The sequence below is a fragment of the Monodon monoceros genome, unplaced genomic scaffold, assembly GCF_005190385.1.
Source record: "Monodon monoceros isolate NGI ecotype Baffin Bay Population unplaced genomic scaffold, NGI_Narwhal_1 Super_Scaffold_1, whole genome shotgun sequence".
Lineage (NCBI taxonomy): Eukaryota > Metazoa > Chordata > Mammalia > Artiodactyla > Monodontidae > Monodon > Monodon monoceros.
The window spans coordinates 37,355,567-37,477,462 of NW_021703765.1; the positions used below are offsets into that span (position 1 = coordinate 37,355,567).

The 121,896-nt window shown below is 41.5% G+C and overlaps 3 protein-coding genes and 1 non-coding gene across 8 annotated transcripts in view; 1 reads left to right on the plus strand and 3 right to left on the minus strand.

The window, feature by feature from the left end:
- Window positions 1-38,626, minus strand: part of MOCOS (molybdenum cofactor sulfurase) — a 57,676-nt gene extending 19,050 nt beyond the window's left edge. The window contains exons 1-10 of one of the 4 annotated variants that reach the window (XM_029231298.1): window positions 38,467-38,626; window positions 32,118-32,207; window positions 30,654-30,720; window positions 29,130-29,774; window positions 26,062-26,138; window positions 22,978-23,177; window positions 16,998-17,114; window positions 14,583-15,044; window positions 10,007-10,169; window positions 752-830 (exon numbers count right to left, since the gene is read on the minus strand). In XM_029231298.1, the coding sequence (XP_029087131.1) occupies window positions 752-830; window positions 10,007-10,169; window positions 14,583-15,044; window positions 16,998-17,114; window positions 22,978-23,177; window positions 26,062-26,138; window positions 29,130-29,774; window positions 30,654-30,720; window positions 32,118-32,207; window positions 38,467-38,608 (2,042 nt within the window). In that variant the 5' untranslated portion in view covers window positions 38,609-38,626. Of the gene's footprint in view, window positions 1-751; window positions 831-10,006; window positions 10,170-14,582; window positions 15,045-16,997; window positions 17,115-22,977; window positions 23,178-26,061; window positions 26,139-29,129; window positions 29,775-30,448; window positions 33,203-38,466 lie in introns of those variants that run through there. The other 3 variants (XM_029231308.1, XM_029231291.1, XM_029231281.1) reach the window with 3 other exon arrangements.
- On the minus strand, window positions 24,178-24,307 carry LOC114902500. The gene has a single exon (XR_003795518.1). It is a non-coding gene; the product is annotated as a small nucleolar RNA SNORA20 (small nucleolar RNA).
- Window positions 38,627-53,222: 14,596 nt separating the features above from the next.
- Window positions 53,223-97,333, minus strand: ELP2 (elongator acetyltransferase complex subunit 2). Of its 2 annotated transcripts, XM_029227080.1 has the most exons (23): window positions 96,741-97,333; window positions 93,640-93,718; window positions 90,950-91,020; window positions 87,094-87,250; window positions 86,627-86,704; window positions 85,814-86,011; window positions 85,144-85,208; window positions 84,336-84,402; window positions 83,533-83,673; window positions 81,950-82,045; window positions 80,781-80,881; window positions 80,462-80,593; window positions 76,901-77,050; window positions 73,930-74,118; window positions 71,538-71,607; window positions 70,914-71,009; window positions 70,701-70,758; window positions 70,013-70,085; window positions 60,715-60,907; window positions 59,208-59,329; window positions 57,547-57,680; window positions 56,679-56,792; window positions 53,543-53,783 (listed from the first exon to the last, which is right to left on the minus strand). In XM_029227080.1, the coding sequence occupies exons 1-23, from the start codon at window positions 96,876-96,878 to the stop codon at window positions 53,627-53,629; spliced, it is 2,679 nt and encodes an 892-aa protein (XP_029082913.1). In that variant the 5' UTR covers window positions 96,879-97,333; the 3' UTR covers window positions 53,543-53,626. The 2 variants fall into 2 exon arrangements, with proteins under 2 accessions (XP_029082904.1, XP_029082913.1); XM_029227071.1 differs by lacking the exon at window positions 85,814-86,011 and having other exon boundaries at window positions 53,223-53,783.
- Window positions 97,334-97,452: 119 nt separating this feature from the next.
- SLC39A6 (solute carrier family 39 member 6) lies at window positions 97,453-121,463 on the plus strand. Its single transcript, XM_029227091.1, has 10 exons — window positions 97,453-97,730; window positions 99,366-100,097; window positions 101,580-101,763; window positions 102,608-102,777; window positions 103,509-103,727; window positions 114,103-114,208; window positions 116,601-116,978; window positions 118,073-118,153; window positions 119,762-119,952; window positions 120,726-121,463. The coding sequence occupies exons 2-10, from the start codon at window positions 99,375-99,377 to the stop codon at window positions 120,876-120,878; spliced, it is 2,205 nt and encodes a 734-aa protein (XP_029082924.1). The 5' UTR covers window positions 97,453-97,730; window positions 99,366-99,374; the 3' UTR covers window positions 120,879-121,463.
- The last annotated feature ends 433 nt before the right edge of the window (window positions 121,464-121,896 follow it).

Here is a 121,896-nt window from a genome sequence, read left to right on the forward strand (position 1 = left end):
ACCTCCAGAATATATTATATGCCCACCTGATTTTCCCTCTGACCCTGATCCAAGCCTCCATCTCATCTCACCTGTGTTACTAACACAGACGCTCAGCTGGCCTTCCCACTTGCACCTTTACCGCCTTCCAACTTTTCTACACCCACCAGCCAATTTTTTCAAGCTGTGAATCGGGTCCCTTGACTCACCACTCCCCTGCGGCCACCCCTCTGAGCTCCACCATGCCTCCTCCAAACTGTCCCCTGCCTCACCTCACCTCCCTCCACACCACACTGTTCCAGGGTCTACAGGAAGCAACACAGACAGTCCTGCTCTCTCGGGGTCGGCATTCTAGCAGGAGGGACTGAAGGTATATGTTGGGGAAAAGATTAATGAGAAGGAGAAGAATTCAGCAGAGCAAGTGGAGAGGGAGGGGCTGGCTCCTAGGGGAGGTCAGGTGGGCCCTCTGAGAAGGAGGCTTTTCAGCAGAGACCCGATGAGGTGAGGAAGTGAACCCTGCGGGGGTATAAACAGGGAAAGAGCATTCCAGGCAGAGGGAGCAGCAAGTGCAAAGTCCTAAGGAGGAAGCATGCTTAGTAGGTGTGAAGAAGAGCTAGGACCCAGTGTGGTTGGAGTGGAGTGTGCAAGGGGGAAGCGGCAGCAGACTGGTCAGAGGATGCAGCTGAGGACCGATGGCACAGGGCATTGCTCTCTTCCGCCCTCTGAGCCGTCCTGCAGCTAGACCTGCGACTGTCACCTGCTGCAGCCTCACCTGTCTGCACAGACCTTGCTTTGGCAAATCTGAGCCGGTTTGCTGTTCTCCTCAAGTGGCACCGCTATAGGCTCCATCCCTATTGAATAAAGGTTAGAGACAAATTTATCATCATGGAAAAAAAAACAAGTATGTCCAAAAAAAAGTCCATTATCCTGAAATATACAAGAATTTTAATGACCCTGGAAATTGGTTGAATCAAGTAAGTGGCTGAGTCTTGGAAATCGCTTTATAACACAGAGATTCTCTTCATCATTATCGGTACCACCAACAGCGTGTGCATTGAGCAGCTTTGTCATGGAAGACTCTGCACTGGGGCAGTCACATCCACAGCCCCTGGAACACTACAAATTCCTCTGAATGCTTTCTCTACCTCCGCATGACTCCACATCCTGACATCATTGCTCACTAGGCTACCTTAGATTCTTCAGAAATAGGCAGGCAGACATGAAGGCTCACTCTGTAAGGATGTCAACATAGTGTCAATTCTCAGTAGCCCCTAGGAATCACCATCAAATTGGATTTCTGCATCAATCATCATTAACACCAAAAAAAAAAAAACCCAAAAAACTGTTATTATGTCAGTGGGGTTGGGAAGCCATTCTTTTCTAAAAAATTGTTACATATACCGTACATACAAAGGAGTGTTTAACATATATACATAGTGGTCTGAAGAGTAATAGACACTCATATACCCAGTACTCAGCTAAAGTGGTATTCATTCTTTCAATAGATTTAGAATAAAATATGTGGAAGAAACTAGAGGAAACTGATCTATGGCCACTGATGAGTGAAAGATCTTTGCTAAAGGCTGGAACGGCTGAGGGCCTCTGCCACTCTGCACTCCTTCTCATCCTTCGTGAGTCATTAAAAATATAGGGAACTGCATGAAGCCAAGACACCTGAGCGGAATTTGTGGCGGCTCCTACTCTGTGGACTCCTCCTGTGTGGCCCACCCGTGCCCTGCACCCTCTCAGCATTGCCGCCAGTCACACTGTTCACCGGCGTGACCCAACCTGCCCCCAGCAAGCACACCTGTATCCCTGCTTATGCTGGTCCTGCTTCACCACACACAGCACAGCAACGGGTACATCCATTCCTACTCACGAGCGTCAGATCATGACTGCTACCCAGACCCGTGCCAATCACGACAAGCCTTTCACCACAACAAAGACAGAGAAGTAACAATATGCATAAGAGTTATTTCATCAGCTCTGTCCCCTGCTTGTCCATGTCTTACACAAGCACGACCAGTTCCACACTCCTGTCCCTGTGTGGGGAAGGCCAGAAGAGGCCTCATCCAGAAAGCTCCAGAAGTTTGGAGAGTGCTGTGCTGAGTGATTAGAGATGCTGCTGTGTCAAAAGGCTGTTCATGGGGCTTCCCTGGTGGCGCAGTGATTGAGAGTCCGCCTGCCGATGCAGGGGACGCGGGTTCGTGCCCTGGTCTGGGAAGATCCCACATGCCGCAGAGCGGCTGGGCCCGTGAGCCGTGGCCTCTGGGTCTGTGCGTCTGGAGCCTGTGCTCCGCGGCGGGAGAGGCCACAGCAGTGAGAGGCCCACGTACCGCAAAAAAAAGGCTGTTCATGAAAAGATGGAATTGCACCAGGTGTGCACCCACAGGGGAGAACAGTAAAGTGAGTCCTGGAACATTGGTTATGAGGAAGTAACCACAGCAGGGGGACAGCACGTGTACAAATGCACAGCGGAAATGCACCCCTGGGCTGCCATCAGGAGGCCTGTGCTCAGCCTCTTTCTACCCTTACCCAAGACTCTGCACAAAACATATATAATCATAAATATGGCCCTCAGCTGGCTTATAAAGGTCATCGCAATCGCTTCTCGGCCTTTTGGCTAAGATCAAGTGTAAAGGTCATCGCAGGCCTCTTGTTAAACAGGCAACCTAACCTGGGATCCCCATATGGATTGAGCTCAAGGGCCGCCCCCAACAAAGTTCATGGGGATTGAGTTCATTCCGGATATACTAAGCCCTGTGCTTGTACAGCTCAGAGATACAGAGAAATAAAAGATTCCAACCTCTGGACTCAAGATACCTGAAATCTTTTGGAATGACAAGTCATTTACATAAAACAATTATAATGACTTGTTTTAATGTTTATTATTTAGGGCCAAAAGTTTGTCCTACCATACGTGTCCTGCAAAGGATGCCCTTCCTCCACCCACAGTGCTGGAAGTCCCTACGAGTGAGCAGAACATCTGATATACCACACCACCTCACAAAGTGCCGCTGATATGGAGTGGAAGATATTTGGGTATTTGTTTTCTCTCTCTCTTATTCCTTATATTCTGGGATAAATCCTATTTAGTCATGACATACATTTTTATGCTTCAGAGAATAGAAAGAAGAGTAACCCATTCAACTCTTTTTGTATGTTAATATCCTGGGTATCCAAACTTAAACAAGAAAAGTATAATAAAAGAGGGTAACACCTCAATTCAAAGAAATGGAAAGATATCCCATGCTCTTGAATTGGAAGAATTAATATTGTTAAAATGGCCATACTACCCAAAGTAATCTAAATATGTAATACGATCCCTATAAAATTACCCATGACATTTTTCACAAAACTAGAACAAATAATCCTAAAATTTATATGGAACCGCAAAAGACCCAGAATTGCCAAAGAAATCCTGAGGAAAAAGAACAAAGCTGGAGGGACTTCCCTTGTGATGCAGTGGTTAGGAATCCCGTTGCCAATGCAGGAGACATGGGTTTGATCCTTGGTCCAGGAAGATGCCACATGCCACAGAGCAACTGAGCCCATGTGCCACAGCTGCTGAGCCTGCACTCTGGAGCCTGTGAGCCACAATTACTGAGCCCACGTGCCACAACTACTGAAGCCTGCACACCTAGAGCCTGTGCTCCACAACAAGAGAAGCCACTGCAATGAGAGGCCCACACACTGCAACAAAGAGTAGCCCCTGCTCGCTACAACTAGAGAAAAGCCCGCGCACAGCAACAAAAACCCAACACAGCCAAAAATTAATTAATTAATTAATTAATTTTTAAATAAAAGAACAAAGCTGGAGACATAACCCTCCCAGACCTCAGACAATACTACAAATCTACAGTAATCAAAACAGCATGGCATTGACACAAAAACAGACATATGGATCAATGGAACAGAATAAAGAGCCCAGAAATAAACCCACCCACCTACGGTCAATTAAACTTCAACAAAGGAGGCAAGAATATACAGTGGAGAACAACAGTCTCTTCAGCAAGTGGTGTTGGGAAAGCTGGACAGCCACATGTAAATCAATGATGTTAGAACACACCCTCACACCATACACAAAAATAAACTCAAAATGGCTTAAAGACTTAAGCATAAGACATGACACCATAAAACTCCTAGAAGAGAACATAGGCAAAACATTCTCTGACATAAATCATACCAATGTTTTCATAAGTCAGTCTCCCAAGGCAATAGAAATAAAAGCAAAAATAAACAAATGGGACCTAATCAAACTTACAAGCTTTTGCACAGCAAAGGAAACCATAAACAAAATGAAACAACTACCTACAGATTGGAAGAAAATATTTGCAAATGATGTGACCAACAGGGCTTAATTTCCAAAATATACAAACAGCTCATATAGCTCAACAACAAAAAAGCAAACAACTCAGTCAAAAAATGGGCAGAAGACCTAAATAGACATTTCTCTAGAGAAGACACACAGATCAGCAATAGGTGCATGAAAAGATGCTCAACAGCAATTAATTATTAGAGAATTGCAAATCAAAACTACAAAGAGGTACCACCGCACACCAGTCAGAATGGCCACCACTAAAAAATCTATAAATAACAAATGCTGGAGACGGTGTGGAGGAAAGGGAAACCTCCTCCACTGTTGATCGGATTGTAAACTGGTGCAGCCACTATGGAGGTTCCTTAAAAAACTAAAAATAGAATTACCATATGATCCAGCAATCTCACTCCTGGGAATATACCCAGAAAAAACAATAATTCAAAAAGATACATGCACCCCAACGTTCACTGCAGCACTATTTACAATAGCCAAGACATGGAAACAACCTAAATGTTCATCAACAGATGAGTGGATAAAGAAGATGTGGTATATATATTCAATGGAATATTACTCAGTCCTAAAAAAGAATGATATAATGCTATTTGCAGCAACATGGATGGACCTAGAGATTATCATACTAAGTGAAGTAAGTCAGACAGAGAAAGGCAAATATCATACAATATCACTTATGTGTAGAATCTAAATAATGATACAAATGAACTTATTTACAAAACAGAAACAGACTCACAGACATAGAAAACAAACTTATGGTTAAAGGGGGGGATAAATTAGGAGTTTGAGATTAGCAGATACAAACAATTATATATAAAATACATAAACAACAAGGTCCTACTGCATAGCATAGGGAACTATATTCAGTATCTTGTAATAAACAATAACGGAAAAGAATCTGAAAAAGTGTATATATATATATATATATATATATATATATATATATATATATACTATACATATATACTATATATATATATATATATTTATAACTGAATCATTTTGCTTATACCAGAAACTAACAACATTGTAAATCAACTATACTTCAATACAAAAAAAATTTTTTAAAGAAGATAACTTCTCAATCTCACTAATAAGAATAGGTACAAAAATACCAATAAAATATTAGCAAACTAAATCCATCAGTGTATCAAAAAATCATTGCCAAATAGTGTTTTTCTTTTCTCCAAGAATGCAAGGATAGTTCAGTACTAGACAATCTACTAATGTTAAGACATCACACTAATAGACTATAGGGAAAAAATATAACCAACAGATGCAGAAAGAGCATTTAGTAAGAACTATTAGTCATGATAAAACTTTTTCCTAAATTTTAAAAAACTACTTTAGCCTGGTAAAACAAACCTATTAAAAATGTACAGTAAATACAACTCTTATTTTTGAAACTTTAGAAGTATTTTATTCAAGTCAGTAATAAAAAAAGGATATTTTCCATCACTGCTCCATGCAATGAGAAAAGAAGAAAAAAGAGGGAGTGAATAAAAGTTGAAAAGGAAGTTATGAAACTGTCATTATTAGAAGATGATATGCCTAATTTATATAGAACATGTGAGAAAATCTTCAGACCAACTAATAAAACTAACAGGAATTCAGAAAAAGTACTGGGTAAAATACTGATATACGAAAGTCAACAGTGTTTCTATACTACAACAGTGTTTCTATACTACAAAAATAACCAATTAAAACATTTAATAGAAAAAAAAGATAGTGCTCAAAATACTCAAATAAACAATTATATAACAAAAAATGTGCAAAAAATTTCTGGAAAATATTATTAAAATTATTTTAATAAATTATTATTAAAATTTTGGAGTAAAGAAATCTTCATGGAGAGAGATACTATTTATATATAGAGGACTCAATATTATATAATATAAATTCTCCTGAAATTAATTTATGATATTACAATCAAAATATGATTACAAAATATGTAGTTTTGCAATCAAAATCCCAATGAAAATAATAGAGAGTGTCAGAATGGATAAAAAGCATGAGCCAACTGTATGCTGGATACAAGAAACTCACTTCAAATATGATATAGGCAGATTAAATGTAAAATGGAGCCATAAAGAAAATGAAAAGGAAGTCTACACAATGGGAGAAAATATTTGCAAATCTGATCTAAAAAGTGACTTATATTCAAATATATAAAGAATTCTTACAACTCAATAATTAACAAATAAGTAAGCAAAGAATTTAAATAGATATTTTTCTGAAGAAGATATACACATGGACAATAAACACATAAAAAGATGGTCAATATCATTAGTCATTAGGGAAATGCAAATCAAAACCATGTGAGGTACTGCTACACACCCATTAGGATGACTATTAAAAAAAACAACAACAACAGAAAATAACAAGTGTTGGGGAAGATGTGGAGAAATTGGAAGCTTCATATGTTGCTGGTGGGAATGTAAAATGGTGATGGAGTCACTTTGGAAATGCTAAACACAGAGTTACCAAATGACCCAGCAATTCCATTCCTAGGTATATATCCAACAGAATTGAAAACATGTCCACACAAAAATTTATACATAAATGTTCACAGCAGCATTATTCATAATAACCACAAATGGAAACAATCCAAATATCTATCAACTGATGAATGGATAAAAAAATATGGTATATCTATACAATGGAATATTATTCAACAATGTGGATGACCCTTAAAAACATTATACTAAGTGAAAGAAGCCAGTCATATATTGTTTCCATTTATATGAAACATCCAGAATAGGCAACACCATAGAAACAGATAGTAGATTAGTGGTTGCCAGAAGCCGGGGATAAGGTTGGGAATGGGGAGTGACTGCTAGTGTGTATGGGGTTTCTCTTTGAGGGTGATGCAAATGTTCTAAAATTGATTGTGGTGATGGTTGTACAACCTTGTGAATATACCAAACATATCATTGAATGGTACACTTTAAATGAATACATTTTATGGGATGTTACATAAATATCGATAAAGCTAGAAGAAATAAATATAAAGGTGGAAAATGATACACCATACAAACACTAACCACAAGAGAGCTGAATGGCTATATTCATATCAGACAAAGAATTTCACACTTCACATTTTGAAACAAAGAAAATGACCATGCATAAAGAGGAGCATTACTTAGGGAACAATTCACCAAGGAGACATAATAATACTAAGTGAAGCAAAAACTAAGAGAACTAAGGGAAAAATAGACAAACCCACAATTACAGTTGGGGACTTCGACACTCTTCTTTCAGTAATCAACAGAACTGGTAGCGAGTACATAAAAATTCAGCAAGTACAGAGAAAAACAGCAATACCATCAACCAACTGGTATAGAACTGACATCTATAGAACACTCCGCCCAACAACAGGATACACATTCTTTTCAAGTGTATATGGAACACTCACGGCAATAAATCATATCCTTGGTCATAAACCAAACCTTAACAAATTTTAATTTAAAATCTATAAAGTATGTTCTCTCTTTTGGAGAGTCTAATGGAATTAAACTGAAAATCAATAGCAGAATGAAAACAGAAACATCTCCAAATATATAGAAATTAACACACTTCTGTAATCCATGGGTCAAAATGAATATAAAGAGAACAAGTAAGGACATAAAAAGATGCTTAACATCATTAGCCAGTAGGGAAATGAAAATTAAAATCGTGACGAGATAGGAGTTCCCTGGTGGTCTAGTAGTTAGGATTCCAGGCTTTGACTGTTGTGGCCTGGGTTCAATCCCTGGTCAAGGAACTGAGATCCCGCAAGACACATGGTATGGCCAAAAAAAAAAAAAAAAAATCATGATGACATGCCATTACACAGCTATTGAAATAAATAAAACAAAACAATACCGACAATACCAAAAGCTGACAGAATGTGGAAGAACTGGAAGTCTCATACATTGCTGGTGGGAATGAAAAACGATTCGGTCATTCTAGAAAATGGTTTGGCAGTTGCTTTCAAAGGTAAACATACCCTTACCATATGACTCAGCAATCAACGCCTAGTATTTATTCTAGAGAAATGAAAACTTGTGATCAACCAAAAACCTGCACATGAATGTTTAGAGCAGCTCTATTCATAACTGCTCAAAACTGGAAACAATCCAAATGTCCTTTAACAGAATGGATGAACACACCCTAGTATATCCATACAATGGAATACTACGCAACAATAAAAAAAAGAATAAACTACCGATTCATGCAGTAACTTAGATGGGACTTAAAGGCATCATGCCGAGTGAAAGAAGCCAATGTCAGAAGGTCACGTATTGTATATTCTATTTATATAACATTCTCAAAAAAATAAAACTATAGTGATAGAGAACAGATCTCTGATTGCCAGGTGTTAAGAGTGGGGAGAAGAGAGACTATAATGGGATAGCGTGAGGGAGTTTTCCAGGGTGATGGAACTGTTTTGTACCTTGATGATGGGAGTGACTACACAAATCCGTGCATGTGTTAAAATTCATAGAGGGAACAAAAGGCCAAGAATAGCCAAGACAATCTGGAAGCATGAGGTAGAAGGACATGCCCTACCAGATATCAAAATTCATTCTATAGTTATCAACATTGGCTCATTGGTTCAAGAAAAAATAAACCACTGGAACAGGATAGAACACCTACAGCCAAGAAACATAATCATTGAATATATGGAAATGGGATATATCACAAAAGTACAGCTATAAGTTAGGAGGGAAATTGGAATATTCTATAAATGGTAGGTGGGGTGTGGAAGGAGAAGGAATGAGACCGAGGAGAAGTGCATAGGGAATTTCAGCTATATCTGTAATGTTTTTAAGTATTAAAAGAAGGAGGAGGAGGAAGAGGTAGCAGAGAAGGGAGGAAGGAGGAGGGTAGTAGGAGGTAAGAGAAGTGGGAAGGAGTAGGGAGAGGAGGAGGAGAAATTGAAGCAAATGTGGCCAAATGTGAAGGTTTGTTAAAACTGGATGCTGTAAGTACGTATTATAGTATTCTCTATACTTGTGCTGTCCAACACTGTAGCCACTAGCCACATTTGGTAATTTAAATGAATTAGAATCACATAAAATTAAAATGTAGTTCCAGTGTCCTGCTAGTCACATTTCATGCACTCAGTAGCCACATCTGACTGGTGGCTACCAAACTGGACAATGTAGATGTTGAACATTTCCATCATCATATAAGGGTCCACTGGACAGAGGTGGCCTATGAATTTATATGTGTTAGTTCATAATAAAAATCCACAAGGGGGAATTCCTTGGCAGTCCAGTGGTTAGGACTCCACGCTTTCACCGCTGAGGACCCAGGTTCGATCCTGGTCTGGGAACTAAGACCCCGCAAGCCGTGCCGCCAAAAAAAAAAAAAAAAAATCCACAAGGAAGAATCAAAGCTTGCAGAACATATGATGAGTGAAGGAATTAAAAGGAATGTAAGTAAAAGGACAACATATAATTTCAATATCTATATCTCTTTACTTTCTGATTGGACCGTCAGATCTTCACCTCTTCCCAAAAACCTGCCCCCAAAGAAATTCCAAAAATGCAAAAGGAACAAACTTTCCGTTGTCTCTTCTAGACATCATTTCACTTCCTTTTGGATTATTTTAATATTTGGTGAAGGAAAAGCCATGACTTTACTTTCCTATGAGAAAAAAAGCTACTCTTGACAGCTGCTTTGTAAAACTGAACCCAGTTTTCAGACCTTGGGCTTTGATGACCATGATCCTTCGCTGCAGGTCAATGAAGGGCTGGATCAGGCAGAGCCGGGGTTCCTGCTTCTGACTCAGGCAAACACCATTGTGATTCACAACCATCCAGCTCCGGTCGTACAGCAGCCCTTGATTTCCTAGAGGCCACCCGGTCACCTAAACAAAAAGGTCAATGTATTTTAAGCCAGGGCTCCTCAAAAATCATCTTCGCATTTATTGCACAGCGGCTGTACTAAAGCAGAGGACTTCAGAAATTCAGCACAGACTCCTGAAGGAAAAAAGGGATGAAGAGAAGGAAGTAAAACAAAGAAGACAATGCAAAGGAGACTTTGGGATTGAGATACCTTCCATTCACCCTCCAGATCCAGTTTGCACCCTTCTCCACTTCAACCTGCTTTTTAAGTAGGTAATGCGTGTGCACAGTACAACATTCTGGGAGCACGAGAGTGTACCTGAAAAGTAGGTCTCCGCCCCAGCCTGTGTCCCACTCCCCTCCCCACAGGCCTCCACTGCACCTGCTTTCTGTGTGTCCTTCCACAGTGGTGGATGCCTGAACAGGCATATATCCTGGTACTACAGACTTATTGCACAAATTGTGGCTACACTGGAATGGTCCCTGAGTTGATCCACTTTAAGTGTGTAAGTTTTCCTCAATTCTTCATATTTCTACAAAATTAAAATACAAATTATGCCCAGTGCCCAGATCTTGCATTTAATACCATTCTCCAATAAAAAGAACCAGGACTCTTTGGAGAAATGGTTTATTCTAGGGCTGGGTCAGGGAATATACAAGATGAGCCAGGAGCACCCTGCAGTGCTAGAAAAGTAAGGAAGTGCTCAAAAAACAAACTGATGGAGGTATGTCAAAGGGACGCAGGAGTCAACTGAAAGCATGGCCAAAACTGGAAAATACTGAAAAGTAATAATAATAATAATAATGTAGTACTGAATTATAATCCAAAGTATAAAATAAATACCCATGAGTCCAAATAAATAAATAGAAAAAGTCAAATCCCTCATACAGAAGAATCCCAAATAATTGATGTAGGTGTTCCCTCCTCAAGAAGGTGGAGCGTAACTCCCTATAACTCCCTACCCCTTAAGTGTGGGCTACACTTAGTGACTTGCTTCCAAAGAGAACAGTATAGGAACAGAGTGGAGGGGAAATTTTACAGTGAAGAAACCTGGCAAATACCGGGTGCGCCAGGTTCATGTCAATAGTGGTAAGTCATGCTGACAGTACCCTAATATGATGATGAGAATAGCCCTTTACTTCTGTGGTCCTACTTCCAAAACAAACCATAACCCCAGTCTAATCCTCAGAAAGACATCAGACAAGCCGAAACTGATGGATATTCTTTTTTTTTTTTTTTTTATTCGCTACGCGGGCCTCTCACTGCTGTGGCCTCTCCTGTTGTGGAGCACAGGCTCCGGATGCGCAGGCCCAGCAGCCACGGCTCATGGGCCCAGCCGCTCCGCGGCATGTGGGATCTCCCCGGACCGGGGCATGAACCCGCATCCCCCGCATCAGCAGGCGGACTGTCAACCACTGCGCCACCAGGGAAGCCCTACTGATGGGTATTCTAAAATATACCTGACGGATACTCCTCAAAACTATCAAGGTTATAAAAACAAGGAAAGTCTGAGAGACTGGTACAGCCCAGAGGAGCCTAGGGAGACACAAGGACTAAATGTCATATGGTGTCCTGGATGGGATCTGGAACAGAAAAAGAACATTAGGGGAAACCTAATGAAATTTCAATAACATGGGACCAGGTCTTTGCAGGAGTTTTGTCCACAAGTTACACAAGTCGCTTACAGCGCGGCAGGTGCAGTAGTTCCACCCGTGAGGGCTCTTCTGGAGCCAGCTGTCTGTTAAAGAAGGGTGTAGGTGAAGCAATGCTTTTGAAATAGTATTACGATTAAGAGGCCAACATTCGCACACTAATTGTGGATCAATTTCATCCTGTCATTTTCCTCTGAGCACTCAAATCAACTTCTCAAAGGAATCTGAAAACTTCAATTGGGGGTAATGAAGAAAGGAAAGCAATTTTTAATCTAGGGGCACTTTGGGGAGGGTTCTGCTGGGAGGGACCTGAGGGAAGACTGAGGCATCAGGGGAAGTGAAGGAGAGGAGCTGCGGGCCCCAGGGGGAGGGCGCAGAGCTCAAGAAGAAACAGTGTCAAGGCAAACTGAAATCAAGCGAGGTAAGCCCTGTATCCAAGATGCAGAAACGTGGTGCAGTGGGGTGGGAGTGGGGAGGGTACTTTGAGGACTGAGAAACCTGGGCTTAAATCTCACGTCAGCTAGTTATTAGCTTTGGACAACTAACCTTCCTGAGCCTTGGCTTTGTCATGTGTAAAATGGACGTTATTATCATTTCTCATAGGACTGAGTGAAAACTAAAACAAAATATAAAATGTAAAGCAACTGAAATATATCAGATGATCCACAGATGTTAATCCCTTTACCTCTGCCCTTCACTTGTCTTGTGCATCAGACCTCTCCCCCTAGACTATGGCTGCTTCTGCTAGTACAGCACTCAAGTTCAGCAATACTATAGTCTATATAATTGTAGCTAGGCCCAGAAACCACCATTAAATCGTTATTTCTATAGGAGAACATGTTTTGAATTACAAATAACTTTTTAGAAGACAGTCTATTATTGGGAGGCATTTCTCCATGGATTTCTCATTTCTGCATGCCTGTTTCAACAAGCAGAAGTACTAACTGTCCTTTTGATCCAGACTACCTTTTCAAGGATGTTTGTATAGTGAACAGCTCTACAACCCTCTGGAGCAGAGGGCAGGTTTGCCCACAGTCCGATATTATAAAGGTAATGGCTTCTCCCTGATCGAAGACTACACAGGTTGGCTGGCATCCTATTATGAAAGAGTCAGGTTTCCTGAGTTAGAGGTTTCTGAACATGAGCACGGCATCCACCGGGGCCCCTCTGGACCCTGTCTTGGGACCTGGGGGACAAAGAGAAGCAACACACCATGAAGCTCATGCTGCATGCTGGGTTGTGAGTAAGTCCTTTATCTCTGACCCAGGAATCTCGTGTCTTCTGTCAGCATCCATGAAACTGTGGCAGGCTGTTTCTCAGACCCTTCACGGTTCTTCACACCCATCTGTTGGAACATGTCTGTCATTTACTGGCTTCCTCCCTCCTTCTTCTTCTTTGTCTGGGCCAAGTTTTCAGCCAGTGTGTCTGTGTTGGCATGTGAGGGGTGAGCTTTCAGCTGGTGCAGCTGGGCTTTGGGTTACGGAAGGAGTTGGGCAAATAAGTATTCATTGAGGACAGTGGGAGCCAGGGTTCTCACAGGATTTACAAGTGCAGAAAGGGGGACGGCTAAATAAACGTTGTGGTGTTGGGTTGGAATTGGAGGTATTAGTACGAAATCATAGCCTATGGATAGATGATGGAGATGGATGGATAGATGATAGATACATAGATACATAGATATGTGTGTGTGTGTCATAAAGTGTCTGTTTCCCTTCTGAGATACTGCACACCCTGAGAGAAGGAACCATTTCCATTTTGCTCATCATAGCACAGCAAGTGCAGGCCCAGGGCCCAGCAGGTATCAGGTGTTCAGTGTATAGTTTCTGAAAGAGCAGATGGATAGAAGACCTTTAGCAAAAAAGGAAATCTACTGAGTTTCAGTGTCCTTGTCTGTAAAATGGAACACTAATTCCTGCTACGCTATCTGTGCAATGCGGCTCTTCTATGGGACATGACTCATCTGTGAAAATAGAGTCCTGTTACTCCTCACCTGCCTCCATTCAGGAGTGGAGGTGAACTCGCTTATTTATGGTCTCAGATTGGAGGACAGGCTCCTGTGTGACCAGCCCGAAATGCAGGCGACAAACAGCCTTGACCACGGTATGTCCGACCAGGAGCCAGGGAGCCTGTCATCCCAGAGGCTCAGGAGACTGGGAATTTTCTACGAGGCTGTCTTTCTATGAGCTATGTGTGTCCCTTGGACTTGGTCTCTAGCTCCCAGCTCCGGTGACTACCAGGCCAGCATGTTTACTGACATTATGTACTTCACCTCCACGGGGAGAGCTGAGTGGAACAGACGCATGAGAGCAAGGACCCAGGGAGTCAGCAGACCTGGATTCAAATCCTTGCTCTATCATTTATTAGGGGGTCATGACCTGGGCAAAGTGCTTAACCTCAGTAGCCCCCAGGCTCCATATCTATAAAATGGGGATGATATTACCCAGCACCTCATATTATTGTTTTGAGGATCAAATGAAACAAAGCACGTACGATGCTTCAGCAGGGAGCCAGCACACACACATTCAGTGAAAGTTACATCCTTAACTATCAACAGTAACTAGGTGGTCACACCCAGAAACAGGATCCTCTCAGGGGTCCCCATAAGCAGAGCCACGGTCATAAGTCAGCCCAAACCAAGAAAGGCAGAATGAGAGTGGCTACTATGATTTTGATTTTCTGCATGCTTTCCTTCACTTCCTGGACTTTTTTCTTTGCTTTATCAAACAACATTATAAAGTAAACAAAAAAGAAGCAATCTCTTTAGCTGCCACCAAAACCCTTACCTCAAAAGCGGCACAGGATTTGATTGGGTAGAGGAAAAGGTTGGTGACGATGTGTGACCCAAGGCCCCCATCCGGGATGCCTGCAGCTTTCTCTGAAGGGGTCTGCTGGGTTCTGGTGGTCTCCAGCAGAGGTGGGCGCAAACTCACAGCATCCACAGTGGTGGGTGAGTTGTCCCAAACCCTGGAGTCTGGGGAAGCATCTTCCTGAAGTGAGGGACTACGTCTGGCCCTGGTGGCAGGCACGGCTTTCTGAGCTTCGCTCTCTGCTGGCAGGGCTCCAGCCTCCCCAGGCGTGACCAGAGGGAGAGGCTGGCCATGAGACGGGCGCAGTCGGGTTGCTATGATGAACCTGAGAAAGGCCTGGGCATCCTCAAGCGTAGACATGTATCCAAACGAAATCCTCACAGATCCCGTCGGCTGCCCATCTATGAGATCCACATCGTCACCGCAGACATGACCAGCCTAGAATAAAGAAATAAGTCAGCCAGAGTGACTCATGCCTCATGGATAAAGTGGAAACCATTTTGTAAAACAAGTTTTGTTAATTTTATAATATAAACTTAACCCAGGAAAAAAGAACTGCAACACTAATAGGAGCTGTGTGCCAGAGGCATAGTTCCAGAAGCACAGAGACTGACTCTCTGGACGTCACTCTTTGCTCAACTGTGAATTGGGATCTATACCAATCTCAGGGGGCCACTAAAAAGTCTAAAAGATACAACATTGTAAATCAACTATATTTCAATAAAAATAAATAAATAAATGTTTTTTTAAGTTTAAAAGAAATCATTCATGGAAAGCATTTACCAGAAACACGCACACAGTGCTCACCCACAGAGGTATCAAAAGACAGACCAAAGTTTCAGAAGCACAGATGGGTCAGCTCCTTGGTCTACCTAGGGCTTAAGTGAGAGGAGCACCTGCTGGCCATGCCTTTTAGCCTCTCTCAGAACCACAGGGAGGTCTGCATCCCTGACAGCTGCCCTTTGACAAGAGGGCAAGACAGAGGTGCTGCCCCTATGAATAATCGGCCCAAGACCAGGATGAAAGCCAAAGGCAGCATGAGTGCCTGGTCGGGAGGTGGTGAAAGAAAGGTAAGACGTCCCCAAGCCTCTCCAATCCTGGCAGCCTGGTGTTGGTCACTGCTCCAGCTGCCTACCTCCCCCAGAGCTGAACCCCAGTCAGTCACCCAAGGAGATGAGGCCACGGCATTCCACAGGATCAGTATTACATCTGGAACTGCATTCGTTTGTGTTCTAAGACTCCTTCTCTCTCTATTTATTTTATTATTATTATTTTTTAACCACACCATGTGGTGTGAGGGATCTTAGTTCCCCGACCAGGCATCAAACCCACGCCCCGTGCAGTGGAAGTACCGAGTCTTAACCACTGGACCACCAGGGAATTCCCCCTTCTCTCTCTCTTTTTTTTTTTAAGATTTATCTTTTTTTTTTTTTGGCTGCATCAGGTCTTAGCTGTGGCACGCAGGATCTTCATTGAGGCATGCGGGATCTTTCATTGTGGCGCATGGGCTTCTCTCTAGTTGTGGCGTGCGGGTTTTCTCTCTCTAGTTGTTGTGCGTGGGCTCCAGAGCGCGTGGGCTCTGTAGTTTGCAGCACGTGGGCTCTAGATGAGGCGCACGAGCTCAGTAGTTGTGGTGTGCGGGCTTAGTTGCCCCGCAGCGTGTGGGATCTTAGTTTCCTGACCAGGGATCAAACCTGTGTCCCCTGCATTGTAAGGTGGATTCTTTACCACTGGACCACCAGGGAAGTCACCCGCTCCTTTTTAAATAAAACACTGTTCACAGTTGGTTGGGATTTAATATATTCAATATTTAGTGGCAACCGAAAGAAACAAGTTAGAAACTATTCTGATATAAATAAGGGCTCTTTGCCACTCAAACCATTCTTATGAAGTGGTTCAAAACAGGCTGTACCTTGAAGTGACAAACCTCAGCCCAGAAGAACAGCAGGAAGAGAGGGGACCTGAGAAATGCAGAATGCCCCGTAGAAGAGTTCCTCTCCTCACCCAACCCAGACATGAGCTACCTCCTGCTTGGAGATTTCACTCTGGCAGGACTGAACTAGCTAAGGGCCCTCTGCATGTACGAGCACATTTTCACATTTGCTTGACCCCTGTTAAAAGCCCTCTCCTGGAAAAAAAAAAACAACAAACACTCTTCTGCCTCTAAATGTTTGCCCTCAAACTAAAAAATGACTGCCGGAGACATAGTATCTTGAAGTGTTTTCTATTTTTGTTGATCCTTTTTCTTTACACATTCACAGGGTGGGCTCAGAGAAATGAGCTCGCAGATCCAGCCCCGACCCCAGACACACGACCAGCCTCTAATGAAGTTAGAGGCACCGCCATTGGGGTTTGCTGGCCAGCGTTTGGACCACACGATCCAGTACCAACCTGAAGATGCTTCTTGACCATCTCATCGCTTATCCCCAGGTGCCTCTGGCAGGCCCCAGTGTTACAGAAGCAGCCGGTTCGCACGTGGATGTTGTGAAGACTGGCCATTTTATCCACCTGCGGGTTTAATATATGACATGGAACCAGTGTTAGGAGTGTCCAGTTTTACTCTGATTGCCTGGGAAGTGGTTTCAGATCCACACTTGGACCTCTCTTTCTTAACAGTAAAATGAAAATATGAGCTTGGAATTTTGCTCTAAGCGGCCATGATCTATCGTGGGTTTACTAAATACATTTTATAAAATGTTACTGATAATTAAATCTTATCCAGTTGGGTTATAAACATAGGCCTGAGAAAAGTGAAAGATATCAAATTCACACCAAACTCCAAGTTAAGAGCTCACATGTAAAACAATCTGATTTCTTAAATGAGCAGACATTTTTCCAAAGAAGACACACAAATGCCCAACAGATACGTGAAAAGGTACTCAACATCACTAATTGCTAGGAAAATGTAAATCAAAACCGCAATGACATCAGCTCTCAAATATCTAATAGCGAGCATCTAATATCACACCTGTTAGAACAGCTATTATCAGAAAGACAACACATAACAGGAGGTGGAGAGAATGTGGAGAAAAGGGAATCCTCGTGCACTGCTGGTGGGAATGTAAACTGGTGAGGAACTATAGAAAACAGTATGGAGGTTCCTTAAAAAATGTAAAATAGAACGAATTGCTGGAACTTTGATCCAGCAATTCTACCTCTGGGTATTTATCTGAAGGAAATGAAATCACTGTCTTGAAAAGATATCTGCACCCCCATGTTCATTACAGTATTTGCACTAGCCAAGAAATGGAAACAACTTAAGTATCCATCAAAGGATGAATGGATAAAAAATATGTGATTTATAAATATTATTATTCAGCTATAAAAAAGGAAATCCTGCCATCTGTGACAACGTGGATGGACCTTGAGGGCATTATGCTAAGTCATAATGAAAACTGCTAAGAAATGAGTCAGACAAAGACAAATACTGTATGATCTCACCTACATGTGGAATCAAATCAAAATTCATAGATACTGAGAGCAGATTGGTGACTGCCAGAGGCAAGGGATGGGGGTCGTGAAGGTGGTCAAAAGATACAAACTTCTAGTTCTAAGAAAAATAAGTCCTGGGGATGTACTGTACCGCATGGTGACTATAGTTAACAACACCGCATGGCGCGTGTAAAAGTTGCTGAGAGAGTAAGTCCTGAAAGCTGTCATCACAAGAAAAAAAAATTGTAACTATGTGGTGACGGGTGTTAACTAAGCCTGCAGTAAATCATTTCCCAATATACATATCTATCGAATCACTGTGCAGTACACCCAAAACTAATACAATGTTATCCATCAGTTACATCGCAATTGTTGAACAATTTCTTTAGTAAATTAATCTTTGAAAAAAGAGCCCACATGTCTCAAGGGAGATTCACAAAAATAAAATCTGAGGGCGGCTGGGACGTGGGGCAGCTCCTTGGCATCCTCTGCTTCCGGGTAGATTCCCAGAGCAGGAATTAGCAGAGCTACCAGTCAGAGCAGCTCTGCCTCAGCTCCCAGCCCAGGCTGCAAACATTACTGTGTTGACACTGTGTGTTATCGATTTGCTTTCATAATGTCTCAGACTTTGGGTTGAATCACAGAACTAACTGCTACTCAATCCAGAAGTTCCAAGGCTCTTTCCCGTCCCCTGGAAGCTAGACAGGTGATTCGTAGTCACAAGGCTCAAAGGTGAGCTGGCACGAGGGATGTTTATCCCAGCTCTTCTGTTTCTGGGTCCAGGGCTCCATTCTCCCAAGGGCCTGGGGGCCCAGTGAGGGTCCTCAGCCCTGGTGACTCAGGTTAAACTTGGGGGAGTGCCCTAAATGCATTCAAGGAAACAAACACATCTTGCCCAGTCAGAGAAGCCTTTGAAACTTTTCTCCCTGGGAAGTACAGGTGGGGGACACAGACACAGGTCACCAGGTGGTCAGCCTGGCCTCCCCGCTAGGCAAGCGCAGCGGTGTTACCTCCCACACACCGTTATGGGGACTACACTGTCTTCCCTTTAGCCGTCTCCCCTGGATGGTCAGAGTGAAAAGAAGCCACCTCTGCTGGTGAAATCCAGGAGTTCCCTGCTCTCTGAGGTGAGACCTGGCGGCACCACTGGGTCTGGCCTACTCCACCTCCAGGATCAGGTGGTCTCCATTCAAGGGGCAGCCCCTAGGAAAGCCCCTCACTCCCCGACCCCAACTCCAGCCAAGCTGAATGAGAAGTCTCCCCCACCCACCCCGTATCCACTATTCCAGCTACCACAGCCACAAAACAAGCCACCCAAACCTGGCGGCCTAAAACAATAACCATTTTATTGTGCTCACGGCTACAGGGGGGTCAGGAATTCAGAAAGACCCCAGAGGAGATGGCTTGTCTGAGCTGGGAAGACTAGAAGGCTGGGAGCGACATGACGTCTGGGGCTGGAATCACCTGGAGACTCAGCTTCTCATGTATGCGTCTGGCCTCCAAGCCAGAAGGGGTCAAAGCAGACAGTCACCATCATGCCTGCTTTTGGCTTCCTCACAGCATGGCCGCTCAGTGTAAAACTCCTAACACAGTAACTCGAGGCTCCAAAAGTGAACGCCCCGGGGAGCAATGCTGATGCTGCGGGGCCTTTTCTGACCCAGCCTCCAAATCCAAGCAGTGTCAACTTCTGTAGCATTCTGTTGGTTATGAGTGAGTCATAGACCTGCCAAGATTCTAAGGGGAAGAGACAGGGACCCCACCTAGAAGAGCATGTGGGTGGAAGAGGCTGTTTCGGCCACGCGTACCCTTCATACTAATTTCTCATCACAACTTCATCTCCTCTCACCCTGAGACCTTTGGAATCCCACACAGGCTCAGCCAGTGCCCAGCCAGGTGAAGGAGTTGGCTGCTGGGGCAGGATGAGGGCTGCATCCAGGGAGGGTGAGAAACCGGCCTGACCACAGTGCAATAGAGCATTTGCTTCATACCAGCTCAGTGCTAAGGGGTTGTGTATTGTAACTCATTTAATCCTCGTGACAACCTATCAGCAGGGAAGATTGTTACCCCCATTTCATGGAGACTTGGGGAGCTTACATGAACTCACCCAAGCTCCCAGAGCCAGCAAGAGGCCGTCCAAATCTGAACCCACCCTCTTATCCACTGGGTAGACTGACTTCCAACAGAGGGGAGAATGAAATTCGGAGACCTGGATGTCAAAAACAAGAACCCAAAATCTTCTCACAGAAGGCTCAATTCTTTCACGCATCCCTTGAAAAAGAGACAGCCAGACCCAGCCATGACGCCACCTGATCTTTCCGAAGGCCCCCCAAATCCCTGTGGAATTCCCACATGTGAAGGAGCCCAGGAAAACCCAAGATTCTCCCGGGCCGGCACAGCTGGCCATGCCTCAGCCTCGGCCTCCACTCATAGGATGAGCTTCCTCTACAAAGGCACAGAGGGAGAAACCCATCCTGTGCGATGCCTTGGAGAATGAAGGTCCTGGTGAAGTCAGCCCGGCACCCAGATAGGCTCCCTGAGGGGGAGGGGGAGTCTTCCTCTTGAGGCTTCTCTGGGCAAATGGGGGGCGGGGTTCTTTCACCGCTGCTTGGTTCAAGCAGAACCCTGTGGGCCCACCACCCCCCGCCAAGTACAAAGGCTGCCTCTTATTTGTAGAAAAGCTGAAGTCTCCCAGGCCTCCCAGAGTCACAAAAGAAAAGGCTTGAGCAGTTAATGATTAGGGCAAGAGAGTCACAGACTCTGTGTCTGATGAAAGAATGGGATTAATGCTATTGCTTGTAATAATCTATATCTTTGTGGGCATAGGAATAACTGTAGCTTGCTCTGCCCATATATGTGAGCGGGCAACTAAAACTGTCAACAAAGAGATGCTACAGACCCATGTCGAAGTCTTTCATTCTAAGATCTCGACACCTTCTCTCAGCATGAAGCAGTTACAGAAGATGGACCTTCACTCCTATTCCCATAGAAATGTAATGATGTCTGAGAGTGGGGATTTGTAAGCAGCTCTTTTGCCCCTTTTCTGTTTGTTCATTTCTGTTTTCCTCAGACAGACCTTAATTGTAAAAATGAGATCACTAGGTAACATTTAACCTAACTCCGGACTTCTGCTCTACTGAATGTACACAGTGCCTTGCTTAACCGGTTGATTCCTTTCCTGGATTAAAAGGTGTAAGAATGAAGAATTAAGTAGTTAAAGAATGACTGACTCTCTAATTAAGTAGTTAAAGAGTAACAGCTTCCCTGTTAGCAAATTTGCAGGCGGATAACAGGGGCAAGAGAACATCCAATTGCAGGTGGACCATGAGGACAAGACAGTACCAAACGAAGGTCAGAAGTCAGTGGGTCTGCACGCAATGGAAAGATGATGAAGAATCCGATCTCCTACCTTAATGGTTAACTGAGACTCTTTCCCTTTTTTCCCTTTAAAAATTGTCATGGCTGAGCAGAATCTTCGGAGTTGGTCTCCGGACATGAGTCCACTTTCTCCCCAGATTGCCAGTTTTTCTGAATAAAGCACCTTTCCTTTCTACTGACACTTGCCCCTCGATTATTGGCTTTTGAGTGGTGAGCAACCCAACCTGAGTTTGGTAACATGCCTGCCACAGCACACTTCATGGTCGCTTGTCTGCCCTCCTCCACACCCCTGAAAACATACACTTATTTTAGGTTTGAGAACGAAACTTATTGTACCAATAACCTAGAATAACATATTTGAGAAGGCAAACCTTTGGCCCCGATGCATTTTCCACCATCCCTCAGAAGCATTTACAATCCCCTGCTTCTGAGTGGTGCTGGGCTGTGTAAGTGAGGGGCAGTGTGGGCTGGGGTCTTCACAGTCAACTCACCCAAGAGACAGCTTATGGTTGTAGAGTGTTGGCCCCTGGACACCAGTGAGAACCAACATTTCCCCCAGAGAATATTTCTCAAGTTGGTTCCTCAGAGAGTTTATGGCTATTCAGAAGTGGGGACAGGATTCCTTGAGAAATGGATTTTGTTTGAGAAATTCTGGGTTTGACAAAGGTGTATGGAGATAGTGGCTTTCAAGGGAAGACGAGCACTATCTTCCAAACTTATGTGATGATCAAATCTGCTCCTCACGGCAGTTCTAGAAACTCGGGCTCTGAGAAGGGCCTTGAGCTCCCCATGCCCCGTGTGTGACAGCCCATCTGCTGACCACCTAGGGCCATGTCTGAGTGCTCAGTGTGACTCCAGATTTCTTAATGTACTGGGCAGTGACCAGCTTACTCAGCTGTGGTAAGGATCCAAGCTGTTCCCAAACCTGAATTGTTTTCATGGGAAAATACATACAAAGGGTATATCTACAGAAACTACTTTATAACCAATCTACCAAATCCTTTGAACTCATAATATGAATGAACTATGGCAGACATAAGGGCTTTTGTGCTACGAAGGACATCATTCCTACTTCATTAAAAAAAAAAAAGAGTTATGAGTTCCAAGCAACATGCAAACAAATGGTGGTAAGAGGCCCAGAATTTTGTGTAACACTATGATATGGTCTGACGTATCAGTGGGGCTACCAAGCTGTTTGTACGTGAAACGGCATCAGACAGGCTGTTCTGTCTACACTATTTTAGGGTGTCTTCCCTTGCTGGCAAGCTTCAGCTGTCCCCTCCCACTGCCATCAGAGACTCGACCTCTCTCTTCCCATTTGAAATTGATCACCTGTGGCTAAATAAGGAGGGCTGAAGAACTAAATAGCCGTGCTTGTTAGAACAAGAGTAAGGAGCCTCTAAGGAAGGACCAGTGGCCTCTCCAACAGTGCACAGCATTCATCATGGCTATTGCAAAGGCCCAGAGGCCTTGACTGCAAATTTCAGGGCTCAGAAAGGCTTCAGAATTCCAGACAAGAGTGATTCTGCTGTGAACAGGTCAGCAAGATGAAAAGAAAACCCACCTGGGAATAACCAATGATGTTCCCATTGTCATCGAGCACGTTGAAGCTGATGACTGGACCCTGAACCTCTGGGCTGCTGAACTCAGAGTCGCTGTAAATCTGCACGACAGGGGCTCCGTTGGGGTACCGGAGGGTGGACAGGGCGGTGTAGGTGTACTGAGCCAGGGTAAAGGTGTGCTGTCTGATGTTCTCCATTCCACCTCAAAACAGTTATGAAAACAAAAGGGGATCATGAACTCTATGTAAAATTCACTATCTCATTTTTAAGAAAATGAGATCATTATAACTGGCAAACTTGGACCTCATATTAGTGATTTTAAATACTTGTAAATAGTTCATGGTACTGCCCACATGATAAATGATTAGGTCATTGGTACCGAACGACAGTTTACCACTGCTGCTTCTGTGGAATTTTTCCATAGGAATTGTTGTAGTCATCTTCCTTTTTTTTTTTCCCAGCTTTTTGCACTTTAATGTGTAATACTCGAGGTACAAGAAAACTGCATCTAACATTGTCCTAAATCAAAGAAATCAGATCAGTCATCAAGGGCTCCAGAGTGAACAGCATCTTCATAACCTCCATGCTTATTGTCTTTGCTTTCTGGGTATAATTTAATAAGATCATCAATTTGAAGGATGGTGATTGCAGCTTCAGTTGCAACTTTCAAACTCTTAACTTTACCTATGGTTGGTTCAAACACCCCTGCTTGTTTTTTGTCTCAGGGTTTACCATTGACCAAGTCAAGGCCAATCCATTTTAGATTTTTGCGTTCTGGGTTAACTTGAGCCTCATTATGAAAAGCTCTTAATTTTGCAACCAGATCTGTGGAGTCTTGGGCAGCATTAACTGCAAGAGTATTAGGAATAACAAGAAGAGATCTTGCAAACTCGGCAATAGCAAGCTGTTCCCAGGAGCCCGTGCTGGTACGTAGTTTTTGAGGTGTATGGAAAGGGCTGCTTCTACTGCACCCTCAGCCGGAGCCACAGATTTCGACTCCAAAACTCTTCACTACACAAAGAGCTCCACCCCGTCACACATGAAATCATTTGCCCCACGTACGATGACTGATGCAGAGGTGTGAGCCTCAGTGCTATTTTAAAAGTGAAATTCTTAAATCAGTGCTTTAATAAGTCCATGCAGAAATTCACTCTAAGTGCCTTGATGAAATCCTGCTTACACAGGACATTTAGACATGGAAGCAATGTCTAGACCATGGAGAAGAGATGAAATGGTTACTTCACCTCAATTTACAATGGCCCAACATTATTTTACCCCATGCGTATAACTGCTTACATCATTGAAAGACTATAGCAGCCAATAAATGGGAAGTCATCTTCCTTTAAAAAAAAAAATGTTACTTAAGCATTCAGATAATTTAGACCCTTTGGTAACAGATTGCAAAAATGTACAATTTTGTCTTTAAATGTATCTCATTTTTGCTGTTACTGTTTGTTTACGTTAATGTTTAAATCTTTTTTTTTTTTTTTTAGTTTCTTGGCCACACCACACAGCATGCGGGATCCTAGTTCCCCCATCAGGGATCGAACCTGCGTCCCCTGCAGTGGCAGCTCGGTGTCCCAACCACTGGAGTGCCAGGGAAGTTCCCTAAATCATTTTCGTATTATACAAAGTAGTTAAGGATACTTGCTATAACATGGATGAACCCTGAAAACATTATGCAAAGTGAAATAAGCCAGACACAAAAGGACAAATATTGTATTATTCCTCTTACATAAGGTGCCTAGAATAGGCAAATTCATAGAAACAGAAAGGAGAATAGAGGTTACTAGGGGCTGGGGGAGGGGAAATGGGGAGTTACTGTTTTTTCAGTTTGGGATGATGAAAGTCCTGGAGAAGGATAGTGGCGATGCTTGCTCAACGATGTGAATATACTTAATGCCACTGAATTGAATATTTTAAAAGGGCTAAACTGGTACATTTTATGTTATATAGATTTCACCATAATTTTTTCTAAAAAAGAGCCTAATTAAGTAGGAAAAATCAGGGTTTGCCTTACTGTGGGGCTGATATTGTCAATCTGCCTTCAGAGGTGCCCCTGGCTGTGTCAGACCCTCTCACTTGTGGTTTGAATACCTTGCTAGTATCTGTCCTTGAGAAAGTGCTCGTTTCTCAATGTCTATCTTGATTATCTCCTCTTTGTCTGGATGATGCCCACTCACCTCCCTGCATTACTGTCACGACAGCCCTCCTATGAATTCTGTATGCCCGCAGTTTTAGGCTTAGGCTGAGGACCTAAGGGTCCCCTTATGACGAAACACAGAGAGAGAGAGAGAGAGAGAGAGAGAGAGACGGTACAAGCAGTGTCACCCCGTTCTAGAAGCTTAGCCTCTGACAGGAGCGTCCAGAGGGCAGCAGGAGTGAGGAGTCATGGCTCACCAGACAGAGGTTCTTCCAGCCTTGTGCCTTGTGCCAAGCCCCATAAGATGGGAAGTGGCATCCATCTGTGTGTTAGCCTGTGGGGAATGTCCCCCACCTGCTCACACACCCCAAGCACTTGTCAGGAAAGAAAACACGTATCATTGCAAAGGCCAGCAGAAGAGACAGTGTTTGGGGGCTCAGGGTTAGACCTTAGCATTGCCTGGGTTTAAACCCTAGCCCTCCCAGGTTCCAGCTCCCTGGTCCTAGGGAAGGCATTCAACCTCTCTGAGCATAAGCTCCTTCGCGGTCAAAGTGGGCTCATCATAAAGGTCCCCTGTGGGAAGACCCAGCGAGGTAAGAGCTAAATAAGGCCTCAGGATCTGTAAGCATTCCCAGTGCAGGGACCAAGGAGGGCTCCTCTGCGTCTGTGAGGTTATTAATCTCTGGATTTGGAATGTCTATCACTTGTTAAAATGTTCTTTTAACCGACCAAAAAAAAAAAAAAGGTCCAGTTTCTTGCTCTTGCCTCAGAAGTCATTTCTGGAAGTTCTTTAGAATCAGCTTCATCGGCATCAGTGCCGAGCTGCCATGTGCCGCTCACCTGCACAGACTCTCTCCTTATCTGAATCCCACCCAGGCCAGGGCTCCCTCGAGGACACGGGCAACAGGAAGCAAATTCCACACAGATAAAGAGGTCCACTGACCTGTGAGGCGCTCTAAGACATCGAATCCATGTTTTAGTGCTATCACGTCAAGGAAGGAGATGGTGCCATCTTCAAATCTGTAATGGTGGTGAGGGCGATGAGGTCAAGCTGCGGCTAACTCCTCCGCGTGCATTTTGTATACGTGACAACGGGGCTTTGACTCTAGCCTTAGCTGTAATCTATGGAGCCCTTGCCTCTGCTGCCTTATACAACGCTGCTCTCCCCTCTCCTTCTCAAGACAGAGGGCCATGCACACCAAGACATGCCGGCTGCCTCTGGGCCTGACCTGGTCTGCAGCTTACTTGGGATGGGCTGGCAGCGGTGATAAAGGGCCCTGAAAGACAGTCACCACCTTGGAAGACTTCAGACTTGACAAAACCTCAAGTGCTGTGGGCTCTGGAAATGCTGCCCTTGACCCCAAGAAAACACCACTGACAGGGCATCAATCCAGTCAGATCAATTGTGCAGCCATGAGGTTCTTGACAAGAGTCTATGATTCCGAAGTCTATAGGACCACAGCTATTATAAGGCTCTCAATAAACTTCCTGATTATCGTTATAATTATATTTGCATTTTATAATTATTCATTTAGACAAAATCCTCATCAAGTCTTTACTGTCCGTGTACTGCATGCCGGGCACTGTTCTAGGTGCTAAGGATACAGCAGTTAACGTGACAGGTAGGATCCCTGCCTTCACAGGGCACAGAAACAAGGAGTAACAAACAGCAAACATGCAGGGAAGCCAAATAAGCATCAAGCCGGGGGGTGACAAGTGCAATGAAGTTGCCTAAGCAGGAGGGCTGGCGGCTGCTTTAGATGAGATGGTCAGGGGAAGTCCTCTCCGAGGGAGATCATTCAAGCAGAGACCGAGTGGAATTAAGGGAGCGAGGGAAACTGCCCATTTTTGAAAACAATTTTGTAGGGAAAGAGAGTTCCAGGGAGAGGGGTGCAGCAAAGGCCCTGAGCAGGTAGAGCCAGAACAGCAAGGAGGTCAGTGAGGCCAGGAGCAAGACAGCAAGGCGGAGGGCTTCACCCTGGATGAGACGAGTGGCCGGAGGGCTCTGAGCAGAGAGGAGTGGCGATGGGGCCTAGATTTTGATAAAATGCCTCTGGCTGCTTCATTAGTGAGGGGGAAGCCTGGGGCACAGCGAGGAGTTTCCAGCAAGCATCCCACAAAGGGTGGTGACAAACAGCAGTCTTTATGCAAGTTGAAGTTTTCAATGGAAATACCGTGCTTTGTATTTTAACACTCTAGGGATAAGAGCTGCTCAAAATATCATTACCGGAATGTTAATATCCTTATAAAACGAATGGTAATTAATAGATATACAGAAGTAATAATGAATCAGTTGATAGTTAATTGACCATTAATAAGTTAGTAACTAATGACTCCTTAATAAATTAAACATGATTAGGCAATAACGGCTTCTGTCATTAATTGATCAATAATAAATAATTATTGATTGATCAATAATTAACAGACTTTTAGGAGAAAAGGGAGGTTTTTTTGTTTCCATCAGGGGTTGTTTCTCACTGGGTTATAGAACAGAAAAGGTTAAGAACAGGGTTCAGATGCATGTTCAAGAAACATTTGAGTTCGGTATTAAACCTCAAGCTCTAGTGCTAGGTTCACACGAAAAATATGAGGCTTCTAATGGTAAATAAATACATTCAGCTTTCTGGGAATCTTGGTGCAGCACCTGCTATAAGGCGATTCACCCAAATTGAAGGCAAGAGGTGGTACCAGCCCAGCCCACTCATGCCATGCCTGTAATGAGCTGCCCCACTCCCCTAGGTCTTCAGGTGCCCCTACTGACTAAATAAAGTTTGGGTTGTCATTTTGTTCTGCCTTTAATTTACATGATGTTGTGCCTGTCATTCTTTTCTCACTTGCTTATATTATATGCTACGTTATCACACTTGGATTCAAAAGGTTTTACATTAGCTTTCCTGTTTTAGAATCGCGCAACTATGGAGAAGTCCTAAATGAAAGAGACATCAGATAGCCTCATAGCCTATTGATGCCAACTCAACCTTGGTGCTTCACCTATATTAGTTCTAAAGAACTGTATCCTTTTAGAGATGCACTTTATAGGAAAAACATGAGGTGCAGAGATCAAGTCACAGGCTCCTATTCCCACAGTGTGCAGTGGAGCCAGGATTCACTCCCCAACGATCCAGCTCCAGAACCTACACTCTAGACTATGACTCTACTGCCGAGACCATGCGCCTACCTGCAGGACCCTTGAGTCTGCACCTGGGTCTGCGGGGGATCTGAGCCACCTTCCCATACAGGCCCCGGGGCCTTCTCAGGCACCAGCAGAGTGACCAGCTCCTGGCCCCCACCTCATGGTATCTCCCACTGTTGGACCCAGTATAGATACTAAAACTGTTGGACCCAGCAGAACCCTGGGTCAGCTGCCATTTTCACCCTCTCATACCTTCAACCTTACGGTCCCCAGCCACTGGCATCTGGGGGATTCCTGGGCACGAGCCACACCGCCTGCCCCTGCACGCTGAGAATGACACATAGACCAAAAAACCCAGGCAAGGAGCTGCCAGCCCTCAAACTTCCTTGGTAACCCCTGGGAGGCTCACAGAGGCTGCTGTTAGCTGTGCCCCCGAGTCTGGTGGCCTCTGATTTAACTGGTTCCTCTTGCTGACCAGAAACCAAGCTGAGCTGATACTAGCTGCTGAAATACAGCTATGCTGTCAACATGTATGCACACCTGTTCCAAATGGCACCATCCTTTTAAATCACTGCTTCAGTTGCTGCCCCCTCATGTCAGTGCTGTGGCAAAAGGCCTAGGGCCCATCCTCCTTACTCCCTGGAAGGCCTTCATCTCTTCTGCTCGCAGCCCTTCCCTGCAGGCCCTCATCCTCCCACAGCTGTGGAGAAGCCCACACACACGGCAGAGTTCACAGCCCGCTGTGGCAGCTCCAGTTGACCTCTGACTCCCGGATCCGGGCCCTGCCACCCAGCACCTCCCTTGCAGCATCCTACGGGTGGCATAGGCCAGACCCAAGCCTTGCTGAGCTCCAGCGGCCACTCCCATCGCCGGGTTACCTTTCAGCCACCGACTCTCTGGGGATATAGAAGTCTTCTTCTGCAAGGTATGCAGCGGCCGTGCCTCCTCCAAAGTAGGTTTTCCTCAGCAGAGGAGCTGAGCGGCTATTCACCAGCAGGGCGCCCAGGCCAGTGGGGAAGCCAAAGATCTTATAGAAGGAGAGGGGGACAAAGTCTGCCCGGTGAACCGACAGGTCCAGAGGCGAGGTGCCCACGTAGGCAGCCGCATCCAGCAGCACGAACCACTTCCCAGGCCCGCCCATGGGGCACATCCGCCCAGACTTGACCTCTTCTATCCAGGACAGGGGGTACCTGGTCCCGGAAAAGTTACTCTGAGCTGGGTAGCAGAAGAGATGCAGAGGCTGGCCGTCAGGGTCGCTGGCAGCGGTAGCATCCTGTTCTTCCGCCAGCCACATGTCCTCTGGCCTGACTGGGATGGAAGTGATGTTCATGGCCGCGACGACCTCCCTCATGCCCACCACAGACGTGTGGCTGTCAGTGAGGTAACAGAAGTGACTCCCGCTGCTTTCTGGGCCTGGGGGCACCCACGGGAAAGCCTCTGCCACCAGTTTAAGAGCAGCTGTGCTCCCGGCCGTGAAAATCACAGTGTAGTCCTCTGGGGAGGTGTGGAAGTGTGCCAGGATCCTGGAAGAGGCACAGCATCAGGGAACTCCTTGGTTTCCCTCCAGTGTTAAATGTTTGGAGCTAGTTGTATTTCAACTAAATACGACATCTGTCTACCTTAAGAGCTAGGAAAAAGCCAGATAGGGTTTGCCACATTGTGAAGTTAGGGCAGGGGCAGAGGAAGTTGTGGTAAGGGATGGCAAATGGGTGCAAACCAGCAAAATCACCCAGCCTCCCAAATCCCCACCCCCAAATGGAGAAGACAAAAATCCACAACTACCTTAAACTCAGTTGAAAACACCCCTTCTCGGTCTACTGTCTGGCTCTATCATAACAAGTTTTCAATCATCAACTTGTTTAACACTGCTTTTAATACGGGCAACCCTATAGCAAAAGAGTATCATTTTCAAACTGGAAATAATTTGAAATTGTATAGATTCAAATATCTTTAGGTACCACCTAAATTATTTGCCAAAAACTAATTAATTTGTTATGTGCAAATATTAGTAAAGGGGGGAAAACTGAAAAAACAAGATGTCTAAATCTGAAATACGAAAAGAAAAAAAAAACAGAGAAAGCGTTTTTTTTTTCTCCCTGAAAAGAAGACTTAGGAACCTGGGTCACTCTGGCCCCCAGGAACTCTGGCACCAGCCCAGAGCCACACACAACAGCTTGGGCACCTCAGAGGTGCCTACCTGTGCTTCTGGTCGGCCCCGCTCTGCACCTGCTCAGCCTCACCTTCCTGTCCTCTGACCCTGATGGTTATCAGCGTGCACGTGTGGCCATTTAGCTGAACGTGATCTTCCTGAAACCAGCTCAGAAGATTTGTGGGATGTGGGCAGGTGGTAGGAAGTCCATCCACCCACAGGTGCCACACAAGTTGGCGCCTCTGCTGCTCACCTGTAGCGCACCTGCTCCACCGTGTCATGGGTGAGCTTGCTGCTGCTGTTCTGGCTGTGAGGATTACCTGCCAGGTTACAAAGACAAAGCCATTGGGTCACTACTTATAGTCTCTCCTTTTTTTTTTTTTTTTTTTTTTGCGGTGCGCAGGCCTCTCACTGTTGTGGCCCCTCCCTTTGCGGAGCACAGGCTCTGGACGCGCAGGCTCAGCGGCCATGGCTCACGGGCGCAGCCGCTCCGCGGCATGTGGGATCCTCCCAGACCGGGGCACGAACCCGTGTCCCCTGCATCTGCAGGCGGACTCTCAACCACTGCGCCACCAGGGAAGCCCTATAGTCTCTCCTTTTGTGTTCCTTCAAAATCGTCTCCCTCAGTTTCTCAAAATTTAAGCAAAAAAAATATCATAGGACCCAGCCTTCCCCAGGTTCCAAACAGTAAATTTAATCAGGGAAGTGAGAAAATGCAGTAAGAAAGGAAAAGTCAAGCAAGACAAAATAATAATGGTTTAGCCATTAAACAAAGTCAAGGACCTTTAGTTCCTCCTCAAGGGCTATAGATAAGATTCCGGACCCTATCCTCTGAGTTATTTTATAGATACTAAAACCCACACCAGGTGGAAGAAGTTAACTGTGTGCTGTCCCTCCGCAGTTCTCCATTCACATCTGCACCGCTCTCCTCCCCTCCCTGGTTCTGGGCTGCTTCCTGAAGCCACCACAGGGTCTTGGCTCACGCTGTTCCTTCTGCCTAATCTGCCCTCTCCTCTTTTCCGAGTGAATTCCTGCTCTTCCTCTAGCATCCACCCCACTCCTGTAGAAGCTTTCTGTGACACTCACGCTGCCAACTCACCGTCACTCTGCAGATACAGACCCCCATAGTGCCGTGGCCTTTTGGTCACAGCCCTTTGCTCAATTGATAATTTACTTTATTTACATTTTACACTACTTTACTTTTCTTTTTTTTTTTTTTTAACATTTATTTGGCGATCACTTGATTGAGGTCTTATCTTTACTAGACCATAGTCCATGAAGGCAGGGACTGTATTACTTTGTTCCCATTACAGCACCATGCCCCCAACACCAGAGTGGCTTAATAAACATTTACAGGGTGAATGAATGAATGAATGAATGTTCCTCCTGCTGTCCCACCCTCTGCACTGTGCTGGTCCCACAGGGTCATCCCACCACCAAACACAGCACCCCGTGCCCTTCCTGCCACTGACCCCTTCTTCTGGAAGTAACCTGCGTGTCCCTGAGGCAGTCCCTCCCACCCAGCAGCACATGTGCTACAGGGACTGACCCTGGGTGCTTGCTTGCCTGACCCCCTCTCTCACGGGGCTTACTCAGCTTTGTGTGTTCAGCATTGTCCCCGCCTGTTAATGTGACATTTTATTAAGCATAGATATATTAGCTAAATGTAGTTGGCTAATGTTCAGTGCAAAATCAGTTATGCTGTGTTTTTCTTCACCATAAACATTTTCCATGAGATCTTTAGTGAAGCTTGTAAGCTGGCTCTGGGGGAACAGCGTGGCTCCTGCATGGTCAAGATAGACAGTTCCTGAAAGAAAACACAAAATAAAGCTGGGATTATTCTTCAGAGGTATTCCACTCATCTCACCTAGATCTAGTTTGTGTGAACCTGACCAGCGCCCATATGATGTGTTTAGACGTAGCACCAAGCCACTGATTTCTCCCAGCCTTTTGACATGCATCATCTTTTTTAATATTCTTTCTCTTATTCTTTTCCATTAAGGTTTATCACAATATACTGAATACAGTTCCCTGAGCTATGCAGTAGGATCTTGTTGTTTGCCCATCCTGTATATACTAGTTTGCATCTGCTAACCCCGAACTCCCAGTCCTTCCCTCCCCCATCCCTCTCCCCCTTGATGTGCACTTCTGAATTCAAGTGGAGGCATGAGCAATGGAAGAACTGCACTTTCAACATCTAATGACCCTTAGAGCCCTGAAAGCCTTCCTGATGAACCAGCTCTCTTCTGAACCTGGGAGAGCAGCCCACACAGCGGAGAAGCCCAGCGGACGTTCATGCTTCAGGATGGCAAAGCTATTTCATGTTATGACACACACCCTCTTCTGGAATTTCTGCGCAGCTTCCCAGGCTGTCAAGCCCTGATTCTACATTTCCATAGTGAGTTCCAAAGTCCTCAACCATACAACAGCTGTGACAGCTTCGGAGATGACTGGGAATGGCTGTGGTCTTTCCAGTCTCTCTCACAAACAGAGAAAGTTAAATTTAGATGACAGTGAGATACCAAGCGTTACCACTCAGACTGCCCCAGATCAAAAGGATAACTCACTGTATGGGTGAGGGTGTGGGGAAACAGGTCCGCTGTTACACGGCTGGTAGGAGGGTAAATGGGTGCAACTTCTTTATGGACAGAAATTTAGCAATATCGCTCATGCTTTAAAAATGCAAACTCCCTTGACCTAGCAATTTGTCTTCCAGCAATCTGTCTTATAAATTGTGAAATGGTCTGTCAGTGAGGACATTCAGTGCAGCACTGTCTGTAAGAGCAAAGGGTTGGAAATGACTTAAATATCTATCAAAATGTATTAAAATAAAGAATTTGAATACACCCATCTAGTACTGACATGGAACAAACTCCAAGATATGTTTTCAAGAACATACAATATGAATATATTCATTCATTCTTTCATGCATTTAACAAATATCTTTTGTTTTGTGCAGGATGGATTTTTCACTTATTTTATAACAGCTTTATTGAGATTAATTCACGTACTGTAAAATTTGCCCTTTTAAAGTTTATGATTTAGTGGTTTTAGTATATTCGTAAAGTTGTGCAACCATGGCCACTATCTAATTTTAGAACACTTCATTCATCCCCCAAAGAGACCCCATACCCATTACCACTCACTCCCCAGATCCACCCAGCCCTAGCCCCTGGCAATCACCAATCTATTTTCTGCCTCTATAGATCTGTCTACACTGGACATTGCATATAAATGAATCATACAACATGTGGTCTTTTGTGTCTAGCTTCTTTCACTTAGTATAATAATTTCAAGTGCATCCATATTGTAGCATGTATCAGAACTTCATTCCTTTCTTGTGACTGAATAGTATTCCATTGTATGGATATGCCACATATTTTGTTTATCTATTCATCTGTTGATGAATATTTGGGTTGTTTCCAATTTTGCCTATTATAAATAATGCTGTTATGAATATTTGTATACAAGTTTTTGTGTGGACATATGTTTTCTCCCATTTGGTTGGTTGTTCTTTCACTTTCTTTATGATAGCCATTGAAAAAAATTTTTTTTAAATTTTGATGAAGTCCAATTTGTCTATTTTTGTTGCTTGTAATTTTGGTGTCATAAGAAACCATTGCCTAATCCAAGGTCCTGATGATTTACACTTATGCTTTCTTCTAAGAGTTTTATTCTTTTAGCTCTTATATTTAGGCTTTGGCCCTTTTGAGTTAATTTTTTAATACAGTGTTGAAGAGGGGTCCAACTTCAGTCTTTGGTGTGTGGATACACCATTTAAGAGACTATTCTTTCTCCTGTTTAATAGTCTTGGCATCCTGTTGAAAATAAATTGACCATAGATGTATGGGTTTATTTCTGGTCTTACAACTCTAGTCCACTGGTCTATGTATCTATCCTTATGCCAATGCCACATTGTTCATTGTTTTGATTACTATAACTTTATGTAAATCTTACTTACCTTTACTTTTATGGCAGTGTAAGTCCTTCCACTTTGTTCTCTTTTTTTCAGTAATTTTTATTTTATTTTATATTTTGGCTGCATTGGGTCTTCGTTGCTGCACACAGGCTTTCTCTAGTTAACGGCGAGCAGGGGCTACACTTCGTTGCAGAGCACGGGCTCTAGGTGCACAGGCTTCAGTAGTTGCAGCATGCGGGCTCAGTAGTTGTGGCTCGCGGGCTCTAGAGCACAGGCTCAGTAGTTGTGGCACACGGGCTTAGTTGCTCCGTGGCATGTGGGATCTTCCTGGACCAGAGCTCGAACCCACGTCCCCTGCATTGACAGGCAGATTCCCAACCACTGCGCCACCAGGGAAGTCCCTCAACTTTGTCCTTTTTCAAGATTGCTTTGGGTATTCTGGATCCTTTGCATTTCTATGTGAATTTTAGGATCAACTTGTCAAAAAACTGTCTGGGATTTTGGTAGGAATTGCATTGAATCTGTAGGTAATTTGGGGAGTATTGCCATCTTAACAATATTAAGTCTTCCAATCCATGAATACAGGATGTCTTACCATTTATTTAGGTCTTTTTTTTTTTTTTTTTTTGCGGTACACGGGCCTCTCACTGTTGTGGCCTCTCCCGTTGCGGAGCACAGGTTCCGGACGCGCAGGCTCAGTGGCCATGGCTCACGGGCCCAGCCGCTCCGCAGCATGTGGTATCTCCCTGGACCGGGGCACGAACCCGCGTCCCCTGCATCGGTGGCAGGCGGACTCTCAACCACTGTGCCACCAGGGAAGCCCTATTTAGATCTTCTTTTATTTCAATGATATTTTGTAGTTTTCAGTGTATGCCTTGTACTTCTTTTGATAAATTTATTGCTGTGTATGTTATTCTTTTGGATGCTTTGGGAATTGTTTCCTTTATTTCACTTTCATAGTGTTCGTTGATACTGTATAGAAATTGAATTGATGTTTGTATACTGACCGTCTATCCTACAACTTTCCTGAACTTGTTTTTTTAGTACTAATAGCTTTGTGTGTGGATTTTTTAGGATCTTCTGTATACAAGATTATACTCTCAGCAAGTAGAGATGCTTTACTTCTTCCTCTCCAATCTGGATGTATTTTATTTCATTTTGTTGCCTAATTGTCCTGGATAGAACTTCTAGCACAATACTGAATAGAAGTGGTGAGAAGAGACGTCCTTGCCTTGTTCCTGATCCTAATGGTAAATTTTTCATTCTTTCACCTTTAAGTATGATGTTAGCTGTGGTTTTTTTGTAGATGGCCTTTATCAGGTTGATTAAATTTCCCTTTATTCCTAGCTTATTGAGTGTTTTTATATTCAAGAAATATTTACTGAGCACGTACTGTGTTCCAGGCACTGTTCTAAGTGCTGGGGACATAACAGCAGACAAAATAGAAGCTGGTATGATAATGACAGAGAAAGACCATAAACAAATAAATATTAACTACGTCAGGTGGTAAGACATGTTATGGCTCAACTATGTAAGAAAAAAAAGACATGTACACACACATATAAATATAGACAAGCACTGGAAAGGCAAACAAGACACAAAGAGCAGCAGTTGACTCTGGGGTGGCCATAGTGGTGGCAACTGGAGTTGGGGCTGCTCCCTGGGCATTCTTCATCCTCTTTTGACACCTCTTGAATTTGGTACCATGTTAAATGTATTACCTAGCCAAAAAAATTAGTTTAAAATAATGTTCTCATTTACTAAAGATTCAGAAATAGAAAGGTACCACACCATAAGAAAGGCATTTGTCCACCCAGCATCAGGGAGACGCTCATGGGGAGCATTAGTGTCGCTATTAGAAGAAGTAGGCAAACGACCCCCAAACCAATCAGCATTAGGTCTTCAAGAAAGGGAATTCCAGGGTCTCTTCTGGCTCATGCACCTTCAGTTCTTGGTTCCATGCAGGGTGAGTGACCATCAGTCAGCACCCAGAGGCTTTAAGAACCACTTGAACCACAACTGTGTAATCAATATGCTCCCTTCACCAAAACAAGGACATTCCCATCCAACGGGTTATGCAAAATATTTCGGCACTTAAAGGTTAAGCATTTAATTATCCAGAGCAACCCCTTAACCAGACAAATTCTCAAACCTGCAAGAAAACTTTGGGGGTGGGTAGGCGTCAGGGATAGAAAGAGGAGGTGAATCTTACATTATTGTGGTTTGGTTTGCTTGTTTTTCCCTGCCCTCTTTCTGGTTGGTTCGTTTCTGTGTGAAAAAAGAGGGGGCTATGTTCCTAGACTCCCAGCAGCGGTAAGGGTGAGTTTATAGTCCACAAAGTCTACTTCAACCATAATGTAGAGGAAATGCTGGGAAATTGTACTAGATAGATAGATAGATAGTAGATAGTAGATAGGTAGGTAGGTAGGTAGATAGATAATCACAGAGCACTGTCACAATTACAGTAGATGTTAAAGGGCACTGAAGGCCAGCCTGGGATCCTGGCTATCACATCTAAACTTTACATTTGAGGAAAAGGGTGCTGTTCTCTGAGAGACAAGAAGGAAACAAGGAGGGATCTACTTTCTACTTTCCCAGGGTAGTGTTGAGGGGAGAGGTCAGCCAATGATGGGTGTGAGGGATGAGAGCTGGAGGGGATTAGGGGATTAAGGAGGAGTGATGCTGAAATAATTACCTACTGTACTATAACAGCTTCTGGGATTTGCTTCAAAAGAATGGGGAGACTTTCTCAAGTCCTCTGCACCTGTGGGTATTCATTCTATAGGTGTCTCTATTTCTGTGGGTAGGAAGTTTCTATAACCAAAAAAGTTCAGAGAGAAAAGGAAAGAGAGAGAGAGACAGACAGACAGACAGACAGAGGGGGCACTGTCTCCAGCAGGTGAATGGGCAACTAGGAAGATCAGAGAGGGAGTGAAGAGAGGCTGCCAGAGGGCCCCTGTCTCCTCCCTTGAGCTTCCCTACTTAAGTACAGACGGGGCCACTCGAGGAGGAGCGCACAGCCCTTAAAGCTCCCAAAGGTGGGTGGAGCGGGGGGAATCACGTTCCGGAACATGAGGAAATGACCCAAAGAGCTGAAGTCAGCTACCTGATAACTGAAACATAAATCATGGTTGCTGCTCTGCCACAAGCAGGCAAGCGGCACCAACTGTTCACCACGACAGAATAAATACACCTCAAATCCCAGTGCCCGGAGCCACGACCTGCCCACTTACCCGGCACCCCTCCCAGTTCAAACAGCACGCCCTTCTAAGGCTTGGTGAAGCCCCTCACAGAAGGTTGCTGGAAAAGGATGAGTCCCGACCCGGTGCGGAACGCCCTCCCGCCCTGCAGCAGTGGGTTGGGAGGACCACTGGCCAGATCAAGTTTGTCTTCCAATTTAACCTGCCTGTTCCGCCTTGCGGAACTCGAAGGCACGATAAGATCCCGGTCCTCACATTCAATGTACTGGCTCGTCCTGTACTTAAAGTTCAAATTGCACGGTTTGCTAATTCTTCAGGTCCCCCAGCGAGCTGGACTTCCGAGGCATTGTTCTGCCTACACTAGTGAGAAAAATGAGACTTCGAAAATACAAACTGCTGGGAGCCATCCCAGAGGAGTCTGGAGCGCAGTCTCGGGAAGCTCCTGCACGGCGGCCGCAGCCCCTCGGTCCCCAACACGCGCGCCCGCAGAGTCGCGGTCCCAACCCCGCGAGCTGGCCGCCCGTGCACCGCTCCCGTCCCCGGGCAATCACCCGAACAGTCACGGCCGCCTGGCATTCCTGCATTTTGCAACCCCGGTTCCAGTTGGAACTTTAGAGCCGGGTGTCTCGTGGCAAGCGAAGGCAAAAAGAATCCTCAGCCCTATTCGCAGAGGGCGGAGACAGGTGGCAAAGGACCACTTTGGTCCTACATCCCTGGAAAGTCTAAGGAGCAAGAAGTCTTGGGGTTGCAGATGGGACCTCAGGGAGCCGCGTCCACAAAGAGAGCTCGTGGACACATCCCTCCAGGTCTTTCGATTCAAAATGGGTCCCTAATGAGGTAACGCCGCTCCCGCCGGGAGCAAAAGTTCCTTCCACGTCGGTTCTAGAAACCGCGTGTCCCCCACGGCCTCCCGGCAGGCCCGGCGCAGCTGCCCCCGCCGGTCTCACCTTCCAGGCGGCCGAACTCGCGCGCCCGGAGCTCGTGCAGGCTGCGCCGGCCGTACCCGTAGACGAGAGGCTGCGGGCTCGAGTCCAGGAACTGCGCAAAGGCCAGCAGCTCGGTCCCCGACTGCCCGGCCCCGCCAGCCATGACCCAGGCCTGAGCGCCGCGCAGTCCAAGCGGGCTGCGCCGGGGAAGCGCCGAGGCCCGCCCGCCGCGACTCCGCCCCGCCGCGCCCCGGCCTCGCCTCCCGGCCAGCCAGTGGCACCGCGTCCCCGCCGAGGGGCGGCGCCTCTCCCGGCAGGCCGGGCTTGCCGCGGGCTCGCTGACTCACGGAGTTTCACTGCTTTCTGCTCTTTTCCCACCTGGGGGCAGGGGGAGGGAGTGCCAGTGGTTGTCTCTTTTAACTGCTTTCCAACGGAGTCCACGGAGACACCCCCAGACCCTTGGAACACAAAGTTCTCGTTTACGGTACCACGGAGAGGCTGATGCAAGATGCAATGAATTGCTTTTTGCTGCTGGGCATCCTGGAACCTGGCGATCCTCCCCGCCGACTCTCCCTGGCCCGAGCCCAGCGCAGCGCCCGGGAGCCTCACTCTCCGTGGAGGAACCCCAGTGTGAGGGGCGGGGCGTTTGCAAGGAGACTTCCCCAATTGCTGTTCCCCAGTGGGGCGTGTGCTCGGCGTTTCTGAGAATGTGGCTGAGCAAAATGTGGAAGAGGAAAAAGATTGGGGACCGATGAGTTTGGTTAATAAGGTCGCGGCAGGTGGGCACCGTCGGGACCCGGTAGCTCCAGTGTGACCCAAGCAAAAGCACCTCCTCCGCTCCGCCAGGGGCCTGCATCCCAGGACACCATTGCCTCAAGTGTGGAGAGGCGGGCCAAACCCACGGGCGGGAATTGCCCGGCCCAGCGTGAGTGTGGAAGCGGGTGGGCAGGTGGGGGCCGGCTTCCGGGGATGGAGTGAAAGGTACTGGAGGCCCAGGAAAGGTGCCCGAGGTGAGGGGAGGGCTGTGCAGAACCCGCATCGGAGGGCGGCAAAGTCTGGAGGCTTAAGTGAGGACTCAGATTCGGGTCCTTGGGGACCGAAGGTGGGGCCCCAGGAATGGACCACTGGCTCTGTTGTAGGAAAAATGGGGCGTGAGAGGGTGGTCTTGGTCATATCCCAAGTCATATTCCTGGGGCAGACGGTGCAGATAAGAATTCAAGAGCTAGCCATAGTAAAGTGAAAGGTTTATTTAGACAGACACACACTCCGTACACAGTGTGGTTCGTCTCAGAAGGCGAGAGAGGTGCCAGGGAAATATGGGGTGTTTAGTTTTTATGGGCTGGGTAATTTCATAGGCTATGAGCGGGAGGAATATTCTAGCTATCTTAGAGAACGGGCAGGGATTTTCAGGAATTGGGGCAGCACCCACTTTTGGTCTTTTATGGAACTGTCATGGCACGGGTGTGTCGTTTAGCAGATGCTAATGTATTACAATGAGAGTATAATGAGGCTCAAGGCCTACTGGAAGTTGAATCTTCCGCCATCTTGGGCCTAGTAGGTTCTAACCAGTTTTTGTCACTTCCTGTTCTTCTTAATGGTTGTGTCATTCCTTTAATGGTTGTGCTCTGCCCCCTTCCTTTCTGTCTCAGCTCTCAAAGCATGCTGCAGTGGGACAAGGTGGGAAGGGCACACAGGCCACAAGTACACTGCCTGTGCTACAGCCAGGCCCTCAGTCACCCTGTGTGTGCGCTGCAGGCACCTTGGGATGCGTGACAATGCGCGGAGTAGACTCCCCGGTCCAGCCTCTGTTTGTATAAAAAGCAAGGGTTCTGCTGCCTGGTGGCCCACCAGCCCCTCCTGGCTCAGCCCCCAATACCAGGTCTGAGAAAGACCCTGGGGGTCGGGGAGGCGGGTTGTGTCCCAGGCCAGAGCCGTTGGGTACCGGGCTGCAGTGCTACAGCCGGTGCCTAGGCTTCCCCTCGCCTAGGTGGCCCCTGCCTGAAGACCACCCTAGCTAGGCTCACTCACTGCAGAATCCCCAGGATCAGGACTTCCCCGGAGGTCCAGTGGCTAAGACTCCACGCTCCCAACGCAGGGGCCTGGGTTTGATCCCTGGTCAGGGAGCTAGATCCTGCATGCCGCAACTAAGAGTTCACATGCCGCAACTGAAGATCCCCGATTCTGCATGCTGCAACGAAAAAAGATCCCACATGCCTTAACTAAGACCCGGCGCAGCCAAATATATAAATAAATATTTTTAAAAAAGAATCCCCAGGACCTTACTCTGGAAGGAATGAACGTTATCGATGGATGGATGCCCGAGTTTGCTCCTTAGCATTCACCATCCAACCACCTCCCTGCGGCATACCGTTTGGCCATACTTGGAGCAGGAACCTTGGGCATCTTGGCCTCACTCCCTTGCACTCTAACCTCTAAATTTGACTTCTGGTAACAGTACCGACAGGAGCAGGCACTGCACTGGGCACATGTATACTCTTATCTGTGCTAATTATTCAACAGTTAAATAAACAGATCCATGAGGTGGCTCTTACAGGTGGGGTAGCTGTGGCAGAGAGAGGTAGAGTAACTTGCTCGAGGGCACACAGCTAGAAGAAGGTGGACAAGCTAGCGCCTGGGAAGTCAGTCTCCAGAGCCCAACCAGTTAAATGTGTTCAACAATCTCTCTGGTGTAAGCCACGGTGGTCCTCAGGGCCTCCGCCTCCCCACCTCTAAGTTGGGGAGAGTGCTGGGGGTTGATGCTCCCCTCACCCCTCCTTTTAATGCATTACTTCTCCCCGAGGATCTCCTTGAGGCCAGCCCTTTCAGGAATTAACCTGCCAGAATCATCAGGAAGCCTATTAAAATGCAGATTCTGATTAAGTTGTGGGGGCATGGTGGTTAAGGTTCTGTGTTTCTGACTCGCCTGGGCGATGTGGACACTAGAGTCCTTGGACTGCACCCTGAGCAGTGAGGGCCTAGGTTACTTCCCTGGGAATGTAAGGAGTACCTCTCCTCAAGGTGTTATGTGGCCAAGTAACAAATCACAAATCCACAAGGGTGTTACTTTAGGACAGACTTGCTAGGGAACAATCTGAATGGGCCAAGTCAGAACTCCTTTAAAAAAATTTTTTTTAATTGTGTTAAAATATACATAACATAAAATTTACCCCTCTTAGCCATTTTTAAGTGCACAGTTCAGTAATATCAGGTATAGGAAGGAATGAACCACCTTGTTGTGCAAACAATCTCCAGAACTCTTTTCATCTTGCAAAACTTAAACTCTATACCCATTAAATAAGAGCTCCCCTTTCCCCCTCCCCCAGCCTCTGGCAATCACCATTCTATTTTCTGTATCTACAAATTTGGCTACTCTAGATACCTCATATAAGTGGAATCATACAGTATTTGTCTTTCTGTGACTAGCTTATTTCACTCAGCATAATGTCCATGTGGCAGCATGTGTTCAGAATTTCCTTCCTTTTTAAGGCTGAATAGTGTTTCACTGTATGTATATACCATATTTTTTAACCCATTCATCTGTTGATGAACACTTGGAATACTTCCACCTCTTGGCTATTGCAAATATGCTATGAACATGGGTGTATGAGTATCTCTTTGAGAATTTACTTCCAATTCTTTTGGATATATATAGTCAGAAGTGGGATTGCTGGATCATATGGCAGTTCTATTTTTAAGTTTTGAGGAATTGCCATAGTGTTGCCCATAGCGGCTACACCATTTTACATTCTCACCAATGGTGCACAAGGGCTCCAGTTCCTCCATATTCTCACCAATAGTTATCTTCTGGTTTTGTTTTGTTTGGTTAGGTTTTTGTTATTGTTACAGTAGCCATCCTACTGGGTGTGAGGTGGCCTCTCATTGTGTTGTTGATTTGCATTTCCCTAATGGTTAGTGGTGTTGAGTATCTTTTCACATGCTTATTGGCCATTTATATATCATCTTTGGAGAATTGTCTGTTCAAGTCCTTTGCTCCCCCCTGCTCTGCCCCCAACTTGGTTGTTGTTTTTTTTTTTGCGGTACGCGGGCCTCTCACTGTTGTGGCCTCTCTCGTTGCGGATCACAGGCTCCGGACGCGCAGGCTCAGTGGCCATGGCTCACGGGCCCAGCCGCTCCGCGGCATGTGGGATCTTCCCGGACTGGGGCACGAACCCGTGTCCCCTACATCGGCAGGCGGACTCTCAACTACTGTGCCACCAGGGAAGCCCTTGGTTGTTTTTTTATTGTTGAGTTGTAGGAGTTCTTTGTATAGACTGGATATTAACCCTTCATCAGATCTATCATTTGCAATATTTTCTCCCATCCTGTAGGTTGCCTTTTCACTCTGTTGACTGTGTCCTTTGATGTACAGTGCAGAACCCTTAAGGTCATTAAAAACCACTGAATTACCACTTAGTCAAGAAGTATCTTTAAGCCCCTGGCTCTGCCCAGGGGACTGTGTGCTCAGGAGGGTGTGAAGATATTGTGCCTACATCCACGTAGGGAAGTGACACAGACAATGGGGGCTGAGCGCCCTGTTGCTTCGCTCCAGGATGCAAGTGTAGAATGGCAGGAGAGAAGAGAGAAAGGAGCTCCTTCCAACCAGGGAGTCCAGGGAAGGCACCCCAAAGGAGGAAGCCTGTGATCTGGGCCACAGTAAAGAAGGGAGGGTAGGGTGGGTGGAGACATCGGGAGCCTCAGTCTCTAATGGGCACCTTCAAGTGCATTTCACCAAGATTCCCTGGGCCTCTACTGCCACAAAGACACTGTCAGAAATCGGATTGCTCGCTCTTACCCTGCCTGAAGCAGAACCTCCAGTCCCCATCAGTGAATGTCTTACACGTGTTCATCGTTCAATGAACTCCTGTGCTATAGGCCTACCACTGCTTTATCTCCCCTGGTCCATCTGCTGGCCCTGGGACCTTGGAATAGCCTGAGGTGGTCCATGCTGAGGTCTCAGGCAGCCAGCCTCTGCACCCAAAGTTCACAGCTTTGTAGTGAAACAGCTCTTCAGCTCCTCCGGACACCCCTCTCTCAACCAAGAATTGTGAAAAATATGTCTATAGCCAGATTGGGTAGACAGCCCCAATTGTGTCTTAAAATCTTTCCCCCTTGGTGAGGCTCTGCCCCGGTCCATCCCACTCAGCCTGGTTCTGTACTCAGGATGATGTGTTCCCTGGCAATGGACTCCATTCTTGAGAATCTCCGCAATACAGGAGACATTCATTCGTGCAGTATTTATTCATTCACTCACTTGGCAACAGTTCAGTGAGTGCCTCTCAGAGTTAGAGTCTGTGGGGATTGAGGAAGGAGGTGGGGCAGGTTTGGGGGCAGGTTTTGAAAGGCAGGTTTAAGTCGGTCTAAGGGAATAGAATTTCATTCCGAAGATTTTTGAGGAAGAAAGTGTCCCCAAGAGGTGATTTCGACCAAACTGTCTAATGACTGTGCCCAGGCTGGATGGGGTGGTGGAATTGGGGGCAGGGAAACCAGCTACAACCTCTTGGAACTGTCCAGGCTTAATTACCGCAGATGAAAATGTGCTTTGGCAGGGACACTCATTCAATGTTCGTTGGCAAGCTGCTCCCTGCTAGGAACATGGTAGGTGCTGGGAAGACAACAGTCCATAAGGCAGCCTCTGGGCTGAGAGGCCCCCAGGACAGTGAAGAAGATGGCTCTACAGCCAGGTCGCCTTTCTGTGCTGCAGAGCCCAAGAAGGGGCCTTCCTTCAAAAGGTTGAGCCTCCTCCACCTAGGACTCCAGAGGGTCCTGGGTTGGGAGGTAGCATTCCGCGTACAATGGCCTGGAGGTGCAAAAGGCTCAGAAAATTCCCAAAGCAGGAACTTCAGTGAGGCTGGAGCACAGCCTGTGGTAAGGGATGAGGGGTAGGGATGGGGACTGAGGCAAGAGAGTGGGGCAGACCCTACGGTACAGAGGAGCATGGCGGGGGTCCAGGAGGGATGGGAAGAGGTGTGTCTGAGGCCAGTGACATTTAAGGATCACCTGCCTCCATGCCACTGACTAATGAGAAGGTACAGTCAGAGAGATGGGAGGAGAGGTAGAGGAGAGCGCGTTGGTGGTAACTAAGGCTGAAAAGCCAGTTAGGACAAGGACTGATCAGATTATTCAACTTGCTTGGTTCGGTGATAGGCAGTGACCTAAGTGACCATTTCTGTTATCCTGGTGGGGATGGAAGCTCCATTATAACGGTCCAGTCTTAAATGGTAAGGAAGGGTAGAGGTTTTCCACTGACTAAAACCCCCGAGGCCTCTTGATCATGGAGGTAGTTGGGAGTTGCCAATTATGATGGATCACATTTTCTGCCAAGTCGTTGAGATGGGGTCGGTGTTTCAAAGGAGGTTGAATTTAGTTTGGATAATGAAATTGGTGCTTCCTGCCAGAAGTGAAATGCATACCTCCCTAACAATGAGAACCTGCTGACCTAGATATCGTGACACCGGAGAAATCAGAAGGCCTGCAGAGCAGGAAGAGAGACAGCAGTGGAGCAGGTTTCTCTCCAGAGCCTGGAGGTTGGAAGCTCTGGCAGAAACAACTTGAGAGCAGTGGAAAAAAAGATCGGAAAACCCCAGGAAGCTCCCTCCCCTGGAGTGCTAAGAGACCTTTTTTGTGAAAGAAGCTAGAAGGGCAGCTCAAAATCACCATGTTTGGGAACAAGGCTCCATTATATCCAGACTCATGTTCAAAACGACACCCGGCCCTCCGCCCCGAGTACTAAGCAGACCGCAGGAGTGAGAGGGTGGGTGGACCCACAGCTGAGGCCCTTTTCCTGGGGGCCCAGCTTCTCCCTGATCATTCAAGGGTGGGTGGACTGGGCCAGTCCACACCCTTCTTGTTCCCTTCTGGGTTGACATCTCCTTCCTGCTCTTTGTTCCCTACCTCTTTATGCCACCAAGACAGGGAAAGGATCTGATGCCAATTTTCCTATTTACTGACCGGTGGATTACACTGAAGAATGCTTCCTCCACCAGCCAGCCATCTGTGCGATCAAACTTATTCTTGAATTCAGCAAATATTTGACAGTACACAGGGCCAGCTACATTGTGCTAGGTGCTATGGAAAACAGGAAAAATCTGATGCCCTGGACAGAGGGCAGAAGAGTAAGACCCGGAGATCACCTTCCTCCCCACAGATACATCAGAAATACATTGACACGTGGAACAACTCCTACAGAACACCCACTGAACGCTGGCAGAAGACCTCAGACCTCCCAAAAGGCAAGAAACCCCCCACATACCTGGGTAGGGCAAAAGAAAAAAGAATAAACAGAGACATATGGATAGGGACGGGGCCTGCACCAGTGGAGGGAGCTGTGAAGGAGGAAAGGTTTCCACACACTAGGAAGCCCCTTCGCGGGCGGACACTGCGGGTGGTGGAGGGGGAAAGCTTCGGAGCCGCGGAGGAGAGCGCAGCAACAAGGGTGCGGAGGGCAAAGCGGAGAGATTCCTGCACAGAGGATCAGGGCCGACTGGCACTCAACAGCCCGAGAGGCTTGTCTGCTCACCCGCCGGGGCGGGCGGGAGCGAGCTGAGTCTCGCTCGGGCTTCAGTCTGATCAGTCCGATCGCAGGGAGAGGACTGGGGTTGGCGGCGTGAACACAGCCTGAAGGGGTTAGTGCACCACGGCTAGCCGGGAGGGAGTCCGGGGAAAAGTCTGGACCTGCCGAAGAGGCAACAGACTTTTTCTTCCCTCTTTGTTTCCTGGTGCACGAGGAGAGGGGATTAAGAGCGCTGCTTAAAGGAGCTCCAGAGACGGGCGCGAGCCGCAGCTAAAAGCGCGGACGCCAGAGACGGGCATGAGATGCTAAGGCTGCTGCCGCCGCCACCAAGAAGCCTGTGTGCGAGCACAGGTCACTATGCACACCCCCTTCTGGGGAGCCTGTGCAGCCCGCCACTGCCAGGGTCCCGGGATCCAGGGACAACTTCCCCGGGAGAACGCACGGCGGGCCTCAGGCTGATGCAACGTCATGCCGGCCTCTGCCGCCGCAGACCCGCCCCGCATCCGTACCCCCCCTCCCCCCCGGCCTGAGTGAGCCAGAGTCCCCGAATCTGCTGCTCCTTTAACCCCATCCTGTCTGAGCGAAGAACAGACGCCCTCCGGCGACTTACAAGCAGAGGTGGGGCCAAATCCAAAACTGAGCCCTGGGAGCTGTGTGAACAAAGAAGAGAAAGGGAAATCTCTCCCAGCAGCCTCAAGAGCAGCGGATTAAATCTCCACAATCAACTTGATGGACCCTGCATCGGTGGAATACCTGAATAGACAACAAATCATCCCAAATTGAGGAGGTGGACTTTGAGAGCAAGATTTATTTTTTCCCCTTTTCCTCTCTTTGTGAGTGTGTATGTGTATGCTTCTGTGTGACATTTTGTCTGTATAGCTTTGCTTTCACCATTTGTCCTAGGGTTCTGTCCGTCCGTTTTTTGGGTTTTTTTTACTTAAAAAATTTTTGTTAATAATTATTTTTATTTTAATAACTTTATTTTATCCTCTTTCTTTCTTTCCTTCTTTCTACTTTTTCTCCCTGTTATTCTGAGCCGTGTGGATTAAAGGCTCTTGGTGCTACAGCCAGGAGTCAGTGCTGTGCCTCTGACATGGGAGAGCCAACTTCAGGACACTGGTCCACAAGAGACTTCCCAGCTCCACGTAATATCAAACGGCAAAAATCTCCCAGAGATCTCCATCTCAACACCAACACCCAGCTTCACTCAATGACCAGCAAGCTACAGTGCTGGACACCCTATGCCAAACAACTAGCAAGACAGGAACACAACACCACCCATTAGCAGAGAGGCTGCCTAAAATCATAAAAAGGCCACAGACACCCCCAAAACACACCATCAGACGTGGACCTGCCCACCAGAAAGACAAGATCCAGCCTCATCCACCAGAACACAGGCACTAGTCCCCTCCACCAGGAAACCTACACAATCCACTGAACCAACTTTAGCCACTGGGGACAGACACCAAAAACAACGGGAACTACGAACCTGCAGCCTGCAAAAAGGAGACCCCAAACACAGGAAGATAAGCAAAATGAGAAGACAGAAAAACACACAGCAGATGAAGGAGCAAGATAAAAACCCGCCAGACCTAACAAATGAAGAGGAAATAGGCGGTCTACCTGAAAAAGAATTCAGGATAATGATAGTAAAGATGATCCAAAATCTTGGAAATAGAGTAGACAAAATGCAAGAAACATTTAACAAGGACTTAGAAGAACTAAAGAGGAAACAAGCAACAATGAACACAATAAATGAAATTAAAAATACTCCAGATGGGATCAATAGCAGAATAACTGAGGCAGAAGAACGGATAAGTGACAGGAAGATAAAAGAGTGGAAATAACTACTGCAGAGCAGAATAAAGAAAAAAGAATGAAAAGAACTGAGGACAGTCTCAGAGACCTCTGGGACAACATTAAACGCACCAACATTCGAATTATAGGGGTCCCAGAAGAAGAAGAGAAAAAGAAAGGGACTGAGAAAATATTTGAAGAGATTATAGTTGAAAACTTCCCTAATATGGGAAAGGAAATAGTTAATCAAGTCCAGGAAGCACAGAGAGTCCCTTACAGGATAAATCCAAGGAGAAACACGCCAAGACACATATTAATCAAACTGTCAAATATTAAATACAAAGAAAACATATTAAAAGCAGCAAGGGAAAAACAACAAATAACACACAAAGGAATCCCCATAAGGTTAACAGCTGATCTTTCAGCAGAAATTCTGCAAGCCAGAAGGGACTGGCAGGACATATTTAAAGTAATGAAGGAGAAAAACCTGCAACCAAGATTACTCTACCCAGCAAGGATCTCATTCACATTCGATGGAGAAATTAAAACCTTTACAGACAAGCAAAAGCCGAGAGAGTTCAGCACCACCAAACCAGCTTTACAACAAATGCTAAAGGAACTTCTCTAGGCAAGAAACACAAGAGAAGGAAAAGACCTACAATAACAAACCCAAAACAATTAAGAAAATGGGAATAGGAACATACATATCGATAACTACCTTAAATGTAAATGGATTAAATGCTCCCACCAGAAGACACAGACCGGCTGAATGGATACAAAAACAAGACCCATATATATGCTGTCTACAAGAGACCCACTTCAGACCTAGGGACATATACAAACTGAAAGTGAGGGGATGGAAAAAGATATTCCATGCAAATGGAAACCAAAAGAAAGCTGGAGTAGCAATTCTCATATCAGACAAAACAGACTTTAAAATAAAGACTATTACAAGAGACAAAAAAGGACACTACAGGGCTTCCCTGGTGGCGCAGTGGTTGAGAGTCTGCCTGCCGATGCAGGGGACACGGGTTCGTGCCCCGGTCTGGGAAGGTCCCACATGCAGCAGAACAGCTGGGCCCATGAGCCATGGACGCTGAGCCTGCGCGTCCGGAGCCTGTGCTCTGCAACGGGAGAGGCCACAGTGGTGAGAGTCCCGCGTACCGCAAAAAAAAAAAAAAAAAAGGCCACTACATAATGATCAAGGGATCAATCCAAGAAGAAGATATAACAATTGTAAATATTTATGCACCCAACATAGGAGCACCTCAATACATAAGGCAAATACTAACAGCCATAAAAGGGGAAATCGACAGTAACACATTCATAGTAGGGGACTTTAACACCCCACTTTCACCAATGGACAGATCATCCAAAATCAGATCATCCAAAATGAAAATAAATAAGGAAACACAAGCTTTAAATGATACATTAAACAAGATGGACTTAATTGATATTTATAGGACATTCCATCCAAAAGCAACAGAATACACATTTTTCTCAAGTGCTCATGGAACATTGTCCAGGATAGATCATATCTTGGGTCACAAATCAAGCCTTGGTAAATTTAAGAAAATTGAAATTGTATCAAGTATCTTTTCCGACCACAACGCTATGAGACTAGGTATCAATTACAGGAAAAGATCTGTAAAAAATACAAACACGTGGAGGCTAAACAGTACACTACTTAATAACGAAGTGATCACTGAAGAAATCAAAGAGGAAATCAAAAAATACTTAGAAACAAATGACAATGGAGACACGACAACCCAAAACCTATGGGATGCAGGAAAAACAGTTCTAAGAGGGAACTTTATAGCAATACAATACACTTTAAGAAACAGGAAACATGTCAAATAAACAACCTAACCTTGCACCTAAAGCAATTAGAGAAAGAAGAACAAAAACACCCCAACGTTAGCAGAAGGAAAGAAATCATAAAGATCAGATCAGAAATAAATGAAAAAGAAATGAAGGAAATGATAGCAAAGATCAATAAAACTAAAAGCTGGTTCTTTGAGAAGATAAACAAAATTGATAAACCATTAGCCAGACTCATCAAGAAAAAAAGCGAGAAGACTCAAATCAATAGAATTAGAAATGAAAAAGGATAAGTAACAACTGACACTGCGGAAATAAAAAAAAATCATGAGAGATTACTACAAGCAATTCTATGCCAATAGAATGGACAACCTGGAAGAAATGGACAAATTCTTAGAAATGCACAGTGTGCCAAGACTGAATCAGAAAGAAATAGAAAATATGAACAGACCAATCACAAGCACTGAAATTGAAACTGTGATTAAAAATCTTCCAACAAACAAAAGCCCAGGACCAGATGACTTCATAGGCAAATTCTATCAAACATTTAGAGAAGAGCTAACACCTATCCTTCTCAAACTCTTCCAAAATATAGCAGAGGGAGGAACACTCCCAAACTCATTCTATGAGGCTACCATCATCACCCTGATACCAAAACCAGACAAAGATGTCACAAAGAAAGAAAACTACAGGCCAGTATCACTGATGAATATAGATGCAAAAATCCTCAACAAAATACTAGCAAACAGAATCCAACAGCACATTAAAAGGATCATACACCATGATCAAGTGGGGTTTATTCCAGGAAAGCAAGGATTCTTCAGTATACGCAAATCAATCAACGTGATACACCATATTAACAAAATGAAGAATAAAAACCATATGATCATTTCAACAGATGCAGGAAAAGCTTTCGACAAAATTCAACACCCAATTATGATAAAAACCCTGCAGAAAGTAGGCATAGAGGGAACTTTCCTCAACATAATAAAGGCCATATATGACAAACCCACAGCCAACATCGTCCTCAATGGTGAAAATCTGAAACCATTTCCACTAAGATCAGGAACAAGACAAGGTTGCCCACTCTCACCACTCTTATTCAACATAGTTTTGGAAGTTCTAGCCACAGCAATCAGAGAAGAAAAGGAAATAAAAGTGATCCAAATCGGAAAAGAAGAAGTAAAGCTGTCCCTGTTTGCAGATGACATGATACTATACACAGAGAATCCTAAAGATGCTACCAGAAAACTACTAGAGCTAATCAATGAATTTGGTAAAGTAGCAGGATACAAAATTAACGCACAAAAATCTCTGGCATTCCTCTACACTAATGACGAAAAATCTGAAAGTGAAATTAAGAAAACACTCCCATTTGCCATTGCAACAAAAAGAATAAAATACCCAGGAATAAACCTACCTAAGGAGACAAAAGACCTGTGTGCAGAAAATTATATGATACTGATGAAAGAAATTAAAGATACAAATAGATGGAGAGATATACCATGTTCTTGGACTGGAAGAATCAACACTGTGAAAATGACTCTACTACCCGAAGCAATCTACAGATTCAATGCAATCCTTATCAAACTACCACTGGCATTTTTCACAGAACGAGAACAAAAAATTGCACAATTTGTACGGAAACACAAAAGACCCCGAACAGCCAAAGCAATCTTGAGAACAAAAAATGGAGCTGGAGGAATCAGGCTCCCTGACTTCAGACTATACTACACAGCTACAGTAATCAAGACAGTATGGTATTTTTGTCTCCCTCAAATTCCCACAGTCTGTCTTTGGAACCAATAACCATGGCTGCTCCCCTCTGAGGCTACTGGGAAGACAGTGATTTGGCTCCTTGTTGCCCAAGGTAAACATGTGCTGGGAACACAACCCAATCACGTCTCCTCCATCTAGGACAGTCATGTAGGTCAGAAGATAGCAACTGCTTAGGTTGGCACTTGGCATCAGTCTGAGCTTTGATGCTGTGACTCAGGCAGAAAAATGAAATTATCAGGGAAAACAAGGAAGGGCAGGTCAGGGATTCTGAAATATTCCTCAGCAACTCCAGAGCAAAGCTGCAAGACTGCCTTTTGCTTTAGATGTTATGAACTACTACAGTATGGTTCAAAGTGTTCTCCTTTAGCAGATGAAGACCATCATGGTAAAAGTACAATGTATGTGTATGAAGTTCAATATACCATCCAAATGTACAGCAAGTCCTGGGAACTCTTACTGAACTGAATTAATTACACACGTGATTACTGAGGAAGATGCTTCAGGACAACTTGGGAAAACTGTCTATTTACAACTGGCAAAACAACAACCATGAACTTGGTCTAAGACTAGGCCTGCTTTCAGGAGACCTTAGGGGGTTGAGTTCCGTGCTGGAAAAGGCTCTGAAGTACTGTTAGTCCACTGAATCTGCTCTGGAATCCCATGTGCGCAGGATCTGAACAAATTGCTGTGTGCCAATGGGAAGATTCAGATCCTTCAGCAGATAAGCAAAGAAATCATACTTCAGAGCATCCCGGTTTCTGAGGTTAAGAAGCTCAGGTGCTCACTGCCTTGGTGCATACACGCTCACATGCACACACACACCCCTAAGGGTGTAAGACAAGTTTATACAAATTCAGTGGTCTAGAACTGCACTGTCCAAATATGGATATAGCCACTAGCCACAGGTGGCTAGTGAGCATTTGAAATGTGGCTAGTATGAATTGAGATGAGCTGTAAGTATAAAATGCAATTTGTAGTGTACAAAGTTTTCATACAGAAGAAAGGGTAAAATATCTCCATAATTTTTTATATTGACTATATTAAAATGATACTATTTGAGATATACTGGATTTGAACAAATGTGTCATTAAAATAAATTACACCTCTTTCTTTTTACTTTATGTGGCTACCAGAAAAGTTTAAAGTACATAGGTAGCTCACATTATATTTCTGTTGGACTAGAAATACTGGATAGCTCTGGTCTAAAAACCTTCATTTAGACTAAGTATCACTTAACTTCTTTGGAAGTAAAATGTCATGTTAGATAATAGCATAAACTCCCACCAAGAAAATCCTCGCCTCCCTCCTTCCAGCTCTTTACTACGTACAGTGTGCAAAGTGGCAATCTGCCAGGTGGCTCATGTTCCCACAGGGTCAGGAGAGGCCTGGCTCTCCCACCAGTCTTCGCAGGCTCTCCCACACCCTCTCTTAACCTCTCTCCACCCAACTCCCAAGTGCTCAGCTCTCGTGGGCAGCCTCCCAAAGCTCAGCAGGCACACCCAACACTGTCTTTCTGGTGTGTTCTTCTGCCCTCTGCTCCCATCGCGCCCTCTCCCTGGGGCACATCCTTCACGCTCATGACTTCATCCTTCCTCTTGTGGACTCATCCTTGCAACTTCACAGAAATTCAGGTGATTCCGACGCTACTTTCCAGCCCCTACATCTCTCAGTTACTTTAAGCACTTTAAGTCAAACTCTGAAGGAAGCATCTATGTACTTTTAAAGAACAAGAGAAGCGACCAACTACAGTTCAACTCACAACCTGCCAAATTCCTAGAATGGTTGGTGTGTACTGGGAGGGAGGGGTCAAGACCACACTTTGTGTGGTCTGCGTATTTATAAAAAACTGTTAAAATAAAAATTAATAATCTGGGTTTTATCTCTTTTTATTTTTGAGGCTATCCCTCACCGGAGGGTAGTAAATAATGAAACGTCCCAAACTTTTGAAAAGAGAAGGCCCGAAATGACACAAAATTAGGCAAATTTGCTCATGAAGAAAGAAAGAATAGAGGCTCTCAATCTGGGACACACAGATGCAGGTCTGAATCCCTGAAAGTATGGGCAAGGTTCTGAGACTGTGTGTATATAAACATTTTGAGCAAAGAGTCTGTAGCTTTCATCATATTTCAAAGGGTCTGAGACTCACATGAGGACTACTGCCTTAGGTCTTAAGCATGAAATGCAATGAAATTATGAGGTAAAGAAAGGTTATCTATTTACATGATAAATATTTTTAAGACACCAACGAGTATATGCTTGCAGTCATTAAGTCCATTACAGTGCACATCTGTTAACTCTGTGTATCTTCACAGTGTGATCTTCACCACAACTTGCAAAGTGTAACCATTCAGTGCCTTCTGCTTCATTCTGTTCAGTTTTTCCATTACAGTTCTTCCAGCATAATTTTTTGATAGCAAGTGTATGACTTTGGCTAAAACAAAGAGAGAGAAATCATGAAATGAATGTATGCTATGACTATGAAATATTTTTCTGGGTGCTCACCTGCATATTAATTCAGTTAGTATGCTCTTCCTATTAGTGTTGTTAACATAAATGGAAGTCAAAACCTGACCATCTAAATGTACAGGTTTTAAAATACCATCACTAATATTTTAGCAATTTTATGTTAGCCTTGAAAACGTTTTACTTACTGACCAAGGACACCACCAAAAAGAGCAAGAAATAGACAATGCATTTATGTCAAATTTTGCTTTAACCATCAATTTTAACTATTAAAATCAGTCTTTCAGGTAACATTACTAAATGTGTTTCTTTTCTAAAGAATTCCAACTTTGCAACATATTCTATATTTGATCTTCTGACATCCCTGTAACTTGAATGGACGCTTACTCTCATTATTTACTGCTGGGTAAGAAAAGATAGTGAAAGATTTAATAAACTACCCAGTGAAAGAACCTTGGTCTCCAATGTGACCTGTAACTGCATGACCCTGGGCAAGATGTTCATATTAACACACTACCCCCAGCCCCCATCCTCATGGCTAACCTAGGATGCTACCAAACATAGATTATTAATAAATCTCTATGAAATATAATATCCTCTATAAATTTAACCTGCAAACTAGTCCTCCAAACCAAAACGGAATAAGGTGAATATGGTGCAAGTTTTAAAGCAGTAAACACTGAAAATAATATCTGAGCTCACAAATTATACTTGCAGACTCTGAGAGTCCCTGTCACCAACGCACTCTCAGGATCAAAAGAATGAAGTATAGCCTCGAAGTGATGAAACACATTTAAAAAAATCAGCACACCAGAACCTAAGTCACCAAATGACTGTGAGCCCTTGCAAGTGGCCACTCTAGAAGGGTCCACACATTCCAACAATGCTGCAGTGCCTCAGTGTTTCCTGAAATTCTCCTAAAGGAAATGCTTCCACACAGACTACGACCTGAGTATTCTCTGTGAGAGCTCATCTTCCTTCGAGGATGAATCTGATTACTGAAAGAAGTCAAAAGTCATCTGGATATGAGCTTATAAATAAGATGAAGGTTAAGCTAAAAAAAAAAAAGTGAATGGTCAAAATGAGGAAAACTTTATATAAAAGGTATCATAATTGGTTTTCTTGCATCACTGGTAAGCTAGTTTTGAACACAGTTCCTAAAGAAAAGTTCCAAAAATATTTTAAGTAACAGCAACATCACTGGGATCTCATTTGTTCTGGATTAATATTAAAGTTCTCTCATTTCATTAAAAGAATGATTTGAAGTAGTGACATCACTGAAACAAGAATATATTTAGACTAGTATATATATATATATATATATATATATATATATAGTACTTTGCTTCCCAGAGAAGTTACTTTGAGGGACAGTACTTATTTGGCTATATATGCTTTGAGATGGTATGTTTTGTTTCTTTTCTTTTTTGGTAATGTTCTTTAAATCCAGCGTGTTAACAGATCACATTTAGAAGACAGGGAGTTCGGGGAGCCAACCTAGAAGGCAGTGTTTGCTTATATTATCTTCGTTTATATTTCATTATCAGCAAAACCTTTCATTTGAAAAGTACTCGTAATCTGATAAGTGTAATATTAGCAATCCAAATAATATAAGGTAAGCCAAGAATTAGTTCTTGCAAATCCAAAGTCACCATAATGACTAAAAAAATTTTTAATGAAAAACTCAAATTCTGTACATGTCCCCTGCCCATACTTTCTGAGGGGCTTCTTGCCACTGTTCCACATTCGGGCCACAGAAGTGGTCTGGGTACTAGGCAGAGGCAGAGCAAGCATCATGGGTAGGGCAAAGTGAAAGCAAGGAAAAGAAGAGGAGGGGAGGCCAGGAAGAGAGGAAGTTTCAAGTGCCTGAAACACGGAATTTCATTGGATACCTCTCTCTTCAGTAAGCCAGTAGCATGAACTGTTTCAACAGCTAAACCCAGCATCAGAGAGGTGGGAGAAAACCCATGAGGACAGCAGTAATAAAGCAGATCTCATTTTAAATACATTTAAATAAATACAATTATCATGAGCATTAACATGCTTTGCTGGTAAGGAGACAAACTCCCCTGGAAGGTATATCTTGTACAATATGTCTCTCGGCATCAAGCCAATGACCTTCCTCATGATGCTGTTGTTTGGAATTGTATTTGAAGTTATATTTTGGATAGTTTAAATACATGAAGGTTGAAGAATCCTAAAACAAATCTAACACAGAATGACATGAATGACTTTTTGAAAGTTTAGTCATTTTTAACTAATGAAATGGGTAAAGAAGTAGATTAAAAAGTGTTCCCTGCTGTCTAAGCAGGCAGATGAGGAGGAGGCTGTAAACAGCAGGTGCTCTGAGCAGCTCAGGTGGCAAAGGCCCACGCCCAGGGCACGAGGCTCAGGAGCTCTTACTCTGCCTGAAGGCTGGTCACAGGGCTTTGAGGGGCACTTGACGGTTTACTCCATCTCAGGATGTGAGCTAAAGTGTTCAAACACGAGATTCGGCTACCAAACACAATCTATAATATTTCCAAAACACCACCAACATTTTGAATTAAATTTTACTAAGATTCTACTTAGTCAAATTCTGAAACTCATCATTATGAAAATCACTTTCATCTCCAATGCGTTGTCTGTAAACACAGTATCATGCAAACAAGCAATTTGGTCAAATAAACTTTTAAAAAACAAGTGCAGTATAGTAATAAACGTCAATCTCAAGAGACTGTCACAAAACACAGAGGTACAAATTGGCAGTAAGCACCATGAACAGATCTGTGTTTCTCTCCATGCAAATGTGACATAAGATTTGCTGCTAAAGACTCCATGATATCTATCTAATCTGATGGAAGCAAAAACAGGAAGGAAATACCTTTGACTTGTTTCTACACAGTGCCTCCAGTCATTTATTTCTGGAACTTGATCAGTCTTTTTCCAAGAATATAAACAAATCTTTCCACACTCTAATCCTACTGCAACAACGTATCTGTTTTTAAGGGAAGGGAAAGACAGTGATTAATTTAGCATGAACTTCTGTTATCTCCATCATCACCAATCTAAAGTAGTTCTTCAGTGCTCCCAACTGTCTCTGGCTTACAAAGGACTCTGCTTAAAATTCGGGCCCAGGATCCAGTGCGCTGCTCTACTGTGCGCTCACAGAGCCTCCTCTCTATCGAGGATGCTCACAGTTTTACCTCTGCCCTCTGCTGGCAAGGCCTATAAGCCAGTGTTTCCCTGGCAGGCAGCAGAGACCCTTGTTCTACCGAAGATACTTGTTACAGAGAAAGCACCACAGTCCTAAATTTGGTGAAATAAGAACCTTTGAGCCACACTCCCGATCTCTATTTCACCACGCTGAATATCATCAAGCTCTATCAATTTAGCAATTCTTTTGAGGGGAGTTCCCTGGTGGTCCAGTGTTTGGGGCTCTGAGCTTCCACTGTGGGGGGGCCTGGGTTTGATCCCTGATCCGGGAACTAGGATCCCACAAGCCACGCAGCGCAGCCAAACCAACCAACAAATAAATAAATAAATAGGGGTTGATCAGAAAGATAAGATAAAATAAAATGGTGTTAAAAACAAAAAAGAAATCCTATGAGAAACATAAGCATTATAAAAAAAAAATAGTTAACTTGGAAGCTAAGAGAACCCAAAGATGAAAGTATAAGAGGGCTACACATTGAGAAACTAAGTGGTCTTCTTAAAGAAAACATAAGATGAAGCCCCACACAGAGACTGACCGTTGGGAAAGGTTAAGTACTGGGCAGACACTGATGGCAGTCACAGCTCCGCCCACGTCCAGAACGGAGGAGCAGGGGCCGATGCTGTGCTCAGTGGAGTCATCGCTGGAGTCGCACTCACCCCAGACAACCACCTAACACAAACAGATCAAACTCTGTAAAACTTTCTCTTTGCAAGGTTTCTAGCAATGCATTAGAGCGTTTCAATGGCATAGAGGACAACGACATTTTAAAAAATGCATCATTTTCATTTGTGTTCCAGGACTTCTGAGCATTTCAAGCATCACAGAGAAGCCACCATGTAGCAGATACATGTCTCTGAGACCTCAACTACCCAACTGTGCTGGTCCAAAGATGACTGTCCCCGCCCAGAGACCAGGTGTGTTTAGCCTGCTCTTTACACTCAGGAAACCAGTTCTGATCCAGTGAGATTCTGTCCACCACGTCCTCAAGGTGCTCGTGCACCACCCCAAGGAATTACCACAAAAGGCATGAAACCAACCAAGTCCCTGGCTCTTCTTCTACACCACCCACTGCTCATGGAATCAGCTCAGCTCACTCGGGAGGCCCTAACCTTGATGATACACCGCATAAGAAATGAGGCTTTCCTGGAAGCTCATGCCTCAGAAGGGTGTGAATGGTCACAAAGAAATGGAGAGGGAAGTGAAAACGCAGGACCAAAGCAAGATTCTGAGCAGAGGGCTCCGCCCAAGCAAGCAGGAGTGCAGTCCTGAGACTGCATGGCGGATGTGCTTTGTCCGTTTCAGCCTTGACCTGTGACAGCCACAGCTGGACCATCTGCTACCGGGCCTGACTGTGGAAGGCAGAAGCAGTCCTGCTGCCTGAGCAGCTAGCAGAGAGTAGGAAGACAAATGCCGGGGAAGAAATGAATAGGCAAATGACAGAAGTAAAGGTCTGAGAGAAAGCACTTCAGAGGCTAACATTTCAGTGTTTCATTGAGTGACAGCATGCTGTGTTAGTCCTCTGCTTCTGTAACTTGTACCATGACTGTGACTGGAGAGGGCAGGAGAGGAGAGGAAACGCTCAAGTGCCTCAGCGCCTCTGGTCTGCAGGAAGTGCAGAAAAAGGGAAGGATGCTTTAAAGAGCATGAAAACAGAGGAAAGACCAGAGGCCAGGGGAACATTTCCCAGAGAACAAGGGCGAGGGTCATGGTCAAGAACCTACTGCTAGCTAACTCGTTCTGATTTTTTTCACAGCTCGTGACACACACAGGCACACACCCCGCCTCCTTCGCTGAATGAAAAGGTAATAATCATTCATTATAGAAAGAATTTTAAATTCCCAAAAGTACGAAAAAGAAAAGCAGAAACTGTCTTTCCCTATGTCCCTCCATCCACTCCTGCTCTCCTACTTTCTTAGTCCTGACCCATTTCCTTTACTACTTTTTCTCCTACTGGAGCCATCTGATAGTCATGTGTCTGAAGGGACTTCTTCTCGTATTTGATATTTCAGAGACATGTATTATAGAATTTAACAAGTAAGAAAAGCCTTTTTATGTACGCATATGAAAAACACAGAAGGAAATAAATAAACTGATTTTTAAAAGATGTATCAGAAAATTAGGATTATGTGCTTTTTATCCGAACACACCTGTAATATTATTTTACATTTGAAAAAATATTAAGTTAAAAAAAATTACCTTTTTGTCCCGACTTCCAGTGAAGAAATACTTGCCATCAGGACTCCAATCACAAGACCAAATAATTCTACTGTGCACAGCGGTGATTCTGTTAGTGAAGGCAAAGAGACTGAAAACTGGGTCTGAAAGAAACACATATGCACTAGTCACAAAGTGGAGAGAGCAGTTTTTTACCTGTTAGAAAGCCATGTTTAAATGCCATATACAACATGTAATTTAACAATCAATTTATATACACAGACTTTTGCAACCAAGGCCAGGCAGCTGATCTCTCACCAGAAGGCTATGTGCATACAGTTATTTTTCTAGTAGGAAATGCTTTTATACTGACTAGTCACTCTCTAGTGACTGATAACAAACATCTTCTGGACACTTAACTAAAAGTTCAATTTATGCTTATGGAAGAAGCCTGATGAAATTTAAACTTACTCAGGAAGTAGCCAGATCTGTGTATTAAGCTATGGAAAAAAAGACTAATGAACCCTTAAATAATGTAAAAGAAAAAAACCAACTTAAAAAAAAATCTCTTCCCTTGCAATATTTTAAGTGTAGGTAACTAACTTCTAGCCCTCATAGGGACTAAACGTAAAAGACGTTAACTGTGTATGGAGGGTAGACTAATGTATCTATTAATCCACAATCCATAAAGATATAGCAAATTAAAGGATTTGTTATTAGTATAATATCACTTTAACTTTTTTAAAAAAGTAAAAGTTGCATGTTAGGAAATCACTAGTTGCAAATGAAATCAGTCTGTTACAACATATACTGCTCAGTATGTGTCATAGTCCCTGGTATTCTCTAAAACACAAAAAACCCAAAGGACTAAAAATATCATAAGATGAAATTGCAGTAGGTTTTATCAATGGAAAAATTAAAAACAGGATTAAACAACACAAAGTACTTTAAACGCTCTCTAGATTCTACCTACTCAATGAAACTGGAAGAATAAGAATAGGCTACTGCTGCAATCACACGAAGCTTTTTTTCCTTTTCCTTTTTTTTTTTTCAACTTATGCCAGATCCAAAGTAGAATGCAGGTAGGTGTGTTAACATTTTGCCCAGGGGTCATGTTATTCACAAATGGATGCCTAAAACACCCCCTCCCAATTATCACTGTGACAGAGGTGGGTAGGTGAATGGTAAAGACAATGGTCCTTCTGAGTTTCATAATTTAACTGTATATTCATTATTCCTGTCCCATAAAATCCTCAGTATATATCATCCATTTGGTTTTATGGTGGCATTCTGTAACCACCTGCGAAATCCAAATTTTCTACATGTAGATTTTTATGTTTCTTTAGCTGAGATGTCTGAATACATATCATCCTTACAAGGAAGGTCAAGTCTTCCTCAGTTATCACAAAACTTTGAAAGACTCACAACAACCAGACTCTGCCCTTCACCCTGTTATCATTTCTATTTCTCTTTACACAACAGCTGCTCAAAGTAGGTAAATGGACATAACTGTTTCACTAATAATCTTCCCAACCAACAGCTGTTTTACCTAACTCAGGTGAGACTGTGTCCTGCCTTTTCCACAGTGACCAGGTCCGATCTCTGGAAACAGCTAGTAAGAACTTGTCATCAGGAGAGAAGGCCATCTGTGTGACAGTCAAACTGTGGAAAATTAAATTCTGCACCTGTTTCCAAGATGCAGTGTTCCAAAGAATGATAGCTGCATGCTCTTTCTTAGCTGCCTATAGGACAGAGATGAAACAATAAAGCAATTAAAGTGAAATAAACTGAAAACATTTTTCAAAATAATATATTGTTTCTATGGTATTTTTTATGTATCTGTGTAAAAAAAAAACAACTTCTGAGAAAATACTATAAATACTATAACCAGGTGTAACCTCTGAGAAGAGACAGACTGGAATTAGAAAGGGTGAATAATTAGAGACTGGCACTGAAATCACAATTTTAAAAATTGAGTTATATTTAACATACAATATTATATTAGTTTCAGGTGTATGACATAGTGGTTCAATATTTTTATACATTATGAAATGATCACCACAGTAAGTCTAGTTACTATCCATTATCATACAAAGTTGTTACCATATTATTGACTATATCCCCTATGGGTACCTTACATCCCTGTGACTTATTTTATAACTGAAAGTTTATACCTCTTAAACCCCTACTTCAGTCATCCCTCCACCCCGCTGAAAACACCCTGTCTATTCCCTGTACCTATGAGTCTGTTTCTGTTTTGTTTGTTCATTTGTTTTGTTTTTTAGATTCCATATATAAATGAAATCATTTGGTGTGTGTCTTTCTCTAACTTATTTACTCATTTCACTTAGCATAATACCCTCCAGGTCCATCCATGTTGCCACAAATGGCAAGATTTCATTCCTCTTTTTTAAGGCTGAGTAATATTCCATCACACACACACACACACACACACACACACACACACACACACACACCCCACCCCTTCCTTATCCATTCCTCTATCAATGGGCACTTCGGTTGCTTCCATATCTTGGCTATTGTAAATAATGCTACAATGAACATAGAGGTACATATATCTTTATAAATTAATGTTTTCATTTCCTTTGGATAAACAGCCAAAAGAAGAAGTGCTGGATCATATGGTATAGTTCTATTTTTAATTTTTTGAGGGACCTCCATACTACTTTAATATTTTACAAGAAGAATACATCTGTGTATTAACTGTGTAATTAGTAGTTTAGAAACTTTCACTTCTGGTCAATATGGAGTAACAGGGACCAGATTTACTCTCTTGTGTGAAAAAAACTAAAAGATCAGACAAAATATACGAAATAATGGCACTCCAAAATATTAGGTATCTGGCAACAAAGAACACTGATACCTAAAAGACAAAATGAATCACAGAGTAGGAAAAAAAGAAAAAGAAAAAAACAATCACTGAACTCTATGACGTCAAGCAGCCAAATATAACTATGGTCTGCAAAAGGATAAGAAAAAAATACTTAAAAAGATAATGGCCAAAAAATTTCCAAATTCAATGAAAACAATAAACCTAGAGATCTAAGATGTTCAATAAAACCCAAGCACAAGAAACATGAAGAAAACTATACCAACAGAAATCAAATTGTTTAAAACCACTGAAAAATATAAAATTGCAGCTGGAGGAAAAAAAACCATTACTAAGTAACAAAGAAAAATGACAGTGGGCTTCTCATCCAAAACAATGCAAGTCAGAGGAAAATGGAGCAACATTTTTGAAGTACCTAAGGGAAAACCAACAATTCTTTTTTTTTTTTTTTTTTTGCGGTACGTGGGCCTCTCACTGTTGTGGCCTCTCCCGTTGCGGAGCACAGGCTCCGGACGCGCAGGCTCAGGGGCCATGGCTCACGCGCCCAGCCGCTCCGCGGCACGTGGAATCCTCCCAGACCGGGGCACGAACCCATGTCCCCTGCATCAGCAGGCAGACTCTCAACCACTGCGCCACCAGGGAAGCCCCGAAAACCAACAATTCTTTAGCCACCACTAATACTGTTAAAAAATGAAGGAGAAATAGATCCTTTTCAGACAGGCAAAAAGCTGAAAAAATTCCTGACCAGCAGAACTGCATTATGAGGAATGTTAAGAACATCCTGTAGGCAGCATGAAAATAATATCTGATGGAAAAAATATTTTTATTATTTAAATATCTTTAGGGATAATTAACTGTTAAAGTATAAATAATATTGTGGGATTTCTGTGAAGAAGTAAAATGTACAAAAACAATACCACAAAGTAGAAGGAAATGAAAGTATACTTATGTTCTCATACACAAATAGTGCAGTATTACTTGATGGTAAACTGTGGTAAATTAAAGATATATAGTATAAAATGTGAAACAACCAATAAAATAACAAAGAGTCATATCTACTAAACAAAACAAAAAAAAGAAATAAAATGGAATCATAAAAAGGAATCACTTAATCCAAAATAAGTATAATGGATCAAAGAATAGATAGATCAAATAGAAAACAAATAGCAAGATGAAAGGAGTTAATCTATCATATCAATTATTACATCAAATGCAAATGATCTAATAAGCACCCCTATTAAAATGAAAGATTATCAAGATGAGAAAAACAGCAAGACCCAATTATATGCTGTCTCCAAGAAACCCACTTGAAATAAAAGGAAACAAACAGCTTAAAGTAAAATGATGGAAAAAGATACATAATTCAAGCACTACTCAAAGGAAACCTGGAGTGGCTACACTAACATCAGAGAAAGTAGACTTCAGAGCAGAAAATATTACCAGAAGTAAAGAGGTTCATTGCATAATAAGAAACTAGTCAGTTAATCAAGAGAAAATAACCATCATAAATGTTTAGGATCTAACAACAGAAGTTCAAAAATACATAAAGTACAAACTGAAGGAACTATAAGGATTAAAAGACAAGTCCACAATTAGAGATTTCAAAATGCCATTCACGATAGAACCAAAAGAATAAAGAAGACAATACTGTCAACCAATGTAATTCATATTTTCAGAACACTCGACCCAAAATAAACAGAATCCAAATTCTTCTCAAAAGAACATGGAAATTTACCAAGATTAAATATCAAAGGATTGAAGTCATACTATGTTTTCTGAACAAAATAAACTTAAATTAGAAATCAATAACAGAAAGATATCTGAAAAACACTCAGTATATGGAAACTAATACATTTCAAAATAACCTAAGCTAAAAAATAAAATCAAAGAGAAATTAGAAAGTGTTTCTAATTGAATGAAAATGAAAACACAACGTATCAAAATTTGCAGAATGCCTCGAAAGCAATACTTAGAGGAAAACTTATAGCACTTAACACCTATATTAGAAAGAAAGATCTAGAATCAATGACCTCAGTTTTAACCTTATTAGAGACAGAAAAAGAAATGAGGACTTCCCTTGTAGTGCGGTGGTTAAGAATCTGCCTGCCAATGCAGAGGACACGGTTCAAGCCCTGGTCCAGGAGGATCCCACATGCCGCGGAGCAACTAAACCTGTGTGCCACAACTACTGAGCCTGTGCTCTACAGCCTGTGAGCCACAAATACTGAGCCCACGTGCCACAACTACTGAAGCCTGTGCACCTAGAGCCTGTGCTCCGCAACAAGAGAAGCCACCACAGTGAGAAGCCAGTGCACCACAACGGAGTGTATGTAGCTCCCGTTCGTCGCAACCAGAGAAAGCCCATATGCAGCAACGAAGACCCAATGCAGCCAAAAGTAAATCAAAATAAATAAAATAAATAAACCAAAAGCTTGTTCTCTGAAAATATTAATAAAATCATAAACTCATTAATTTCCTGGTCAATTCCCAGAATTCTCTCCCACCAAAAAAAAAAAGAGGGTATGAGAGAAAAGAGACAAATTGCCAATAACAGGAATAAGAAAGGTAACGTCACCAGGGATTCTTCAGGTAATAAAAGGATCAAAAGGGAATACTATGAACAACTTTATGCCAATAAATATGACAAATCAGATAAAAGGGGCAAATTTCCTGAAAGACACAAACCATCAAAGTACACCCACGAAAAATTAGATATCTTGAATGAAATAGCCCTGCATCTATTTAAAAAATTATAGGTAGTTAAAAACCTTCCCACAAAGATAACTCAAGGTCAGTTTGCTTCACTGGGAAATTCTACCAAATATTTAAAAAAGGAAATACCAATTCTTCACAAGCTCTTCCAGAAAATTGCAAAGGAGGAAATATTTCTATGAGGCTAATATTACTGTGATACCAAAACCAGATGAAGCCATTACAAGGAAAGAAAACTACACAGCAATGTCTCTCACATACTATATATGAGAGTTTTAAACAAAATTTTAGCAAACTGAATCCAACAATATATAAAAATATAAGAAATCATCAACAAAATGAAAAGGCAACCTACTGAATGGGAGAAAATGTTTGCAAATCATCTGTTAAGGGGTTAATATAAAAGCTATATAAAGAACACATACATCTGAATAGCAAAATATAAAATAAAATTAAATAAATAAATAAAAAATAGGCAAAGGATCTAAATAGACATTTTTCCAAAGAAGACATATACATGGCCAACAGAAACATGAAAAGATGCTCAACATCACTAATTATAAGGGTAATGCAAATCAAAACCACAATGAGATATCACCTTACACCCATTAGAATGGCTATCATCAAAAAGACAAGGAATAAGTGCTGGAGAGGATATGGGGAAAAGGGAACCCTGTGCCTTGCTGGTGGAAATGTAGACTGGTGCAGCCACTATGAAAAACAGTATGGAGGTCCCTCAAAAAATTAAAACTGGAATTAACATATGATCCAGCAATTCCACTTCTGGGTGTTTACCCAAAGAAAATAAAAACACTAACTTGAAAAGATATGTGTACCCCCATGTTCACTGCAGCATTATTTATGATAGCCAACATATGGAAACAACCTAAGTGTCCATCAAATGGATAAAGAAAATGGATCAATGGATAAAGAAAACGGACAGACACACACACCATGGTGGAAGAGTATTCAGCCATAAAAAACAATGAGGGCTTCCCTGGTGGCGCAGTGGTTGAGAGTCCGCCTGCCGATGCAGGGGACACGGGTTCGTGCCCCGGTCCGGGAAGGTCCCACGTGCCGCGGAGCGACTGCGCCCGTGAGCGACTGGGCCCGTGAGCCATGGCCGCTGAGCCTGCGCGTCCGGAGCCTGTGCTCCGCAACGGGAGAGGCCACAACAGTGAGAGGCCCGCGTGCCGCAAAAAAAAAACAAAAAATAAAACAAAAAAAAAACCAATGAAATATTTCCATTTGTGACAACATGGACAGACCTTGTGGGCATTATGCTAAGTGAGATAAGTCAGACAAAGACAAATACTGTACAATCTCACTTATAAGCAGAATCTAAAAACAGCAACAATAAAAAAAACCACCAAGCTCATAGACACACAGAGAATGAATTGGGAGATGCCAGAAGCCAAGACTGGGGGATAGATGAAATGGGTGAAGGGAGTCAAAACGTACAAACGTCCAGCTATAAATAACGAAGTCAGGGGGATGTAACATAGAGCACGGTGATTATAGTTAATATTGCACTGCATATTTGAAAGTTGCTGAAATCTTAAAAGTCCTCAGCACAAGAAAAAAATATTTCTTGTAACTGTGTATGATGATGGATGTTAGCTAGACTTATTGTGGTGATCACTTCACAATGTATACAAATATTGAATCATTATGTTGTACACCTGAAACTAATATAATGTTATATATGTCAGTTATACCTCAATAAAAAGAATAATTGAAAAAAAAATATATATATAATATAAGCATTTGGGGTTTGGTTCATCATTTGAAAAATCAATCCATGTAATTCACCATATTAATAAACTAAAATGGGAAAAACATATGATCATGTTAAGAGATAAAGAAAAAACATTTGACAAAACCTAACATCCATTCCTGATAAAAACTCTCTGCAAACTAGGAACCGCAGGGAGATTTTGCAACCTGATAAAGAAGAGCCATAAAAAAAAATCCACAGCAAGCATAACACTTAATGGACAAAACTAAATATTCTGTTGCTGAGATGAGGAATAGGTGAGGACTTCTGATGTTACAACGTCTAGTCAACATTAAGACATCCATATGGGAAAGGAAGAAGTAAAATTTTCTTTATTCACAGGCAACATAAGCATCTATGTGGAAAATCCAATATCTACAATAAAGCTATAATAAGTTTAGCAAGTTGCAGGATAAAAAACTGATTACAAAAAGCAACTGCATTTCCTTATGTGAGCAATGAACAATCAGACATAAAATATATGAAATAAGGATAAATCTGACAAAATATGTGTAAGACCTGACACTGAAAAGTACAAAATATTCCTGATAATATTAAGATGTTAACACTGGGTAGGAGGTATAATGGTATTCTAGGTACTATCTCTGCAACTTTCACTAAATATAAAATTATTCCAAGATAAAAGGCTTACTAAAAAAAAACAAACAAAACCCTGAGAGAAATTAAAGATCTAAATAAATGAGAGGCATACTGCATTCATGTGTCAAGACTCAATATTGTTAAAATTCTTCCACAATTAATCTATAGATTCAACGCAATCCCCATCAAAATGCCAGCACATACTTTTGTAGAAACTGTCAAGCTGATTATAAAATTCATGTGGAAAAGTAAAGAACCTAGACTAGCCAAACTACATTTGAAAAGTGAGAAGAGGGTTAGAAGACAATTACCTCCTGGTTTCAAGACACAGTATAAAAAGCTATAGTTGTTAAAGAGACTGCAGCACTGGCATCAAAACAGGAAAGAAAAAAAAAAAAGATGAGTAGGACAAAATAAAGTCTAGAAATAGACCCAAACATATATGGACAGCTAATTTTGACAAAGATGCAAAAGGTACGAGGTGAAGGGATAGTCTTTTCAACAAATAATGATGGAACAACTGGATATCCACATGCAAAAAAAATCAAGTGTAATATATACTCCATACAACAGGAAGAATTAATAAAAGATGTATCATAGGTCTAAACATAAAACTTAAAATCTATAAAACTCCTAGAACAAAATGTGGCAAAAGAACTTGAGTCAGGCAAAGATTTCTTTCTTTCCTTTTTCTTTTATGGCCACTCTGCACAGCATGCGGGATCTTAGTTCCCTGACCAGGGATCAAACCCACGCCCCCTGCAGTGGAAGTGTGAAATCTTAACCACTGGACCACCAGGGAAGTCCCAGGCAAAGATTTCTTAGATACTACATTAGAAGCACAAACCCAATACAGAAAAAAACTGATAAATTAGACTTCACCAAAACATACAACTTCTGCTCTTTGAAAAACATTGTTAAGAAAATGAAGGAAAAGTCACTGGGGAAAACTACCTACATAGCATATATCTGATAAAGTAGTATCCAGTGTATATAAAGAGCTTTTCAAAATTCGGTAATAAGAAAACAATACAATAAAGAACTGGGCAAAAGATTTGAACAGATACTTCATCAAAGAAGACATACAGTTGGAAAATTAGCACATGAAGAGCTGTTCAACATCATTTAATCATTACGGAAATGCAAATTACAGGCACAATGAGATATTACAAACCTATCAGAATGGCTAATGTTAAAAAGACTGACAATACCACGCACTGGTGAGGGCGTGGAGCAACTGGAACTCTCATATATTGCTAGTGGGATTGTACAATGGTACAACCACTTTGGAAAATAGTTTGTCAATTTCTTAAAAATTTAAATATACATCTACCATATACCCAGCAATTCCACTCATATGTATTTACTCAAGAGAAATGAAAGCATATATCCATGCAAAGACTTGTATACAAATATTCATAACTGCTTTATTAATAAAAGCCAAAAACTGGAAATCACCCAAATGTCCATTAATAAGTGTATGGATCAACAAATTGTAGTATATCTGTAAAAGGGAAGACTATGCAGAAAAAAAAAATGAGCAACTGATACATGCAACAACATGGATGAATCTCAAATTATTATGCTAAATGAAAAAAGCCAGATGAAAAAGAGTGCATACTATATGACTCCATTCATACAAAAATTTAGAAAATGTAAACTACTCTATCATGATAAAAAGCAGATTAGTGGTTTACTAGGGATGGGGCAGAGGAAATTTGGGGGGCTGATGGTATGTTTACTATCTTGATATGTAGTGATGATTTCACAGGTATAAACATATGTCAGAATTTATCAAATTGTTCACTTTCAACATGCAGTTGACAGCACGCTAATGACACCTAAATAAAGCAGCTAAAAATGTTAGTTCAAAAAAGAAATGCACATACTTGCTACAAGTGAGCCAACTTGAAAAGGAGAAAATAATTATGTGATTGACAGTGCCCTAAGACACAAATTAGCTGCTCAGTAGAAGCACAGTTATTCTTGCTACTTATGCCCTATTCTTTCCAAAGGCCCTTGTATTAACAGAAGGAAGTACCACCCTCTCAGTACCACCCTCACAAAGAGGACAACAAACAAGGGGGTGGGGCAGAAGGAGCACAACAATTATTTCCTAGGATGTCCCTCAATACAGGCCAGTAGCAAGAAACCACAGCAAGAGCAGGGACAAAAAACAAACATACCAAAAAACCCCCAAAACAAAAAAACCCCATAGGTGCCCATCCAGGTGGGCAGCTCTCATCATCATGCTTAAAACAGATAAATAAATTTTCTTGGTGTTTTAATAAATAAATTTTAGGAAAGTTAGGGGAATGTGTAGGTCTCAGACCTTTCACACAATCCTCCACAGTATATAGATAAATACTGAATAGCAAGTTCAAGATCATTCTCCCAGGCAGATGTCTGAGATGCACTATTCCGCAGTGTCACGTGCTGGTGGCTCACTGAGCTGGCCACCATCCTGCCTCACCGTGGCAAGGGCCAAGGGACTCTACTCACTTAGGTCAGCACCCACAGTGTCCTCAAGAGATGGTCAGATGGCATACATGGTGCAGGGTTTCACCTTCTCATTCCCCTGTCTCCAGGACTCCCATTACTAAAAATTTATGTTACCACATTTTTAGCTCTCATTTTAAGATACCTGATTAAATAGTTTCTGAGTAGGGGCATAAATCAGCTCAAACCAAGTATTTAAGAACAAAAATGTGCAGCTGAAACAGATTTAAAAGGCAACTGCAAGCTTCTGATGGGACAGAATAAAGAGACTGAGAAAGCAAGATTCAGAAAAATCAGGCACCTGTGGCCTTTCGTGTCAAATTCTGCCTCCATCACTACTAAGCCTGCAGGAGCCTGATGACTCAAATAACCTGTGACCAAGTAGAATAAAAAAGTAAAATGCCCTACCTTACAAGCTGAGGCAAGCAGTGTCTTTGAATTGCTACAAGCAACACAAAATATTTCATAACCATGTCCGTATCTAAAATTTAAAAAGAGAAAATGGATGACCCCTCTAAGTAGGTAATTAGTAAATGTACCTATTCTTGTGCTGCAAAATTTTTAAATGAGAAAAGAAATCAATCTCTCCAGCTAACACACAGTTCTTTTAAGAAACATTGTACTTTTGTCTAGGTAAATATTTGGGGTAAAAGCAGAGACTGGAGAAAAATGCCAACTTCCTAGTAGTAATACAACTTATTCAAACAACTAGATTAAAATACAAGTTTTCACCGCCAGCCAGCCACTACCATAAATAACAAACCATAGAAAGGTCCTGATAGGGAAACACTGTAGGAAAAAAAAGACCAAGAGAATAACAAAACTTAAAATTTTTTTTAAAAAGGAAAAAAAATAGTGTTATGTCTCTCTACTTTAAAAATCAAGACCGATAAATCTAGTAAATATAATACATAGCAATATAAATATCTATGTGAAGTTTGATTTTCACCCCTTATGAAGGCCATCAAGAGATGTTTACAGCAGGAGGGAAAATGTAGGTAAGAGGAAAGCAAAGGAGAAAATCAAACTGGTTGGGAAGGGGGCATCACAAGTTACGATCGAATCAGACTAAAGAGCTAAGTACAATTTAACTTACAGTTTTTGAACTTCAGGCCACAAAGTATTTTGCAGAAGATGATCCTCAGTGGGAGGTTCTACAATAAATTTATAGCATTGCAATTAATTTTTCCACTTTCATGCAGATAAACAAGTGAATTCTGCAGCACTTATTGAGGTCAGTGGTGACAGACCCCATACTATGTGTACTGTACTAATGATTCTAGCGAACCATCTTTTTGCCTTTTCTTACCAGTAAGTATGGAGAGTTGAAAGGCCACCTGGTGATATTCGAAACCAGTACTAGTTAACAGCTCCTCTTCATCAGAAGGCTGAGACGCTGTATCTCCTAGTTTAAAACAAACATCAACATCATGAATGTAGTCACCAACTTTATGTCTCCTGCACATGTCCCAATATTAAGGCCACTAGTTAGAAAATAGTGGTACCTGAAGGCAGTGTAATTCAACGCTGTATTCGCGTGATGGCAAAGCCAAGGGTATTTCCATTACTCTGGTATTTTCCAAATGCGCTCCTTAGAGCACTGGTCAATTCCATAGATTCCTTCCTTTTCCTTTGACCTAATGTTTCCCAAACTTTTTATACTGTGGAACACATTTTTCAAGCTATCCACATTAGCATCTGTGGTTGTGAGTGCTCCATGAAATACACTTTGTAAAAGCAGCACCTATTTCAGGGTCTGCATGTGTACACAGAGTACTTACCATGAAATAGCTGATAGAAGAGAGATGCATGTACTGTGATTTTTAAAAATAACAAATCACCTGTAATGAACATTAGGTACATAATATACAAATGTGTAACTAGGTTTTAAGCACCACTATAGGTTCAGTAATTTTGGAGACGAAAGCCTTACCCTGAAAGACAGCTTTATTTGATAATCCCAAAGCAGGGACGGTAGCTCCTTCTGGAAGATCACCATCTTGCTGGAATAAAAAGTATGATACATGTTTTAAATGCTAAAAGTTACTGTTACCTCAGTCACTATAAAAAAATGTTATGCTCACAAATGCTGAGAAGCAGTGTAAAGACCATTTTACCATTCTGTGTGGATATCTGCCCACACTTCCATTTCCTGAACTGAGAGATGCAATACTAAGCAATCACTCTCCAGCAGAGAGGCTCCAGCTAATCCCCAGCCCCGACCCAATCCATAAAGTCGGGCATCCTCTCATCCACAAGCTCATCGAACCCTGACAGCTCAATGGGTGTCAGGGTGTGACAAGGAAAGCACTGTGCTGGCTTCTAGCAAAGAATGGGCTGAGAATGGAAGGTCTGGAGCTTTATTTCCAAGAGTCTCACAGGCACATCCCTGGTGATGCTCATATAAACACACGTTTCACAGGAAGGCACATAGTATTTTCATTAAACATATTTAAAATTTTGAATATTTTAAAACCTTGTAACAGAGTGCCCTTTGAAGTGGCAATAATCTGCTTATATCCTACAATATCAATTAAATTATTACATATGAAACAAATGCTAACCATCAAAATTGGCACATGTCCATAAGCTAAGAGCATTTCTTACAATTTAAATTTTAATACAGGGGCTGGAACTGAACACAAACATGAGCTATGGGAATTTAAACCATCACCAAGAATAGGTACCTGAAACGCAGGATGCTTTATTTTAGAAAACAAGAAAAATAAAACACCATGGAAAAGAGCAATAAGAGGCATTACTATATATCCCAACACTTAGTATGGGAACAAACCCAAAAAGCAGCAAGAGGCTTTCCAGTCTACAGGATTCCTGTATCTTAGGACACAGAATTGAATATACACCTGGGACTAGCCTCTTATGGAATCCTAAAACCACATTTCAATCCCTAGAATTGTCAGATCCTCAAACCAACTTGCCCTCCACCACCATATGCTCAGCACGGTATAATAACCAGTTGAGGCCTCCCTTTTGATCTTGTTCCACTGTCCATTAGCATTAGAAACAGCATAACAGAATCTTTCATCTCCTTTACCTAATCAAGAGAGCCTGTGGCCTGAGGCGCCCATGATACACTCCAAGAAACATAGTTGGACATTTCTTTTAAAATGACTCTTACTTTCTTCTCCAGTCTTACCCAGACTGGTGCTAGTGTCCCTGCCTTCAAAGTCTCTGGGCTCAAAGGTATCCTGCTCCCACATAACTCTTCGCCCCAAAGTGCCTTTCATCACTTTCTTTGTTTAGGGACCTCCGCTGGTACCAGAGTCTGAACTATGCCTGCCTCCCAAGGTCCTCCACCATTTGACTTTCCCCCAGCCCCTCCATTTCCCTCTATATACTCTTCATTCAAGCAGCTCTGGCCACCCCACTGCTCTCTGTCCTTCCATCTGCCTATCAAAATTGTACTCATCCTTTTCAAGATCAGAAGCAAATTCATGACCCAACTCTAAGTACTGCAACGGACTGTATGATGTGCACTTCTGTGTAACACAACTACCTTCCTACTTACTTTCCCTTCCTTCATAACTGGTTACTTTATAATGTTTATAACCTATGTATTTTTGTAAGTGCTCAAATCTTTTGTAGAAAGGGGGTATAAACAAACATTAATAAAAACTTACCCTTTCAAAACTCAAATGAAGCCCCATTTTCTCATTATTCTACTACAGCGACCACTTCCTCCTATGAAAATTACTTTAGTCACAAGATTTAGCAATTAACTGGTTTCATCTAATAATTACAGGTACATTCGTTCCATTGTCCACTACCCCTAATCTACATCTAGATGGTAATCTCCTTGAAAATATGACCCATCTATTATGCTTTGTTTAATCGTAGTTACCAAGCACAGTGAAGACGCATAGTATTCGTGCCTTAATTTAACATTTTAATTCTTTACAGTCTCTTGGGCTTAACTGTTACAAAATTTCTTATATTAATATTTAATTTACTGCCTGCCACAGTGCACACAAAAGTTTGTCAAGCCAATAATAAAATGATTTGACTTTCTTTCTACCCATATACTCATTTACAGCCTTAAGTGAAACTTTCTAAAATTTTCTTTTTTTTTTTCGGTACGCGGGCCTCTCCCGTTGCGGAGCACAGGCTCCGGACGCGCAGGCTCAGCAGCCATGGCTCACGGGCCCAGCCGCTCCGCGGCATGTGGGATCTTCCCAGACCAGGACATGAACCCGTGTCCCCTGCATCGGCAGGCGGACTCTCAACCACTGCGCCACCAGGGAAGCCCTAAAATTTTATATGAAGGGTTAACTAGATCTAGTTAAAACATTTAGAGGAATACTCACATTACAAAGCACGTGATTCAGTGACTGACCCGTAATGGCACAAAAATTTTCCACAAAAATTCGAGGTGCAGAAAATACTCGAAGAACTTTTTCATCTGCTCCAGATACAAACTGAAACCTACTGATCATTGCCAAACATTTCAGGTCATATCCATGTATCTGAGGCCTTGCAATTTCATGCCAGGTCACCTGGGTATCAAAATAAGATAAACAAAAATGATCACACGTTTCAAAAACTGAATTCTTTTCAACAATCACAAAATACCAGACACAAAATCGTTCATTATGCCATGGAAATGTGACCATGGGGCAGATTCATCCAAGTTGTTCTGTTTATCAACAGATCAATACTTTTTATTGCTGAGTAGTATTCCCTTGTACAGCTATACCACAACTTGTTGATCTATTCACCTACTTACAGACATTTGGGTTGTTTTCCAGTTTTTGTCTTACTAGAAAAAGTCACAAATTTTCGTGTATAAGTCTGCATGAATATATTTCTCTTGGGTAAATATTACCTATGGGTATAATAACTGGATGATGTGGATGTATATTTAAATTTTTAAGAAACTGCCAAATGATTTCCCAAAGTGGCTGTACAGTTTAGAATCCCACCAGCAGTGTATGAGAGATCCAGCTGCCCACACCCTCCCTCATCAACACTCGTGCAGTCAGTCTTTCAACTGTATCATTCTAATAGGGGTGTCATGGTATCTCATTGTAGCTTTAATGTGCATTTCCCTAATGACTAATGGTGTTGAGAATCTTTTCCTGTTCTTATTTTCCATCCATACATCTTCTTTGGATAAACATCTTTTGCCCCCTTTTTTTAAAAAATGGATTGTTTTCTTATTACTGAGTTCCAAAAAGTTCTTTATATACTCTAGATAAAAATCTTTATCAGGTATATGTTTTGTAAATACTTTCTCCCAGTTTGTGACTTTTCATTCCCCTGACAATGTCTTTCAAAGAGTAGAATTTCACATTTTGGTAAAGTCTGATTTATTGATTTTTTTTTTAAAGGATCATGAATAAACAACAACTGAGTTATACTGATAACAAATTACCAAGAGCCACAGAAAACCACTCCAAAATTATTTGCCTTGTTTTTTACTTGACTATAGTGTTGTTCCCAATGTCCTCAACTCTACCAATTTTAATCTACCACATGCTGCTGAAGCAGAAATGTCAGTGGCCAATTTCATTAGCTTCATAGACTGACCCAGAGTCAGTTCCATGAATTTTTATCAGAAACTGAAGCTGACTACAGTTTCTCTGAGTATACAGTTCAATGGTTTATAGTGGTAAAGTTTTATTGCGGTTTTTTAAAGCTCAGGGCCAAGCCTGAAAAGTTCCTTGAACAAAAACTGGCCTCGACCACTATTATTTAACACTATATGATGTTAGAAATTAGCTTTTACTACAGACTTGATAGTGTTTCTTTCTTTTTTTGGCTGCGCCACACGGTCTGTGGAATCCTAGTTCCTTGACCAGGGACCGAACCCAAACCCGAGCCCTCGGCAGTGAAAATACAGAGTCTCAGCCACTGGACCATCAGGGAATTCCCTTGTTAGTGTTTCCTAATGAGTTAAACCTAAAATTACAAGGTATTATGAGAACTTTTATGTGGAACTGAAGTAAACACATTTTGACAGCTAACATTTTAATTGTTTGAATTATAAAGAATATGTGTATGCTTAAGTTTCCTTTAACTGAAATACAGTTGAAATAAAATGTGGTGTTATGTTAGTTTCAGGTGTATAACATAGTGACTCGACCATGGTAAGTCTAGTAACCACCCGTCCCCATACAAAGTAATTACAGCATTATTGACCATATTTCTTATGCTGTATATCACACTCTTGTGACTTATTTATAACTGGAAGTTTGTGCCTCTTAATCCCTTCACCTATTTCACCTGGCTCCAAACCTCTGGCAAACACCCGTTTTTTTCTTTGTATCTATAAGTCTGTTTTCACTTTGTTCGTTTGTTTTGTTTTTTAGATTCCACATATGAGATCATAAGGTATTTGTCTTTCTCTATCTGACTTATTTCACTCAGCACAATATCCTCTAGATCCATGTTGTGATAAATGGCAAGACTTCATTTTTTTTTCCATTTTTAAAAGTTTTTTATTTTTTAATTTTATTGAAGTAGTTGATCTACAATGTTGTGTTAATTTCTGCTGTACAGCAAAGTGACTCAGTTGTGCATATATTTCAGACTTCATTTTTTTAATAGCTGAGTAATATTCCATTGCCTATATACCACATTTTCTTTATCTACTCATCAATGGACACTTAGCTGCTTCCATATCTTGGCTATTATAAATAATGCTTCAATAAACAAAGAGGTGAATACATTTTTTCTAATTAGTGTTTTTGTTTTCTTCAAGTAAATACCCAGAAGTGAGACTGCTAGATCATGGGGTGGTCCTATTTTTAATATTCTGAGAAACCTCAATACCATTTTCCACAGTGGCTGCACCAAACTTACATTCCCACCAACAGTGCAGGAGGACTCCTCTTCTCCACCTCCTGGCCAACAGTCATTATTTGTTATCTATTTGATGATGGCCATTCTGACAGGTGTGAGGTGGTAACTCATTGTGCTTTTGATTTGCATTTCCCTGATGATTAGTGATGCTCAGCATCTTTTCATGGGTCTGTTGGCCATCTGTATGTCTTCTTTGGAATGCTTCAGTTTTTAAGAAAATAGGAAACCGTTTTCCAGAGTGGCTATACCATTTTGCATTCCCATTAGCAATGTAAGAAAGATCCGGTCACTCGGCATCCTTACAACCACTTGCTACTGTCAGTATTTTATACCTTAGCCATTCTAGAGGGTGTGCAGTGGCATCTCATCATGGATTTAATCTGCATTTCCCTAATGGCTAATGTTGCTGCCCCACTTTTCATGTGCTCATGGATGTTTTGTAAAGTGGATCAGTCAAGTAGGAAGACATTTTACCTGTGATTGGTCTTTTCTCTTCCATGGAGCAAAAAGTCGAGTTGTCTGGTCATTACCAACAGTAATGATAAATTCTCCTTCTGGATCCCATGTTAGGTCTTGGACACCATCAAAGTGTCCTGAAATAACAATCTCTGGAGTCCACTCTCTCTGCAATGAAAGTGCTCATGACACATCAAAATAATCAAAGACCATCATAATTATCAAAGACCTGATAATGCCTTCATCCCTCAGGTCTGATATGGGAAAGACCTTAGCCCTCAAGCAAGGTGAAGAGCTAAGTAAACAAGATGGGAACTTAAAGTAATAGGATCTGTTTTCCAGTCAAGTATCAATATATTAGAACTTAAACATTCAAGCATGCGTTGTGTCCTTCAAAGCAGTAACCTTGGGAAAGTCCCCCCCATTCATCATTTATGACTGCCTCCTAGAACACTGCCTAACCTTTTTGTGCCTCAATTAACCCTTCTGTAAAAGAGCTACCTAGATCATACGTTTGTTACAAGAATTAGATGAATCTATATTTGTACAAGGCTGGCCCATACTAGATACTATGTGAGTATTTATCTGTCAAACTAAATAGTAGAGCACTGTGTAATGGGAGTCTGTAGATTGTGTGTGCCTGACCAACTTGCTTTATTAAGTGAAAAGAGCTGCAGGTGTAGAGGACAGAGGTCAAATCAAACATAGTTAGTCCACCTCCTGAGGGAACCTGCATCAGCAACCACATAAACAGTGAAATGAAATGCAGAAAATGTCATATGCCTGGTCCACAGAGCTTCTTTTTCAACAACTCAAGCGGTGGTAAAACTTGAACTTTAGAGGAAAATTATATTTGTATAAAGAGCTAAAAGGTCATTCAAAGCCAAGTCTAATTAGCATGGTCAGCTAAGCTATATTATTTTCTGGTCAAAAACATAAATAGGCTGGAACAAAGAAATGCTGTTAATTTCTTCTGTGACATAAAAATTGATTCTAAAGTTAGCACTAATGGGAGGTTCCAAAAAGTTCTGAACAAAGTGCAGCACTTTTGACTATGGGTACAGTCCTAAAGGGCAGTGTTTGTTTTTAGAAATCACCCGATTGTAATAAATTTCCACTCTGGTGTGGGATGCTGACAATGGAGGAGGCTGTGCATGTGGGGGGGAAGGGGAAAATGGGAACTCTGCATTTTCTGCTCAGTTTTTCTGTAAACTTAAAATTTCTCTAAAAAATAAAGTCTAGGGACTTCCCTGGCAGTCCAGTGGTTAAGACTTCACCTTCCAATGCAGGGAGTGCGGGTTTGATCTCCGGTCGGGGAGCTAAGATCCCACATGCCTCTCAGCCAAAAAACCAAACCATAAAACAGAAGCAATATTGTAACAAATTCAATGAAAGACTTTAAAATCGGTCCTCATCAAAAAGCAAAAAAAAATATTTAAAATAAACAAAAGTCTATAAAAAATCACCCTAAATACTTGGTAAATAACTATTATAAATATGAAGTCAAGTTACAAGCAAAAGTACAGTGAAATTCTGTCCTCTGGTTTGAGTTTCTCCCTACTTAACTGATGCTTTTTTCTATGAAGGCCCTCTGAAGACCAGCTGAAATACAGCTCAAAGGAGCTCTGAACAAAATTAAGGGGCTTCCCTGGTGGTGCAGTGGTTGGGAATCCGCCTGCCAATGCAGAGGACACAGGTTCGAACCCTGGTCCAGGAAGATCCCACATGCCACGGAGCAACTAAGCCCGTGCACCACAACTACTGAGCCTGCTCTCTAGAGCCCGCGAGCCACAACTACCGAAGCCCACGCTCTAGGGCCCATGCTCTGCAACAAGAGAAGCCACCACAGTGAGAAGGCCTGCACACCACAATGAAGAGTAGCCCCCGTGAGCCACAACTAGAGAAGGCCCGCACGCAGCTACGAAGACCCAACACAGCCAAAAATAAAGTAAAAAAAAAAAAAAGAACAAAATTACATTTATCCTAAAAAATATCTTATTTACAAATGTCATAGCTAATGGTTCCCTGGTTCATTTAACAGTAAAAACAATCTTAAAGATCAACTCCAAATCGAAGATACAAGGGAAAAGTAAATCACTCCATACACTGAGAATTCAAATCCTCCTACCTGACACAACTATTACAAAGCCCACAAACTAAAGGTCATGCAAATCCATGAATTTGTACTTAAGTACCACACACTAACCAATTGCACCACTGGGGCTCTATGAATTTTTACTTTGTAAGGGAAACCATTAGATGCACATTCAAAATCTGCTAACTCACATTTTGCTCTATGTTCTGACTTCTTTGATTTATGTATTTAAAATATATAGTACCCAGTACGTACCAGGCCCTACTTCTCATACTATACCAATATTAATTCATTTTAGTATCATAAAAACCTTCTGAGTAGGTGCTATTACTGTCCACATTTTACTGATGAGGAACCTGAGACAAAAGTTCAGTAATGACCTCAAAAACACAGCTAATAAGTGCTAGAGCCAAGATCCGTGTGCTCCTACCCACTTTTCCTGCTATCTCATTTCCCCAAACCCAAAAAAGCAGATCAGAAGCAAATTAGAAAGAAGAGATTGGAATAATGCTGAGAGGCAGCTAAATGATTAGAGGAAGATTACCCCTCTCTGAGAAGAGACTAAAAACTATAAGATCTAGAAGAGCCCAATATTTGGAGGACTATTTAGAATTACACATATCAAGAGCCCCTGAGAGAATTAATATATTCTGTCATAAAATAACAGGTGCTTCTAATGCCCTGTGTCAGTCATTCATTCAATAATTATCAATGGAGTACCTAGCTATCCAACAGGAAAATATCAAATTATGTTATTTTTAAGAAGACAAAGAGGGACTTTCCTGGTGGCGCAGTGGTTAAGAATCTACCTGCCAATGCAGGGGACATGGGTTCGAGCTCTGGTCCAGGAAGATCCCACATGCCACGGAGCAACTAAGCACGTGCACCACAACTACTGAGCCTGTGCTCTAGAGCCCGTGAGCCACAACTACTGAGCCTGCGAGCCACAACTACTGAAGCCTGCGTGCCTAGAGCCCATGCTCCACAACAAGAGAAGCCACTGCAATGAGAAGTCCGTGCACCACAACGAAGAGTAGCCCCCACTCACAGCAACTAGAGAGAGCCTGTGCACAGCAACGAAGACCCAACACAACCAAAAATAAATTAATTAAAAAAGAAAATTAATTTTTAAAAAGGCAAAGAAATTATACATTTTAGGAAAAACTCCTACCACAAAACGAATATAGCTTTAATGGAGAGCTTAAAAATTTATACAGCTTAAACTTCCCTTACGTAAGTTTACCTACCTGCAAATTTCAGTATCTCAACAATGCTGGACAACTGAATTTTATTCTTAGAAAAGCATGAGTTTCTTACCTAATATAACTACAGAATAAATTTACATAAAGAAGTGATGTCACCTGAACTTAAATGCCTCTACTATGTTTCTGTAGAGTGTTATACACAAAACAACACTGTTTTCCTAGGTTTCATGTAGGATTCACTCTATCTAATCAGAAATGATTTAAAAGCACTTTTCTTACTGGGTTAGTGGCATTCTGTTTCCAAAGGTGCAGTGCCCCGTGGAAAGCATGAGCAATGATCATGGAGCCATCTTCACTGAACTGGCAATCATAAAATCCCAGGGTATTGCCACCTACTTCTCCTACTCGAACCTATTCAACGATAGACGGAAAACAATTCAGAACCAATTTCTCACAACAGAAATCACTCATTCCAGAGATGATGTTCTCACTTATTTAACGTACACAAAGAGCAAATATTTGCAGCTCTAGGAATACAGACTTGGGATTTACTGTCTAATAAACCCAGTTTTCTGTTCCTTAAGTATTCACATTTTACCTGTTCTAGCCAAACGCCTGACTCTTCATCTGGAGCCCAAAGAATCATGGTTTTATCCATTGAGGCAGACAACAATCTCATTGGCTGTTGCAGAACACCATCTAAAGAAAAAAAAAAAACAAAAAACTAATGCCTTTAGGTGATCAACAAGCATCCTGTTTGTAGATTACCAGAAAAACACAACATTGGTACTATAAGAACATTCACTGTTGCACTGCAATAGCAAAACATTGGAAACAACACAAAAGTCTATCAGTGGAAGACCAGATAAACAAGTTGTGGTCATATTTAGACAATGAAATATTATACTGCAATAAAAATAAGTAAATTAGAGTTACATGAATCCAAACCATGTTAAGCTAAAAAGACAGGTCGTACGAGGACAAAGGCATATTGATATCAAGTTTTAATAGCTGTAAAACAATACTGTTTATGGTTACATAAATGTGCAGTAGAAGTATAAAAATATGCATGGGAATAATATACACTGAATTCAGCCTCAAGGGAAGGATGAAGGGGAAAAGGTTCAGGAAAATCTATACAGGGATTCCCCAGTATCTATAATATCTAATTTATCTTTTTTTAACTGCAGCAAATACGGCATAATATAATAAAAGCTGGATGGTATTACCTGAGCATTAATTATTGCTATTCTCTATTGTTGTCTTGGGGAAGGGGCTGGGGGAAGAACATGAGGCTGCTGCCGTGCGCACCTCTACACCCCAGCATCAGTCGTCACTCCATAAACAGAAGTTAAGGGCAAAAGAAAGAGTGGGAAGTCTTTACTTTTTCATAAATGATGTACCTTGGTATTACCAACTTTATATTTCCAAGGGTAAAGGTTCCAGTGAAGCTGGCTTGAAAGTTAACTTCTCTTAAATCCCATAAGGACTAGGTAAAAACTTTAAAGAAAAAAAGTTAAAAAGCATATGGCAGTTATGGCATCATGGCAGGAAGCATACTTTTCCCCCTTAGAAATACAATTTTCAATAGAATTGAGTGTCTAGCAGAACAGGGCTGCAGTATTACACTTTGCCAACTTGAAACTGTCTTATAGTTGATATTTCTAATTACACTCAAAAAATATCCTCTACTTCATTTGTTCAGCTTAAAATTCTGTAAGTGAGATTGTACTGAAATGACAGCTTTGTGTATGTTTTTCTTCCTACCTTTGTAAAATGAAGGCTGCCAATGAACTGCATTTACCCAGTTTTCATGACCAGCCAGCACAGTCTCCAGAGTAACTGCAAATGCTATTTTAATACCTGCAACAACAAAAAAAGGATTCTTTCCACAAAGCTCTTCTAAAAATAACATTTTCAAAACCAGCTCGGTTGTACAATTACATCCAAAGAAAAAAAATCAGAACATGATTTATTTTCAACAAAAAGCATTCATTCTAAATTTCATTAACTTTACCCACTGTTCACAACTACAGGAGAAAAAAGTTCTAAAGATATATAAATTTTTTTTACATTTTCACTACCTAGTCACAATAAAAATTAAGGAGTATGTTCTATTTTAAATTTTCAGGGATACTCTTACACTGCAATTAAAAAACAAAAACAGGGAATTCCCTGGTGGTCCAGTCAGTGGGACTCCGCACTTTCACTGCCAAGGGCCCGGGTTCAGTTCCTGGTTGGGGAGCTAAGATCCTGCAAGCCACACAGTGCGGCCAAAAAAACAAAAAAGACTCAAAAAAAGCAAAAAAGACATGCCAGCCTCCTTGCTATCCTCACTCATTTTGTGTAATGGTCTAAAGTACCATTTAAAAAAAAAACCTAAGATAAATGCAGAAATAAAGGAAGTCAAATCAGTACTGTGACCTTTCAAACAAAATAATTAATGAAAACATCACAAAAATGTTCATATTTGGAAATAGCTACTCACAATATGCTGGTTATAGTATTTCTTGGTTCTCTCCAGAAATCTGTTACCAAATCTCAACTCCAATGGGCTTTACAACCAAGAAGAGTAATGACAAAGAAGAATATTCCTGGATGAAATGTTTACTGAGGACTTATTTTATAATTTAGATACACATCCAAAAATATCTCCTTCAAATACAACATTCCAACAGGATCTACCATGGAGGGTTATTGTTCTGATGCCAGACAGTAAGGAAATCAGAATTATATATACTACTCAAATATAGGGATTTAGTTGTCTCTGATGAATATCCTCCAAAAAAGGTATGAATAATTCACATTAACCCTTTAGATCTTCCTATGCTAAAACTGCAAATTAAGTAATATTTTACAAACTAACTTATTGAGAAAATAACATTATTTTCAGCAATTTAAAAAAATCTCACTAACATGGTTTAGAAAGAAAATAAGTTTCATATATGAAAAATGACTTACCCTCATATAAAAATAAAAAAGGAAAAATGCATATATCAGTTTCAGCTAGGGATCTGATACTTCTGAAAACCTAACCTTCGGGCTTCCCTGGTGGCGCAGTGGTTGAGAGTCCGCCTGCCAATGCAGGGGACACGGGTTCGTGCCCTGGTCTGGGAAGATCTCACATAGCCGCGGAGCGGCTGGGCCCGTTGAGCACATGGCCGCTGAGCCTGCGCGTCCGGAGCCTGTGCTCCGCAACGGGAAAGGCCACAACAGAGGCCTGCGTACCACAAAAAACAAAAAAACAAAAAAACAAAAACCTAACCTTCACATATGTGTGTAGTAAAACATAAGTAAATCAGCTAGGAAACCTGAGTATTGTTAAATCAAATATTTTCATTATTACTCACTTTCACTTTCTATAGTAAAAGTATTTTCTTTCAGTCTTATATTATCATCTTCCTGAGTTTCTAAAAATGTCGATTTTATATACAGCCTCCATATGCGTATCAGGCAATCTTGTGAACAGCTTGCTAGGAAAAGATCTCTACCTAATTAAAAAAACAAATTTTATTACTTTTAAAACATTCTATTCTTAAATTTAAGTATAAGAGTTTTTCTTCTACAATATACACATTTCTAGATTTCCTGAAAAAATTAGACTTTGCTTCCTTATCCTTCATTCATTTGACCTATATTCATTTTCAATAACACTGACAAATATAGACAATGCTAATAAATGGTTATAATATGTGGTATTCCTATTCAATCTATTAATTTCTGAAAAGAACTTCTCAAGAATGTCTGCATGTGTAACAACTAGTGTCCTCTTATGAATATCAACTTGCTTCATCCTCTACCAACCCAACTAATAGTTAATACAAGGGATAAGTATCCTCTTTTCTAATCGGGCCAATAGGAAAATGTTACATACAAAGAAAATTTTTAATTAAAACATACACGGGGGACTTCCCTGGTGGTGCAGTGGTTAAGACTCCACACTCCCAATGCAGGGGGCCCGGGTTCAATCCCTTCTCAGGGCACTAGATCCCACATGCATGCCGCAACTAAGGAGCCGACAAGCCACAACTAAGGAGCCCGCCTGCTGCAACTAAGACCCGGCACCACCAAATAAATAAATAAAAAAGAGGCTGCTTTGAAATTACACATACTTGTCCCCATTATATGTACTTTAGCAAAATTTCATACTGACCAAAGGCTGCCCATTCCACGCCTCTTATCCAATCCTCATGTCCAGATAGAAAAAGCACTTTCTGAAACTAGTAAGATAACAAAAATCATAGGACTTGATGTAAGAATTTAATATTCTCATGTATATCAGTGACTTAATTTGGTCCCAGCCAGTCTGACTGTATTGCTTTTTTTTTTTTTACTGGGAACACTATCTGATCAGACATCAGATAGAGCTCCCATTTGGGAATGAAAAATCTCATAATCATCCAAATTTAACTGAGCAATCCTGAGCAGATAATATCTGTAGTTCTCAAATACACTAAACATTCAGAAGGTAAAATGACATATGCTGTGGACACAATATAGAAAAAAGCTGGGTGGTTGAACATTCACAGTCATTTTTAACTTTCTTATAAAATGCAAAGAAACAAATACCTCTGTTATTAACTAAACGAGCCTAGAGTTAACCAACCCTCTTTCTGAAACTTCCCTCTAGTTTAACCACTCAAAGAATAGGTAAAGCTCAGAAGGACAAATAACCACTGCTAGGGAAGACAAAACACTACTACAGCATCTTCCTTCTCTTCTTCCCCACCTAACGACCTGTTTCCCCCAACGACTCTGGACCTGGTAGCCAAAGCAGCAGCAGTATACCTGGTGTTCAAAGAGTGCAAAACTGTTTAATGGAAGACTGCCAGAAAAGATTCTCCTATTGGATTGTTTAGATTGGAACATCCCCAAAATCCTATAATCTAGAAATAATCTGTATTAAGATATGTAATTAAGCAGAACATAATTCTAGCCTCTTAAGAAACATCATTAATTACCTGATCATTCTGTTGAACAAATAAGTGAATTTTGCAGTCATCATCGCCACATGCTAATATTGGTACTGGTGGGGGGAAAAGAGGCATTGCTGTAAGTATTCCATCGTACGTTATGACCATCACCTATGCTGGATTCTAAGCTCTAGGTAAAGAATCCTGACTCCTGCTTCCCACGCCACTGAACAAATAAATTGAAAGTGCTCAATAAACATCTTTAGGAATAAAATGAATATTCTAAAATGTTCCATTAAATGGTTACTCGGCAAAGAATGACTATTAACTGAGAATCCTTTCCTTTATTCTGTGTTATTTACGATAGAAGGAGCAGTAAAAAGAGAAGCTCGAGAGCAAGCTGGGAGCATTGAACTATGTCAGCCAGAAGACTAACAGGAAACGTTGTTAGCCCAAGTGAATAATAAAATTTCCGGGAGAGCTACTATGAGCCCAGCATCAGGGCTACTGCACAAAGATTTAAGGGTATGTTTGTTACTTTGAGGACCCTACATTTTGAGAATTTGATAGTAAAACAAAATCCATGAAGTAATTAAAGAACAAAATAAAAGAGCATATAATTAACTATGTGGATAAAAAGTTATGGAAGGTGTGACTGTAAAATTAGTTTTCTTTAAATCAACGTAAAAAAAAAAAAAAAGCCAAAAACTCCAGTCACTTGGCCTCAACATAGATGCAAAGAAATCAAATTCTATGTAATGAAACCAGAATGTGCGTAGTTCCTCCTCCTGGGGAGCCCTTGCACAAAGTGGAACGTTACGTGAGACCACAGAGTCGCAGCTCCTGCTGCAAAGGGCAAAAGAGCCTGGAGGCTTCCAGGCCTGGCCTCTCCCCACCAGGTCTGTCCTCCAGGTAACTGAGGAGGCACAAGACTGTCTGACTTGCATTGGCCATCATCTTTGTGGAGGATAATCAAAGATAGGTACAGATGGGTTTCACAGCAAAAGGGGCATTTTTTCTTTGGAGATTTTAAGTGGTCTTAGGCAACCTGTCATTACACAGGATGCTGTCATTACGCAGGGTGCTGTCATTATGAAAGATGCTGTCATTATGCAGGTGCAGGGGCTGCCACCTTAAGAGAAATACTCATATGATCCATGTTCAGTACTTTTCTCAACTTATCCCAGACCTTCACCTTCTACAGAGCTAGGTAATTTTCCCAAATTACATCTATATACATCGACAGTATATTTGATAAATAGTAGTACCAATCTTGAGTACATATTGAGTCACTTAAATTTTTAACTGCTACTAAAGTTTCTAATAGCCACCCCCCTTAACCCCCTTTGACCTTATGTTTTATACACAGGTCATTTGAATACTGAGAACAAAAGTATGTTATCCATGTCTCAACTTGTTTCCTGAAAACATTTAGACACAAAATTGAGATCCAGTGTGTTTTTTAGGTTCTGGTTGTATGGGGATATAAAAATACATTTCTCTTTCAATATACACTTAGCAGGATACTCACCATCAGTATTAGGCAAAAAAGACAAGCAGAGAGCCAGAGTGAATCCATTTCCAAAGTCCAAGGTCTGAAGGCATGTCACTAAGAAATAAACACATCACGAACAACTAACTCTGAGTGTATCCAACCTTAGAGGTTGGGTAGCATCATCAGATGTCAGCAGGGAGATAAGAGAGGTCAGTCCTGAGCCCCCAGGGATGATGGGAATTTAAATGGCCAATTTCTAACAAGGTTACAGAGAACAAAAAGACATATGAAAAGACTTTGAAGGAATTTACATTATCAAACAGTTTGGTAAAGAGGAATTATGGAAAAGTGCAACAGAAACAAACATGTAGATTAGAATTCTAATATTTTTAAAACAGCTTGAAAGACTGAAAGATTACATGAATGCTCTTCTAAGTTGTCCTTCATATGATCATTAAATTACTTAATTTCATTTGTTTGGATCACAATGTCTCTAAACTTACCTTCAGAACCCTGTTTAGACCAGACTCGAATAGTAGAATCAGAAGCTGCAGACACTATCAGCGTATGTAATGCAACATCCGATGCCCTCCTCTGGTAAACAGCATGCACTGCATAAACAGGTCCTTCATGACCGTGGAGGGGGACTGCTTTTAAAAGCTGAATCACAAAGAATAACAAAAGCACTATGATAAAAAAGGAATTATCAGTTTCACCTGTATTTAACTAGAATCAGAGGATTAAAGGTACTGTTAAAATGCCTGATCCAGAAGTAAGTCCTCTCAACTGAGAAGAATGTAAACGTTTGAGAATCCTGCCTGATCATATTAACTATACACAAAATGTGCACACCCTTTGACACAGCAATCTCACATCTGAGAATCTACTCTGAGAGAGCAGTACTAGTTTAACAAGTAATAAAAGACAAATGCAGAAGGACATTCATCACACACCCTTTAGGAAAACTTCAATCAACCTATAAGTATTAATAGGAAACTGATTAAATAATTGTAGACATATTCTAAGCCAACAAAAAGGATAATGCATGCTTATTACCATGGAAAGACATGCATGACTTTGACATTTTTGAAGAATATAGGCCAGCTTTGTGGACTGTCCCTCCTCTTGTATTAGTCTGATATTTCCTCATGAACAGACTCAGGGTGTACATTTTGATGTCACCACTACATAAGTGCATCACATCAGGAGGCACACAATGTCATTTTGTCTCACTTTTAGTAAAATTAACCCTGATATTTTAGTAGAGGTAGTATCTGCCATGCTTTTTCACTGTGAAATTAATTTTTTTTTTGGTGGTAATATGTGAGATTATACTTTGGGACTGAGAAAATACTCTATTTTCCATCAAACTTTTACCAAGTATGTTTAGCATCCACTCATAATACTTACCTGTATCAATCAGAGTTACAAAATGGAAAAATGACAAAAAGAACTGGGAAATCCCATCCGTTTACCAAGTCTTCTAGCTTGCCATGCAAGATTATTCCCTGCAGCATCATTTCTATTTTGGATCTACTTTTTTAGAGTTCCAAATATGTGAGATTCTACCACTTCCTTTGAGAGGTACCTTTTGTAAACTGTTGTCTGCTGAAACAGAGGTGTCTCTTAAATGTCTCCTCAATTATTTTCCCAATTAGTTAAGCAGAACTCTGCCACTCAAGAAGGTAGTTGATAGTTACATATAAGGGGGTCTGTACACTAACTTCCTGTAATTAACCTTTGGCTTCTCTGAAAAAAACACTTTTTAAAACTCAAGTACAATAAAGTCACTTTCATGTATAATTATACACACATAACCAGAGATCTGGAACAATTTTCATTAGAATGTTAACTGTTGAAATTTTGTATCTTTTTCCTTCTTCCTATTTTTCTGTATTTAAACTTTACATGAGTCTGTATCATTACCCCCTGAAACATTAAATCTATGGAAAAACTCACTTCACATCCTTTTTTTTCTATTTTATTTATTTTTTAAAAAATTGAAGTATAGTTGATTTACAATGTTGCATTGTGTTAGTTTATGGTGTAGTTATATATATATATATATATATATATATACACACACACGTATTCTTTTTCATTATGGTTTATTACAGGATATTGAATATAGTTCCCTGCGCTATGCAGTAGGATGTTGTTGTTTATCTATTTTATATATAGTAGTTTGTATCTGCTAATCCCAAACTCCTAATTTATCCCCACTCCCACCCCCCTTCCCCTTTAGTAACCATAAGTTTGTTTTCTATGTCACTTCACATCTTTTAAGCAGGGTTATATTTCAACCATTAGAGAATCTTAAAAGCTCAAACAAAACAAATCTCTCAAGTTCACCAGCTTTTAAAAAAACGATGCCCACTGTTCAGAGACTCAAATCTCTCATTATACCAGCTTAGAATTATTTCCTTTTATCAGAAGTCAAGATGTAGTGAACACCTGTGTGCATGGAAATGCATACCAGAAGGAAGCTTTAAGCCTCTAAGGTTATAATATGTGACTTCTTCCCCCAAATCCTCTTATTCCCTTCATCCCTCTTTTATGCCTTTCATCCTCCCTGTTTGGCCTCACATTCTACTTTCCCGTCCGTCTCTAAGTTCGCTGTCTGCCATCAGATACTCAGCCTGCAATCCTCTCTACTGACAGAAGCGTAGGGCAGCACTGAGGAAAGAGTCTTGCAAATCTCAACTCAAGGTCTCAAAAATGAGTGCTCAAATGGCTCTCTCTGGATTCCTCTGCCAAGGTAAATCCAAACAGGAGCTGCTTTGCTACACAACCATTAGAACTCTCATTCAAGTCTAACTGACCCCACAATCCCCTCCTCCACACCTGCCCCCTGTCTCTGGCTGGCAATACAAGTAACATGTTAACAACTGAATTCCACATCTTCCCTCTAACTTGCCTATTTTGCTTTGTAGAAGTATCTTTCTTCCAGAGCCCTGAGCCAGAATCCCACTCTTTTTGATTTCTCACTCCTCTACCCAATAGCTCCCTACTCCTTCGACAACTATCTAGTCAATGCCAAAATCATTTTCCTTCAAAAATATATCCCATATCTCTTCCTTCATATTTTTTTCCTATCCTAATTTGGCACACTCCTGTCATTCATCTTCTTTGGTATTCATACTCCACTGGTTAGAAATCCTCAATGACTTCCAAATGCCTGCCAATAAAAAACAAACTCTTGAAGCAAGTATTCAAATTCTCACGAGATCTTCTCCTTCTCTACTTCTCTAATATTACAGCCCATAAGTGTTATCTGGAAACATTTCCAAAACTATGTTCCTCAAAGTTACAAGGGATACTAAAAGATCTGAAGAAAAAAAAAAAATCAGACTTGAAGTAAGTTTAGGAAATATTAGTTAAACAAAGATAAGCAGGTTTTTCCATATCAGAACTTTTCAGAGTCTTCACTATGCTCACAGGCATTGTGATTCTCTAAGAGAAGTATATGATATGCATTATTTCCCAAACTTGACTGGCCACAATCAATAACTGAGAGATGAATAATTCTCTGAACAAGCTCTGGAAAGCCCTGCCCTTAAAACATCTTAGGCTTTGGTTAACACTGGATACTTCTGAGCAAATGGTCTCCTTTCTTACCTGCACTTTGATTCATATATTTTCCCTACCTGGAACCCTCACCACTTTAATGTTTCCTAAGGAAATCATCTCACACTATCAGACCTAACCGAAAGGCCGCCTCGTAAATCCCTAGTGAACTTCCACGGCAGCATGGTTGTGGTACAGCAAGTGAAATCACCCACCCAGAGCCACCTTTGTACTTCAGTTATTCAAGTGCATTTTGCCTTCAAAACTATGTACACGATTCATGAATAGCATTCTGCCTCATCTACTACACCTTCCGCATGGCAGATGTTCAAACATATGATGCACTAACTTTACATTTTTAATCTTTGCTTGTGACTAGAAACAACCTAAATGTCTATCAGTAGAGGTCCATACACACCCAGTATTGCATATTATAACATCACTCAGAATTATGTAAATCTATATCCACGTGATAACTGCTGTCCTATGCACAGAGCAGTATTAATTTTTGCTACCAATGAAAACAAGACAAACATACCCTGTAAGAGCAGTCTGAAAATTATTCCAAATGACGAGAAATTCACAGAAATGACTGACAGCATATGAATACAGAAGCAGATTACAGGGAAGGGTACAAGGCCTGTGAAGTATGGAATATACAGGATCTGGATTACTGACAAGCAAGAATGAGGAAACTTCATAAAGGAAGAACACAGTAGAAATGAGGGAAAAGACTGAAAATAAAAGTAGATATAACAGTCATTTTTTATAACCATAAACATGTCTACCCACCTGATTATTCTCTATTTCCCAGTGAATCACTTGATTATCAGATCCTCCAGAAACTAATTCAGTAGAAGGAGCTGAAAAAAAAATCATACCTCAGTAAACATTTTAATTCTTTTCCAGCTATTTTGAAAAATTTCAAAGCTATAGAAAAGATAAAAGAAAACTCATATACCTTTACCTAGCTTCACCAACTGTTTAGATTTTGCCATATTTGCTCAATTATCTTGCTCTATGTACACACACACACCCTTTTTTGTTTTGGACAAACGATTTAAAAATAAGTTGGAGGGACTTCCCTTGGTGGCGCAGTGGTTAAGAATCTGCCTGCCAATGCGGGGGGATGTGGGTTCGAGTCCTGGTCCAGGAAGATCCCACATGCCGCGGAGCAACTAAGCCGGTGCGCCACATCTACTGAACTTGTGCTCTAGAGCCTGCGAGCCACAACTACTGAGCCCACATGCCACAGCTACTGAGCCTGTGTGCCACAACTACTGAAGCCTGCCTGCCACAGCTACTGAAGCCCGCACACCTGGAGCCCATGCTCCACAACAAGAGAAGCCACCACGATGAGAAGCCCACGCACCGCAACAAAGAGTAGCCCCTGCTCGCCACAACTAGAGGAAGCCCGCGTGCAGCAACCAAGACCCAACGCAGACAAAAATAAATAGATAAAATAAATAAATTTACAAACAAACAAACAAAAATAAGTTGGAGACATGATGACCTCTGATCCTTAAATATTTTACCATTTTTCCTAAGAACTGGAACATTCTCCTGCATTACCACAATACAATTATCACATTCAACAATTTTAACACTGATACAGTATTGTTATGTAATACATAATCCATCTTAAAATTTCCCCAAATTGTCCCAGTAATGTCTTTTATAACTTTTTTTTAAGTTAGAATCTAAGGACCACACATTGCGCATTTGGTTGTCACATCTTTTTAGTCTCCTTTAATCTTGAATAGTTTCCCAGTTCCTTCCTTTTTTGTGACAATGAGAGTCTAGGCCAGTTGTTTTGCAGAATGTCCCTCAATCTGGATATGCCTGGTTGTTTCCTCATAAGATTCAGGCTAAACACTTTTGGCAGAAATAACACATATGAGACATTACACGTGGTTTTGATAATTACTATAAGGTACATGAAGGTAATGTGTTAAAAATCAGACACTTTAAAAATATGAAATGGTATTATTAGAATTTTATATGTCACTGATACTTGGGTTAGAAAGAATACATGAGTTATCTGACAGTGGAGCCAAATCTGAGAAAATCAATCATAATAGAGATTACAGTGATACACAAGCAGTTCATTTTATGTAACCTCACTTTTAAAGGGAAAATAAAACATACAAGCCCAAATTAATATTTTATAACAAATCCCTATACTGAGATTCAAGTAGTCTTTGATGTCATTTGGTGGCAGTTAATATAATTACAATTGTGTTTTAGTATCTGCACTAACAGCCACTCTTTCTAAGATTTAATGGTCTTTACTGACCTACTGCGACTAATCCTGCATCACCAACCGAGGTAAGTAGTTTATTAAACATTTTTTTAATGTCACAGATAAATTTCATGGCCAAGTCGCACTAATTCAGGAAATTCTGCATTTGTGCCTAGCTCAGAATGCTCTCAATACATATTTAATAAACAGAATAATAAATAAAATTAATTGAGAATCCATAAGAATACTACTGGAGGTATATTTAAGACAACTGAGGAAATTCCATAGGATTTTAGAAGCCCACCTAAAAGCATTCTTAATTAAAAATTCTGGAGCTATGGAATCTTAGAGATGGAAGAGACCTGGAGATAATCTAGTCCAGCAATTCTCAGACTTTTTGATATCAGGATTCCTTTATACTCTTAAAATTTTTTCAGGACCCCAAAGACCTTTTATTTATATAGGCTATATGTACCAATATTAACCACATTAGAAATTAAAACTGAGAAATATGAAAAATACTTGTTTATTAGTTTACTTAAAAATAACAATGAACCCCATTAACATAAATAACATTTTTATGGGGGGAACCTTGTATTTTCCAAAACAAAAAATTAATAAGAAGAAAGGCACTGTTTTATATTTCAGCAAATCTCTTTAACGTCTGACTTTATTAGAATACAGCTGGATTTTCATATCTGCTTCTGTATTTAATCTGTTGCAATATCCCACACCATGCAGCCACTGGAAAATGGCACTGCATACTTGTGACGGAATGAGAATGAAAACTAGGAATAACTTATTATTATTCCGAAAATAATTTTGACCTCACAGGTGTCAAGAATCACTCAGGGTCCCCTGATTCAGTCCAAACATTTACTTTTCATATGTTACTAAGATGAAACTGGGGTCAAGAGAGATGCAATGCCCTGCCTAAAAAAACAATAGTTTGTCTGTGGTAGAAAGAGACCTAACAAGCCAAATCTTTTGAATCCCAACCTGGGCCTCAACACAGGCCCTGATTACAGGCTTTGGATCAAAAGCAATGGTGGGGTCTTGCCTCAGTAATGGGCTGCCTCTACCTTCATCCTAAGCACCGCTGTGTTATCCATGCTTCAACTGCTATAAATAAAAGTACAGGTCAGATAGTTCACTGGGCATACCATTTTTCTTCTATTTTCTAATTGCATAATATCAGATAAGCTAATGCTAAATTAAGAAAAGTCAGATTAATACTTACAACCATCCTGTTTACAAATCCACTGTATGCAGTTGACTCGAGCAGTGTGACCATTCAGGTTGGTAATAACAACACTTTTCTTTAGAGAAGAAAACACTTGTTAGTAAATTAGAATTTATCCTACAGAGGAATTAATGAATTAATAAAAATCAGATTTCAGTGTTTTTGATGCTAACAAAAAGTTCAGTATTACTTCAAACAGAATCACCTTCCTTTATGAACTATTAACCATGGCTTAAATCATCCATTCACTTTTTAATTCATTCCTGCCTTTCTCCCAACTCCACATTCACTCACCTCTGTCCTCTTCTTGTCTGGGAAGCCTGTCTTGAAATCCCAGACCAGATAAGGACCTTGTTCCCACATATCTTAGGGTCTACTTCTACCATGCCTGCACCAATTTGAGAATTTGGTTGACAAAAAAACCCTTCAAGAGAGGAATTCGTGATTAATGGATACAAATTCGTGGCTCACTTTGTATGCCTTGGCTGATCTGGTGTTGGGTTCATCAGCCTTAATGACCCAAGGTCACCAGGCCACAACTACTAAGGTCCTCAAACATCAGATCCCTTCAGGGCCTACAGCCAGGTTCCCTGCAGACCCTCAGATTGCTGCTTTCACCAATGTCACTCCACACTTGGGCTTTTCTTCCCCCACTGCTGAAGACTCTATTCCTACTGAGCCCTCCACTTTATAGGCCCTTTCTCTATTGATTGCCTAGAGCACTGGCTTGATACCTACTTGTATGTCAACAGGAATTCTCATGGCTGAGAAAAAGGTTTACAGGGGTAAATGTGCATAAACTAACATATTTCACATATGGGTTGAGGTTAGGAAACAATTTAAAGCATTTCATTGTCTTTCTCACTAGAATCAGAATTCCTTGATGGGCAGGAGTTATTACCCATTATCTTTGTGTCATCACCACTCAGTTCAAGGTTAGCCCATAAAGGGTCTTCAAAAGTTTGCTGAATGAACATCACCCCCAAAACTTTACTTTAGCATCTGACGTGTTCTTATTCTTATATTTCATTAAATACCCAGCTAACAAATATTTAACAAAACAAAACAAGTACTTTTTAGGCTCCATATACTTTTTTTTGATGTTAAAATCCCCTAACATGGCCAGCAGATTATCATTAAAAATAAAAATGTGATAGAGGGCATGGGGCACAAACCCATTAAACAGCTGCAGAAAGACAGGCTTCCAAAGCCTTGGTTAATAGCCATTGTAAAGTTTACCCTTGGTTTTAAATGCTTTATCTTGCCAGTTAACAGTGCATGGTAATAACAAAACAAAAACTGGGAGGAGATGAGCAAGCGCAAGATAAGAAAAATGAATACAATTATTTCATTTATAAGTTCAAATCTGCAACAGATATGAGGATGACAGAATTTTTTTAATTGAAGTATACTTGATTTACAACATTTCAGCTACATTTCAGTACAACAAAGTGATTCAGTCATATATATATGTATTCATTTTCAGATTCTCTTCCATTGTAGGTTATTACAAGATATTGAATATAGTTCCCTGTGCTATACAGTATGTCCTTGTTGTTTATCTATTTTATATATAGTAGTGTGTATCTGTTAATCCCAAACTCCTAATTTATCCCTCCCCCCTTCCCCTTTGGTAACCATAAGTTTGTTTTCTATGTCTGTGAGTCTATTTCTCTTTTGTAAATAAGCTCATTTGTATCATTATTTAGATTCCACCCATAAGCAATACCATATGGTATTTTTCCTTGATTTACTTAGTATGATAATCTCTAGGTCCATCCATGTTGCTGCAAATGGCATTACCTCATTCTTTTTTATGGCTGAGTAATATTCCATTGTGTGTATATATATATATATATATATATATATATATATACACCATATCTTTATCCATTCAGCTGTTGATGGAAACATACGTTGCTTCCATGTCTTGGCTACTGTAAACAGCACTGCTATGAACAATGGGGTGCACATATCTTTTTGAATTAGAGTTTTTGTCTTTTCCAGATATATGCCCAGGAGTGGGATTGCTGGATCATACAGTAACTCTATTTTTAGGTTTTTAAGGAACCTCTACACTGTTCTCCATAGTGGCTACACCAATTTACATTTCTCCCAACACACTGTAGGAGGAGGGTTCCCTTTTCTCCACACCCTCTCCAGCATTTATTGTTTGTAGACTTTTTGATAATGGTCATTCTGACCCGTGTGAGGAGAAACCTAATTGTAGTTTTGATTTGCATTTCTCCAATAATTAGCGATGTTGAGCATCTTTTCATGTGCCTGGTGGCCATCTGTATGTCTAGGATGATGGAATTTTTAATCAAATTAATAAAGCAGTGAGATAAGAAAAACATAATATCTACCTCCTGCACTGCATTTTAATTTCCAGCACTTTACTTTTTATACTGAGGCTCCTTTTGAGAAGCAACACTAACTGCATTGTCCAAAATTAGCCAGGGGGGATGAGGTCATGATGAACTCTGGGAAGAATGCAGAAACTAGTCACTTGAGAAGTCTGATAGGGAAAAGGCCAAGGGTGCAGTTCAGGGAATGGGTAAGTCCTGCCTTACACCTAGTGCTTAGGGTCCCCATCCCCTATGACCTTTACCCCAATGGCACTTTCTTTAAAATGTCCATTCTCAAAGCTAAAACACAAGTGATATGTCTTTGAAATTCAAGAAAACAAAAGCTTATTTGGTAACACTAAGGGAAACACAGAAATGAGATAGCATCTGCGTGATAGCTTCAACCCATACCTTAACTGCACATCTTTTAAAGCTCAAACTGATTCTTTAACAGTACTACAGTTCCCACAGGCGGCTTCGGAAAAGGTTGTCATCATTTGAGATTCTACCTGGGGCTAACAGGCCACTGGTAGGACATGGTGACCCCAGGCTGACGCAGCGCACGAGAGGGCGAGGGGCGAGTCCCGCTCTCCAGAGCCAGACTCCTCGCGCAGACACCCTCCCCGAAGCGGACAGGACAGCACACCCGGTCTCCACACTCCGGAGCAGCGTCTACAGTCCGCCCCAAGAACACCCAGCATATTTGGCCCCAGAAGCACACGGGGTCGGGCGTATGGCCACTTCTCTTACCTGAGGGTCATAGAGCACCACGGAACAGGACGTGCCGAAGGCCAGAAGTCCTCCGGGCCCGGAGGTCCAGCTCAGGGCTCCCCGCACCCGGTTCGGGCAGCAAAACACGTGAGAGGTCTCCAGCACAGGTGCCACCATGTTGCTGCCTGGTCAACGGCCGAAAGCTGGGCACGCACTTCCGCCCTCGGAGCGGAACTGCTCGGCCGCCGCGTCTCCCGCTGGCGTTATCCGCACCGCGTTTCCAAGGCGGCCGGGGGCGACCCCACCCACCTCCCCTGCCAGTGGTCCTCAGTGCCCGCTTGCCTCTACCAGCGCCTGTCTCCTGGATCTTGGCCCAGGGCACAAGCACGGCCTCCGTCCCAGGAGGGAAGACCCGACCGGAACAGCTCAGGACCCTCTAGAAAGACCCGGGGCTCGTGTGCCAGGGCGGCGGTAGGAGCGTTCCACTGCCCCTCACGGCCGGGCTCCCAGCAGCATACGGGGCTGGCTCGGTGGGGAGCCTTGGCGAGAGTGTCGCCGGCCTCAGAGAGGCGAGGGCGCAGAGGGGCTCGAGGAAAGAGCCCCCGACTGATCTCGGCGCTGAGATCACCCAGACCGCGTCTCCGCCCCCTCCCGCCCTTGCGAGCCCCGCGGATCCGGCAAACCGGCGGACGCGCGGATCCGCTTGCCGGGGACGGGGTGGAGCCGCACTGCGCATGCCCCGCAGTCATGGCCGGCGGGGGCGGTGGTTCTCGGCGGCGCGCTACGAGCGGCGGTAATTAGTAATTGTCCTCCTCCCGGGAGGCTACGGCGCGTTGGGCGCTGCTTCCCGGTGTCTGCGCGGCGGTACCCCGACCGAGGGGCAGCCGGGCCGATGAGACCGCCGCTTCTCCGTGCCGTGTAGAGGTTTTTAGGGAGAGAAGCACGGGCCGGTTCCGAGCCCTCCGGACTGCCGGCGGGAACTGAAGCGGCGCGCGGGACCGGGCCGTGGGACGGCGAGGCCGCGGAGAGGTGAGTCCCGCAGGTCCGGGAGAGGCGGGCGGAGAGGGGTACCCCGCGGGCCGGCAAGGCCACACTTCCATTTGGGCTTCCCATCCCACAGATGGGCTTCGGGGTCCAACGCGGTAAGGAAGCGGTTTGTCTTGTTGATCTCATTTTCGAAAAAGGTACTGTCGTGTTTAAAAATAGCCCTTAGAAACAGTTTTGTGCCCTCTTTCCCGTTTTCTCCACTCACCCGTTTCTCCAGGCCCTTTTCTTCTGCTTTCTTTTCTCCAACACCCGCGGACTTGCGGGGCCCGGGACCGCCCTAATCATCCTTCGTGGAGCAAGGCACGGAGCTGCCCTTGAGCCATTCGTCTGTGTTGTCCCCACGTATCTCGCTCCTCTCCTCTCTTCTGCGAATGATTTCTTAATGGTTCTCTTCTGCCTATTAAAACTTCAGGCCCCAAGGATTGTTCTTTCAGGAGTCTAGCCCCGTGTTAGTGCGTACTTCCATTTTCCACAGTATGATAAGCAGCAGTTGTGCAGTACTGCTGACAGTGTTTGGAGCACTTCCACATACATCCATTCATGTGGTTTTCTCAGTCACCCTATAAAATGGGTATTACCAGTGGGTCCAAGGAAGAACAGCTGAAAGTGGTAGAGCTAGGTTGCCTCTCTCGCCCTTGCTGTCTCACTCCAGAGTCCGACATCTAAGTCTTTCACTGGAGGCAGATGAATTTAGTCATGATCACTACCCATCATTGGTGCTGGACATCTGCTGGCTGGGTCCTGAGATATTAGCCTATATGCTTATCTGGATTATACCTTGCTCTCCTTAACTGAATTCAGTGCTTAACTGGATTCCTAACTCCTCTTTGGAGCATAGGCCTTTGGTTCCAAACACTATTATATGGATGAGTAATAGTCTGACAAAATTTTCACTGGTTCATAGCAATATAAGAGCAACATAGTTTTTATGAAGTTTAATTTACTTAAAAACTGCAGTCATTCAAAAGAATGTGATACCTTTATATGTACTGACATGGAAAGATGTCATTTGTTGAGGGGAAAAAAAAAGATCCCATTTGTGTGGTTAGGGCACACATCTGCCTGAGTATGCATGAGGGAGTCACAAGAAACTGGCAGAATTGGGTGCCCTTGAAGGGTGGGATTTCAGGAGAGAAGCCTCAAAGTGATTTGCATATAGTTTAAGAAAAAAATTTTAAATGCGACTTACTCTGAGATTGCCATTTCTGCTTTTTTTTTTGATGTTGAAAGATTGTTCTGTGAATTGATGGTGGTGGTGGTGGAGGTAGTTAGTCGGGTTTTCTTTTGTTTTAAATCGTTGTTCGAAGCAATAAGAAGTTGCCGGTGTGGCTGTGGTCACCTGGACCCCTCCAGTCTCTGAATTACTGTTGCATTTACAGTGCTAAGTACGGAGTCTTAGCACTCAGCTGCTTTCCAGTTGTTTCCCATGCTTTAGCAATGCAGGGGTAGAGCCTAGGACTCCAGTTCTTTTTTTCTTTTGTTTTACTACACTGATCACACTAGACCATGCTCTGTAAAACTTGGTTATTTGATTAGACATCGGTTTTCAGCATAGGATTTCTTAATTCAAATTGTTTTGGAAGTGAAGGCAAGGATTTTTTTTTCTGTCTTCTTTAGGAAGGTGCAATGGCGAGGAATTTATCAGTGATCTTGATCCTGACCTTCGTTCTGTCAGTCACACATCCCCTTCATGAAGTAGGACCAGCCACTGCTTTCCCTCAGACCACTGAGAAACTTACTCCGAATTGGGAATCTGGCATTAACGTTGACTTGGCAGTTACCACGCGCCAGCATCACCTGCAGCAGCTTTTCCATCGCTATGGAGAAAACGATTCCTTGTCAATTGAAGGGTTCAGAAAATTGCTTCAGAATATAGGCATAGATAAGGTTAAGAGAATCCATATACACCATGACCATGAGCATCACTCTGACCATGAGCATCACTCTCACCATAATCATGCTGCTTCCAGTAAAAATCGAAAAGCTCTTTGCCCAGACCATGACTCTGATAGCTCAAGTAAAGAGCCTAGAAACAGCCAGGGCAAAGGACCTCATCGATCAGAACATGCCAGTGGTAGAAAGAATGTTTTAATCAAGGATGGTGCTGGTGCTAGTGAAGTGACCTCAACTGTGTATAATGCTGTCTCTGAAGGAACTCACTTTCTAGAGACCATAGAAACTCCAAAACATGGAAGACTTCTCCCCAAAGGTGTGAGCAGTTCCACTCTACCCAGTGTCACAGAAAAGAGCTGGGCGACCTGGCTGGCTAGTAGGAAAACAAATGAATCTGTGAGTGAGCCCAGAAATGGCTTTATGTATTCCAGAAGCACAAGTGAAAATACTCAGGAGGTAAGATGAGTGCTGTTCATTATTTTAATCACTATTCCTGCTTGTCTGTCCTGTCATTGCCATTCTATCTCAGTTGTAAGGAGTTTAAAATAAAAATAAAATGGTGAGTTCATTGAAAGGGGAATTTCTACTCTCTCAGCAAGGCACTTAGCTCAAAGTGTCCCTACTATGTTGTAAACATCCCTGGTACAAAACTTGGGGGGGGGGGAAGTTCTTTGGTAAGAATAGTGCTGCCTGCTGAAAGCACTTTCTAATATAGAGTTTAAAGTAAGTGTAGAAAAAAGATATCAAAATTATTTTTGGAGAAAATCTTTAAAGGAGAATCCCATTAATTAAAACACAGAAACCGGAAGGTCAAAAGAGCAGGAGTTAGAATCCCTGTTTTAGGAAAAGGTGTGGTTGGAAGGGCTGAAGAGTGCGGGAAGAGCAGCTTCGCCTCCTTGGCAGAGGGATCACAGTGACCTGTGGAGTGACTGGCAAAGCAGCGATATGCTGGACACATGAGAAGTCTGGGCAGTGACCTTCTGAGTTCATGTGTTTTTTCCTAGACTAGACTTCCAGACTGTACACAATTTGCTTTGGCTGAGAGATGTCAACAAGGAGTTAGTTGGTATACATTAATAGGCAAAACTTAAGTACTTCATTCAAACCGTCACATGATTTACTAATTCTGGGATAATCCTACTAATGGTCATTCCCGTAGCGACACTAGTGATAAAGTTTGTTCTGAGTAGTATTGGCCAAGATTTGTGGGAGTTTAAAGTAACTTTATAGAAGATGAGAAACAGGTGCTACCACCAGTTTTTTTGGAGAGAAGGGAGAGCTTACATTCCCCAGAGATTCTCTTCAAACTAAGCTTGTCATCTAATTAAACGTTTGAAACAACAGCCTGCTGGTACAGGTTTATTTTATTAACCAGCCTTGTCTTCCGCAAGAGTAATCGACATAATTTAATATTCTCTTGTTGTGGAGCATTACTTTGCCAAGTATGCAGACAGAACTGAGCTAAGTTTTGCAATTACAGTTGTTGCTAGAAGAGTGACATGTCTTGGGCTTGTTTAGACCAGGTAGGGTAGCGTTAGTACTAAAACAACGTATTTCTCAATCTCTAGTGAACCTGTCTTGAAATTAAAGCTCATTTCCTTAATAGATTTATACAATGAGTTAACAGGCTTGTGAATGTCCATTTATCCTCAAGTTTTTTCCACTTGAGGCTTTCTCCCAAGGTGACTAGTGATGTGACTGCTTCTCCCAAGAAGAAATAGGTGGAAGAGATGGGAGATCACCACTGTGATGTAATATCTCCAGGTAGCTTGAGGCAAGTTCCAAAGTACTTAAAACTAAAGTTGATTTTGATTTACCTTAACTTAAATAAAAAAGTAGGTACCTTCAGTAGGAAAAGGGTGTTGTGTCATCAAACAGCCTTTTTGGATACTCTAATGGGAGTACCTTTTGGTGATTTCATTGTTTCCTTTTCTTCAGTGTTTCAATGCATCAAAGCTGCTTACATCTCATGGCATGGGCATCCAGGTTCCACTGAATGCCACCGAGTTCAACTATCTCTGCCCAGCCATCATCAATCAGATTGATACTAGATCATGTCTGATTCATACAACGAGTGAAAAGAAAGCTGAAATCCCTCCAAAGACGTATTCTTTACAAATAGGTAAAATTGCCTTTTTTGTGTAAAAATCATTTCCAATAGATACATTTATGTTGTACTTTTCCTTATATTTACATCAACCTATTCATTTTTCAGCGTAATTCCAAATATATCATCTTAATTGTTCTCTGCCTTGAATGTGAAGAAAGCAAGTGTGTTAGCCTTACCCTTAAAACAAACAAACAAAAACGAGAAAATAAAATTTAGATCATAACTTGTCTGAGTTCCTCCTACAGGGTATGTCAGGGTCATTCAAAATTTGGGATCTTTATATGTTGTCATACTGTTTGGAGGATGGTCAGAGTTAATCTCTGCTGTTTAGGAGCCTAATTCTCGTACATTCTTATTAATAGATGAAATCAGGATATGCTCTGCTATAGTGTAAGTTGCATTGCTCAGAAACTATAATGAAGAATTAATTGCTTTGTTCACTGAGGAAATTATTGAATTCCCAGTTTCCTTTTCTTACTCCTTTCTTCCCTGCTTCTTTCCTTCCTTCCTTCCTTTCCTAACTTTTTCCTCTTCTCTCTCATAATTTAGCTGTTATGGGAGTCTGAAAGCTCAGTTCCCAAGTGAGCTAGAGTTCATCCTTGGTAACCGTGTCTTCCCCTCTCTTCACCCCTAGCTGAAGAATTTTCCACTAGGTTTATGCCCTTTACCTGGAGGGTTCAGTCACATTGTTCATTTGATCAAATTTCTTGGTTATTACTCTGTTACCACAGTCCTATTCCACTGAGTTTGTATTTCTTTAGCTCCCCTGCTTTTAATTTGTCTTAAGCCGCTCCACAGTCTCTCTTTTAAAGGTTATCAATTGTGTTCTTTTTCCTTTCTCTGTTTTGTTTGACAGCCTGGGTTGGTGGCTTTATAGCCATTTCTGTCATCAGTTTCCTGTCTTTGCTGGGTGTTATCTTAGTGCCTCTCATGAATCGGGTGTTTTTCAAGTTTCTTCTGAGTTTCCTTGTGGCATTGGCTGTTGGGACACTGAGTGGTGATGCTTTTTTACACCTTCTTCCACATGTAAGTACAGTAATTTATCCCATTAGTGTATTTTACTATTCAACATTAAATATATGTGTGTGTGTGTCTATATGTGTGTGTGTGTGTGTGTGTACTTTTGGTTTGTGCTTTGTATTGATATGTATAAAAGGCTGGAAATTTGGTTTCTAGGAGCACGTGGGTGGGGCGTACCCTGTGACCCCCCCGTCTCACCTTTGTTAGTGTGTGCCACACCTGGTTCCCTCACACGCAGTGGCAGAAGTTCCTATTGCACTCAGCTGCAGGCCACTGGGGCAGCGCACCTGGATCTCGGGTACCTGCCAGGGCCCATTACCCAGACTGGGCTTCTTGTAAGCACACTGACGACTATGGTAGGGGCTTTTCAGCTGGGAGTATAAGCAGTAGACACTATATGCCTATTAAGTTTTGCAGTTCCCTCTTATTTGTGGCCATGGGAAAACATTGGAAATACCCACTACCTTATGTTATGAGGGTCATTGGGGAATGTGTCTGTCTTTACATTGAACAGATCCACTCTATTAAGTGCCATCGTACATTACATACCTTAAGCTGTAGATCGCTGCTGCTTGTTGGTCATTTTATTTTTAATATCCAAAACTTCCCCTCATTCCGAAGTATCACATTAATTGCCTAATTCTGAATAATTTCAAATTTGATGTTAATTATCTTAGTCAATTTTTCTGACGTGTGAAACTACTGAATTTATAAAATCCATATTATTTTGCCTTTAGTCTCATGCAAGTCATCACCATAGTCACAGCCATGAAGAACCAGCAATGGAAATAAAGAGAGGACCGCTTTTCAGCCATCTCTCTTCTCAAAACATAGAAGAAAGTACCTATTTTGATTCCACATGGAAAGGTCTGACAGCTCTGGGAGGCTTGTATTTCATGTTTCTTGTTGAACATGTCCTCACATTGATCAAGCAATTTAAAGATAAGAAGAAAAAGGTAAAAGTATTCTGAATACTTACTAGGCATTGGACATTTATTTAGAGCAGTACTTGAACTAAACTGGGCTTGTCCAGGGTGTATGATCTTCATTTGTGAGGGGGTTCAGTACCTTTTTGTTCCCAGAAGCATTCATGGAGAGCAGTTCTGTATCTTTATAACCCTGGAGTTCTCTATCTTCAGTACTCCTTCAAAGTCACAAGACCGTAAGAAAGGCAAGGGTAAATATCTATACAAATCACCAAACAAGGCACACACAGGGCCTTGAAGATGAGAAGCATCGTGATTATGGCATTGATGGTGCCAGTGGTTTCACGGGTATATACTTATCCCGAAACTCGAGTTGTATACATTAAATATGTACAGCTTTTTATATGTCAATTATACCTCAATAAAGTGGCTTAAGAAAAAAGTATTATGGATTAACTTTTAAATTACTCATGGAGTAGCTGAATATTATGTTTTGTTTGAAAGACTATGTGACTTTCACATACTTGCCCTTTGCAAATTGCCACCAGAAGATAGTGTGAAGCTGAACAGTAGGCTATTTCTGGTAAAAGTATCTTTGGAGTTGCCTATGATTATCTGCCTCTTCCTATCTGATGTGACTGGGCAAATGAGTCAAAAGTCTGTCCTCATGGGGACTCTTAAAAATGACATGTACACATCTTGGATGTTTGTGTACTCATATACTGGTCATTTGATGTTGACCAAACTTTTCTTTGAGTTGGAGTTCTGTATGATCATTTTTTTTCTCTACAGCCATGCTGCTTCATCTAAATTTCCAATTTTGGTTTCTCTAAAATTGAGCAAGAGGTTACATACTTGTAAAGTTATTTTAAGTGTAGAATCTAGATTTTTGGAAATATAAAAAATTTCATACAGTGATTGCCTTATGTAATTTTTTTTGAATTTTATTTATTTTTCTTGTGCAGCACGTTCTCATTAGTTATCTGTTTTATACATATTAGTGTATATATGTCAGTCCCAATCTCCCAGTTCATCCCACCCCCCCGCACCCCCTCTTTCCCCCCTTGCTGTCCATATGTTTGTTCTCTACATCTGTGTCTCTATTTCTGCCTTGTTAACCGGTTCATCTGTACCATTTTTCTAGATTCCACATATATGCATTAATATATGAAATTGGTTTTTCTCTTTCTGACTTTCTTCACTCTGTATGACAGTCTCTAGGTCCATCCACACCTATACAAGTGACCCAGTTTCGTTCAGTTTTGTGGCTGAGTAATATTCCATTGTATATATGTACCACATCTTCTTTATCCATTCATCTGTCAATGGGCATTTAGGTTGCTTCCATGACCTGGCTATTGTGAAGTGCTGCAGTGAACATTGGGGTGCATGTGTCTTTTTGAATTGTGGTTTTCTCTGGGTATATGACCAGGAGTCGGATTGCTGGGTCATATGGTAATTCTATCTTTAGTGCCTTATATAATTTAATAGTCTTTTTTTTTTTTTTTAACAACTTGCCTTTGAATCTTTCAGAAGCCTTCAACTTAAGTTTTCATGGAAGTAACTATTCTCACCATCATTTCATAGTTTGAGTAATATGTAATTAAATTGTGCAATTGCAAGAACAGGTATAGCTGGCATGAAGAGGCTTGAAAACCAACATAGTTGATTCTTGCTGAGCATAGAGCTCACGTTGGGAATCAAGTGCATGTGTGAAGAGAAGAGTGGCCTCCTCCATCCTGTGAATATTTGCCCATATGGATTCTACATTCACTAAAATCTCAAATTGCAAATTTTGAACCTTTACTGAACCTCAATTTACAGGAAAGAAGTGAAATAACAATAGCTTAATCGTTCTTAATCCAGGAAGTCATCTTCTATGTTCCTGTTGTCCCTCTTGCTTCACTTGGATGGGTTTGAGACTATATCCATACTTCTTTGCATTCTCTGGGATTATTCTCACCTTAAAAAAAAAAAAAAAAAAAAAAAGATCATTTTTTAGGGTTTTTTTGGGGGAGGGGTTGTTTGTGTTTATTTGTGTTACTGTGTTTCTATTTCAAATGCCATAATTTAGCATTCTAATTTCAATTTACTTTTCAAGTTTTACCTAAAGATTGCTTTATATTCATCTGACACTCTAACATGGGACTCTAAGAGGTAGGCTCTCTGTTGTCTAATACAGAACAGTATTTTTTAGACTCTTAAATTAATTATCATTTGTGAATTGTGAAATAAATCTTGTGTCATGACCAATGTTTTTAAATGCAACTGTGATATTACAGTATATTCCATATATTACTGTGTTTATTACATACATTACTGTGAACTGTAGTCAAAGAAGTTTGATAATCTCTGTTCTAAAATAGTTTCTACTAGAATGTAAGATCTTAAGAGCCAGGACCTCTCTGTCTTCTTTACTGCTGTATCTCCAGTGCCTAGAATAGTGTCTGGCACGTAATAGATGATTGGTAAATATTTGTTACATGTATAAGAAACATTAAATGGCAAGTAAGCATAATTTCTAGACAAAGACTTCCCACAGGAGTTTTGCAAACATTACATGTTCTCTTCCTTTTTATTTTTTTAAAATTTTTATTTATTATTATTTTTTTATATTTTTATTTTATTTTTATTTTTTTATACAGCAGGTTCTTATTAGTCATCAATTTTATATACATCAGTGTATACATGTCAATCCCAATCGTCCAATTCAGCACACCACCATCCCCACGCCCCCGCGGCTTTCCCCCCTTGGTGTCCATACGTTTGTTCTCTACATCTGTGTCTCAAATTCTGTCCTGCAGACTGGTTCATCTGTACCATTTCTCTAGGTTCCACATACATGCGTTAATATACGATATTTGTTTTTCTCTTTCTGACTTACTTCACATGACAGTCTCTAGATCCATCCATGTCTCAACAAATGACTCAATTTCATTCCTTTTTATGGCTGAGTAATATTCCATTATATATATGTACCACAACTTCTTTATCCATTCGTCTGTTGATGGGCATTGCTGTTGCTTCCATGACCTGGCTATTGTAAATACTGCTGCAATGAACATTGGGGTGCATGTGTCTTTTTGAATTATGGTTTTCTCTGGGTATATGCCCAGTAGTGGGATTGCTAGATCATATGGTAATTCTATTTTTAGTTTTTTAAGGAACCTGCATACTGTTCTCAATAGTGGCTGTATCAATTTATATTCCCACCAACAGTGCAAGAGGGTTCCCTTTTCTCCACACCCTCTCCAGCATTTGTTGTTTGTAGATTTTATGATGATGCCCATTCTAACTGGTGTGAGGTGATACCTCATTGTAGTTTTGATTTGCATTTCTCTAATAATTAGTGATGTTGATCAGCTTTTCATGTGCTTCTTGGCCATGTGTATGTCTTCTTTGGAGAAAGAAGACATACTGCACTAGCTGTCTATATATTTTGGAGATTAATCCTTTGTCCATTGATTCATTTGCAAATATTTTCTCCCATTCTGAGGGTTGTCTTTTTGTCTTGTTTATGGTTTCCTTTGCTATGCAAAAGCTTTGAAGTTTCATTAGGTCCCATTCGTTTATTTTTGTTTTTATTTCCATTACTCTAGGAGGTGGATCAAAAGAGATCTTGCTGTGATTAATGTCAAAGACTGTTCCTCCTATGTTTTCCTCTAAGAGTTTTATAGTGTCCAGTCGTACATTTAGGTCTCAAATCCATTTTGGGTTTATTTTTGTGTATGGTGTTAGGGAGTGTTCTAAATTCATTCTTTTACATGTAGCTGTCCAGTTTTCCCAGCACCATTTATTGAAGAGACTGTCTTTTCTCCATTGTATATCCTTGCCTCCTTTGTCATAGATTAGTTGAGCATAGGTGCGTGGGTTTATCTCTGGGCTTTCTGTCTTGTTCCATTGATCTATGTTTCTGTTTTTATGCCAGTACCATATTGTCTTGCTTACTGTAGTTCTGTAGTATAGTCTGAAGTCGGGGAGTCTGATCCCTCCAGCTCCGTTTTTTGCCCTCAAGACTACTTTGGCTATTCGGGGTCTTTTGTGTATCCATACAAATTTTAAGAGTATTTGTTCTAGTTCCGTAAAAAATGCCACTGGTAATTTGATAGGGATTGCTTTGAATCCATAGATAGCTTTGGGTAGTATAGTCATTTTCACAGTATTGATTCTTCCAATCCAAGAACATGGTACATCTCTCCATCTGTTGGTATCATCTTTAATTTCCTTCATCAGTGTCTTATAGTTTTCTGCATGCAGGTCTTTTGTCTCCCTAGGTAGGTGTATTCCTAGGTATTTTATTCTTTTTGTTGCAATGGTAAATGGGAGTGTTTCCTTAGTTTCACTTTCAGATTTTTCATCATTAATGTATAGGAATGCAAGAGATTTCTGCGCATTAATTTTGTATCCTGCAACTTTTCCAAATTCATTGATTAGCTCTAGTAGTTTCCTGGTGGCATCTTTAGGATCCTCTATGTATAGTATCATGTCATCTGCAAACAGTGACAGTTTTACTTCTTTTCCAATTTGGATTCCTTTTATTTCTTTTTCTTTTCTGATTGCCATGGCTAGGACTTCCAAAGCTATGTTGAATAATAGTGGTGAGAGTGGACATCCTTGCCTTGTTCCTTATCTTAGAGGAAATGCTTTCAGTTTTTCACCATTGAGAATGATGTTTGCTGTGGGTTTGTCATATATGGCCTTTATTATGTTGAGGTAGTTTCCCTCTATGCCCACTATATGAAGAGTTTTTAACATAAATGGATGTTGAATTTTGTCAAAAGCTTTTTCTGCATCTATTGAAATGATCATATGGTTTTTATTCTTCATTTTGTTAATATGGTATATCACATTGATTGATTTGAGTGTACTGAAGAATCCTTGCATCCCTGGGATAAATTCCACTTGATCATGGTGTATGGTCCTTTTAATGTGTTGTTGGATTCTGTTTGCTTGTATTTTGTTGGGATATTTGCATCTATACTCATCAGTGATATTGGTCTTTAATTTTCTTTTTTTGTAGTATGTTTGTCTGGTTTTGGTGTCAGGGTGATGGTGGCCTCATAGAATGAGTTTAGGAGTGTTCCTTCCTTCACAATTTTTTGGAGGAGTTTGAGAAGACTGGGTGTTAGCTCTTCTCTAAATGTTTGATAGAATTCACCTGTGAAGCCATCTGGTCCTGGACTTTCGTTTGTTGGAAGATTTTTAATCGCAGTTTCAATTTCATTACTTGTGATTGGTCTGTTCATATTTTCTATTTCTTCCTGGTTCAGTCTTGGAAGGTTATACCTTTGTAGGAATTTGTCCATTTCTTCCAGGTTGTCCATTTTATTGGCATAGAGCTGCTTATAGTAGTCTCTTAGGATGCTTTGTATTTCTGCGGTGTCTGTTTTAACTTCTCCTTTTTCATTTCTAATTTTGTTGATTTGAGTCCTCTCCCTCTGTTTCTTCATGAGCCTGGCTAATGGTTTATCAATTTTGTTTATCTTCTCAAAGAACCAGCTTATAGTTTTATTGATCTTTGCTATTGTTTTCTTTGTTTCTATTTCATTTATTTCTGCTCTGATCTTTATGAATTCTTTCCTTCTGCTAACTTTGGGTTTAGTTTGTTCTTCTTTCTCTAGTTCCTTTAGGTGTAAGGTTAGATTGTTTATTTGAGATTTTTCTTGTTTCTTGAGGTAGGCTTGTATAGCTATAAACTTGCCTCTTAGAACTGCTTTTGCTGCATCCCATAGGTTTTGGATCATCGTGTTTTCATTGTCATTTGTCTCTAGGTATTTTTTGATTTCCTCTTTGATGTTTTCAGTAATCTCTTGGTTATTTAGTAACGTATTGTTTAGCCTCCATGTGTTTGTGTTTTTTATGATTTTTTCCCTGTAGTTCATTTCTAATCTCATAGTGTTGCGGTCAGAAAAGATGCTTGATATAATTTCAGTTTTCTTAAGTTTACTGAGGCTTGATTTGTGACCCAAGATGTGATCTATCCTGGAGAATGGTTCCGTGCGCACTTGAGAAGAAAGTGTAATCTGCTGTTTTTGGATGGAATGTCCTATAAATATCAATTAAATCTATCTGGTCTGTTGTGTCATTTAAAGCTTCTGTTTCCTTATTTATTTTCATTTTGGATGATCTGTCCATTGGTGTAAGTGAGGTGTTAAAGTCCCCCACTATTATTGTGTTACTGTCGATTTCCTCTTTTATAGCTGTTAGTATTTGCCTTATGTGTTGAGGTGCTCCTATGTTGGGTGCATATGTATTTATAATTGTTATATCTTCTCCTTGGATTGATCCCTTGATCATTATGTAGTGTCCTTCCTCGTCTCTTGTAACATTATTTTAAAGTGTATTTTATCTGATATGAGTATTGCTACTCCAGCTTTCTTTTGATTTCCATTTGCATGGAATATCTTTTTCCATCCCCTCACTTTCAGTCTGTATGTGTCCCTAGGTCTGAAGTGGGTCTCTTGTAGACAGCATATATATATGGGTCTTGTTTTTGTATCCATTCAGCAAGCCTGTGTCTTTTGGTTGGAGCATTTAATCCATTCACATTTAAGGTAATTATCGATATGTATGTTCCTATGACCATTTCCTTAATTGTTTTGGGTTTGTTTTTTTAGGTCCTTTTCTTCTCTTGTGTTTCCCACTTAGAGAAGTTCCTTTAGCGTTTGTTGTAGAGCTGTTTTGGTGTTTTTGAATTCTTTTAGCTTTTGCTTGTCTGTAAAGCTTTTGATTTCTCCATCGAATCTGAATGAGATCCTTGCTGGGTAGAATAATCTTGGTTGTAGGTTCTTCCCTTTCATCACTTTAAGTATATCATGCCACTCCCTTCTGGCTTGTAGACTTTCTGCTGAGAAATCAGCTGTTAACCTTACGGGAGTTCCCTTATATGTTATTTGTCATTTTTCCCTTGCTGCTTTCAATAATTTTTCTTTGTCTTTAATTTTTGCCAATTTGATTACTGTGTGTCTCGGCATGTTTCTCCTTGGGTCCCTGTATGGGACTCACTGCACTTCCTGGACTTGGGTGGCTATTTCCTTTCCCATGTTAGGGAAGTTTTTGACTATAATATCTTCAAATATTTTCTTGGGTCCTTTCTCTCTCTCTTCTTCTGGGACCCCTATAATGCAAATGTTGTTGCATTTAATGTTGTCCCAGAGGTCTCTTAAGCTGTCTTCATTTCTTTACATTCTTTTTTCTTTATTCTGTTCTGTAGCAGTGAATTCCACCATTCTGTCTTCCAGGTCACTTATCCGTTCTTCTACCTCAGTTATTCTGCTATTGATTCCTTCTAGTGTAGTTTTCATTTCAGTTATTGTATTGTTCATCTCTGTTTGTTTGTTCTTTAATTCTTCTAGGTCTTTGTTAAACATTTCTTGTGTCTTCTCGATCTTTTCCTCCATTCCTTTTCCGAGGTCCTGGATCATCTTCACTATCATTATTCTGAATTCTTTTTCTGGAAGGTTGCCTATCTCCACTTCATTTAGTTGGTTTTCTGTGGTTTTATCTTGTTCCTTCATCTGGTACATAGCCCTCTGCCTTTTTATCTTGTCTATCTTTCTCTGAATGTGGTTTTCGTTCCACAGGCTGCAGGATTGTAGTTCTTGCTTCTGCTGTCTGCACTCTGGTGGATGAGTCTATCTAAGAGGCTTGTGGAAGTTTCTTGATGGGAGGGAGTGGTTGTGGGTAGAGCTGAGTGTTGCTTGGGTGGGCAGAGCTCAGTAAAACTTTAATCTGCTTGTCTGCTGATGGGTGGGGCTGGGTTTCCTCCCTGTTGGTTGTTTGGCCTGAGGCAACCCAACACTGGAGCCTACCTGGGCTCTTTGGTGGGACTAATGACAGACTCTGGGAGGGTTCACGCCAAGGAGTACTTCCCAGAACTTCTGCTGCCAGTGTCCTTGTCGCCACGGTGAGCCACAGCCACTGCCCGCCTCTGCAGGAGACCCTCCAACACTAGCAGGTAGGTGTGGTTCAGTCTTCCCTGGGGTCACTGCTCCTTCCCCTGGCTCCGGATACACACACTACTTTGTGTGTGCCCTCCAAGAGTGGAGTCTTTGTTTTCCCCAGTCCTTTCCCCAGTCCTTGCAATCAAATCCCACTAGCCTTCAAAGTCTGATTCTCTAGGAATTCCTCCTCCTGTTGCCGGACCCCCAGGTTGGGAAGCCTGATGGGCTCAGAACCTTCACTCCAGTTGGTGGACCTCTGTGGTATAAGTGTTCTCCAGTCTGTGAGTCACCCACCCAGCAGTTATGGGATTTGATTTTACTGTGATTGGGCCCCTCCTACCGTCTCATTGTGGCTTCTCCGTTGTCTTTGGATGTGGGGTATCTTTTTGGTGAGTTCCAGTGTCTTCCTGTCAGTGGTTGTCCAGCAGCTAGTTGTGATTCTGGTGTTCTCGCAAGAGGGAGTGAGAGCACGTCCTTCTACTCCACCATCTTGGTTCCTCCCCTATTCCTTTTTAGAAAATATTTAGTTTCTCTTTTCAAGGGCATCCAGATCTTAGTGTTATTTACATAACAGCTTTTAATCTCATTTGGTTCTCTCAAAAAGAAAAAAACTACTTGTTAAATGGCAAGTATTCAGAGCTCTTCAGACCCATAACAGAAAATGTTACCTACGATTTCCCTTAAGACATCCATCCTGCACCCCTGGAAAATTCTATATGTCATAGTTTTAGGTTACCTTCCATATATGTCGATCTGAAATCTCTACATTCAGATTAGGGTTAAATCACATACTTGGTGTAGTTAGATGGTTATAATAGTTCCATGTCAAACTTTCTTTCTACTGGATTCTCAGGTTTCTTGCTCATGCTGGAAACCAGAGAATCATCTCTGTCTCCCTCATCCTTATATCCAACCTAGTTTTATTAGATGTATCCAGAAATGTAATTTTTCATTTCTCTCCATCTTCCTTACTGTCATCCTGGTCCACGCCAGACTTACATGGGTGATAGCAGTTGCCTCCTAACTGGCCTGTCTACATTATTCTGTTGTCCTAACGCAGAGGAGAGCAGGCAGAGGGATTTGTTTAAATGTTTGTTATATGCTCTCATATATATATGCTCTCATAGCACTGTGTATTTTTCCTTTGTAAAATATATCAAAAATTTCAGTCAAAGAATTGTATAATCATTACCTGTGTAAAGCCTCCCTCCCTGTGGGTGATAAGCTTCCTTGGGAACAAGGACTATGTGTATCTTGTTTTACGACATATTGATATATTGCCGCCATTCAGCGTAGGGAACATTACAGGCTCTTAATACTTAGGGAATGAAAGAATTGCTTAAAAAGTCTACGTTCTACAGATAATCATTGGCAAACAAATAAAGTATCAACTAAAGTAATTTAAAATATCATGAATTCACTTATTTTCACAAATATTTAAGTACTTTCTCTGTGTTTGAGGCATTTTGCTAGAGGTAGGTATAAAGATTTGTCTGTGCTTGCCTTTAAAAACTTTTATAACCTAGGAAGGTACAGATATTTTATATACTGTTAGAGCTAGAATGAAATCTCAGGTATGGTGATGATTAAGTCATATTCAAAAGATACTGCAAATAAGAAATCTATTATTTTTGTGACAGTTTTCATTATCTTGAATATTCTATGTAAGTAATAAACAGGCACCATTGTTCAAACAGTGACCTTTATTCTTGGGCTCTGAGATATGGACAGTATCTCAAGTATGGTATTCAGTTGGTTAAAAAACCTAGTGATAAATTCAAGGCTAACTAATAGAGATTTGTTTAAAAAGACAAAAGCTTGTTAATGGTGTTTTACTACACGAAAAGTATTTTAGTTTTATAACAAATACATATCGATATCACGGTATAGTTTTAATTTATAAAAAGTATGGAAAGTATGGGGTTTCAGTGCCCAAAAGAGGCACTGGAGGAAACTAAGCAGTTGGTTAGCAGATCACTAAATTCCTGGAGAACGTGCCTCTAGCTGGTTCTAAATCAATGGCCTGAGGCAGAGCTCAGCTTTAATGTGTATATGAGTCACCTGGAGATCTAGTTAAACTCCCCATTCTAATCCATTAGGTCTGGGGTGTAGCCTGAGACTGTGCATTTATAAAAAGCTCCCAGGGGATGCAGTGCTGTTTGCATAAGACCAAATTTAGGCTGTGTGACCTAGGGGGACATTCAGAAAGACGAGTATGTAATTTTTCTTTCATACTACTGAAGCATTAATTCTTTACCTTTCTGAAGAGTTTATGCCTAAAACAAACTACTAGGTGCTATGCAAGTTAAGTACAGGCCCTGCCCTTAGATGGGGTTTATTCCATTAGAAGTCTGTTACTCTGCTGTCTTTTTCGATGAAATCTTTTGCTTAACTGTTTACCTAAAGATGTATGCATAAGCAAACTGCCTATTTTAAAGTATTGCTTTTCCTTGCTATTGTAGAATCAGAAAAAACCTGAAAATGATGATGATGTGGAGATTAAGAAGCAGTTGTCCCAGTATGAATCTCAACTGTCAACAAGTGAGGAGAAAGTAGACGCAGATGATCGTAAGTCCTTATAAATCTGAGAGCTGGAGGGAATTCAGTGCTCTGTGATTTGCAGGCAACCTGGACTGTCTGGAAGAGGGGGAACCATATTCCAGCCCCACCCGCACCCCCTTTTTTTTTGGCTGCGCCACGTGGCTTATGGGATCTTAGTTCCCCGGCTAGGGATCGAACCTAGGCCCTAGCAGTGAAAGCACGGAGCCCTAACCACTGGACTGCCAGGGAATTCCTCCACCCCCCGCTCTTTTTTTTAAACTCATACTTTCTTTTAATTGCCAGTGAGTTGGTTATTTCTATATATACTTACATCTCTTTTTTCTCTAATTTTTTATTTTGAGGTAAATTCAGACTTAAGAGAAAAGTTCCAAGAATAGTACAAAGAATTCCTGTACCCCTTTCTTATATTCCCCATTTATTTTACCTACATTTATCATTCTTTGTCTCTTTCTCTCTGTAGACATACATACACATTTTTTCCTAAACCATTTGAGAATAAGTTACAAACATGATGCTTCTTTACCTCAAAATACTTAAGTTTATGTTTCCTAAGAAAAAGGACATTCATTCCATTGTAATCACAGTTCAGTGATCAAAATCAGGAAATTAAAGCTGATACAATGCCATTTTCTAGTCTATAGACCTTTTTCATGTTTTTCCAATTGTCTTAATAATTTCTTTATACTCCCCTAACCCCTAAAAGGAAAAGAAATGATCCAGAGTACAATTCAGGATCAAATGTTGCATCTAATTTCCCCTCATTTTGGGTTTGTCTAATGTTTTCACATTAGGTTGATCAGTTTGGGCAGGAATACCACAAAGTGGTATTGCATCCTTTTCAGTGACATGGTGTGCCACCCGACATGATGCTCTCTGTCACACACAGGTGGTGTTAATTTTGATCACTTGGCTAACGTTGTGTCTACCATGTTTCTCCACTGTAAAGTTACTGTTTCCTGTAACTTGTTAGCTTGGCATTTCTTGTTGGACAGACTCAGTTAAAATTAAAATTTTAAACAAAACGCCTTACGACGACCTTCGAGGTCCTGCCCTGCCCTCCACTCTCCCCGATGGTTTGCCCTGTCCAGCCTCACTGGCCTCCTTTTCATCCTTTGAGCACACCAGGTCTGTCTCAGGGCCTGGCACTCACTGTTTCTTCAGTTCGGAGTACTCTTCTCCCGGGTCTTCATATAAATTCCCCCTATCATTCCAATCTCAACTCAGACATCTTGTCCTCAGAGGTCTTCCCTGATCACCTGAATACAAAGGTCTCCCAGTCATTCTCCTTCATGTTACCCTGTTCTATTTTCTTCCCATGCCTTCCAAGATTACCTTATTTATACATGTATTTCTTTGTTAAGTGGCTATCTACCCACAATAAGCTTCTCGAAGGCAGAGACTTCGTGCTGACGCACTTTGTCCCAGTATCTGGGCAGGTGCCTGGCCCAGAGCAGATACTCAATATATAGTTGCTGACTAAGGAGGAAGAAGAACTTTATTGTTGCTACCAAGTTATTTGTAAGATTTCCTGTCCACCCTTTATTTTCCAGCATGTTGCTTTTCTCTAAAGAGCAAGTGAATACTCTCATTCGTCTTCCTATATCTATTCTGTCTTCAACCTCTGTAATGGGCTCCAGTGAAATTTATAATGATGAGAGGAAACAGCTATTCTAGAATTGGGCTACAGTATCGGGAATGCTCCCAAGAAAGTTGATACCAGTGTATAAAAAAGAAAAAACAAAAACTTATTGTTGCAATTTATTTTACACAGATAGATAACAAATGTTTCTTGGTGATGATGGTATTTCAGATTCTTGTTTTTCCTTTTTTTTTTGACCATGCCACGCGGCTTGCAGGGATCTTAGTTCGCCGACCAGGTATTGAACCCAGGCCCTCGGCAGTGAAAGCACCAAGTTCTAACCACTGGACTGCCAGGGAATTCCCCTCTGTTTTTCCTTGAATTTTGAAAGAGAGGAACTCAGATGACAGAATTATGCATGTTTTTTATTTCCAATTTTCAGTATTTTTCTGGAATATTTTTCTTAAATATTTTAAATACCAAAAATGAAATATTTTTATAAAGTAAGTATGTGCTTCTTTTATAATTGGAAAAAAATCATCTTTAAAAACATAAGGAGGCAGAAGAAATTAAGGGAGGATCTGGGGGTAGTTACTGAAGGTTAACATTTAAAATTCATTCTTAGTACATCAGATCATTTAACTACTGATGTTTTTCATCAACAATACTCTAATGTCTAGTTCTGCCAGGTCTGTGTGAGAGAGTTGCCATGCTTTAAGATCTTTTGTTGACTTTGTCAGTGGAGATGTTTGAAATTTGTCCATGCACATTAACAAAGCCATTTGACTTTGTCCCAATGTCCTTTATCTTTATACCTAGGACCTGAAGGCTATTTGCGAGCTGACTCACAAGAGCCCTCCCACTTTGATTCTCAACAGCCAGCAATCTTGGAAGAAGAAGAGGTCATGATAGCTCATGCTCATCCACAGGAAGTTTACAATGAATACGTACCCAGAGGGTGCAAGAATAAATGCCATTCGCATTTCCATGATACACTTGGCCAGTCAGATGACCTTGTTCACCACCATCATGACTACCATCATATTCTCCATCACCACCACCACCAAAACCACCACCCACACAGTCACAGTCAGCGCTACTCTCGGGAGGAGCTGAAGGATGCCGGCATTGCCACACTGGCATGGATGGTGATCATGGGGGACGGCCTGCACAATTTCAGCGATGGCCTAGCAATTGGTATATATCTATGTATCTGTCCCTTGTTGGTTGACTCTGAAAATGTCACATGAAAGTACCAGTCTTATTTTAACAAGGAATAGGTTGGTTTGATAAGGCTATTGACTTCTAAGATTATCAAACTGTTATTTCATTTTTGGCTGCTTTGACAATGAAGTACTTGATAAATGTTAGTTTAAGTGCTGGAAACTGTGCTTGGCCCTTTATCCAAATTGTGACTACCAAAAGTTGTTTTAATTTGCAGGCTCAGGCTCTAAGGTGTTTGGAGCACATGTGAGGATTTTTTTTCCCCCCAATACATTTGAGTTCCCTTATCTGCAATATAAACAGTATTTATTAAAGTGAAATACTTCCATCATCTTTTCTTTATGCTAAAGGAATCTTCATATATCTGATAAGTTTAATTACTAATCTCTACCGAAAGAAGAATTATAGTTTTTTTGCTATTAAATTGTTGTGCTACAATTGAGCTGTAATAGAAATACTTAAAAATTGTAGTAACTTAGTGCTGGGAGGAACCATGGAAATAAGTACAGATTAGGTAGCCAGGGCCTGGCAAGGTGAACCACTTGCCAAGGAGGCAGTGCTGTTTTGTAGCCCAGCCTGGCTCCCTGGGAGCTTGGTGCTCTTCCTTCTCTGCACTGTGCACAGCATAAGCGACAACGGAGGATGTGCGAACACTCAGACATGGTAGTCTAATTAGATAGTCAATTCCTCTGAGGCCAGGAAACGTATTTGTACTCTTGACTGCTGAGGGTTTTTTCCTAAACCTTTTAAATCAGTTTGTTTCATATTTTTAAGTAAGTGTTCTATGTGGTAGCAATTTACTTCTCAGGTTTGTATAAGATCATTTAATCACTCTAAGGCATAGTGGAACCTTCCCTTCTCAATTGTATCTGCTTGTGCTCCTTTGGGAAATTTAAATCTAATTGAATGTAATCTAACATTACTTATGGAGGAGGTACAGAGTGCAGTTGAGAAAGTTCTGTTTATTCACAACCAGAATATATTTTATTTCTTTTGTATTTCATTGTGTATGCTGTTAAGATTTTAAAAATACACACCCACAAAATAATGCAGTGATTTTTACACAGGTGCTGCTTTTACTGAAGGCTTATCGAGTGGTTTAAGTACTTCTGTTGCTGTGTTTTGTCATGAGTTGCCTCATGAATTAGGTAAGAGAACCCTACAAATGGTATTTTCCAGGTGGGTAAAGTGTCTTAGTGTCGTGTCCCTGGCTTTTGCTAATGATAGCTTCCGGCAAGCTTCCTCATTTATGCCTTCTCCTAAGTCTACTAACCTAGCCAGCTTTCTTTCTTACTGAGGACAAGTTTGTTTCCAGCCAGAATTCTAACCCTACGATTACAATTACACAATTGCCTGTGTGGGGTTGCCAGAGAGATACCTGAGTCCCCTCTCTTTTCCTCTTCCCCTACCAGATATCTTCCTATACCAGCATACTGGTGACATCAGTGATCGTTTTCTTCATATGCACAATATGAATAAGACCACAGGAATCTAAAGAATCATCTTCCATTAACAGACAGAATTTGACAAAGAGTATTTCACTCACTAGAGCTAAAGAAATGAGAAGTTGATGAATAGTGTTTTGAATTCTTTTTCTCTGTCACTGGGACTTAAAACCTTCCCAGAGTTGTCCTGGTTCCCGGTTCGTGTCCTTGTTTTTCTTCATATAGATGCATATTCGCACACACCTGTAACGCCATTTTCACTTTTGTTCCTTGGCACGTGTTCTGCCATTTAGAAGGCCTCCCGTCTTCATGCTCCATGCTTGTAATCCTCAACATCTGGTCTGTGTTGTGCATTCTATTTTTATTTTTGTTTATTTATTTATTTTTGGCCACACCACGTGGCTTGTGGGATCTTAGTTCCCCGACCAGGGTTCGAACCTGGGCCCCCTGCAGTGGAAACGCAGAGTCCTAACCACTGGACTGCCAGGGAATTCCCTATGTTCCACATTCTAGATCCTTCATGCGCCATGAAGCCTCTCTCAGCTATTCTCATCTTAATTTCTTTTTTTCTCCTTTTATAACCAGAACATTAGACTCTTTAGCTCTTAATTATATATTTCCTTAATCATTTGCTGATCATTTCATTTGTGTTCTCTACTCCCTCTTCCTCCTTGTAGCCAGTTAAAAGCTCCTTGAAGACAGTGCAAGAGCACAATAGTTGATACTTATTGACATTCATTGACAAAGTGGAAACCTTAAGAAATACTTTGGATAAAAGATATCTTAGTTTATAAAGCTGTTAGGGTGTTTACACTGATTAACACTGTTAACACTGAGTAATTCTTTTTTTTTTTTTTAAGTTAATTGATTTTTCTGTCTGCCTTGGGTCTTTGTTGCTGTGCTCAGGCTTTCTGTAGTTGCAGCGAGCGGGGGCTACTCTTCGTTGTGGTGTGCGGTCTTCTCATTGCGGTGGCTTCTCTTGTTGTGGAGCACGGGCTCTAGGCACGCGGGCTTCAGTAGTTGCGGCACGCAGCCTCAGTAGTTGTGGTATGTGGGCTCAGTAGTTGCGGCTTGCAGGCTCTGGAGCACAGGCTCAGTAGTTGTGGCACATGGGCTTAGCTGCTCTGCATCATGTGGGATCTTCCCGGACCAGGGGTCAAACCCGTGTCCCTGCGTTGGCAGGCGGATTCTCAACCACTGCACCACCAGGGGAGCCCTGGAGAATTTCTTAAATCTGGAAAGTTTTTTGCATATGTGTCTTAAAAATGATTTTTTAATTACCTTATCTCCTTTTTTTGTTTTCTGTTAAAGGTGACTTTGCTGTTTTACTAAAGGCTGGCATGACTGTTAAGCAGGCTGTTCTTTATAATGCTCTGTCAGCCATGCTGGCATATCTTGGAATGGCAACAGGAATTTTCATTGGTCATTATGCTGAAAATGTTTCTATGTGGATATTTGCACTTACTGCGGGCTTATTCATGTATGTTGCTCTGGTTGATATGGTAAGTTTTTAAGAAGTCAGTAGAGAAAATGTTCAATGAAACCATTTTTAAAAGGGTTTAGATTAAATATCGTTGCAGTGAGAAGTGATTCTATGCTCGACAAAGTAGCATATAAACTATAAGTCCTTGATGGTTTTATCTTTTTGGATTGTTGCTCACAAGCACATCTTTGTCCTGCCTAATGTGTGTAAGGATACACAAAAGTATCTACCCCCTTCTGATGTGTCTTTTTGAGAGGAGAGCTTCAGTAATTAGGCATTGAACTGTCTATAGACATGTAGGAAACCTAGCACAAGCCACATACTGTTGGCGAACTGTGTATACTTCAGAATGCTTAAAGGTTTCTTATTAATGGACGAAGGAGTCATCTTTTTGTCACCAAAGTCCACCTAACAATCTCAGCCAATCTTATTGCTAAAATTATATTTTATATGATGTAAGGCTTCCATATCTCTGAATTTCAGGCAAGCCACATGTTATATACAGATACAGACAGTAAGCAGGGTAATCAGTGTAGCTCTCCATTTTGCAGTGGAGCAAACTGGACCAATATAAATTTTGACTTGCTGAGCAGACCATGAATAATCATTGTTAATTAAGCTGTTAGAAAATGCTGTGTGACATTATTAGCTAGAGTCAGTGTATATATGTGGTCATGTTTTAGAGAATTGACTCATAATATATCCAGCTACATATAAAGCCGTCTTGCAGATTCTTCTAAAAACTAATCTGTGGTTCTGGAAACTTAAAGGTTGCTCTTTTTTTTTTTTAAGGTGCCTGAGATGCTGCACAATGATGCTAGTGACCATGGATGTAGCCGCTGGGGATACTTCTTTTTACAGAATGCTGGGATACTTTTGGGATTTGGAATTATGTTGCTTATTTCCATATTTGAACATAAAATTGTGTTTCGTATAAATTTCTAATTAGGGTATAAATGCTAGAGTAGCTTAAAGCTATAGTTTGCTGTCTATAGTTTGAGTAGGTCATAGGGAGATGAGTTAGTATGCTATGATATGTAGCATTTACGGTTAGTGGATTTTGTGATTTTTGTATTGAATATTGCCATTTGTTATGCTTATAAGGTCAGTTATGGTGGTAACATAAAGGTACGTTTAATATTTAAGTTATTCTATTTGGGGAATGTAAGCTATATGTGCAATTTACCAATATTACCGGTTTATGGTATAAACAAGAGGTTTGGCGTGACATGTTCTGTATATTTCAGAAAAAAAAATGTCTTTAATGCTTTTTCTAGGACTAATTTAATATAGTAATTCCCATGCTGGATTTTAGGCCTCTGAAGAACTGCTGGTGTTTAGGAGTAAGAGTACACGTGAAGCCTAAGATACCAATAAAGCTTAAACTGAATTTAAGCTAAGAAATAAGGGAAAAAAGAGAAGAAACTGTATAAATTGAGAAGGCATAGGTTTCATATTAAAAAAATCACAAAACTGGTTTAAAAATAGAAGGGAAAAATTTAGATTTAAATGAAAAAAAGCAATATTGAGTATAGAGTACACTGATAAACATTTTTGTCAGAGTATTAATGTTCCCATAAAATCTCAGCACTTTTTACTAATTTAGTTGTACATTTAACTTTGTATAATAGAGACATCTAAATGTATTTAATAAACTCAAGCAAAATATATCACTTGACCAAGAAATTGGAATTTTAAAATATTTGTGTGGATGTACACCAGATGAGTATGAGCAAGTTTATGTATTGTCAAAAGACTTGGATATCCCAGGTTAACTTATGTGTCACCCAAGTTACATTACTGGATGTTCTGGTTATCTGGTTTACCACATGTCAGCATATTAGAATTTCGATATATATTAGGACACTAAAACCGTACTGGTTATAATTTGACTTCTTGGATTCAGAAAGTACTTTGGTATCTTTCAGTGCTTCAATGTTGTTGTTATGAGCAATTGTCATTT

What these genes read in the sequence shown, in the direction of transcription:
- ELP2 (XM_029227080.1), bottom strand. Translation starts at nt 96,878, where the DNA reads ATGGTGGCACCTGTGCTGGAGACCTCTCACGTGTTTTGCTGCCCGAAC. An exon ending in GGGAAATAGAGAATAATCAG is followed by an intron (nt 87,251 to 90,949) that starts GTGGGTAGACAT and finishes TTTGTGATTCAG; the next exon opens with CTTTTAAAAGCAGTCCCCCT. An exon ending in TTGTTCAACAGAATGATCAG is followed by an intron (nt 84,403 to 85,143) that starts GTAATTAATGAT and finishes TTATCTTACTAG; the next exon opens with TTTCAGAAAGTGCTTTTTCT.
- SLC39A6 (XM_029227091.1), top strand. Translation starts at nt 99,375, where the DNA reads ATGGCGAGGAATTTATCAGTGATCTTGATCCTGACCTTCGTTCTGTCA. An exon ending in CAAGTGAAAATACTCAGGAG is followed by an intron (nt 100,098 to 101,579) that starts GTAAGATGAGTG and finishes CCTTTTCTTCAG; the next exon opens with TGTTTCAATGCATCAAAGCT. An exon ending in CAGCGATGGCCTAGCAATTG is followed by an intron (nt 116,979 to 118,072) that starts GTATATATCTAT and finishes ATTTTTACACAG; the next exon opens with GTGCTGCTTTTACTGAAGGC.